Consider the following 116784-nt stretch of genomic DNA (forward strand, 5'->3'; position numbering starts at 1 on the left):
CAACAGGGTGATTCCCTTTTACAGAACAGTGATCAACTGTTAATCTCATTATTGCCAGTAACATCACCTTTATAATCAGACAAAGTAGAGTCCAGAAGAGAAAAGTGACAATAAATACAACTCAACAGGTTATAAACCCCCCCCCCCAAACAAAATGAGAGCGGTGCATCTGAAAGAAATCAGCTTGCGTTAAATATCCGTCTTGCTGGAATAGATTATTCCTTAAAAATGTACAGGCAGTTTGATACAATCAAAAGAAATGAAAATCATGGAAGACATAATTGATCAGAGACGATGATGATGTGCTAAATCAGATTGTCTATTTACAAACACTGACTTGTGTTTCTATATTCAAGTTTTAACGACTGTGGATCATTCAAAACTGATAATTCGATATATTTAGTGGGCCCCAAAAAGTGTCCAAAAGTGTCCAAATACATCTTGGGGCCACTGCAAATGCATTCATTTCAAAATAAGCTACAGAACACCAAATTTGCTGACTGAAGTATATTCCGCTGCTGAATATGAGTGAAAATGGTCTGTTTTAATGGCAGTATTTGTTCACACACACAAAAAGGAAGTTTCTGCTTATTGCCGTCACTTGGTGCAGCTGTGTTCCACATTAAATATCACTGAGTCCTTACATAGAGGCATGACAACTCTCAAAGTTTCATCTCAGTATAAAATACTTCTCTATCTACATCATTACTCCTTAAAAAAAAAAATTAAAATACAATAAAAACATCCAGAAAATAAAATCATCATATTCAATATCTGCTTCATAGTAAATACATACATTGAATGAAATCACATTGAAAGTGTCCACACTGTTATGGATTGTCATTTATGAATGCAGATACAGATCCTGACTTCACAAAAGGACAGAGGGAATTTTATAAACAGAACGATCTAGAGGCATCCTACATGGTGCCCACTCTTCCCGTAAAATCAGCATCGCACCGATTTTAAAATCAGCTGCGATATCCATAACATACTGCATAGAAAAGTGCTTCACTCCAACAGAGTGTCTGGCACCTACAGTCGATTAAGAGGTAGAACTATAAGAAAATATTAATATAGAGTGTATCCCATGATGAGGAAAAAAATGCTTTTGAAATCAAGTTTCTTGTTAAGCACAGAAAAGATTTAAGTAATTTTTTAATTAAAACTATAGTTTCCCTTATTGGGATAAACAGTTATGCCCACCATTGTGGTTTAATAATATATGGTTTAAATACACTTCTAAAAGAATACAATTTTGAATTTTCAAAAAAAATACAAAAGGTAGTAACTCAGCCGCTAATATGAATTTGAACATTTTCAAAATATTTGATCTAATGTGCTCGTTTGAATGAAGTGCAGTTATTTGGCCAAACAAAAACTCAAACCACAAATCGCTTTATGCAACTGGATTCTACATTATTAAGACTGATTATGATATCATTTTGATATGTTTTCTGTTTAATAAAATATTATGGTTATAAAAGAAGTATGCATATTTATCAGAACAAAAAACAATTAGATTCGTACCTTTCTGGACCCACAACTTATAACTAAAGCTAAAATACCTTTTTTTGACAGTAATGCCAAAAAGTAAAGATGATATTTTAAGGAGTAAAAAAAAAAAAAAATTTAAATAAAAAAAAAAACTCTTTGATAAAGAGTTTGCGCTTGTGCAACTATTGGTTGTAGTGTTGAAATGTCATTTATTTATAAAGAAAAATAACATTCATTTTCCAGAAAAGTTTTTTAGTTTTTTAGGGTTGTTCAGCTGAATAATTCAATGCTAAATGATCCTTCTCTGGACCTAAAAGTGACTGTTTATCAGTGTTTTCAGAGTTCATTGGGCCGTTCGGAGTTCATTGGTTCGTTTTTGAGTGTTTACAGGGATGTTTCTGAAGCTGGTGTTTTCCAGAAGAATTTGTTGTGGTCAGGGTCCAAATCGATTCTAATCTGAGGCACCATCTTCTTAAAGGGGTTTAAATCCTGACTAGGAGAAAGGGAGATGGAAAGAGCTGTTAGATGCTAACATACACATATAAACATACTTACTCATGGACATTCATTATTTATGATGGTATCTGATAGGAATGGGAATTTCGAGTAAATTTGTAGTCGAGTACTTGAGTAATCAATCTTCAACCTTTGAAAAATTTTGTACTATGCATAAACATCTAGATTCAAATATGACAAAAAATTTTGCACTCACACACAGAAACATACATACAAGTCTTCTGAAGTGTTACAATCACAATATATATTTTTTGGTTGAACTATTCCTTTGACAATGCAATGCATCCACAGTGCCAACCAATGCACTGACTTATAACAGAAAGATTTAGGTGAGCAGTTTCATTGTTGCCCACAGCAGGCAAAGGCACAAAGGAAAATCAAATTGCAATATTCGAGTAGTTTTTTGACTAGTCGAATATTTAAAGCGGAGTGAGTACTTGATTAATCGATTATTCATGCATATCCCTAGCATCTGATTAATATTGGTTTAAAATGTTGATTTTTATAATGAATGAGCTGTGTTTGAAGCCATTGTAAATAGGGATGCACCGATCTGATACCTATATCGGTATCGGCTCTGATACTGAAGCTTTTAGACGGATCGGGTATCGGTCCGTCGTGCCCGATCCAAATCCGATACTGTGTGTTAATCATGTTTGTTACTGTCAAGCTCCAAAAATGACATAAAAGAACCATAAAAACACCATTAAAGCAGTTCATATGACTCGTGCATTTTATTCAAAGCCACTTGAAGACATGCGATAGCTCTGTGAATCACAAAAGGCTGTGTTTAATAAGTAAATATATAGTATGCGCAGCACCAGCGTATTAGTGAATGGTGCTGCTCTGTTGACACAAACTCACGCACAAGCTGGTGATGCACACGCGGCTATTTTTAGCCTTCACTGTGATCAGCACTGGAGGATTCTACAGTTAAAATGGCTATAAGTTCTACAGTGTAACGTTGGCCTCTAGAGGTGAAATAAAAACAATCATGTGGGGATTTGCTGTATCTTCATCTTTCATCTTATCTGCAACTTTCTGCAAATATTTCGCCGATAACTGATTGTTCCAAATAGCAACTATCGGCATAGATTAATTGGTAAAACCGATATATCGATCTATCCCTAATTATTCATCCATATTTTTATCCTTATTTCAATGCATATTTTGTTATTTTGATTAGATAATCAAGTGTTCTAAATTGAAGCAAGGGCATGCAAAGACAATTGTGAGTATTTGGAAATGTGCCCCATCAGCTCATACATTGTGTCTCTAACTTCATATCTTGTGAATAATAATGAACCTTATTCCTCATTAAACCTCATTTGGTGACATACTGTATATCACCAGATGTTAAATTGTAGAGCATTGTAATGGATCCAAATCTCTTGAGTTTCAATAGTTCCTTGTGTAAAAACTATCGGACGATTAATTGGTTATCTGCCTTTTCCCCCACCTTAGTTATCGTATTGGCAAAATCAGTCGACCTCTAATAATAATAGAAATACATGAGTGCTAAAAGTTAAACACAACACACAGATTTACCTTGACAAAGTCTTGGAAGGGAAAAAGTGCTTTCCATCAGTACGGAGTGAGGAAGGACATGGGCTTACTTCCTATAAGAAAGAAATACAGTATATGCATTGTTAATACATATACACACAATGCAGATCATTAGATATTTAAGAGTCAGTACAACAGAGTTATGATGTGGCTGAAAAGGAAAGGTTGATTAGTGGTTAGTTAAAGAGGAAGTAAAAAATAGAAATGCAAACATCTGTTATCTTTAGCAGATTATTGATCCACACCGGCCAGAAAAGCAAGCCAAATCATAACCACAAGAGAAAGTCAGAGAGAGTGAGAGATGTTTTCTTGTGAAATCATGAAGGATGTCAGAAAGAAAAAGGGAAAAAGAGTAATTAAATTTGTTAGTATGAATACAGAGTGACAGCCGTAACCCTGGTTTGAGGGAAGCCCTGCACGTTTACTCACTGTCTGAGGGCTTCTCCCCCAGCATTGGCTCCTGTTCCATGGTCTCCATGGAAATCTTTATGCTGGGAACATTCTCATTGGCTGGAAAATCCAACTGTAAACGCAGGGGGTGGGACATTCTTACAACTAGAGTTCTACAGTAATGCAAATATCTAAATTAAATCAACATACACTGGTGGTCAAACGTTTGGAATAATGTACAGATTTAGCTGTTTCGGAAGGAAATTGGTATTTTAATTCACCAAAGTGGCATTCAAATGATCACAAATTATGGTCAGGACATTACTGATGTAAAAAAACAGCACCATCACTATTTGAATGAAAGTCATTTTTGATCAAATCTAAACAGGCCCCATTTGGGTGGGTAAAGAAACAGACATTGGACAACAGATAATTGGAAAAGAGTATTACGGATCTTAACCCCAATGAGCTTTTGTGGGATCAGCTAGACTGTAAGGTGCGTGAGAAGTGCTCGACAAGACAGCCACATCTATGGCAAGTGCTACAGGAAGTGTGGGGTGAAATGTCACCTGAGTATCTGGACAAACTGACAGCTAGAATGTCAAGGATTTGCAAAGTTGTCATTGCTGCACATGGAGGATTTTTTGATGAGAACTCTTTGAAGTAGTTTAACAAGTTCTGAACATTTTTTTCAAATTGTAATAGTATTTTTCACGTTATTAATGTCCTGACTATACATTGACATACGTTGAATGCAACTTTGGTGAATAAAAGTACCAATTACTTTCCAGAAGAGCAAAATCTGTACATTATTCTAAACTTTTTGCCTCCAGTGTACATTTACAACAAACACTTACGTCATTCATGTCAATATCTATGCTTCCTTTCTTCTTCTTCTTCTTCTCATCCTCCTTCTTCTTCTTGTCTTTCTCAGGCATGACATCATCCAGGTAACTGAGATCGTGTTGAGAGAACACATAATCCATGGCCTTTCTCACTGCCACCAACGCAAGAATCTGGGAACACAGAAAGACAGATCTCGGAAAGCTGCAATAGGGTGTATAAAGGTAAATCTTCAAATAGGCACTTTTGACAACTTGAAAATGTAAAAAATCACGAAAAACGTTTTAACAAAAGTAAATTAATTTATCATATGATATGGAAGAAAGATCTGATCATTGCCTTGATCAACCCTTTAAGTGGATTTTGGTAAAATGTGTGACGCTGTGGATTTTTGGTATCATGTGGGATAGAAATGCAAAGAAACATTTCAGGAAAAACTCAACTGTTCTCTAAAATGCTTGGCGTGATGGCAATGACAGCAGTAGTGGAGATAAAAAATATAAATGATGCACATAAATATGAAATGAATTTGAAAATATGACTTATTTATGTTTTTAAGAAAAAGTGCAATATAAAATGTTCCTGATTTTAACACTTTATAAATTTATTATAGTTGGGAAGTTCAAAAGTCTGGGTGGGGACAAGTCCAAAAAAAAAAAGAAGAAGAGAAATTCTGGTGAATTTACCTTTCAGCACTTAATAACAAACAAAATTAGCTTAAGACAATAATTCAATAACTTAAATAAAACAAATAACAAAATTAAAAACAAATAATTATAGATACACAATAAAGACGTCTAAAACTTTTATAATAGTCAGTCGATTAAAATATTTAATTGTGATTAATCGCATGATTTTTCATCATTAATCGTAGATTTGGAAAGTGCTGAAATTTCACTCTATATATTCTTCTTTTCCTTTCAAAATGCATTTAGTGTAACAATAATGTTTAATTAACATTTTCCAAACAAAGCATTCCACAGTATAAAGACAGAAATACACTGAAATAGCACCAATTCAAGTAATTTTAAACGTTTCCCAAAGTGTAAATAGGAGGTTGACTATTAAAAGAACTATTCCCCATAAGTTGCATATTCATTGCAATTTGCAATAAATCTCTTAAACGCTCATCCTCCAAAATATTAAATGTGGCTATCCACTTTGCTACAGCAATTGTGAAGCCGCATTTAAGAGGTCCTTTCTCCTTCACTTGATCATTGACACGGAATCGCTGTTGTGTGTTTGTCTGTGGTGTGTGCGTCAGTGTAATGACCCCTGACACAATGCAAAGGTTCCGCCCTCTTCCAACCAGTGTTTAGAACTCACATGTAGCTGAATAAATCTAATGAGAATCTAATGTAAAATTGGCAAATGCATTAAAAGCATAAAAACAAAAACAAACAAAAAAGCATTAAACATTTAAATAAACTACATGTGTTAACAGGTTAATTTTGACAGCTCTAATTATAATATTTCCTTAAAAACTAGGATGGTAGCATTAAAAAAAGCATTTTTCTTTAAAATTATCCCAGGGTACAGAAAAGTTCTGCTAATACAAGAACAGTGTTGGATAAGTTACAAAAATGTAATCCACTAAAAGATTCATAATTACTTACTGTAACTTAATATAAAATTGTTCATTGAAAAAGTAATCACATTACTAATTACTTTACTTTTACGCTACATTCTAAAACACTTTTCAAAGAAACTTTTTTGTTTTTCCGCTCACAAATTCAAAATAATGTCTATATTTCCTGCTTGTTTGTTTTCCTCCTGGTTCATACGCAAACATACGTAAATAAGAACATATGAATTCATATTTGAAATGTATTATTCATAAATAAGAAATACACTACTGGTCAAAAGTTTTGAAACACTTACTCATTCTTTATTTTTCACATTTTAGAATAATAGTAAAGTCATCAAAACTATGAAATAACATAAATGGAACTATGGGAATTATGTTGTGACTAAACAAAATCCAAAATAAATAAAAACTGTGTTATATTTGAGCATCTTCAAAGTAGTCACCCTTTGTCTAGAATTTGCAGACATGTACTCTTGACATTTTCTCAACCAACTTCTTGAGGTATCACCCTGGGATGCTTTTTAAACAGTATTGAAGGAGTTCCCATCTATGTTGGGCACTTATTGGCTGCTTTTCTTTATTATTTGGTCCAAGTCATCAATTTCAAAACCTTTTTTTTATTTTTTATTAAATTTCAGTTTTATAATGAAATAAATTAATATGGTGGCACAATTATATTTTTGTCTACAAAACTAATTTCAAACATTTAAACATACGCCTTCAAATCAAAAGATTTTTAAGATCATGAGAAACATTTCAGTCAACATTTCAGTCAACTTTTGACCGGTAGTGCATATGTAACCCAATTAACGTACTTAAAAGTAATTACCTTAACTCAAAGTCAGTAACTGTAATCTGATTGCAAGAATTTAAAATGCAATGCATTACTGAAAAAAGTAAAGTCACGCTGACTAAAAAGTGATTAGATTACAGTGATTTATTACTTTGTAATAAGATTACCCCAAAAACTGTTGAAGAATCACCCCTAAATATGTTGTGTGTGTTCACTAGGAACATACTCACCATCACAGGAAATACGATGGCTGCTACTGTAGACTTCAGCACCCATAAGAGAGCTAGACAGAGCACCTGTGCACACAACACACACACATGCTGTTTCACTCACTATCATAAAACATATAAAGGGCTAAAGCTGTAGATTTGAGCATAAACGCGTAACCACACACACCTGTATGAAGGTGAAGAGGTGAACTCGTCTGAGCGGTACGTGTCTCAGGTAGATCAGATCTGGCTGGTGTTTTGCTGGCATCAGCAACAGTTGCAAACGATCCATAAACTAAATACACACAAAAAATGCATGCATAGTTTATTCATATGTTAGTAATCAATATAGTATATACACACAGATACCCTATTGTAATGATACATTTTATAACACTAAACCTATAACTAGATTTGTATATTTTCTTGCGGGAGGCTACCAGGACGTTGCTAAGCAGTTGCTAAGGTGTTCTGGGTGTTTTTTAGTGAAGAACTATGCCATTGCTATGGTGATATGTGTGGTTATTAGGGTGTTCTGGGTGGTTGTTTAATGGGCAGTCGCTGCAGAACTCTTTTAATGCGCTTTGTTTGCCGCGACTCTCTGATTGGTGGGTCCTTGCTCTTCAGAATTATGGGTAATGTAGTTCCTCACCACAAATTCTGCTATTAAACCTGATTTAAAAAAAAAAATGAAGTTAAATAATGGTGACTGATGGCTTCAACAGAAGCACATACCATCGATTAACAACCTTGAAGATCGCGGTAGGTCTGTCTTTTAAGGTTTATAATTTATCGTTAATAATCAGCTTTCCTGTGGAAAAAATGAATGGGAGTTTTACTTCTGGAACCAGACTGTTACGCTCTAAAGTAAAAGTGATGCCTTAAAAAACAACACTAATTAAATACAAGACATTCTGTCCTGAAATGCTGTAGGTTAAGAATGCCATTAGATGCATTACTCTGTGAAATTCTAAACTAAACCTGACTTATCTTGATGTTCACTGTGATCCCAAACCTAGATCGAGTCCTGGAATCTGTCGGGTTCCCAGGCTCCAGTGGAGATCCAGTTTTCAGCAGGATTAGAGTCTTTTTTCTGACGAAGGGTAATATGACACTCCTAGAGCCACATGAACTCACCTGTACGCCATTGAGAGAGGCCACGCCCATGTAGAGGAACACGCCATACAGCACAGGCATAGGGATGAACTGTGGAGTTCAAACAAAACATGGAACAATATAAAATAACTAGAGTTTGCCTTTAAACATATGAAGCACTATTATGAGTCACAGAATCAAAGGGTTACAGTAAAAATTACCAAACACACCCTATATCCCAAACTCCTCAAAACAATATATTCCAAAGGAGGAGACTGCACTTAAAGCCAACAGCTCATAATGAGACAGACTTAGTATTACTAACAGAAAGTCTTCCAAGAAACCACTCTGATCAAATGCAAGCAGACAGATATGTACGTATGTATCATTATCTCACATCCTGGTGCACGTATTTTCCCACTCAGAGATCAATATTCTCGCTTTCAAGTGTATATGTGACCAGCAGGGGGCAGTGACTGCACTCAAAAAAAAAAAAAAAATACCATGGTATCATGTATTTGCTTTGTTTTTATTATGTGATACCATGGTAATATCATGCTTTTTCAAGCCTTTTTTAGACCAAGAAATCAAGCTAATTTTTTCTGAACATTTTTGTCTGGACGACAGGAAGAGACTTCACCCAAGGGATAGTTCACCCAAAAATGAAAATTCTCTCATCATTTACTCACCCTCATGACATCCCAGATGTGTATGACTTTCTTTCTTCTGCAGAACACAAATTAATATTTTCAGAAGAATAGTTCAGTCACAATGCAAGTGAATGGTGACCAGAACTCAGAAGGTCCAAAAATTAAATAAAGGCAGCATAACAGTACGACATACGACTCCAGTGGTTAAATCCATATCTTCTGAAGTGATATGATAGGTGTGGGTGAGAAACACATTTTTAAGCCCCTTTTTACTGAAAATCTACACTTTCAAATTCAGCCACCCACTGGTTGGGGCTGGTCAAAGGTGGAGAGTGATAATAAAAAAAAAAAAAGGACCATTAACTGCAAAGAAATATTGATCTGTTTCTCACCCACATCTATCATATCACTTCAGAAGATATGGATTTAACCACTGGAGTCATATGTCTTACTTTTATGCTGCCTTTATGTGCTTTTCTGAGCTTCTGAGTTCTGGTTACCATTCACCTGCATTTTATGGACCTACAGAACTGAAATATTCTTCTAAAAATCTTCATTTGAAGAAAGAAAGTCATACACATCTGGGATGGCATAAGGGTGAGTAAATGATGGGGTGAACTATTCCTTTAAGACTTAATATATATTTCATTCATTCAAGAAAAGTAACTAAAATGGCTTAATATTCAGTGTTGTTCAAATTTCTCTTGAAACAATGGGATGGAATAAACATTGTATGTGGAACATTGAGTTGAGAAAGAGAGAATAGATGCAGTTTAAAAATATAAAGTCCAAACCTTCAGAACGGGGGCCATGAAGACTGACAGACCTGTCAGAATGAACACAAATATTCCAGTGACTCTCTGCTCCCTACAGAGGAAACAAAAAAACAAAAAAAACAAAAAAGAATTATGAGACAAAACATTTTGTTAATTGATTAGGTTTTATTTTGACCCAAAAACAAAACTCTGCCCATAGTCAAATCTCATTGGTCCACAATTCTGCTTCACATACTGTAGCTGTATATTGAACATCAAAAATGTTCTAACTGGCTGTGATTGGATGTCATCGCTTTGCTATGATTTTGCTTTCAGTGAGAAAAGACACATTACTTGACACTGGAAACTTTTCTGAATGTAGAATTAACTTAATAGAATTTAGTTTAAGAATAAGTAATATTTTGTGAATTTAACAGATAATGGCTAACTGTACTAATCACACAATAATATAATTTTGACTTTTTTCTTTCTTTTTCCTCTCTTTCCTGTTAAAAAGACCATCTTAGGGGGCCTGGGTAGCTCAGTGGTAAAATACGCTGGCTACCACCCCTGGAGTTCGCTAGTTCGAATCCCAGGGCGTGCTGAGTGACTCCAGCCAGGTCTCCTAAGCAACTAAATGGAGTGGTGGTGGCGTAGTGGACTAAAGCACTGAACTAGTCAGCAAAAGGTTGTTGGTTCAATTCCCACAGCCACCACCATTGTGTCCTTGAGCAAGGCACTTAACTCCAGGTTGCTCCAGGGGAACTGTCCCTGTAATAAGGGGAACTGTCCCTGTAATAAGGGGGATTGTCCCTGTAATAAGGGGGATTGTCCCTTTAATTTTGGGGATTGTCCCTGTAATAAGGGCACTGTAAGTCACTTTGGATAAAAGCATCTGCCAAATGCATAAATGTAAATTGGCCCGGTTGCTAGGGAGGATAGATTCACATGGGGTAACCTCCTCGTGGTCGCTATAATGTGTTTCGTTTGGTGCATGGTGAGTTGGGCGCGGATGCTGTGGTGGGTGGCGTGAAGCCTCCACACGCTATGTGATAAGATGCGCAGGTTGATGGTCTCAGACGTGGAGGCAGCTGGGATTCATCCTCTGCCACCCGGATTGAGACGAATCACTACACGACCACGAGGACTTAAAAGCGCACTGGGAATTGGGCATTCCAAATTGGGTGAAAAAGGGGAAAAATCCTAAATAAATAAAAAAGAAGACCATCTTAAACCAGTCTTAAGATGGTTTGCTGGTCTAAGCTAGTGTAAGCTGGTCTCACAGCCTGGCCGAGCTGGTGTTCAGCTGATTTAGCTGGTGGGCCAGCTGAAAAATGCCCAAAACCCTTCTAAATCCAGCAAACCAGACCAGCCTGGGAGACCAGCAAAACCACCATTGAATTTGTTTTGGTTTCTTCAGAATCCTGTGTTCTCTCACCTGACTCCTAGGAATTTGGGCTGCTCTCCTGGTGCTGATGTCTCAGTTTCCATCTTGAGTGAATCTAAGTGGGCGATGGAGATGACGGTTGCCGCCACGTACCAGGGCAGCCCCATGAACGAGCACAAAATGATGAGAACCGAGACCCAGAACAGGTCCAGATGGTACCCGGCTCCCTTCTGCGCTCAGGGTGTAAAAATAACACAAGTTCTCTGTATTAAATCACAACCCCCTGCGAGTATGTGTGTATAGCCCTATTCGGACAGGACTAGTTTTCCCTAAGAAGGTCAGAGAAATTCATGTTTCACAGACGTACTTTGTGATTTTAATCCTGTCCTAATCTGACAAGTCTGTGTTTTTCACACACAACGTCTTTAAAAAGTCCAGAGCAAATTACCTACTGTTTTTCGGCTAACTCAAGGGTGCTCTGAGAAATCTAATCCCGTCCGAATGCAAATGTCTGTGATTGCTGATTATTGAATTTTCACAACGCTTCTCCTCATGTATTCTGACCTCCTCAAACTACCATCTAAAATGCCTGCTGAGTGCCTTTCAATTTGGATGTAGTTTTTTTTTCCATCCCATGGAGAGCCAAATTGTGGAAACTGCTCATGTAAGGTAAGATACTCATTGTAATTTCTCTGCTCAATTACGTAATGTTATAATTATATAATTCACAGATAAGTATTGTTTATTTCAGTGGGTTTATTATACAGTAATCAGCCACTTCTATAAACTCATATGAAGTTTATTTTAATTGGCTTTTTAAAATAAGTAATTTATAATGTATAATTATTCAATTAAAATTAAAACAATAAATAAATAATTAGTTATTTAAAATAGATTTTTTAAAAGATGAGTCATTTTAAACTTAAACAGATAAAGAGATACGTAAATTTGATCACCTAAATTAATTCACTGTGTTCAATCTGCTGTAACATCCACATCTAGAAAACAGACACTCCCACCTCTGTAGTAAACAAAGAGATCTTAGTCCCGTCCGAATCAGTACATGAAATCACAGACGTCGGGTGATAACAATTGTAACTCAAACGTTGTTTAGAAAACTAATCCCATCCGAATAGGGTTTATGAGATCTAATTCCAGTCTCTGATATAACGATAATAGAAGTTGGCACACAGCAGGTAGTTCCATGTGCATCGGTTTTAATCCCATGCTGTTAATCCCTAATAAAATTCCAAAACAGTCCCAGGAATTTGTGTAATATATTGACATCATCAACTCGTACCTTCAACTTGTGCTCCTTGCGGTTGACGATGACTGCCGTAATCTGCTGGTCCATGAAGATGAGGATGGTGACCAGTAGAGCAGGTAAGATGGCTGCCAGGTAAACCCACCAGGGGTTTCCTCCGAATGGTGAGATAAACCAACCACGGTTTGGACTCGTCGGCTACACAGTGAATTATGATGGACACAATACCATACAATATATTATATGTATGTATATATGTGTGTATATACTGTATATTATTGGGGGTGATAAACAGGAAATAATTGTTTATATTTGTGACCTGCTCCATCATTTAGAGTCACTTTGTCCCAGAGACACATTTTGAGTTTAAAGGAATATTCCAGGTTCAATACAAATTGAGCTCAATCAACAGCATTTGTGGCATAATGTTGATTACCACAAAAATGTATTTCAACTCATCGCTCCTTTTCTTTAAAAAATCAAAAATGGAGGTTACAGTGAGGCATTAACAATGGAAGTGAACAGGGCCAATGTTTGGAGAGTTTAAAAGCAGACATGTAAAACTTACAATTTTATAAAATCACTTACATTTCTTTCTTCTGTTAAAACTCAGGTCTTATTTTAGCTGTAAAGTTGTTTAAATGGTCATTTTTTTACAGTCTTTCAGGGTTTGTTGACATTGTCGAATATGTAAAATTGGCTATAACTTTGCACAGAAAAGGTTAGTAAGTGATTTTTTCACACTAAAATCATGTTTACACACATATTGTTTACACTAAACTTTTAAAACAGTGAGTATTTAAACAAAAAATTGGGTTGCACTTTATTTTACAGTATGTGTACTTTCAGTATACTTACAGTGTACTTACCCAAGAAAGTACTGAGTAATATTAGGTAACTACATGTACTTAATATGGGTTAAGGTTAGGGTTGGGGTTAGGTTTAGGGTTAGTACCTAGTAATTACTGTCATTACAACCCCAATCCAAAACCAACAACTACACATTATATGATGTTTTACCTTGTACATTTCATTGCTTCTTTGAAAACGTACAGTCATTTCAAATCAGATGATTACAACACACTCCAAAAAAGTTGGGACAGTCGAGTGTTTACCACTGTGAAACATCACCATTTCTTCTAATAACACTTATTTATTTTATTTTATTTTATCTATTTATTTATTTTATCCCCTTTTCTCCCAATTTGGAATGCCCAATTCCCACTACTTAGTAGGTCCTCGTGGTGGCGCAGTTACTCACCTCACTCCGGGTGGCGGAGCACAAGTCTCAGTTGCCTCCGCTTCTGAGACTGTCAATCCGTGCATCTTATCACGTGGCTCGCTGTGCATGACACCACGGAGACTCACAGCATGTGGAGGCTCATGCTACTCTCTGTGATCCACGCACAACTTTCCACGCACCCCAATGAGAGTGAGAACCACTATTCGCGACCATGAGGAGGTTACCCCATGTGACTCCACCCTCCCTAGCAACTGGGCCAATTTGGTTGCTTAGGAGACCTAGCTGGAGTAACTCCGCACACCCTGAATTCGAACTCGCAACTTCAGGGGTGGTAGTCAGCGTCAATACTCGCTGAGCTACCCAGGCCCCCTCTAATAACACTTATTAAGCATTTAGGCACTGAAGACACAAGTTTGTTAAGTTTAAAAAGTGGAATTTTCCCCCATTCATACATTATGCAGGTCTTCAGCAGTGCAATTGTACTGGGTCTTCATTGCCGTATTGTGCGCTTCATAATTCACCACACATTCTCAACTGGAGATGGTCAGGACTGCAGGCAGGCCAATCTAGCACCTGCACTCTCTGCTTATTCGGCCAATTTGTGGTTTGAAGTTGGTCTGAAAATGCCGGGACGTCCCTGGAAAAGACGGTGCTGGATGGCAGTATATGTTGCTCCAAAATTTGTACATATCTGTCTGCATTAATGGTGCCCTCACAGATGTGCGAGTTACCCATGCAATGGGCACTGACACACCCCTGGCCCATACAGACACTGGCTTTTGGACCTGACGCTAATAACAGCATTGGATGGTCTTTTTCCTTTTTGGTCCAGATAAAAAAACTTTTTGAAATGTGACTCTTCGGACCAAAAAACACAGTTCCACTGTTCTACTTGTCATCTAAGATGAGACCGAGCCCAGAGAAGTCGGCAGCGCTTCTGGACAGTGTTGATGTATGGCTTCTGCTTTGTATAGTAAAGTCTTAACTTGCATCTGTGGATGCAGCGGGGGGTGGTGTTGACTAACAAAGGTTTACTTAAGTTATCCCAAGTCCATGTTCATGATATCAATTACAGATGAATGATGTTTATTAAGACAGTGATCAGAGATCACGAGCATTCAGAAGTGGTTTTCGTCTTGTCCTTTATGCACCGAGATTTGACCAGATTCCTTGAATCTTTTAACTATATTGTGCACTGTAGAGGGTGAAATGCCCAATATCCTTATGACACAATTGCCTCACCTGTTTAACATCTCCTGTTTCACATCGCCTTGTTATTTCAACTCGTCAGATTGTTATTAGTCTTAAATTGCCCAGTCTCAACTTCTTTGGAACGTGTTGCAATCATCTGATTTGAAATTACTGTACATTTTCAAAAAACAAACAATGAAATTCACAAGGTAAAACATAATATAATGTGTAGTTGTAGTGCTTTCAATTTAGCAAAAGGTGAATATAATTTACAAATCACTCATTTTTGTTTTTATTAGCATTTCCCAACATTTTTGGAATTGGGGTTGTACAGGTGCATCTTAATAAATTAGAATGTCGTGGAAAAGTTCATTTATTTCAGTAATTCAACTCAAATTGTGAAACTCGTGTATTAAATAAATTCAATGCACACAGACTAAAGTAGTTTAAGTCTTTGGTTCTTTTAATTGTGATGATTTTGGCTCACATTTAACAAAAACCCACCAATTCACTATCTCAAAAAATTAGAATACATCATAAGACCAATAAAAAAAACATTTTTAGTGAATTGTTGGCCTTCTGGAAAGTATGTTCATTTACTGTATATGTACTCAATACTTGGTAGGGGCTCCTTTTGCTTTAATTACTGCCTCAATTCGGCGTGGCATGGAGGTGATCAGTTTGTGGCACTGCTGAGGTGGTATGGAAGCCCAGGTTTCTTTGACAGTGGCCTTCAGCTCATCTGCATTTTTTGGTCTCTTGTTTCTCATTTTCCTCTTGACAATACCCCATAGATTCTCTATGGGGTTCAGGTCTGGTGAGTTTGCTGGCTTGTCAAGCACACCAACACCATGGTCATTTAACCAACTTTTGGTGCTTTTGGCAGTGTGGGCAGGTGCCAAATCCTGCTGGAAAATGAAATCAGCATCTTTAAAAAGCTGGTCAGCAGAAGGAAGCATGAAGTGCTCCAAAATTTCTTGGTAAATGGGTGCAGTGACTTTGGTTTTCAAAAAACACAATGGACCAACACCAGCAGATGACATTGCACCCCAAATCATCACAGACTGTGGAAACTTAACACTGGACTTCAAGCTACTTGGGCTATGAGCTTCTCCACCCTTCCTCCAGACTCTAGGACCTTGGTTTCCAAATGAAATACAAAACTTGCTCTCATCTGAAAAGAGGACTTTGGAACACTGGGCAACAGTCCAGTTCTTCTTCTCCTTAGCCCAGGTAAGACGCCTCTGACATTGTCTGTGGTTCAGGAGTGGCTTAACAAGAGGAATACGACAACTGTAGCCAAATTCCTTGACATGTCTGTGTGTGGTGGCTCTTGATGCCTTGACCCCAGCCTCAGTCCATTCCTTGTGAAGTTCACCCAAATTCTTGAATCGATTTTGCTTGACAATCCTCATAAGGCTGCGGTTCTCTCGGTTCTTTTTCCTTCCACTCAACTTTCTGTTAACATGCTTGGATACAGCACTCTGTGAACAGCCAGCTTCTTTGGCAATGAATGTTTGTGGCTTACCCTCCTTGTGAAGGGTGTCAATGATTGTCTTCTGGACAACTGTCAGATCAGCAGTCTTCCCCATGATTGTGTAGCCTAGTGAACCAAACTGAGAGACCATTTTGAAGGCTCAGGAAACCTTTGCAGGTGTTTTGAGTTGATTAGCTGATTGGCATGTCACCATATTCTAATTTGTTGAGATAGTGAATTGGTGGGTTTTTGTTAAATGTGAGCCAAAATCATCACAATTAAAAGAACCAAAGACTTAAACTACTTCAGTCTGTGTGCATTGAATTTATTTAATACACGAGTTTCACAATTTGAGTTGAATTACTGAAATAAATGAACTTTTCCATGACATTCTAATTTATTGAGATGCACCTGTATATACAGTATATATATATATATATATTTCAACATCATATTTGTTTTTAAAGCAATAATATCAGTGTGAACACATTTACTCTTTTTTTTATGCATGACAAGACATAAGAACGTATGTTTTTGACCCTTTATGGTAACTTTCATTAATGTAATTATATAGATATAATGCTTAAATATAATTATAGTTTATATAAAGCTGCAGAGTAGCTGCACATCACTTTGACATTATAATGACATTTCAAATTACAGGAATCTATAGGAATATAATCTTTTATGGATTACATAATTTATTAAGGTTTGTTAGTATTACTAATGAAAGTTATTATAAAGTATTATAACAAAGAGAACATTATTGACTCAGCTTGGGTTAATAAAGATTTTCTGCAAAAATACAACCACAGAATTCTCAGAATAAAGACTGCGTCTATTTGTGCATGTCTGCACATGTATTATTTGTTTTAAGTGTCGTATTTCAATGAGGGGTTTTGAGGTGTAATATGGTACTATTAAAGGATTACTGTATGGGACTTCACAAAGAGCTAAATCCATTCAACACACAAAAACACACCTTGAATTCACTTGGTACAAGTAGTTTGGGCGTATCCACACCAACCAGGGCATCTACCCCACAGAAGATCAAAATGGCTAGAATAATGGCGAAATCACTGATTAGTTTGCGGACCTGCAAAAATATAAACAAATTGTTCAAATTACATTAACATAAACTTTTTTTATATATCAAGATTTTACGTAAAAATTGTATATGAATATACATTTTTATTAACCTTTTCCAATTAATCTAAATAGTACTGTGCTGTGACAAATGCATTTCATTAAAAAAAAAATTCATAATATTTTTTTATTTACCTTTTGCTTTTTGCAGTTATCTTATATAGTCTTGTGGCGTCACAGATACATATTTAAAAAAGTTTACAATGAAATAAACATTATAATTAGTAAACTAATGTATATGCTGCATTGTTCAATACAATATTCAATAATCAGAAATGAAATAAAACACATTACTGATCATCACTCAGAAACGCACTATAAATCCTAGATTCGACAGTGAAAATTAGAGATTAATGGAGATTACAATTTTTAATGAGTTCAGACTGCTAATATGCAACAACATTTTTGGAAGGATCAGCGATGACTATTTTCCATTCGAGCTGCCAACCAATAGACCAGTTTAATTCAAAAGCAATGACTTTCAGATTGCAGCTTAAAGTGTGTGCGTGAGTGCAGGTTGTCAGGTTATCGTATTCCTGTGGGGATGACATTTCTGAAAATCTCCTCTTGAGGATAGTACAGTCTGATTAACGTCCTCATTAACGTGTGATGATGATGTGTTTGTGTGTGTGTGTGTGTGTATACCCTGGTTGGGAAAAATCTGCTGGTTTTGAACTTCTTCAGACACATGGAGCAGGCGTATGTGCCGAGGAACAGAATAAATGACATCAGCGTGATGTCAGGGACGTAGTCGCAGGCTGGACCAATCAGATGGCCTCCCCATTCCAAACATTCCGAGCGCGTCAACGATATCCAGGTCGTGTTCAAATGCTGCTGAAAAGAGCACAAACAAAGGGCTGCTGAGCAATAATAATTCCCATTCTTATCTATAAAAATCAACATTTCAATCTGTTTAAATGCCATACACATTGTGTTTGTGCAGTAACCAAGCAATATCTGAGAAATATGCATTGTGGGTATTGTAAAATGAACAGTGAGATGAGCAACTAACTTCTGATCAGTGTTGGGGAAGCTCCTTTGAAGAAGCAGGTTGTCAAGTTATTTATAGTTGGTCATAATTTAAAACTATAGTCAATCTACCCTACCGAAAAAGTAGTTAAATTACAAACTGCTAATAAAAGTAGTTATTTGCAATTTCAATTCATTTTGTTTCTAAAAACTGTAACTATCAGATAATATTATTTATTTATACATTTAGTAGTTATCTGGTAACAGATGGGGTGACAGCACTTATTAAACATTTATTAGTGAACATATTTAGTTGCACTAAATACCACAGATAAGACCGAAAACAAAATATAAAAGGAATATTCTGGGTTCAGTACAAGTAAATATAAACTTAAACTAAACTCGTCCCTCCTTTTAATAAAAAAAGCAAAAATCTGGATTACAATGAGGCACTTAGAAAGAAAGTCAATGGGGCTAATCTGTAAACGTTAAAATACTCACCATTTCAAAAGTAATAGCCACAACACATAAACAATATGCGTGTGAACATGATTTTAGTGTGATAAAATCACTTACTAACCTTTTCTGTGTAAAGATATATCCAATTTTACAACATCATTGCCATGACAATGTAACGCCGTAAACCCTAAAATGACCATAAAAACGATAATTTAAACAACTTTACAACTCAAATAATACACAACTTTAAATTGAAGAAATAATGTACGTGCTTTTATAAATTATATAAATTTATAATGGCATTTCTGCATTTTAAATCCTCCAAAAATTGGCCCCATTCACTTCCATTGTAAGTGCCTCACTGTAACCTTGATTTGTGCTTTTTTTATTTTTTTAAAGAAAAGGAGGGATTCGAAAATTTATTTTTATGGTAATCAACATTATGCAACAAATGCAATTGATTTAACTTAATTTGTATTGAACCTGCAACATTCCTTTCAATTATTCTGTAATATTATTATATTATTATTTTGTTTTATTTTTATCTTCTATTATTTGTAAAGCTGCTTTGGAACAATATGTAAAAAGCGCTATACAAATAAACGAAATAGAATTTAATTTAATTAAATGAACCATCCAAATGAACCAATTCACTCAAATGAATCACACTTTCCGATACTTCATTTGAGAGACATAGAGTGGACATTCTAGGAGAATAATGCAGAGTTTTGTGAAACACTGGGAAAAAAAATTTTTTGTTAGTAGTGTCACTACTTTTAGTTAGTTACTCCTCAATACTTTTTCTGAAACATACACACAGACCATTTTACCTGAACACTGTTGTTCATCATGGCCTCCATTTTTTCCATGTACACAGCTGAACTGTTACCTTTTCAAAGAAAAATACAAACTTTGAGTTTTCATTTCTATTAAGCCTGATTCCCTCTTCCAATCTTACATTTATTTTGCTCTCACCGTCCGGTGGACTGCAGTGGCATCCATACTGAGTAACAAGGTCTATGTCATATTGTGCATTGATCGGATGATGGTGAGCCAGTTTGAGCATTTTCTTAAAGGCATCATAGATGAAGATGAAGCTGATGAGTGCAGAAAACCCTTCTTCTGTAAACCGCGTGAAGTATTGCACCAGGAAACTGGCATCGGTCGCGACCAGGATCAGACACAGGAATCCGGACCAGAGGCCAATCCACAACCGGAACTCCAGATAGTCGAAGTTATTATCCCTGAACCAATCAAGAAGGGTCATTAGAAACAAAAAAACAACCATCCGGTGAGGCACTGGGGTCAGATGGTTTTGCCGCAGAATTTTTTAGATCTTATGTCACAGAACTGGCTCCACTTATGTTAGAAGTTTACACAGAGTCATTAAAGAAAGCTGAACTACCACCAACCATGGCGCAAGCCTTGATCAGTCTCATTCTTATAAAAGATAAAGACCCAAATGGTTAGCCATAATTTTAGACAATATTTTTACATCTAACTGGATCAGGGAGAATTCTGGCTAACCGATTAAGCAGAGTAATTACATCTATTATACATACAGATCAAGTGGGGTTTATACGAGGTCATAGTTCTTCTGATAATATTAGACGTTTTATAAATATTATGTGTTCAGTAGCGAATGATCAGACCCTGATCACTGCCATTTCACTTGACACCAAGAAGGTGTTTGATAGGGGGGAATGGGACTATCTTTTTAAGATTTTGGATATTTCCGGTTTGGGAACACTTTTATTGGGTGGATTAAGTTCATTTATAAACAACTATTTGCAGCAGTGCAAACTAATAGATTCATTTCAGATTTTTTTCCTCTTGGTAGGGGAACCCGTCATGGCTGTCCTCTCTCCCCTTTATCAGGGACTTTAAGCAACAGCTGCTGACAGAACGGCTACAGCATTCTTTGTTCTTGTGCGAATGCGCAACTTGGAACACACTTCTTCCTGTTGTACAGGAGAATCGCTACTGTGCCGTAGTCAACAGTTTGTGACAGATTAGGTGACTCTACCCACCCAACCGGGCCAATTGGTTGCTTAGGAAGCCTGACTGGAATCACTCAGCACGCCCTGGATTCGAACTTGTGACTCCAGGTGTGGTAGTCAGCGTCTTTACTTGCTGAGCTACCCAGGTCCCTCCCTAGTCCAACACTGAACAAGTGGTCCTTATCCCAATCTCACCATTGCAAAGTCTTTCTATCAAATTGCCTAGAGAAGTATAAATGCATCCCATTATTTCACACTGCAGAGTGGACAAAGGTTTCCCGTATGTTCAGTTTCGTACTTACCTAAATGTTTCCTCAAGCATATGGCTGAAACCCAAATTATGTATTAGCAAGTCCCCCTTTTGCTGGAAAGAATGGATGGAGAGGGGTGTTGCTACACTTGGTGACCTTTATGAAAATGGAGCTTTGAGATCATTTGAAAATGTAACACAGCAATTTGGGATTTCTAGGTCTCAATTTTTCAGGTATTTACAGCTGCGCTATCTACTTTGTACTATTTTTGGTGGTAGTACATAACCCTCTAAAGCTGCAGACACCCTCTGTATGGTGCTCACGGCCTTTGTAAAGGGTCATGAAGCGTCATTGTGTATTATTCCTCAATGATTCAGTCTTAGTGAAGGGGCCTTAACAGCTCTTAAGAGGTTATGGGAAAGAGATTTGAACTTGGTATTGGAGGATGGGGACTGGGAAAGAATAAAATAAAAAATAAAAAAATTAAAACTATGTCTAAGGATGCAAGGGTACGGCTTATTCAGTTTAAGATTTTGCAAAATTTCTACTGGACTCCTAGATTGTTTAGGCTTGGTTTAAAAGACACACCTACATGTTAGCGATGTCAGTTGGAGGATAGAGACAAAGCCCATGCTCTGTGATTCTGCACTAAGATTAAACAATTCTGGTCAAGAGTCCAGAATTTGTGAGGTTTTAGATACTCAAATTACATTCTGCCCCAGACTATGTATACTGGGTGATGGGGTGGTTATTAAAGTAGGTGACAAATATACAAAAAGCTGGGTCCAAACTAGTGTAATGATTTGCAGACAAATAATTCTTAGAGGATGGAAGTCAATTGGTGCTCCCTCATTTCAAGAATGGTGCATTTGAAAAGATGTCATATAAACAGCTTGGCAGATTAGTATGGTAAGAAATGGGACAGGTATTTGGCCTTTCTGGGGGGGCTCTCAGTGAGGACCATGTGGAGAGAAACAGAATTGTGGTGGTAATTGTAAATTCTATTCTTTGTAGAATTCTTTCTTTTCTCTTTGTTTGTTGATTTTTATATTTTTTATTTTCTCAAATATTTTAGCAAAAAACAACCATCCTATTAGAAGTTACGAGAATAGCACTCACTCAACCAATGAGAGGATAAAAATAAAAGGACTAAGAGTATGTTCGACATGGCAAACTACATACTAGAATTGAAAAAAATATGCAGTATGTAAGTCGAATGCAGTTTGCTTACTGTGCACAGAGTATGCAAAGAAATTATGCAGAATCGCCGGATGATCTACTAAATTAGCTAAAATGTGCTACTAAATTAGCAGCATATTTTAATGTTATGAATGAACTGAATTTTAATCTCCTTCTCAACTTGTTATTTGATTGGAATACTAAAACTAAGTAAAAACGAAGACAATTTTACATTAATATTATTAAAAATGCGAAACATACAGTATGCAGTAAGCTAGTGTTTCATTCTGAACATACCCTGGAAGTAATATATTCTTAAATGGTCACATGATGGACGTACAGAGTAATCATTTAGTTAAATTCAGAAAAAACATTTTGCTTAAGCTCCTTGTGTTACGGACTCAATCCAGATGACTTTGTCGACTAAGAAGGCTCCGATGCTAATCATGTTAGCATGGTACCTCTGACTCATCAAATATATCATACTGGCCATGTCTCTGTAATTATAGCCCTTGACTTAGCGTTAGAGATGGAAACCCTCAACAAAACTCAACTAATACGCTCAGCAGACACACACGTGAAATCCGACTCAATTATTCATAATGGAACATAAACAGAGAAACCTGAAACCTGTAAGAGAGAGAAAGACAGAGAAATGTATTCACACACACGCGCGCGCACACACACATTTAAAGACACACACAAACAGACAGAGTGACTGGACCTTGGCGGAAACGGGAAACAATAAGATGTATCTTGATTCCAGATAACTCGGAACATTTTGTGCCTAAAATGACACACTAACTAAATTCCAAGGAATGTTGTTTGTTCTGTTGCAACTAAAACCTTAGTTTACAGGTCAAGCACCGCATTTCTAGCTGAAGGATAGTACATTAAGAAATGTTCCAGGTTCAATACAAGTTAAGCTCAATCAACAACATTTGTGGCATAATGTTAATTACCACAAAAACTATTTAAATTCATCCCACGTCTATAAAAAAAAAGACAAAAAGAAGCAAAAATCATGGTAACAATAAGGCACTAACAATGGAAGTGAATGGGGCCAGTCCATAAACATTAAAATACACACGGTTTCAAAGGTATAACCAAAAGATGTAAACATTATATGTTTTAACATGATTTTAGTGTGATAAAATCAGGGATTTAACAGCATTTCTCAGATTACAAGATTTTCCGCCGTTATGTCGCCATGACAACAAAGTTGTGATATTGGATATAACTTCACACAGATACGGTTATTAAGCTATTTTATCATACTAAAATCATGTTATCAAATATAATGCCAACGTATTGTGGCTATACTTTAGAAACAATGTGCATTTGGATCTTTTTGGACTGGCCCCATTGACTCCAACTGTAACTGCCTTATTGTAACCGTGATTTATGCTTCTTTTTTTCCCTTTTTTTTTTTTTACAAATGAGGGACTAGTCAAAACTATTTAGAAAATCTCTACAATAAATTAATAAAATACTGTTTAACTGAAAATGTGTCTTTAAAACATCTCTTATGAAGTAACTGTAAAAAGAAATTTTATTATTATTATTATTATTATTTTTATTTATTTAATATTTACTATAGATGTTACTATCTGATTGGTTGAGTTACATTCTAAATTGCCGTAAAATAGCTAATATATGCACACCTGTGACCATCCAACAATTGTATTTTATATTAATGCACCAAGTGCATTAAAACCATCTACAATTAGGCTAATAAACTGTATTACTAGGCAAAATAATTGTTTACTTGATTATTAAGTTGGCTTGACAAAGCCAACAAATATTCTACAAAAATCCCTTTTTGTTTTTTTAAAATCCCTAAATCAAGACCAAGATTTTTGACTGTAACTCATCCTAGAGCTTTCAAGTTACATCCACCAAACTCTGCACAGACTGTTCTGACTCGTGTTGCTATGACTTTTATAACTGATGAGAATTACGCTTTTCACACAGTGGACAATAAAATATCCCAAAATCCTATAGACTTATATTGATGGAATGTTTAATATTTGCCACTGTTGTGTTCATCCAATAAACCACAGTTACAATTGAGTGCCTAATCTACAATTATTTCACCAAGTTGTGCCTAACAAAACCTGTTAACAGTGGTAAAAGCATCTGTACATTATGAATATTGTAAATTATACATTGTGCATATACAGTACGACTGCAATGTAAGCTTGTCACTCATAATTTTTTGAAGTGACAAAAAAGTGATTTGATTTGATTTAATTTGACTCTCTTGGCTTATTGCTTAAGTATGTACTAAAGTATGACACCCACTTGCTGAAGTTAAACAGCAGCCGTTCAAAGACTAGCACAGGCCCAGTACTGCTCAGGATGGTGAGAGGTTGACCCGCTAACAGACAGAACACGACACCCGATAACGCCGTCCCGACAAAACTCTCCAACACGCCCTGCAGAGAGAGAGAGACAGAGAGAATTACAAAAAGACAAGTAGTGACTCTAGTGGGAGAAAAAACGCAATGTACTGCATTTGCACGCTGATATGAATGCTGTGTCAATGAAAAATCAAATTCTTATCAGATTTGAGCCCTTATGTGATGTCAGCTGATTTCTGACAGCACGCTTTTGCCTGACAGTCAAATCTGAAACTGTTTATTCAGACCAGTTTCTGTTTCCAATAAAAACTACTCTTGTTTGTCTTCTCTTTTCTTTTTAATTGTGCTTGATAAGTATTTGACAGGATAAAGTTATTTAAATTATGGTTTTGGCCTGGCAGACAATAAAATGGGTAGAAAAATCCCATAGATTTACATTGAAGTAGGCACCTATCTATGCAAATAAAGCACAACATTGCCCCCCCACTTTTTCAGCCGCTTTGGTTCTGGAAGTATTTTCCCATTCATTTATTCCATTTGGATTATTTAATAAAATCCTTCATTAGAGTTCTAAGCTATGAACCAAACCAAGAAGCGCTGAGGTGAATCACAACATTACAAAATTTGATTTGAAGCAAAAAAGCGTTTGAAAATTGGCCAAAAAGACTTTGTGTACTTAAAGAGCACCTATTATGGTTTTTCAAATATTACCTTTCATGTAGTGTGTTATATAGTTGTTTGTGAATGTGAAAAAGTCTGCAAAGTTTCAAAAATCAAAGTGCACGACAAATGGAGTTATTGACTCCCAAAAGAAAGAACCGATTCTGAACACCTGAAACGAGTCGTTAGTATTTCCAGACTTCCTGTACTAACCTACGTAATTTGGTAACAAAAAACCCGCCTCTGGTCTTCATTGGCTGCTCGCAAACAGCTTTGACCCGCCCTCAAACACTACACTAAGCGGTAGACCAATCACAACAGACTGGGACATCTGACCAATCAGAGCAGAGTAGGCTCTCTGAAAGGAGTTTAGAACGGATCATTGAACGAGTCGTTTTTGACAAAGGTAATGCTGCAATTTAAATTATGAGCAAATTAAAGTGTTTTTTGACATTGGATGCATGTAAATCTATTGTATGAGACCTTTAAAACAAAATTAGGCACGTTTAAAAACCATAATAGGTGCTCTTTAACGTCTTTCATGAGGGAATGAACTACAATCACATGAAGCATTGTGAAAAATGTAATCGAATTAAAAACAATGTAAAAATATAAAACTATTGATTCAAAGTTGTTGATTATAATAGTACAAACAATATATTTCAAGTATATTGCAAAATCTGTAAGTAGTTTCAGAGTGTAAGGAGAGTGACTCAATCGCGTCATTCACAGTGCGTCATGTGAGTGGGCGGTCGCTGCAGAGCTCTTTTGGTGTGCTTTGTTGGCCGTGATTCTCTGATTGGTGGATCTGCCTCAACAGGATTCATGGGCAGTGTAGTTCTTCACCACAAAATCTGCTATTAAGTGTGATTTTTTTCAAAATGCAGTGATGGTTTCAACAGAAGCATATACTATCGATTAACAACCTCGAAGCTCGTGGTAGGTTTGTCTTAAAGGTTTATAATTTATTGCTAAAAATCTATTCGCCTAGGAAGAAAATGAATGTGATTTTCACTTTTGGAAGCACACTGTGGTGCTCTATAAGCAACCACTTAGAACACCCTAGCAACAACCTATTAACCACATAGCAATGCCCTGGTAACCACCCATAACGTGGGTAAGGACCGCTCACATTTTCTTCAGAAAATGTAAAAATGTAATTTGTAGCTCAAGTTGGGTGAGATTTCACACCATGTTTGCCTTGTTGTGCATTCGTATTTGTGTCAGAGTGAATTTTTAGCAAATACATACACTATATTGCCAAAAGTATTCACTCATCTGCCTTTAGATGCATATGAACTTAAGTGACATCCCATTCTTAATCCATAGGGTTTAATATGACGTCGGCTCACCCTTTGCAGCTATAACAGCTTCAACTCTTCTGGGAAGGCTTTCCACAAGGTTTAGGAGTGTGTTTATGGGAATTTTTGACCATTCTTCCAGAAGTGCATTTGTGAGGTCAGACACTGATGTTGGATGAGAAGGCCTGGCTCGCAGTCTTCGCTCTAATTCATCCCAAAGGTGCTCTATCGGGTTGATGTCTGGACTCTGTGCAGGCCAGTCAAGTTCGTCCGCACCAAACTCGCTCATCCATGTCTTTATGGACCTTGCTTTGTGCACTGGTGCGCAGTCATGTTGGAACAGAAAGGGGCCATCCCCAAACTGTTCCTACAAAGTTGGGAGCATGGAATTGTCCAAAATCTCTTGGTATGCTGAAGCATTCAGAGTTCCTTTCACTGGAACTAAGGGGCCAAGCCCAGCTCCTGAAAAACAACCCCACACCATAATCCCCCTCCACCAAACTTCACAGTTGGCACAATGCAGTCAGACAAGTACCGTTCTCCTGGCAACCGCCAAACCCAGACTCGTCCATCAGATTGCCAGATGGAGAAGCGTGATTCGTCACTCCAGAGAACGCGTCTCCACTGCTCTAGAGTCCAGTGGTGGCGTGCTTTACACCACTGCATCCGACGCTTTGCATTGCACTTGGTGATGTATGGCTTGGATGCAGCTGCTCGGCCAAGGAAACCCATTCCATGAAGCTCTCTACGCACTGTTCTTGAGCTAATCTGAAGGCCACATGAACTTTGGAGGTCTGTAGCGATTGACTCTGCAGAAAGTTGGCGACCTCTGCGCACTATGCGCCTCAGCATCCGCTGACCCCGCTCTGTCATTTTACGTGGCCTACCACTTCGTGGCTGAGTTGCTGTCATTCCCAATCGCTTCCACTTTGTTATAATACCACTGACAGTTGACTGTGGAATATTTAGTAGTGAGGAAATTTCACGACTGGACTTGTTGCACAGGTGGCATCCTATCACAGTACCACGCTGGAATTCACTGAGCTCCTGAGAGCGGCCCATTCTTTCACAAATGTTTGTAGAAGCAGTCTGCATGCCTAGGTGCTTCATTTTATACACCTGTGGCCATGGAAGTGATTGGAACACCTGAATTCAATTATTTGGATGGGTGAGCGAATACTTTTGGCAATATAGTGTATGTACACATATTTAGGGCAAGACATAAATAATTAATCTTCAAAGTTTACTCAGAACCTTCTAAACATTGATTTGATAGTAAAATCCTTGCATGCAATGTGCCAACCTGCAATCTAAACCAAACGTTTTTATTTAACATATCTGAGCCAAGCTTTGTAGGTAACGCCAAAGTCGCAGAAGGCATTACCTTGGAAGGATTTTTCCGAAGTGTATTTTTGTGACTGTGTGTGTGTGTAATCTCAGGCTAATTTTAGCTGATCCTCCTTACTAGCTTGTGCCACATACATGCACTGCTAAATATATGCCAAACTTTGCAGTCACTGCACATGTTTGAATGCACCACACACAATCCTGTCACTATATATGCACACACGCTTGTTTGAAGGAAAATTATATTCCTCTCTCTCTCTCTCTCTCTCTCTCTCTCTCTCTCTCTCTCTCTCTCTCTCAATGCAGAACAGATCAAATCCGAACTTGCAACACATACACCTGTTTCCGACACCCTATGAAACACACAACATACATATAACATGACATGTTTAATAATCAAACACATATAAAGTAGCACACACATTCAGAGTGAATGCCATTACTATTACAATAATCATAATGGCTTGGACAGGAGATGGCAAATACATACACACATTTACTTATTTAAATAGGGACCACAGACTGTTTATTTTAAGTTATATTCCTATAGCTCAACTGAAACACATAGTGATAAAATGTATACTTTGGATAAAAGTGTTTTCCAAATGCATACATTTAATGTAAATATAAAGCACAAAATAAGCAGTATAAGCAAAGAAATCTTCTTACATTATCTGAATTTTAAAAAGCAGTAATGCAGAGTTAGTCATAGACTTTAAATCCCTACAGTTGCTAAGCTAAACAGTCTGGCACCACCTTGGTAAAAGACACAAACACACATCCCAACAGTGCCAACACAGTTAGATACAGAATTGGTTTAATTAACAGAGCATGCTAACCTGCATGTTCTCAGTAGCATCTCCCAGAAGTCCTCCGAAGGTGATGGCGTTAGTTACAGTACCCAGGTAAATAAACAAGACTGCAGAGAGAGACTGAATATGCAGAGCATCGTAAAAGTCGCTTGCAAAAAACGGGAGTTTCCTCTTGACGTCAAGAATGAGACCCCCACAAAACCTGAAATAGAAAGATAAAGAGTCAGAAAGAGGCAATGGGTCTGATTCATAAAATACAAGCTAAACTAATTTCCATGTAAATTGTTCATAAATGCGTTCTTACGTAAACTGTTGCATTGAACGCAACAGTTTAAGTAAGAATGGTTTTATGAATGATGTCCATTGCATTTTTATCATCCAAACATTGCTGGGAAAGCTACTTTGAAACTGTAGCTTTCCAAGCTACTCATCACATTAAGTTGTTAAAATACAGCCAAGTGACTCTTCTGAAAAAGTAAAAAATAAAATAAAATAAAAAATGAATTAGCTTCAAAGAACAAACTTCTTTGAAGCTAATTCAAATGAAAATATTTTTTAAATATAACAATACAATTATAGATAATATAATATTGCAGAATTAATAATAGCATCACCTGTTAATTATATAGCCTATATAACCAGAATGACAACATAAAATTTTATATATACATTTTTACTAAATATACACTAATAAAACCAGAAAACATCCTATTCGTCAAAATATCCCAGCAACAATTAAATATTTCGCTTCTTTTAGGCTGCGCAGGACCTCGAGTGAATCAGCGAATCATTTTTGTGAACTATTTCATTTACATGAACCGCCCGAATGAACCGATTCACTTAAAGGAATCGAAGTTCCCAATGCGATATAAACGTGACTAGTTCATTTGAACTGCTTCATTTACATGAACTCTCCGAAAGAACCGATTCACTTAAATTAATCGAGGTTCCCAATGCGACATAAATGTGACTAGTTCATTTTAACAAATTCATTTACATGAACTCTCGAAAGAACCGGTTCACTTAAATTAATCGAAGTTCCCAATGCGATATAAACATGACTAGTTCATTTTAACTGCTTAATTTACATGAACTCTCCGAAAGAACCGATTCACTTAAATGAATCGAAGTTCCCAATGCGATATAAACGTGACTAGTTCATCTTAACTGCTTCATTTACATGAACTCTCCGAAAGAACCGATTCACTTAAATTAATCGAAGTTCCCAATGCGATATAAACGTGACTAGTTAATTTTTATTGCTTCATTTACATGAACTCTTCGAAAGAACCGATTCACTTAAATGAATCGAAGTTCCCAATGCGATATAAACGTGACTAGTTCATTTTAACTGCTTCATTTACATGAACTCTCCGAAAGAACCGATTCACTTAAATTAATCGAAGTTCCCAATGCGATACAAACGTGACTAGTTCGTTTTAACTGCTTCATTTACATGAACTCTCAGAAAGAACCGATTCACTTAAATTAATCGAAGTTCCCAATGCGACATAAATGTGACTAGTTCATTTTAACTGCTTCATTTACATGAACTCTTCGAAAGAACCGATTCACTTAAATTAATCGAAGTTCCCAATGCGATATAAATGTGACTAGTTCGTTTTAACTGCTTTATTTACATGAACTCTCCGAAAGAACCGATTCACTTAAATTAATCGAAGTTCCCAATGCGACATAAATGTGACTAGTTCATTTTAACTGCTTCATTTACATGAACTCTTCGAAAGAACCGATTCACTTAAATTAATCGAAGTTCCCAATGCGACATAAATGTGACTAGTTCGTTTTAACTGCTTCATTTACATGAACTCTCCGAAAGAACCGATTCACTTAAATTAATCGAAGTTCCCAATGCGATATAAACGTGACTAGTTCATTTTAACTGCTTCATTTACATGAACTCTCCAAAAGAACCGATTCACTTAAATGAATCGAAGTTCCCAATGCGATATAAACGTGACTAGTTCGTTTTAACTGCTTCATTTACATGAACTCTCCAAAAGAACCGATTCACTTAAATGAATCGAAGTTCCCAATGCGATATAAATGTGACTAGTTCGTTTTAACTGCTTCATTTACATGAACTCTCCGAAAGAACCGATTCACTTAAATTAATCGAAGTTCCCAATGCGATATAAATGTGACTAGTTCGTTTTAACTGCTTCATTTACATGAACTCTCCAAAAGAACCGATTCACTTAAATGAATCGAAGTTCCCAATGCGATATAAACGTGACTAGTTCGTTTTAACTGCTTCATTTACATGAACTCTCCGAAAGAACCGATTCACTTAAATGAATCGAAGTTCCCAATGCGATATAAACGTGACTAGTTCATTTTAACTGCTTCATTTACATGAACTCTCCAAAAGAACCGATTCACTTAAATGAATCGAAGTTCCCAATGCGATATAAACGTGACTAGTTCGTTTTAACTGCTTCATTTACATGAACTCTCCAAAAGAACCGATTCACTTAAATGAATCGAAGTTCCCAATGCGATATAAACGTGACTAGTTCGTTTTAACTGCTTCATTTACATGAACTCTCCGAAAGAACCGATTCACTTAAATTAATCGAAGTTCCCAATGCGATATAAATGTGACTAGTTCGTTTTAACTGCTTCATTTACATGAACTCTCCGAAAGAACCGATTCACTTAAATGATTTGGATTGCCCAGCACTATATATGAGAGAGAGAAAGCCAATTCCCTTGGCTCTGTTGCTGCATTCATGTTTAAATGACAAATGTAGCATTTTTTTTTGCTAAAACGCTACTTGTTGGAGAATTTAACTGGCTACTGGAAAAGCTACACTATTGTGAAAATAGCTCCTGTCACGCTACTGAAGAATGCAGTTACGTAAGTTAGTAGTGTCACTACTTGGTGCTAGTTACTCCCCAACACTGCTTCCAAATAACTAAGTAAAAACGTTCTACTGATAGCATTTAACGACACCCAATATAAAAGCTAACTATGCTAACTGCTAAGCTAAGTGCTCATAAACTTGTTTGTTGGTGATCCTTGTATCAGTTTACAATTTTTGGCCTCTTATTTATACAGAAAGGACAAGAAATGATAAAGGAACATGGGATCAGATATGGCGCAAAGCCGGATGTTGTCCATAGTCTTGCTGTGTGCGCTAACAGCTATAGGCAACAGATTGGACAGTTTTTCATTTGTTATATCAGTTTCTATTTGTTTTCATGTCTGTATACATGTTTTGTTTATTACTTGCTGGTCATTTTGAGTTCGTCACCGACCACGTGTCCGCCGCCGCCCCCTGCATCCCCGTCATTGGGCGGTCCACCGTTCATCTGAAACCCCTCCCCTCCGCTGGCGAGAATGTTCTTGCTGAAACCACACAAACATGCACAATTACACTGTTGTCTTAACTCTGTTTCATTGTTTGCTTAAATGCCATACATTTCACTGACTTAACACAGAGATTCATTTTAAGATCGGTTGTTGACGCTGTACCGTTTATCAGCAGACGGGACAGATTTAGGAGGTTCGATCCTGATGTCAGGGTCCCATTCTCCAGGAGGCAGAACTATGACTTCATCCAGGAACTCATCTATACCTGCCAGCAGGTCACCACGATCTTTCGCTTTATAAGCAATATCATGAAAAACCTGCAGAACCCCGAAGCCACACAGATTTATTTAATTTATTTTAACCAGTATTACAAAAAGGAGCACAAAAACCTCAATGTCGGCTCCTGCTTTTAGAATATTAAGACAAAAAAACATATCAAGGTTTGTAATCCAGTGGCCAGAAAAGATCTCGAAGATGAGTCAGGAAGTATTTTAAAAAGTTGCAAGGTCACACACAATTCTGCATTTACAAACCGCACAAAACGTCCACGCCTATATATGCATATAAACACACTAATAACTCACACACCTCATCAGACATGAGCGTCGCAATGGCTCGTCCGATCTCGTGATATGATTTGGCCTTTCCTTTGGGTCCCAACAGAATAAAAAGGAACCTGTGAAAACAAAACACACAAGTAAATACTCTTTATACTGTAGCGACGGATTTATAAAAATTGTAACATTTTTAAAAAGGGTGGTCATGGTGTTGGTGTTTCCATTGGTTACCGTGTGGGAACGGGGACTTCGGTGAGGCCTCCTAACATCACCGCCTGCTGAAGACGTATGAATGCCACGAAGGGCACGTCCAGGAAATCCACCTCGCCGACCAACACGTTTGACGCTTCCGCATCCCGCGGTATTTTCTTCATGAATTTATTATTCAACTACAGAGAGAAAGAACGAGAAAAAGAGGTTACAGGGATTTTACCACAGTTAAGGTGTGTTATGAAGCACTACAACGCAGAGAGCCTAAAACCCCTTTAACCATCGTAAAATGACTGCAACACACTGCCTCCAGTGGCTATTTGCTTTAATACAACAATTTGCTAAAACACACCAACGTTCAATAAATAGCCACATTTATCATTTAAAATAATCTGAATAAACCATTATTTCACCAAGTAATATAGTTATTTTTGCTTAACTATAGGCTGTTTATGGTTGCCAACCAATGTAATAACCAATGCAAACCAATGTGTGTTTATTGGCATTTTACCAAAAAAGTGCCGGAATTATCAGGTTTTTTAACTGCACATAATTAAAGACAATTTTTAAGCTATTTACAACTTAATGTCAATTGACAGCATCTGTCACACAATATACAATGTGTTCTGTATGTCTTGAATATTTCACTAAAGATGGATCCTCTGATCCATATTAAATTCTCTTTCGGTCACACACAAAAACAAATTTTCTCTCTTTTTTATCACACACACACACACACACACAAAACACAGAAAAAGCTACTGCCAAACAGAAAGTTCCAATTTAATCAAACTCTTTTCGCAAAACCAGAGTGAGCCCTTGACAACAGAAATGAGTACATATTTCAGTCTAATATAAAACTCTGATAAGATTTAAGAAATGCTGAAAGCAACAACTAGTATAAACAACCCGTCCGACTTTTAAAACACTTCATTAACTATAAATGTTTGGATGACAGACAGCTTTGAACACACAGTGACACTTTCACACAAAAAGACCTTGTGTTTGTGTAATATTTAACTGTGTTCAAGTGATTTTCATCGGAGGTTATCAGTACAATTACTGCAGTAGTGACAATGACGCACAATATGAACACTGTTCATTCGTAACGCCACTCCCGCTAATCCACAAATATTGACACAACTGACTACCACAGCTACTGTATTTGGTCCTTGTGTGAAAATGTTTCAGTTGTGTGCAACTGTGTTTGAAGAAAGCAATTATTTTGTCCTCGGGATGTGAAACCTTTGTGTTCCTTCCAACCCAAACTCCCTTAGGAAAAACTTCTCTGTTTGCTTTGATCTCCTGCTATACTGAACATACTGTACCCTCAAGTACATGGGACAATCTTGCAACATTCTGTTACATTCTCGTAAAATAAATCTCTGCTTCTACATTAGATGTGCGGGAAAATATAGATATTTAACCACACGTGACTGTATTGATTTTGTAATGCCATTTCAAATTCTATTATTTGAACATCCACAGAAATATTTTAGTGGAAAAAGATTCCTTCAAGTCTTTTTATTTTACTTTATGTTCTGCACTACTTTTATGAATCTACAAAGAACCAAAACAGAAAGTTTAGCTCTTGTGCAAAGCACCAATAAATATAAATGAGAAATGAAGTTAAATGAGAAACAAGTAAAAGTTTGCAATATATCACAGTTTTGAATCGCACAATATTATTGTATTGTGACCAAGATGACAATAGAATACCATGTTGCCAGGTCCCTGCTGATTCCCATCTCTTTTCTACATTGCGTGAAAATTTTGTGGTGAACATGAAATGGCATTCGTAACCCATTTTATTTCCGTATTACGTCACACGTGAGGTTTAAACTAGGAAACGGTATGGTACGGTATGCTAAAAGTGGGCGTAACATACAAGAATGGAGCCAGGTGGTTGTATGGGAGGGGCTTAAAAAATAAGGGGACTTACGGACGTCAAAAAAAGACGTTTATTCCTTTGGAAATAGTGTAACAATAACTATTCTAGGGAGCATTTAATCAGACAAAAATCTGTGTAATGCATGACGAGTAATCAACATATTTGGTCAGTTTTCCCAGAAGAGAAAGTCTCGTTTTACAAAGTATGCGATTATTCATACTAAAGTTTTCTAAAGTTTCCGTTTTCGGTGGAGGAACACGCCATTCCAGTGTGGATGAGAAGGGTAAACATAGCGAAATCAATGCATTTTGAAACAAGAACGGATTAGTGTGGATGTGGCCTACGTTTGTTTACGATTAGGAGCACACTAGCATATAGCTAATACTTCAAAGCTAATACACATGGGCTAAAAAGTGACAAAACTCCCCAATTTTGATTTCACATTGACTTGAACTCGCATGCACACACCCATATATTTGCACAAAAACAAACTACGCAATACCTGGTCTTTCTCAGGCTTGTCTGAGAGATCACTGAGGCTATTGGAGGTCAGGTTACGATGGGCCGTTGTTGGGCTGCCTGCAGAGGTCACACAGGGTTAAAGGTCAGAATATGATGAGCTAATCAAATTTTCAAAAGCAAAACCACAGACACAAAGAGGCCCAGGAGTCTCACATAAAATGCATTTTGTATATCTAATTCTCAACAAATCCTGCTACTAACTTGATGGACAACTTACACAGAGTGTATTCGCTTATTTCAGAGGTTGATGAAGAGATTAGTTTGATCTTACTAAATATAACAAGGTCATAGAATCACATTCAAGACCTTCAGTGTGCTTTCTTGAAGTCAACATCTACACTACACTAAATTTATTTCTGTCTATTTTTTCTTTTTTTTGAGCACTAGGAACAATGACAATTGGCTATGACGGCTATGAATAAATAACAGTGTGACTATGATTGGAATGGAATAAGAGTTTTGCTTACTGCATACAGTATATACTGTAAACTGCACACCATTTATAGAAGAAAAAATATTATGTGAAACAGACTACAACAGTGTTCAACTCTAGACCCAGAGGATCAAGTCTAGTATAAACCAGTTTTAATCTTCAACTACAGACTTACAGAGAAGTCCCATGCTGTTGCTTCTCCGCATCTGAATTTGCTCGTCAAGTTCAAAGGTGGTAAAGCAAGGCACAGTGTGATCGAGAGGACTGCGCGCTTCACATATCAAGAGAGAGAAAGAGAAAGGAATACAGGGACGCATGCACATCATTAAAACAAGTGGGAAGGACAAGAGACAGGGAGAAGAAAAAGAAATCATTAGAGCAGAGATTAAAGTGACATTTCATTCATTGAGCTGATTTGAAAAAATGATAGCAGTTTGAAAGGGAAACATAATTCGGAGAGAATTGAATATTTCAGGAAACCAGTGATGGGGAAGCTACTTTTGTTCAAATTTTAGCTTCTGAAGCTACGGGCTAGGAGCTAAGTTGCAGTCAAGCTAGCCTTTTGAAAAAGTATTTAGCTACATTATAAAGTACCAACAAAAAGTAGCCAACCACAATGAAGCAATTTAAGGGGTCTTATTTGTTTTTAAATATAGAATTGTTACATGATATAATTTATTAGCTCTGTAAGCAGAATAAAGTGTCAAGGGAGCGGCCCGCCCTTTATACCCAATCAGAAAACATAGCCAATCAGAAACACTCCCTGCCTGTCAATCAATTTGTGCGCTTAGGTTTACTGACATCAGGTTGGCTAACATGTCTTTAGAGGGTGGGGATTTCGAGATGTTCCAAAATTGTATCAGATCGCAATTCATAACACAACGCAAGTACATGTTGCATTCTCAATGCTGCCACAAGGGGCGCTGTAGCAGACATTTGTTCGAACTGTCCGCTTCTACTGTGAGTTTTCTCTTTCAAGTAAATTACTGTCATGCTGGAGCAACAGTTTGAAGAGAATATAACAGAGCAAGTAAGTTAAAGTCAATATATTTATAGCAAATTTCCTCAATAATAACACATACAATTTAATGGCACAGACACTTAAAGGTAACTCTATTGTCCCCTTGAGTACTGACGTTCATTACCGCCACAGTAACGCAAGTATGCACATTAAGCATGTTCAACCAGTTAAAGGAATAGTTCACCCAAAAATGAAAATTCTCATAGTTTACTCACTCTCATACCATCCAAGGTGTGTATAACTGTCTTTCTTCAGCAGAACACAAATGAAGATTTTTAGAAGAATATATCAGATCTGTAGGTCCATAAAATGCAAGTGAATGAACCATCATATAGCCATCATAAAAATAATCTATACGATTCCAGTGGTTTAATTAATGTCTTCTGAAGCAAAACGCTAGGTGTAAGAAATAGATCAATATTTAAAACTTTTTTTACTAAAAATTTTAGCTTCCGGCGAGCTTGAGGTTTTTACATTGACGAGGGTGGAGTTAACCTCTTCTGCATAGATTTTCATACGTAGATCCTTATAAGCAGCTGTTTCTATGGACCGCTGTACTTTTTCGACACAAAAGGAGTTTATGCAGCTGTCTGAGCAAGGAGCTCGGTCCTCCATTTATTCACTTGCATTCAAACTATTTCAAACAGCTCTCCTTGTTGACAATTCCAAGATGGCGCCGCAGCTGACGTATTCAAACCAGCCGAATGAGACATCTATGTATGATTATCTATGCTCCTCTGTTGTAAATAACACTGCGCTTCCGGTGTTTTTGTATTGATTGCGTCGGTTCTCGCGTGAACTTGCCAACACGCTTAACCTCAACCCTCGTGAATTTGAGTCGAACGGATTACTTTTATGATGGCTACATGTGCTTTTTGGAGCTTCAAAAATTTGGCACCCATTTACTTGCATTTTATGGACCAACAAAGCTGAAATATTCTTCTAAAAATCTTCACTTGTGTTCTGAAGAAGAAAGAAAGTCATGCACATCTGCGATGGCATGAGAGTAAATGATAAAATGATTTAAGCACTCGCATCTGCATACGTGTACTTGCATGAAGTATGTTTCTGGCCTAATTCGATGGCTAGCGGAAGTTAGCTATATGAGTCGCTTACAGCACCTTTTACTAAATATTTTGTTGCAAGAAGACACAGGGACTCAAATCAATTGGTGAATCTTTTTTTGTTTGTTTGTTTTGTTGAAGTGGTTCATTTAAATGAACCGTAACAAAGCGATCCACTAAAACACGCATTTGATATTTGCCATAAATTTGTGTAGCATTTCTCATGCTACACCATTACTAGTTGGAAAAAAGAGCTTGTTACTGGAAAAGCTATGCTATTTTTTAAAAACCTGAGCTACTTAAAAATGTGGTTAAGCTAGTAGCATCTCTACTTTTAGTTAGTTACTCCCCAACACTGAAAGAAACATGATTAGATTGGTATGACTAAAGCATGTTACTTTTATTTAGAGAAAGATGCTTCTTCCTGTTATGGTTGGAGATTTGATTGCTGATCAAATAAAAAAAATCCCCAAAAAATGCAATCACCACTTTTTAAACACGTCTAATAACGTGATTTTATTTAAAACATGAAAATGTTTTCCATTTTGCAGTTTGCAAATGTGCTTTTTATTTTTCCCACATCAAAACATCTGTATGAATGCAACTTTTTGTAAAATGAGAGAGAGATGATCTGATCGATTGAGCAGATAGGTTGCGGTGGTGCAAGTGAGAAGAGAGATTGTGGAAAGTGATATAGTGTAAGAGAGAAGTTTGATATGGCACCAAACCGGCAGCTGTATTACCGTTCTCTTGGCTGCTGAACAATCTGCTCGCACTGGACACACTTTTGCCAATGTCAGCCAGGGAACGCAGGTTGGACTTCTTGGTCTGGTGACGATGTTTCCGTAGCAAAGTGTAGATGACCTTTTCCTTCAAATCTGGCTTTAGCAGCCCACTCTCAATCTGATCATCAGTGATTATTTCTAAAAGAAAGAGAGAGATTTCAGCTTCACCCATAGCTCAGCTCCCATACTGAAAACATTCTGTCTTTTAAATCTCTTAAAAATAAAGGCTGCATTGAGAACTAAAAGGTTTTTACAGACTGATGTCTTAAAACAGGGTTCCCATTCTTTTCAACCAATGAATTTCCATGACTTTTCCATGACTTTCAAGCTCATTTCCATGCCCAAACATTTAGCCTTTCATTCTGAAAATGGCACTGAAATCAAATAATCGCAAATTTGTAAAAAACAAACAAACAAAAAAACACAGAAGACAATTGTTTGATAAAAGTTAAACTAAAAACATTTAATTCTAAATTTAATCCATACAAACAGTTCTGTTAACGTGAGAGTTCTGAAATAAGGAGCGGGCCCAAATGATAAAAACACTTTGTTTTGCCACAAGCAAATCTGGTTGCAATCGAAAAACCTGGAAATATCTTTTGAAAAAGCAAACTTATGTCCTCGCATGATTTGTAGGAATAGTGTGCATTTATTACTTTTAGTGCCCAAAGTACTTCGGCAGTGAGCACATACATTTTGTTTAGAATTATATCTAAAATAGGCTTTTGCATCTTTACTGCAGGGTTAGAGAATTTTTCTGCAGTTGAGGTTTCCTATGTAACACCCATGCTAATATACTCATTAATTGAAGATACAATAGCTTGAGCAGTTCCTGCATGTTGGTGTTTTTTGCTCCTCATGTGGCTGCTCAAAGACGTCTCCCCCATATTAGACAGATCAGAAGACTTTGTAGGATCCCGATCCTTTGCCAGCCATTTTTTATACCTGGCCATGCTGAGCCAGGTATTGTTAAAGGTGCACTTTCCTGGCATGCTAAATTGGCTGTAAAAAATAAATAAATTTGCATGCTAAAGTAGCTTAAGCCCACTACACACTGTAGGATTTTTACAGTCCATTAAGACTGATGCTTGTGAGACTGTACAATATGAACACATTGAGATCACCATGACACACTGTGCAACATTATGTCAGACTGTACAATACACATTGTAGCCGACTGTGGTCCCAATCGTCCTGATCAGTGAACGTGAGCATTGCGGAATAGAAGCGAAACAGCGAGATTTGCCCGGAGGATCGTTATTTTTTTTTTTTTTAAAGTCAGGGCATCAGCATTTTCGTTGCTCCTGTACCACTCCATCACAAGCATAACATATAAAAAGAAAGATGGATTTTGTCAAATAGGCCTATAATAAGACATCCTGATCACAAATACAGAACAAAACAGATGTTGAGAATGAATGCGAGTGGGGGAGGTAGCCTATATTAATAATTAGCTACCAAAAGTAAAGATTTATTTAGAAATAAAAAGACTTGTGGTGCGAAAAATGATAAAGTTCTGCGTTCACATAGGGAAAACAAAATAGGCAGTAGTGTTTCTAGCTTGTATGGCGCACTGGGTGAAACTCCCTTCATCACAATTGTTGCTATTGTGCAGATGCGGAGCAGGTTTCTTTCCAAGGAGCATACTCAGCTGGATTTCTCTTAATACTGTGAATTGGGGTGCGAGAGAGGAGCGTACTATCTCAACTGACAGTCGTAATAGCCGTCACACTATACGACTGCGATGCTATATTTCTGGCACTGCCAGATCTTTGTCGGAGGCTAAATATCATCGCAAATGCTATTAATCAGCCGTCGGTGAGCATGTCACACTAAACAGTGTAAGATTGCCAATTTTTCCCTTTGATGAAAGAAATACTGTAGGATTCCCGAAATTTGTCTTCGCAGATGGCATGATGGCAGAATCATGGCCAGACTACTTGGTAGGTCCTCACCTCAGTCCGGGTGGCAGAGGACAAGTCTCAGTTGCCTCCGCTTCTGAGACAGTAAATCTGCTCATCTAATCAAGTGGCTCGTTTTGCATGACACCGCGGAGACTCCCAGCATGTGGAGGGTCATGCTACTCTCCGCAATCCACGCACAACTTACCACGCGCCCCATTAAGAGTGAGAACCACTAATCGCGACCACGAGGAGGTTGCCCCATGTGACTCTACCCTCCCTAGCAACCGGGCCAATTTGGTTGCATAGGAGACCTGGCTGTATTTCGTTGCTCTTCTCTCGCTCTGCCCCCACCCCCCATCCTGTGCACGCACAAGAACCACCCTCTGTTGCGGTAGTGTTGTGTGGATCAGTCTGTTCCACTTTGTTTTTGTCCCAATTACAGAGCCAGGGCTGTGTACAAATACTAGATTTTTTTCAGCCCACCCACAGAAAGGACAGCTAACAGACTGTGAGGAGATATTTGCAGAATTTGCTAACAAAGCTAACAGACATTGATGAAATGCCACAGGACTCAAATTTTATTTCATGGAGTCTTGAAAAACCAATACACTGATCTGAAGAACCTATATTTTACTATCAAAATCTTTTTTTAATCTCCAAAGAATTATAGGTAAAGCAACTTGAGAAACCAATACAGTGAAAAATGGATCATGATAACAATGTAGTTCTTTGCAAATGTGCTGCAAAGAATTATTGATGAACTTTTATTTTGAACAGTGTGGCATAACATGCTGAGTTGCAGTTTTACCAACGATCTGAGGAAGAGAGTTTGCCTCCATGTCCAGCATGATGGTTCCTTTTTCTATGCAGTTCTTCAGCTGGAAAAGCGAGTGGAGAGAGAGAGTTGCCACATGAGGTTTACTCCAACGCTCTCCACCCTTCTCCACCTTCTCTTCAAACTTTATCCATCTGAGCAACACAAACACACATAAAAGCACACATAAATGTACTGAAAACAACTTAAAGTGATAGTTCACCCAAAAATGAAAATTCTCTCACCATTTACTCACGCCATGAGTATGACTTTCTTTCTTCTGCTGAACACAAACGAAGATTTTTAGAAGAATATCTCAGCTCTGTTTGTCCATTTATTGCAAGTGAATGGTGGCCAGAACTTTGAAGCTCCAAAAAGCACATAAAGGCAGCATAACAGTAAGCCATCTGACTCCAGTGGTTTAATCCATGTCTTCAGAAGTGATAGGAAAGGTATGGGTGAGAAAAATATCAATATTTAGGTCCTTTTTTACTATAAATCTCCACTTTCACTTTCACATTGTTCTTTTGTTTTTGGCAATTTGCATTCTTCATGCACATCGGCACCTACTGGGCAGGGAGGAGAATTTATTGTAAAAAGGACTTAAATATTGACCTTTTTCTCACCCACACCTATCATATCATTTATGAAGACATGGATTAAACCACTGGAGTCTTATGGATTACTTTTATGCTGCCTTTATATGCTTTTTGGAGCTACAAAGTTCTGGCCACCATTAATTTGCATTGTACTGACCAACAGAGCTGAGATATTCTTGTAAAAATCTTCAGCAGAAGAAAGAAAGTCATACACATATGGGATGGCAAGAGGGAGAGTAAATGATAAGAGAATTTTCATTTTTGGGTAAAATATCCCTTTAAGGATACTTAAAGAAATGTAATGGGTTACTGTGATATAGGCTCTATTCTTTACAAAAAGTACATTGATGATATCAAGTTTAATTTTGAGCATGTACCATGATAATACAATGTTCTCTGGGCATGTACAGTACCATGGTAATATCATGTTTATGGACATGAACTATGGTAATACCATGTTTTGGACAAGGTACCATGGTAATACCATGTTTTTGGATATTTACCATAGTAATATCATGGTATTCTTTGAATAACCTTGGAGTACCATGTTAATACCCTGGTTTATGAATACAGTAATCATTCCCTACTGTGCATTTCAAAGAACCATGGTATTGCCATCTGATATCTTCACAGTACCATGTTACCTCCACAGTCCTTTTTTGTAACTTTCTGCCTGCTAAATAAAAGCTTTTTAGTGTAAAATCAAAATCAAAATCATTCAGTATATCTTCTTAAAGCTCTGCTGGCCCTGTTATCGGCTCACCCATGAAACAATACCTAGTCTCCGCACAAACACACACACACATATCCTTTAGAGGTCTGTAATCTTGTGTAGAAAGGCTGTTGAGCTGAGTTTAGCCAAGCGTGGGTATGATATCTGATACAAAAATTATACATACTCACACACACACACACACACACACACACACACACACTGCAACCTGCTGATTTGATGTACATCACCTGAGATGCAGGTGAACCTCAAAGACCCAAGAGAACTCTGGGAACTCTGTCACACACACACGTGCATTTGAATGGGCCCTTTGTTAGCAAATGAATTCGTCAACATGATCCATGTAGTTAAAAATCTCTCTTAACATGCAAATCTTGAATATGCAAATCCAATTAAAGAAAGAGTGATGAAAAATTCAGTTAGGGGATAGAAAATACCATTAGCTCACTATCAAAAATGTAGAAGTCAATGGAAAGTCCTCACCATGATAAAAAAAAACAATATTTGTGTGTATGTGTGTGTGTGTTGGACAATTGATATCTCCACTCCAGGAAAAGAGCTGCAGCTCATCAGTTACTCAATACACACAGGAAATCAAATCTACTTGGAGCAAATGAAAGCTGCTTTGTCTTTTACTAACATGTCTTTCCTCTTTCACTCTTTCTCACTTGTGGTCTGCTAATTCGTCCTGCTTGCTCGAGTTTAACAATCTATCTGAGCCTGATATCACATCCTTAAAGGGACAGTTCACCCAAAAATGAAAATTCTGTCATTACTCAACCTTCACTGTCATTATGATATTTATCACAAAAATGTTTTTCAACTGGTCCCTCATATAAATATATATATATATATATATATATATATATATATATATATATATATATATATATATATATATATATATATAAAAATCGCAGTTACAGTAAGGCACTTACAATGGAAGTGAATAAGGCAAGAACATAATGAAATACACACAGTTTCAAAAGTGTAGTCATTATACATGATTTTAGTGTGATAGAATTGCTTACTCACCTAATCTGTTTAAAGTTATATCCAGTTTTAAGCAATTCATCACATTAAAATCATGCTAACAAGTCTAATGTTTACGTCTTATGGCTATGCGTTTGTAATGGTGTGTATGTTAACGTTTATGGATTGGGCTGGCCCCATTAATTTCCAATATAGCACCTAACTGTAACCACTTTTTTTTTATATAAACAAGGGATGAAATTCAAAATAATTTTTGGGGATAATAAACATTATGCTACAAATGCTATTGATTGAGCTTAACTTGTATTGAACCCGGAATATTCCTTTAATGCAGCTACTGTGTTTTCCATACAACAACACTTCATAGTGACTAGGTGCTGTCTTCAAGAATGAAAAAAATAACCATATAAGCAGTCCATATGACTTGTGCATGATTATCCAAGTCTTCTGAAGCCATATGATAGCTTTGTGTCAAACGCGAAGTTGCTACACAATGGAAATATTCCCCTTCGCTGAAGCTCTCAAATCAATACATCAATTCTGGCTTCAGAAGACTTGGAATATGGCACAAGTCAAACCGACTTCTTTTATTTTTTACTTTTACTTTTATGCTGCTTTTTTGTCCTTTTTGAAGCTTGACAGGAACTGCCATTGGATGCAAAAGAGCTGCGTAAAGATTAAAAAAATAAATTATCCTTTTGTGTGCCACATACGTGTTTGGAACGACACAAAGGTGACTAAATGATGACAGAATTTTTATTTTTGGGTGAACTATGTCTTTAAGAAACAAAAAACTCTCCTTTAGTCTAAATGTATCCTTCAGATAAGTTTAGTTTTTGTGTTTCCATTGTTATTTTCTGCTGTTTTGGCTTGACCTTTCTGGAGTGAAAACTGATCTTATAGCATAAGTGAGCTATGCACACAGTCAGGAATTTGTGAAATCCTAAGAACAGTCAAGTGCCACACTGAAGTCAAGAGCACCTGGTAAATGACATGAGTGTTGAATACTTCTGTTGTTTTAGTGGAGACGAAAGAGAGGTCTCCCTTTTCAAGTGTGTGTGAGTGTGTTTTTGACCTATATAGAGTATGAGTCTGGGGACAAAATAAATAATCTGCTGAAGTAAGCGAAATCTGAAAAAATAACTTGGGGGACGTCCCTAAAAGTTAATACGTCTCATTAAGAAACAGTCAAAAATGTCAAAAGGCCAGTAAAAGCAGGGTTAGAGTGTTGTAATTATAACTAGCTTAATTTGTGAACAATAGAAGTTAAAAAGAGGTCCACAACACACCTTTAAAACTATATAAATTGCATTCAAATACATTTCGGAACACAACCGTGTTAAATTGAAGCGTTTTCATTCACATACTTGCATAGAATATGTTTCTGACATAATTGTTCTTTGCAAATAGTTTTGTTTGCGTGCTTATGTGTTACCTGGCGGTTTCCTTCCACTCCATCTCTTGACCGTCAATGGCAAGAAGTTCATCGAGTTCAGTGAAGAGCTGCGGTGGAGGCGGGCCGCTGTCATCCTCTCCCAACATAAAGCGAATCCGCTCTGCTGCCGGGGAAACTGACGAGAAAACAATCAATCATGAGTGAGAGAAGCCACCTTCTACAGCAATCTATGAACTACTATGCAGTTAAAATAAACAACAGCTTCCAAATCTAAAGGTGTATCTAGTCAAGATCTTTTCTAGATGTAATGTCTGGACTTTTTTATCGCATCGAGAACCAGGTCCTATGTTAGCATATGGGTAACTGACGTGAAATACTTTTGGAAAGCTGACATGTCCTGCGGTGACACTCTATATGCCATCTAAACTATTTTAAACAACATTTTGCTTTTATAATTATTATGCATGCAGATTTTAGGACTGCAGATTAATTAGAGACACTACATGGAATATCTGTACTTGTAAAAATTCATATGTCACACCGCAGGACCATTTAAAAAAAAAGTGATTAAACATGGTGAAAAAACCACCAAGATATGGTGATAAGATGCAGTGCAGAACCTAAGATACACACTTTCCCTTATACGTTCCAATACAGCGTTTCTTCAGCTTCGGGCACTTGCATGTCCCATGGGTTGATTTTTTTTTTTTTTTTTTAAACAACCAGATTTTAACTTTTTTATTTTTCTTATATAAATATCTCATTAAACCTGAATTGGAAACTTTGTACCAGGCCTTCATCAAATATTTTTGGTCCTTTTATGTATTTGTATATAAAATGTGTTTTATATATACATTTTACTGTTTTATCCTTGTCTCAGACTTTCAATATTAAACTATGAGAATACACTATAAAAATACAAAATCTAATGTTTAAAACTACGATAAACTAAACAAAGAGTGAAATAAACATAAACTACTGTATTTCAATATTTATTGTGAAAATGATTTCAAATTTAGCTTCATTTCTACCATACCAAACATTTTGCCCCTAATAAAGTTTTTTCAAAGTCGACAAAAGTGTCAGTGAAGAGCATGCTTGAGATGACATATGAGACATATGAGTGATTTCTTTGAGAAAATAAAGAAAAATCAAGGTAAATATCACTTGTGAGCAGAATATTTTTATTGGGTGCAATTTCCAATTAATCTGTAATTGTGCTCAAGATATGTAAAAAGTGTGAAAATATTATTTATAATATATAATTTATACATTTTAATATTAAGGATACATAAAATGCTAAGAAATTATCCTTAGCCAGACAAAGTTGGCCATTGTTTACATAAAAAAAAACACAAAAAAAAACATGTAAAAAATGTAATTTCCACCACAGAATTCTACTAAAACAAAATACAGAATTTGAGATGTGCTGGAAATGATACTGTGGTGGGAAATACATTTTTATGACTTACAAAAAAAAAAAAAAAGATTTAAAAAAAAAGAGACGACAATGACAACAATTTCCTGTGATGCATGTTCACACACTGTTAGACATTGTTAGCAAACAAACAAATAGTGAGGGTGTAAAAACATTCATTAAAACATTTTTAAGCCCAAAGTTGAAGAAACACCCATAAACATTTTCACTAAAGTCTTAATGTTGATTAAAAAAAAATTCCATGGAATCCAACTCCTCATTTACAATACCAGTAACAGACAACATGACAATTGTACTCTGTTTGCTTAAGGTGAGACTGTAATTGGCATCATTAGCCATTTCCTGCATCAGTTTTATATAACTTTACAAAGAAAGAGCTTTCTTGTAGATTTGAGTGAGTAGGCAACTGCTACTCTGGAAGTGATAGTATATTTCCTGGAAACAGAAATAGGTTTGTTGCAGGATAGCCATTGCGAAAGGCAACTGAGCCAGAACTGATGCTGTGTGATATGTGTAGCATATATTAAAGGTCAGTTGTCATACCGTTGGATGCAAAGCAAAGACAGGAGGAAGAAATGAAAGAGGAAACAGCACAAGGAAACTTTTTTCTTTAAACAAAAGAGTCTGTCAGTGTTTCTTGTACGTCCAATGTTGTAATAAGAAGCACCACGCCTTTTATGAGTGTATGCATATTTTCAGTAACAAAGACTCAATTTTCTACATAGGTAGGGCTTTCTTTCAGGTGAAACTAGACAAAGTGATCTGAGACATGGCTTCTGGAATAATCAAATCTATGCCTGGGTCCAAAAATACCAAGATGTCTTCCTGTAAAGACTGACTGTTGAGGAAGTCATTTCAACATAGAGTGATTAAATGGTCATTGTGGTTAAAAATCTACATCTGTATCAATGTGCTCTGCATCAATGTAGTAACAGAACAGCATCGTAACGTAAAAGTGCATTTGTGTTTCATGTGTTTGAACGCATTTGTGCAGATGTTCACGTTTCTTTTCATTTTGCCTCAGGTCTAGGCAAAGACAGGCAATAATAGCACAGAACCTCACAGTCAAATAAAGATATACTGTATATGGTCTGACATACACACACACATACACACACACACACACACACACACAGACACACACGGATGTCAATTCATTCATTGATTTCAGAAGTGTTTTGCAGTTATTTTAACAAAAACTAATTTGTCCTACATGTAAAGTATGTAATTGTGATAAAATCATGGCATATATTCTCCTGTAATTGCAACAGCAACATGTGGTCTCTTATGAAACGGTGGCAACATTAATATGATCAGTGTTAGAAATTCTCTTATAAATAAAGGGGCAGTATTTGCCCCTGGATTAGATCCAATGGTATTTTATTTAAATATTTTACCTTTATGAGGTCATATTCTTTTCCAACCATTTAAAACATCAACTGTGACACATCCTTCTAAAAAAGGTTTATTATGAGGGCATTTTTTGCCCCCATATTTTTGTCACGTTTAAATGTGTTTTTGTTCATGTTTTGTTTTAATGCCTTTAGTTTTGAAATTAGTTTACTTCCTGTCCCAGTTTCTGTTCACGTGTCCTTGTCATGTGATTTCCTGTTCCCCTCAGTTGTTCCTGTCATCTGGTTTTATGTTATCTTATTATCAGTTCTGTTTTATTATTGGTTCCTGTTTATTAGTCTTGTTATCATGTTCATTAGTTTAGTCTCGTCATTGGTTGTCTATGTCATGTGGTTACCCATGTCCATTTATTTAAGCCCTCATGTTTGCCATTGTCTCTTGTCAAGTATTGTGTTGGTGTAACGTTGTGTCAGTCTTCATGCTGCAAGTCAAGTCTTAGTCCTGTTTTGGTTTTTATATTTTATGTTTGGATTTGTAAATAAACTGCACTTGGGTTCTCACATCATCATCCTTGTCCGTTCCTGTCTTAAGCCTGTCCTGCCTGCTCTGTAATGTTACAGAATACGTGACTGCCAGAATGAACCCAGCAGTCAAACTTCTGCATTTATGTCAAGGGAGTCGTCCCATTGAAGACTATGTAGTCGATTTTTGTGGACTATGCGAGCATGTGGCTTTCAATGATGTTGCTCTCAAGGACTGTTTTCGTGCTGGCTTTTTTTAAATTAACTTTTTTATCCCCTTTTCTCCCAATTTGGAATGCAAAATTTCCACTACTTAGTAGGTCCTCATGGTGGCGTGGTTACTCACCTCAATCCGGGTGGCGGAGGATAAGTCCTAGTTGCCTTCGCTTCCGAGACCGTCATCCACGCATCTTATCACGTGGCTCGCTGTGCATGACACCACGGAGACTCCGCATGTGGAGGCTCATGCTACTCTCCACGATCCACGCACAACTTGCCACGTGCCAAATTGAGAGCGAGAACCACTAATCATGACCACGAGGAGGTTACCCCATGTGACTCTACCCTCCCTAGCCACCGGGCCAATTTGGTTGCTTAGGAGACCTGGCTGGAGTCACTCAGCACACCCTGGATTCAGATTCCAGCGGTGGTAGTCAGCATTACAGAGCAAAAGAAAAAAATCCACTATTGCGTTTTTTGCAATTTTCCAAAAGAGGGAAAAAATAAAGAATGATGGATTATGCCATTCAGAACAGAGAAAGATGCAAAATTTAATGTCACTTCTTCAGCAGCCCTTTTTGAAACCCTATCATAACCGTGCTAACTAGTTTTTTATTTTTTTTAAGTAACACCACGGTAATATAACACAAAGAATAACGTTATAATTATGTTGGCTTGAGAAAGAACATACTGTTATTTTAACAGACATGGTTTAGGTTTTTTCTAAATTACCTAAACCTAGATCAAAATTATCAAGATTAACTTCTACTTTTAATCTATATCCACCAAACTTTGCACAGACCTTGAGGCTGTTCTGTATTTTTCAGCTTTGACTTTTCTAACTGATCAGACTTATGGCATTTACACAGCGGACGATTAAAGTCGAAAAAAAACTTAAACTTACACTGATGGAATGTTCATAAATTCAAACTCTTCCTTGGGCCTGTAAAACTATCAAACTTTTAAAACTATTTTAAACTTCCAGACAAGGCATTGTCAAACCAACACCAAAGTTTCTCTCAACAAACTTTATCAGTCTAGTTTTATTTATTTAATAAATATAAAAAAGTTAGCTAGATGTATAGCTATGCTGCTAATAAAGCAAAAATGTCATAACAGTCTGTAAAAAGGGTTTATTGGTTTTAATCATGGCTCATCCAGTACATTTTTTGAGCTGGAAAACTATATGTTAAATGAAAGTTAATTATTTTACACCAAAATATCACTTGGGCTCTGCTAGAAGCTAAATAAATAAATGTTAATTCTAATTAAAGAAACCAGGGCGTAAGACATTAGCATTAGCTAATTCTGAGGTTGCTAGTTTGTAAACAGTACACATAAGAAAGTAAGATTCCATTCAAGAACATACTGAAGGCTCTTTGATACTAAAAAAAAATTCAACATACACTGTGTCCTTTTTTCCATGCAATTCAGCACGTTTGGTGTACACTAAGCTAAGCTAAACTAGCCAAGGCTAAGCAATTGTTTTCTGCCCCCCAGTAGCCTGAAACGGCCTCTCAGGAGTAAACAAGGCCACAGTGTACTGAACAAAGCGGGACAAGAACATCCCTGTGGCCCATACCTGGCTCTGTCTCTCTAAACCTGGACTAAGAGTTAACGCCTCTTACCATAAGTGGCTAAAATTACCCGTTTTACACAAGGCTAGCATATAAACACAGCATTATTACGATCAGCTGACCACTAATACTAAACTTGTTATGACCATGAGAATACCAGCTAAATCCAGCCACAAATTTAGGCTGTAAACTACAAAGTCAGATATTTGTGCGAGAAATTAATTTCAGCAGGGGAACTGAAACTAATGATTAAAATGTGAAATCTGTGCTATTTCACACCATTTGTTTAATATCCAAAATTCAACAGAGAAACAGAGAAAGACGTAGAGAAGGTTCACGGAGTATAAGCGCGGATAAAGGTGACTGTGCACTTGTTTAGCTTGATGCTTTGCCTTTTTATGTCACTGATTAGCACAGATTAGACACAAAGACAAAAAGAAACACCTTTAACAGAGGCCGTAAGGATTCAGCTTTTTGCTCTGTTTCTCAATTGAATCCTTTTGTAAATTTAATCAAATGATTATGTCAAAATCAACTGGACTTGTTTAAAGGGATAGTTAACCAAAAAATGTAACTTCTGTCATCATTTTCTCACCCTCATGTTGTTCCAAATCTGCATGTTTTAAACCTGTAATTTTTCATAAAGGGGCATGTCACTTACTGAGTGGTTTGAGAATGCTGGATGCGAAGTCGTCTGCATTCTCAGTTTCCAATTTTTCGCTCACAATTTCCGTCACACGTTCTCTCTTGTCTTTGTGATTTGTTCGTCGTCTGTGTCGTCGCCGGCGATGGTAACTCTTAGGCACGTGAACTCCAATGTAGACTGTGTGATGACCTGCACGCACACACACACAATGGAAAAAAAACATTGTAAGATTACAAGGTCTCACAAAGTACCAATAATCCACACAAATACACAAATATACTGTATGTACGCATATAAACGCATATACATACAAGGGTTGCAAGGTAGACTGGTGCTATGGTAGTACCGCGATACTGAAGTTTTTTTTAAACGGTAGTACCGTTAATACAGTAGTACCGTAAGTTATGTTGTATGTGCAGTAGTAAATATTATTTTCGCTAAAACCTTCATTTAAATCAGACCTATGTCTGCAATAACATTAAAAATATAGTCTTTTCGAGTGGTGTCCCCTTCACACAGTGCCCTTTAAGAGAGCAAAATGCTGTTTAGAATCGGCCACTTACATGGTATTGTTTACAAGGTTGGTCTTCCCATGCTTCAAACACACACGTCTGAATCCCAGTGTGTCTTCTAATGGATAATATGGATTTAAGTAAAACTTTGGAGAGTGAGAAGCTTTATACACAACACAATTCACATAGCGATATTTTGAATTATTTTGGGTTTTGCCAGATGAGACCGGGAAAACCCATCTGCTGTGAATGCCTACAGAGATTTCAAGCCAAAAGAGGAACCACCAGCAATCTTATTAAACACCTTCGGACACATATCCACTGCCTCTGCAGAATACACACAGGTTAGCGCCACTTAATTTAACCTAAATGCTTTATCTTAACATTTACAGATTTACCGTTTCTCTGAAAATTCAAACGTTGCACTTGTTTAATTTTTTTTCCAATTACAAATGCATGGTGGCAGTAACTTCGCTAAGCTCGCACTTATGATTAGATCACGTCCCTGAGTCGTGCAATTAAACCGGTGTGTGTGTAATCTGCATTCGCGCTGCTGTTTACCAGGAGACCGGGGCTGAAATGGTTATAATAATGAAACAGCTGCTCAAAACAGTCTTTTCAACGTTACAATATCTCTATTTTTATGTTACCAACATTCAAATAATCACAGAAATAATGGAATAAAAGTTTAAAGACATTGCCGTTTGAACTGGCTGTTTTGATGCATTGAAGAATTTTTTATTTTATTTTTACATCAAACTAAGGATGTATTAGCTAACAAGTAAGTCCATTTGAGCCTTCTCCCTGTTTATCCATCAGTTATTTTCACCACTTCCGAAGCAACAAGTGGAATTCCTAAGAATCACTTTTGCTCTGACAAACTATGTTAAGAAGTAGCACACTATCATGTGGTATCGTGATACTTTAGCTGGTATAGTATCGTAAGATATGATTATGGTATCGTGACAACCCTAATACATACCACAGGTTATAAAGGAAATCTTTAGTTTATCCGAATATGAAATTCTGTTTTTTTTTTTGTCCGCCATAGCGCTCATATGTCATTCAAGCATATGTGCATATTCAAACTTGGTGCGTCAAGATGCATAACAATAATTCTGACATTGTTGAAAACACCATTGGTTCTCACGTCTTCTCACCAAATGTGCCACATTTGAATATATGAGAGCATAAATGAGATTTATCTGTTAAAATGTAACTATACAATTGATCCCATGTTTGATGGCAGCCAAAAAGCTCCTGGAATATACACAGGATTACAGTTTAGTGCATCACAACTTATAACATGGATTTTTATTTGTGGTTATGATGAGTTCTTTGTGAGGATTTGAAAGGATTATAAAACACATTGTGAATCTCTTTCTAAGGTGTGTGCACGTGTATGTGTGGGAAATGTAGGTGAAATGCATTTTAAATCCAATCTCAAAGAGTAAAGAGTAAAGGAAGATATAATAAATTATTTAATAATTATAATTTGAAGGAAAGATCTGACCCCTTGATTATAGATAATGCCAACAACTTCCTGTACTACTGATCAGGAATGGCAAAACATCTCCAGGAAGTGGATGCAGAAACAGAGGGCACAGTTGAACATGAACAAACACAGAGCTATGAAGAAATTCGTCATTCAAGACAATCATCAATCCAGTCATGTGTCCAACATGAAACTTTTTCACAATCCTTCACATTCATTCATGTCAGGCTTGATTTTAAACAAATACATCCATCATATCTTATCTGATAAGTGTGAGTGGGTGGGTTTGATTGAGCCAGTCATGTGAATGTCCAAAGTTCAAGGAAGGATGTAAGAGAAACAAATACAGAAAGTGCAGAAGTGTGAGAAATACTCATTCTACAGTTGACGCTAGTTTCAGTTGTCTAAACCTGTAACAATTTATGCATTCTACAACAGAGAGTGAGATTCACAAAGAATGAACTGTGCATGCTGATAATGTTGTTTATTTCAGGGCAGTCTCATAAAAAGAAAACTTCACCATAGCAACATTGTTGCTATTGATATTGCAGTTGATTGATGATGCATAATGTATGATTGTTGCATATTGATATTGTAGATCCCCTAACCCAACCCCACCCCTAAACCTAACCACTTAATAATATAAAACATGTAACAGGCAGGCCAATGTAGTCACAATAATTTTACTTCCATTATGCTATTAGCCAATATAGACATTTTTGAGCACCTTATCCCACCACTACGTGAGGTGGCAATTGTTTAATGTTTAAATGAGTACAGGATTTGAGTGTTACGGCGGCCAGGGACCATGATCATTACCAAATCATTTAATTTTAAAATGTAACCTTGGGTAAAGTATTGAAATCCTCCAGAATTTATCGAATCTGGCATCAAATTCAGACAAAGGGCGATGTACAGTATTGGTGGTGCAGGCAAAAAGTCACCCCAGTGACGTTTCATTATGAATGTGTTGTTTATTTTTTTTATTTATTTATTTTTTGGGGGGGGGAATTTATTTATTTCTCCCAGTTTGGAATGCTCTAAGTCCTCGTGGTTGCATAGTGATTCACCTCAGTCTGGGTGGTGGAGGACAAATCCCAGTTGCCTCCATGTCTGAGACAGTCAACCCGTGCATCTTATCATGTGGCTTGTTGAGCGCGTTGCCACAGAGACATAGTGTGTATGGGGGCTTCACGCCATCCACCGCAGCAACCACACTCAATTCACCTTGCGCCCCACCGAGAACAAACCACATTATAGCGACCACGAGGAGGTTACCCCATGTGACTCTACCCTCCCTAGCAACTGGGCCAATTTGGTTGCTTAGTATGGCTGGAGTCACTCAGCACGCCCTGGGATTCGAACTAGTGAACTAGTGAACTCCAGGGGTGGTAGCCAGTGTATTTTACCACTGAGCTACCCAGGCCCCCCATGTGTTGTTTATTTTGTTTTAATGCCCTTTTCACTAAAGGAATTATGCAATTCAGGTGACGCAAACATGGCCGCAAAATTGTAATGCTACTATTGCTGCAGCCATGATTCATATTAAAGGTACATAAACATCCCTTTTAAATGTCAATTTACGGTCAGCTTTGCGATGGTGGTAATAGCAACATGTTAATTGCGGAAAGCAAATAGCATTGATGTTTGTGAATCCAATGCATTCTATAATGAGCCTTAGGCCACATTTGCACAAATTTAATTTAGGGCTGTCAATTTAGTAAAAATTTTAATCGAATCACATAATATGCAGATTAGTTAATTGAATACATATGTACATATTTGCTGAGAAAGACCCTCAAATAACAATAATTCAATAAATAATAATTTAATAATTTTAAATAGTTATATTTAATAAAAAATATATATTATAAATATAATCATTCAGATAATTAAAATGCATTAAATTATTTTGGCAGAAGGGTAAAGCATTGATAAAAAGTGGCTTTAATAGGCAAATTATTGTTTACTTCCACTTTATTGAACATAAGCCTATTTTGCAATTGAATTCATCAATCTGTCTGAGACAGATTTATAATAAGGGCTTTTTTAAAGATGTGTTTATGTACACATGCGTCAGACAGACCTTTTGTAGCATCTCAGTTTGGTTGCGTTGCATCATAAACACAGCGGTTTTAGGTCGCTATGTCAAGTTAATGAGAGACTTGAGATCCCCGATTCGAAATTGCCCTCCGTCCAGCTGTGTTTGAACGCAAGAATGCATTTTCATCTTCTGCTGTCACTAGTGTCAAGCAAGCTTGAGTTTGATTTGTCTACATTGTCTATATAGCTGGAGCTATGCTTACAGCCCCCTGCAGAAAATAGGTGGTATTTCTAGCTTGAATTGCTCCAATGATTATTTCATTTTATGGTCCAGGAACATGATTAATTTTAATTTACTGAATGCACTGAATTAACGTGTAAATCGACAGCCCTAATTTTTTTGTTTTTTGTTTGAAAACCCATTACAATATGTTCACACATCTCATCCATACTGGAATGTAGTTTTCCTCCACGGAAAACAAAGCGTTTCAAAAACATTCTCTAATAGCGCACACATTTTGAAAATGACGACGTTAGGATACTGCAAACAATGTATTAAAATGAAAACAGATTAGTATGAAAGTGGCCTCATTTGCATAGAAAGGAAAACAATGTCAATGACTTAATTTCAGTACAAATGGCACAGCAATATACCTGCGCTGCTTAAGCTGGATTGCGTGCGGTGCGTGAATAAAACACAGAATTTAGTGCTGAAATACAGTACGCATGTTAAGTGAATGCCCCCCAAGAGTTTAAGCAGATTCTGTGTGTGTGTGTGTGTGTGTGTGTGTGTGTGTGTGTGTGGATTAAGATAGTAAACATCTTCACGTGTAAAGCTCTGGTTTGTTACATCTGCACCATTCATAATCCTCTCTTGCCCTTAAACAGAAATTACAACCATTGAAAAAATACAAAAACAAAACAGCTGGCTCTCAGATAGAGCAAGATGAACAGATAGAGATAGACAGGATGAAAGAGTGAAAGTGACTGTGAAACTCAATCCACTAAAAAGTCTTAGAGTTCCACAAGAGACACTGTGACACTCCAGATCATATATCACACTATATATTTAAGTGGGAGTGCATGTTTGTGTGTACGTTTCATACCTTCAACCTCCTCGTCACACACGTTTTTGATGTAAGATGCCCCCCTGTCCACCACAGCTTCATCTTCCATTCTGAGAAAAGAAAGAGTAAAAAGTTTAAACCAGAATCAACCAGACTTGCTCAAGAAAAAGTACATGTGTGATCTCACCTCCGTGTACTGCACGATTTGTGGCTGTGTAAGATTTCTCATAACATTGTTTCTTTAAAAACAGCACCTGTCAGCAACTGCTTTCAAATCATGTCATCACGTCTTGTACTGAGAATCAGATATAAACAAAGTGCTCTAATGTGCTTGTATAGAAAGTAGTAGATTCTGATTGGTTCCTTCATTTTTCGCACAAAATCAAAATTTGACAGAGATGACTCTAAATTTGCACTTCTATTTATGGTAGAGATAATAAATCAAATTTCATATATACATAGTAAACAGTATATCAGTGACCTTCTCTCATTATTATTATAAATAATTATTGGTACTGTTGGTAAATCATGTTTACATGCACATTGTTTATGTCCTGTGGCTATACTTTTTAAACAGTGGGTATTTTAATGTTCAAATATGGGCCCCATTCACTTCCATTGTAATTGCCTCACTGTGACCAGAGACTATTTATTTATGAGAGACGGGCCACTTCTATTAAAATGAATAGCTGTGTTTCTACTGTCGGGCCAAATGAAGGCGTGCTAGTGTGTGCCAAGGCCAGTTGCTTCCCCACTGTCACTTTCGGGGCTCAATCGTGCATCCTCAGGGCTTATTCGGGGCCAATGGCCAATGGCCTTTGGCCCACCAATTACCTTTGGGCCAAAGAAGGCCAACTGGGGATTGAGGCGCAGTCAATGTCAAAGGCGGAGTTTAACGAGACACTCGTGCTGCGTTTTATCCAAGTCGGATGTGGGATATTCCTACTTGAATTCTCCGAACTCGGACCATAAAGGAATTCCATTGCCAGATGCTTAGAAAATGATGTTTAAACAACCAAAACTGCAACACCTCCATTAGCATAACAGGTGATTGACTGTTTCCTAGCAACCAAACTGTTAAACAATGCTGCTATGCTAGCATTTGTGCTACAGGTGTACGATCATCAAAAGTGAGTTTAATTTACTGTGTTTTGTACACCAGTCTCTGCAAACGTTTGTTAAACAAGCTTTAATATCTTGTAATGTAGGAACTTTGACTCATTGATCGATATCATATAATAAAAGTGAATGTGTGTCACTAACTTTGTACATCTCTGGGTGCCGACATATTTGTGTGACGTCAAGTACCTGCATCTCAGGTTACAAATCCATTAAGATGCACAATGGACAAAGCGATGCCCAAAGGAAAAACTTTCTATGGTTCGAGATCATGGAAGGTGTGCTGGGACATCGTCCTGCTGCTAGTGGAGAGACCACTCAGGACACCATGGCAGTTAAAGTCGGTGAGTTGTCAACATTAAATGATCTTGCTAGCTAGCTAACATTTCCATACAATATATACTTAATATTCTAGATAACTAGATAACATGCAGGTTTGTTTTGGCTTGTGAAATGGGCATGGTGTGTGATGTTTGCACCAGGGTGGCATATTAAAGGCGGGTTTTAGGGCAACGTTGCGGGGCTTTTGGCCCGATGGTGGGAATGCAGATCGATTTTGGTCTCGCGGCTCGTGGTCCGAGGCTATGGACCCCGGCTGACCAGTTTATGGCCCTGGCTCACACTGGCCCAATAGTGGAAAAGCAGCTAATGGGAGACATTGGAACGCCAAACCAAGGAGCTCTAGCACCCAAACAGTCAACGGATGTAGAAAGGAAGTCCCGCCTTACAGGTCAAAGAGCCAATCACCTTTTAGATACAGACATCACCTGTCAATCAACTCAAGATTGTGCATGCGCATTAGCTATACAAGCTGGGAAAATTGTGCTTTTTAGCATAATATGAGGTAAAGAAGCACAATTTATGATCCCAGAGTTGTCAGATTTCACTGCTGATTTGAAATATATCGTTTAAACGTAAGCTTGGCAAGCAGTTTTTGAGATTTGTGTTCCCTCATTCAAGTAGATAGGAGCTGCACTGTCCATGACTGGAAATAGTCTCCCGGGAGCGTTCCAAAGATGTCCGACAGTGGACTGACTTGCTAAAAAGACTTTGCTGTAACCCAGATTTTAGCTTTTTTTTAATTTTTTTTTTTAAGAAAGGGAGGGATGAGTCAAAGTTAAGTTTTGTGGGAGTCAACATTAGAGGTCGACTGGTAGTCGATTTTGCCGATACCGATATCTAAGATGGTGGGGAAAGGCCGATAACTGATTAATCGGCCGATAGTTTTTAAAATTGATTTGTAGAATGTGATTTATAGTCTTTCCTTACTATGAAGGACACAGACAGAGATGCTACAAGATTCCAAAATGAATAAAATCCCACATTCTAATACATTTACCAGATGAAGGATTTTGTATGTATATATTTCACCAGAAGAGGTTTAATGAAGAATAAGGTTTATTATTATTCACAAGATATGAAGTTGAAGATCCAGTGAAAGGGCTAACGGGGCACATTGCCATATAGCTGCATTTTTCTTTGCATGCCCTTGCTTTAATTTAGAACAACTGATCATCTAATAAAAATAACAAAATATGCACTGAAGTTAGGATAAAATGTATGGATGAATATTGTCAATGATGAAAGATTTAGATACAGCAAATCCCAAAGAGGTGTCAGTGACTGTTTTTATTCCACTTCCAAAAGCTGCTGTTATACTGTAGAATCAAGCCGTTCTAACTGTAAACTCATCAAGCGCCGCCACAGAGGAACACAGAGGAATAATAAAAAAAAAAAATATTTGAAACTATCAGCATAGATGTTTGCCGATAAACGATAGTTCCAAAAAGCAACTATCGGCACCGATTAATCAGTAAAACCGATATATCGGTCTACTTCTAATCAACATTATGTCACAAATGCTGTCGATTGAGCTTAACTTGTATTGAACCCGGAATATTCCTTTAAAGTGTGTGAGTACCTGATTTAATCTGGAACATGTGTGAACAGTATAATATTACAGGCAAAACTATAAAAAAAGATTCCTAATATCAGTCATCATAATTCAGTCACCATTCAAATTCTTTTTTATGGAAAGAAGAAGCAATAAAAGTGTTTGGTGAAAGATGCCAACATTCTTCTGAACATCACCTTCCATGTTTCACAGAGGTTTGGAACAACATGAGGGTGAGTACATGAAGATAGAATTATCACTTTTAGTGAACGATCCCTTTAAGAGTGTACATATGAAAATATTTTCTCATTACACTTTGTTTTTATACATTTAACTTGTCACATTAATTTCTGTAATTTTTACAAAATTATTACAAGCTTTCTAACTAAAACTCAATTTTCTTAATTGGTAATTACATTCAAACTGAACTTAACACTGCAGGTTTTAACTTTCACAACAATTTTATTTAAAAATGTACAGTAAATATCACGAAACCTGTCAGGAAGACGTCTGAGTTAAATCTTCACCCCAAAATCAAAAGAAAGAAATAATAAATAATTTTGCTTGACCCTCAGAGACCCAAGCACTGAGACAGATCTATTTCCTTTTTCTCTGTGAAAGTGTTTTTAGGAAGACACTGTTTATAAAAATCTTGATTTTTAAGGTTACTTATAATTTTTAGTGGGTTGAAATTTTTATAGTGTATCTAATATTTATTTAACTCTGCCTAACAAGAATAGCATTCTTTATAAGTGTCTATTCTACTCTATTCTATTCTATTCTATTCTATTCCTTCTCTGACACTTTCATACCACACTCTCTATATTTTCTCCCTTCATTTCTTACACTCTGTTACACAATCATTTCATGTATGCATGCGTTATCCATTCTCACTTACACGGAAGTGCGGAATATGTAGTATACTCTAGATCTCATTTCCACTGTTCTTTAGATATATGAGGCAAAGGCCAGGTGGATGTGTGACCTGGATCCATGCATGTTATCTTCAACGATCCGGTTGTGATTAATACAAGTTAAACTCGGGCCAGATAAGCCATAATCTCTCCGTTTATAAAAACTCCTCAAAAATCCCAAGAAAGCTGGAGTGGCACATGCACATATATAAAATATTGGAATAGCTTTTGAAAATTGGATTTTTGGATGTGCACCAACTCTCTGTGTCAGATTTCAAACTAAATAAAGTCAATTTATCCCTAGTGGAATACAAACAGGAAACAGAGATGGAAATGTATTTAACAGATGTTTAATAAGTGATGATATGATATGAAATGTGTTGAGAGATAAAAGGGTGAATCTCACAAAACCTGTCAAGAACATGTCTGGATAACATTTGCACCTCAAAATTTAAATGTAAAAAATGTTTGCATTGTCATATTATTTTCATGACAATTAAGCACAATTCTCCCCAATTCTCATTACATAATTACGAGAAAAAAACACACATATAATATTTAAATTTGAAAAAATTAATACTTCATTTTAGAATTTGTTGTTCTGTTGATTTAAATAAAAACATTGTATTATCATAATTTTTTGCTGTAATACATTAAAGAATTATTGCATCAATGAGAATCATTACAAAATGTCTGTACACATTACAGTCATGACAATTGGTTTAGACGCGGAGGCAACTGAGATTCGTCCTCCGACACCCGGATTGAGGCGAGTTACTACGTCACCATGAGGACTTAGAGCGCATTGGGAATTGGGCATTCCAAACTGGGGAAAAAAGGGGAGAACATAAAAAAAAATTAAAATAAAAATGAGATCAAACGACTATTGACAACGAACATTTTTGTCGACAATTTTTTATTGTCAATAAGGTCGACTAATCGTTTCTGCCCTAGTTTTGAGTTTTACGTATAAAGCGTAATCTACTGTATAATGAGCCTAATTTACATACTGTACAAATTAGACGTGTGTGCGCAGATAGGAATGACAATTACTTAATTTAAATATTCAAGACGCAGCAATATTTCAGCGCTGATTGCGAGTGCTTAAACTAGATTGTGGGTGGTGAGTGAATAAGGCGCAGGTTTTTTGCGCTGAAATACCATGAGCAAAAGTGGCATAACTGATTGGTGAATTCGATCAAATATTTTTTACGTGAAGCATTTTCTCCGCCTAGTAGCATGCTATGAGCAAATGGTAATGAGGTTGAGTCTAGAATAGTGAACCCTTGGGTGAAAATTAACACTTGTAGCAAACTGTCTGACAGCCAAGTAGTACAGAAAACACAAATCCAACTGAAGGCATAGCAACAATATTAATTGTGGGATTTCACCAGAGCCTTTAATAAGACCTACTGATCTTTAAATCCTTCTCATATGCTCTAATTCCATCAAATGTTATGGCTTCTGTGGGAACGGCAATTTGTTTAGATTTAATCCAGTCTAAACTACTCAACATTTAGCCTTTTGTCCTTTTTGTTTGTTTTTTTACAATTAACTTTGGGATCCAAGTAAATACGTCAATTCAAATGTAATAGGATTGTTCGTAAAATACCCGACTATGATTTAGGGAAATTCTGTGACATTCATATTTGGCCTATTTGATATTTAGCATAAATAATAGCATCTAATTTTACCCAAATTTAGCATCCTACTACAGTATACGGTATGTATACTATGCACCAGTATGCACAAACTATGTAGTACAAAACAGAAAATAGGCCTACTGTGCACAATACCGTATCTCACACGCTATACGCTCAACTTGATCCATTTGTGTAATGAAGGAAAATTTTAAATGAGCATTGAATTAAGTTGTACACAAAATTTTATTTAAAACTGTATCATAACTGGATGCCGCTCTCTGAAATTTGCAGTTTGTCACATGATGATTTGTCACTTGACAACTAGCATACCACTGTTTGCAACATTTATAGCTGTATTATATATTCACATTTTTTTTTTAACTAGTATACACTGCACAGTTTTGGAGTAAGTATTGAACTAGTATTTAATTCCAAACAGAAATTAAATAGGCTAAACATAGCCCAGGTCAAAGTGCATTTAGCATTTAGCTTTTGGGCCAATACTGAGGTGTGACTAGCAGCTAGCTAGCAGTATGCATGAACTCACACTTGTTAGGAAGAAACCTACACCCTTCCCAGCAGCCATAGATTGGCCGTATTAGTTCTTAGCATTTAGTTTAGCTTAGCTGGTATGTTAAGCCAGCGTTTAGTGCAACGAGCCAGTTATTCGTTCCAACTGACAGGACAAACAGCGGAGCTGGAACAGAAACGGTATTAACAGAAACCAACTTCAAATTTGAAAACAGCACCTGAGTCTTTAAAAACATGAACTTTCTCTTTCTGCAGCCAGACCTGATCAATATGATCAATACTAATAGCAATATCATCTTTAATTAGTCAAACAAGGATAGACTTGTACATTGTTTATGGTGTACTGGAGTCAACATGAAATTAAAACTGACCTTATTTACTTTTTAATACACGCTTCTTGACAAGCGACTACGGGGTGCTTAAGCATTTTGAGCGCTCACGTACGGTGGTTCAAGCGTTTTGCCACTTAAATACGTGACATCTATATTGCGTCCAAAATACGGTAAGTCCTGGCAAACCTATCCGAGTCTTTCATCAAAATATAATAACTTGCTCCGCCTCTGAAACACCTCTCCGGCTGACTCAACAAAACCTCTTATTTTTTCAACCTTCCCTCCTGGGTACGGAACGTTTACTTTTCACAATCCAATAAATTTCCGGTCAACAAAGTCTTGTTTTGCTTGGAAATACGGCAGATTTTAGAAGTAAAATGAATTGCAAATGCTGTTTCATGTACACTTATTTTTTATTTTTTGGCAATGCAGAATACAAAATTTGGGAATACTAAATATTTAAGATGTAGATAAGTTATGAAGTAGTTAATAGGAATTTTATTCTAAAGAATGTTTCGTAAGTTCAGACCCTGGTTCCCAGTATGAGATGCTGGTGTACGATGTCCCCATCAGGCTTCTTAAAGGAGACATGTCACAAGGATTAAAATTTTCCTTAATCTTTTGATATATAAGTGGTCATTGTACTTTAAAAAACATGCTGTAAGTTTCAGAACTCAAAACTTCCTCCTCACTGCAAAAAGAGAATTTGTTGAAACCAAGACGCCAAAACGACTCGTTCTCTACTTCCTCTACACTGTGATGTCACACTGTGATAGATATTTGCATCTGACCGCCTCCACCACAACACATCAAAACCTACTTTACCTCGTCACTTCTGTAGCCCCATCCAGTAGCGGTGAGAAGTGAGATGGCAGGTCAGTCAAGAGCAGAGAGAAAATCATAACAGTGGGCATTTACTGTCAAGTCTTTAAGGAAAAGCAGCACCAAAAACAGAGCATTTTTGACAGAGGGTCAGAATGAATGTAAAAATGTATCATGTTTTACAGGTACATGACTGTTGTTGTGTGGAAAGAACTTTATTAATGTTATAAGTGAACCTCAAGGAACTTATTAAAATATTTAAAAAAGGCATGTCATGACCCCTTTAAGAATTTATCTTATCTCGTTTATAGCTAGATATCTTTTTAGAAACTTGAATTATAGTGACTGACTTTTATACAGAGCAGAAGATGTTTGTACATTCCTAGAAGACTGTAAATATACCTTTCAAAAACTTTTTCAAAATAGCAGCATGCCAAGGCCAAGAGTGGGGGAAAGCTTAGAAAAAAACGCATGGGTGATGTGATGGGTGTTTGGGTCTCATCCAGGGTTGGCCACAATGGTTGTGATAGTTTAGGATGGGACAGATGCCTCACTCTCAGGCCACGTTTTCATTTGAAAACACATCATTTTCTCTACGTTTTGGCCTTCCGTCCACACTGAGATGGCATTTTTGTCAGCGAAAACTGAGGTTTTTGAAAACGCTCTTCCAAGTGGATAAATTTGAATACGCCGTGTTTGCGTTGTAGTTTGGACTGGGAAAACTGAGATTTCTGAAAACGTACTTGTTGTCATGTGACAGTCATGTGATCCATTCAAACAAAACAATCAAGATGGCGGCCCATGTTATAGTGGTGCTGTTGTGCCTTATTTTCACTTTGACAGTGTTGTTAAAGATAAATGTTACTTTGTACAACATTCACATTGCATTCCTTTAAAGGCGACGCAAAGTTTACTCTGAATTGGTGTCCGGAGACGGAACACAAGGACAATTGCATTTCAGACCATACATGCAACAGCGATTTTCTGCATACACAGTCAGGGGACTTCAGTGTGGATGAGCAACTTTTGGAAAACGCTTGAAAACGGCAGTGTGGACAGAGAGCGTTTCAAAAACGAAAATGCATTTTTCAAATGTATCCGGGTTAATGTAGACGTAGCCTCAGACTGTACCTGCTCTAAAACACACTGCATTCTCTTCTGGCTCCTCAATCTCCTTGTCTGTCTCCAAACAATTTTCTCCTTTCATCTCCATCTCTTTCCCTCATTCCACATGTCATCTCTCTTCTACAGTTGTCAGTCCTATAGCTGTTCTTTTTCTTTCATTTGCACAAAGCATCTTTTGTTTTTTCCACAGCACATTTCCTCTCTACTGTCTTTCTCTACCTCAATTTCTGTTCCTCTTTTCAGTCTACATCCCTTCCTTCCTCTGTCTCTCTCTCTCGTGTGGTTTTTATGTTGACTGTTGGGATCAGGATGCAGGGATCACCAAGAATAAATCTCCTTTCTTTAACACCTTACACAACACAGCAGTCTAGTTATAGACAAATAATTACACCAAGCTCGGCCCAAAAGATAAACCTTTTCAACAGTATTCTACAGTAAGAAACTTTCTCTCATATAAGCTGATGCATATTCTGCATTCTCCAACTGCTTCCGACAGAAATAACGAATTACAAGACTCTTCCACCAATTCTGTGGTCATCTAACACATATGCCAAAGCACAAACTTTACTATTAACAGAGTTTGCTTCGGTATGACCAGGATGGAATTCTACACACTTAAGCACTTGATAAGTCAGTTAGATCGGTTTATTCTTACGCCGATTATGACCTTACATTGATAAAGGAATGTCTTTTAATACGTTTACATGACCACACACGTTGTCGGCTTATTAAGCTTAATCGGAGTAAGAACTTGCACGTAAATGCGCTCAGTAAACACAGCAGAGATAAAAACCTCCAAACTAGGGCTAAGTATTGAAACAGATTTCCTAATTTGATTAAATTCCAATTTACAAGCTCTCGGTATGATTCAGATTTCAATACGATTTGATTACATTTTGACTCATTTGGTATATTCCTATATGGAGAGAGAGATCTGGCAAACCCCTGTGGGAAATCTGCCGCAAATTTACCACTACATTGTTTTGCGGCAAAGACTTCAATGTTGCCACTGGTTTGCCACAGAAGTGTTTGCCAGTAGTGGCAAATTGTCCATTGATGCCAAAGTTTGCTGCAGGTTCACCACTACCGGTGAAGAGCTGCAAACTTCTGGCAAACATTTGCGGCAAATCACAGGCTCATTTGCATGTGAAAATAATGAGTGGAAAATTTGCGGCAAGTTTGACAGAACTCTAGATTTTTCATAAGGGCTAGAGTTTCGATACAACCATATTCAAACACACCTGAACCAGCTAATCAAGATATTCAGGATTACTTAAAAATTACAGTTGGAGCAGGGTTGGAGCTGAACTCTCCAAAAAGATAGCTCCAGAAACTTCCTATGTTCAGTCTTAAGTTAAGATCTGATCAGTTAAGTTAGGATTTTTTACAAATCATTCTCTAAAACACCCCCTAGGAGCAGGGTTGGCTACCCCTGCTGTAAATTACCAGCCTGATCTCACTCTGAAATCGGAAAGAGTAGGTTTACTTATCTTTAGCAAAAATCGGTATATGCTGACCGAAATGTAAAACACTACCCCTAGTGGCCAAATAGGTAAGTGTTGTAAGGCGGATAGGCACATGTGATTTCCATTTATGTCCAGTAGAGGTCGCCAAAAGCTAATTGTGAAGCGAGTTCTTTTCAGTTTTACAGGATGTAATTCAGTGAAGAGGAATGCATATTTTTTGGACTCTACCCACAAAACTAAACCTAACCATTAGTGGAGTACATATGAAATGTTAGGGGGAAAAGTGCAACCTCCGTTTCACGCTCATCACTGAATAAGTGAAAGCGATTACTTCCTGGTTTCAACGTGGATACGAGCACAGGTCTCATGCTGCTGACGCAATGTGCTGCCGGTCGAGCCACACGGGAAGGAAAACATGCTGAAACTGATGCAAGAAGGTCTGATTGGAAATGCCGAATTTCAGTGAGTCGGCATAATGTCATGATCCTAGGGTACCGGAACTTTCGGAAACAGCATGCCAACTTACTGTGTGACCATGTTGAAATTATACGGGGAACATTGTCACATGGTATGATTTGTTCTTAATTTATTTACAAAAGGGCTCAAAATATGGATCTTGGGATTTTACGAATCGATATCGGGATTGTTCAAATGAAGACTGCGAATAATAATAAAAAAAAACAATATTTTTACCCAGCCCTATTCCAAACTCCAAGCTCTTCTTTGGTAGAGACAACACAATTCACTGTACGCTAGATTCAAAGTCCACACGACACACCATTCAAAATCAATTTTACTTCTGTAATGTGACGTACTTCCAAGTGAAACAGGATATTCAACAAGAAAGAAAAAGTATGATGGGATTTGATTTTGTCCAGCGGAATCGATTGGATTGAGAAAAGTGCTCGTTCCATACCAGAACGGAGCCAGACCTGAATGTAAATTTGCTAAAACAATACCTACATAAATAGCTTCGCTTTCCAAAAAGGGAAGTCGTTTTGCATGCAAATCAAATTACTACTTTCTTTCTTTTTTTTTTTTTTTTTTTTAATTCAACTTTTTCTTCCTTTAGAATAATGTGCACTTTAGATAATTCATTTTTGACCTCAGGAGTGTTCACACAGCAAGTCTACGTCAATACCTCTAGAACTTCAAGTTCACACAGATCAAATCAGTGTTAAGTTTCTGAAACAAAAATCTTTCTTTAGTAACCCAGCAGACTCATGGCCACTTCTAACCCTCATATACAGCCCAGCGAGATGACCTTACACTCTCAAGGAGAAACAAAGTGATATAAAGAGACAAGAAGAGCGTATTTGAGGGCAGAGCCTACATTTAATCCACAAACACAAAGGACATTCCTTTATGACTGCATTTTCCATTAATCTTGTGACACAAAGCACCAGGAAGTTTTCTCTGTAATCTGTGTGCTTTGAGGCAGTCAATGGACAGGAGAAATGCCAGTCACACAGCTCAACAGGTGACATATATCTCTTATGCAATCCTGTCATATGCACAGGTAGATAAGTCTGTGTGAGTCCAGGTTAGGAATTAGGAAAACTGACAACAATTCTGGCTGTTTTCTCTTCTTCGTTGTGAGGCTGATTTGTTTCACTGTTTTAGATTCTAAAAGTCAGATTCAAATGAAACCATGGCAATACGATTTTTTGCACATGCACCATGGTTACACCATGGAATTCCTTAAAATACATTGGGAACCACTTTATATTGGGTGTCTTTATCTACTATGTACTTAAGCATTTGATACAATGTACTAATTATGTACATCTGTGTTGTTGCATTGTAATTTGAATGACATCTGTAGTTACACTGTTAACCTTACCCTAACCCATACCCTAAACCCTAACCCTACCCCAACTCTTACCCTAACCTAGCCCTACTCCTAAACCTTCCAGAACTCAACTTCAGTAGCAGCAAATGTTTATCTTGTGAAATGTTTGCAGAACAAAATTGCATTGTATGTATTTTAATGTTAGTACATAGTAGAGAAAGACACCTTATATAAAGTGGGACTGTACATTGGAGTACCATGTAAATACCATGGAATATGAATATGATGATCGTCCAGGACCATGGAAATACCATGCTTTTTTGGAAATGTACCATGGTTTCTCTGACATACATCAAAGTACAAAATAGCATTTTTTAGAGGAGGTAATACCACTGTATTCTATTCAGTACCTTTGAGAACAACATATGGTATCAATTCAGGACCATGGCATTCATCAAAGTACCAAGATATTACTATGTTTTTGGACTTTTACCATGTAATTCGATGTTTTTTTTTTACATGTACCATGGTAACACCATGGTATTCTTGAAGTGCCTTGAAGTACCATGTAAATACCACGGTATATAAATCTATGATTCATTACTATGGTATATCAAAATACCATCACTGTACCAGTACTTTTTGTAAGGATAACTTTATCAGCAGTGTACTTAATAAATCACAATATCTTCTGCACTGCAATAAGACACACAAGACCATGTGATCTATCCACTCACATTCCTACCTCTTAAGACCCGCAAAAAGTGGATGCCTGAAGTCAGCTGGCTCTTTTCTATGACAGCACAAGTTGCCCTGAACTAAAAAGAGATCGAATCTCCCTTTTGCAGCTCGTGTTATATCCAGCCATTTGTTTCTGGAACACCGGGTGATGCATGCATTGCTCCTGGACACTAAAGACTTAATTGGCTTAGACAGGAGCTTCTTGGAAAAAGATTACTTTGACTGCTCAAGCTGCGGCTTCAGGGAACCTGTAAAGAGGACGATTTAAAGCAACGCGGCTTGGCAGGAACATGAGAATAAACTCATCGCACGTGTTGCCTATGGAGCCCCTACTGGCCCCTGTAGAACGCCCGGGATATTTAGTTCAGTTATAGTGCACTCGTACAAATAAATGTTCTTAGGTTCATCAAAGAAACATCTTAATAAAGGACCATTTTAAGTATATAAGTGCTTTGAGTGTAGTGTCAGAAAAGTCCTATTTAAGTAGTGATAAACCGTGATATCGACCAGGCCCATTAATCAGCCAATATTTTGCAATTTTGCAATTATCTTCATCGGCCAATAACCATGTTTGCTTGGCCGATAAACAAAAGTGTTGATGTTCCCTTGTGTCAGTTCAAAAATATATCTATAGATATGTCAATGGATAGTCAACACTTTCAGTTTTCAAGTTTTTTCTTTGCAAGTTTATGCAAATTTGAGAAAATATTGCATAAAATGAGGGCTTGTTTCACTTTAGAAATTTTGTTGACATCTGATTTGCTATTGTTAAAATGCATTTTAGGAAGAGTGGTAAGGATTTACACCTGTGGGAAATTATCTCTAACAGCTGTTTTGTGTTGCAGTGAGAGCTAGGGAGGGATGTAAGGGCAGTCCAGACTGCCGGAGGTGAGAGAGAGAGCTGAGCTTGAAGATGTGTGTGTGTGTTTGGCTGAAAAGCAAACCGGGTGTGTATAAAGGAAAGTGTGCTCAATAAAAGAATTACATGGACTGTTCACCTGGCCCCCACTTCCTCCTTCATATGAGAGAAAGGGAACTTTCACACTCATTTTATAAGATGATACCCAAAACCAATGTATTACCATGGTACATACTGAAAAAACATAGTATTTTGAATGGTACATGTTCAAAAAACATGTGGTATTACTATGGCACATATCCAAAAAACATGGTATTACTATGGCACATATCCAAAAAACATGGTATTACTATGGTACATGTCCAAAAAACATGGTATTACTATGGTACTTGTCCAAAAAACACGGTATTACTATGGCACATATCCAAATAAAACATGGTATTACTATGGTACATGTCCAAAAAACATGGTATTACTATGGTACATGTCCAAAAAACACGGTATTACTATGGTACATGTCCAAACAACACGGTATTACTATGGTACATGTCCAAAAAACACGGTATTACTATGGCACATATCCAAAAAAACATGGTATTACTATGGTACATGTCCAAAAAACATGGTATTACTATGGTACATGTCCAAAGAACACGGTATTACTATGGCACATATCCAAAAAAACATGGTATTACTATGGTACATGTCCAAAAAACATGGTATTACTATGGTACATGTCCAAAAAACATGGTATTACTATGGTACATGTCCAAAAAACATGGTATTACTATGGTACATGTCCAAAAAACACGGTATTACTATGGCACATATCCAAAAAAACATGGTATTACTATGGTACATGTCCAAAAAACATGGTATTACTATGGTACATATCCAAAAAAACATGGTATTACTATGACACATGTCCAAAAAACACAGTACTACTATGGTTCATATCCAAAAAACATGGTATTACTATGACACATGTCCAAAAAACATGGTATTACTATGGTACATGTCCAAAGAACATGGTATTACTATGGTTTATGTCCAAAAACACGGTGTTCCTATGGTACATGTCCAAAAAACACGGTATTACCATGGTACATGTCCAAAAAACACGGTATTACTATGGCACATATCCAAAAAAACATGGTATTACTATGGTACATGTCCAAAAAACACGGTATTACTATGGTACATGTCCAGAAATCACGGTATTACTATGGCACATGTCCAAAAAACATGGTATTACTATGGTACATGTCCAAAAAACGTGGTATTACTATGGTACATATCCAAAAAAACATGGTATTACTATGGTACATGTCCAAAAAACATGGTATTAGTATGGTACATGTCCAAAGAACACGGTATTACTATGGCACATATCCAAAAAAACACGGTATTACTATGGTACATGTCCAAAAAACATGGTATTACTATGGTACATATCCAAAAAAACATGGTATTACTATGGTACATGTCCAAAAAACATGGTATTACTATGGTACATGTCCAAAGAACACGGTATTACTATGGCACATATCCAAAAAAACACGGTATTACTATGGTACATGTCCAAAAAACATGGTATTACTATGGTACATATCCAAAAAAACATGGTATTACTATGGTACATATCCAAAAAAACATGGTATTACTATGGTTCATATCCAAAAAACATGGTATTACTATGGCACATGTCCAAAAAACATGGTATTACTATGGTACATGTCCAAAAAACATGGTATTACTATGGTACATGTCCAAAGAACATGGTATTACTATGGTTTGTGTCCAAAAACACGGTGTTCCTATGGTACATGTCCAAAAAACACGGTATTACCATGGTACATGTCCAAAAAACATGGTATTACTATGGTACATGTCATTACCATGGTGATACCATGGTATACTAATTATTATTTTCATACAGCACTGTATTTGTATAGTACTCCAAGGTACTTCAAAGAATACCATGGTATTACTTATAATCACTAGCAATGTCTGACTATTTAAGATTGTATTGACTTTTCCAGGCCTGTAAATCAGAATTAAAATTCCCTGATATTTACAAGTTTTACATAACCATGGGAACCATGTACAGGATATGGTTATTTGGAGAGCCAAAAAATGTTTTACGGTTGTTCTATGGCATCAAATTGGGAAATTATCTTTGGTTTTTATTTGGAATATAATTGCACTTGGCACACTGGTAGAGGATCCCAAATGTTTGAACTCTCTAACACTTAGGGTGCTGAATTAGTGTTATGAGCTGCCAAACATATGCAAATATTGTCTTTAATAGATAATAACCTCTGTCACTGAAATGTGAAGCCCTAACCACACAGACACACAACGCAGATCTGTTTCTCTGTCCTGAAGGATAGAATTACACCTTTACTTTTTGGTGAAGAAACAGGACAGTTCCAGGGTGGGAGGGCTTTTTCTACTCAACTCACTCTTGTGAGCAGAAGTAGTCTCGATTGAACTCCAAAATATGAAGCAAATAAAGGTACTCACTTGTTTTTGTCGCTCATTCTCACTGTCCTCTTCTACAAGAGGTCGTCTGTCTCCTTGTGTCTCAGTTTAAGTGCGTACAGGCTTCGGAAACACTTTCAAAACGCGCGCAAGTGTGAATTTATTCCAAGTTCAGCCTCTGTGGATGCGTCAAAATAACGATACATTCACTCACGGCGAGACTTTGACTTCACTTTTTCTGTTTATCTGGAGCCAGAGCCATCAAACTGACTCTAAACACTACGACACATTCAGTCACCCCAGCAGTCAAAACGCAACAGGCTCTTAAACTCTCGCCGTCCCGTTGGAAAAGCCTCCACGTTGCGCGTCCAAACCTGCGCGCGTCGCGTCTCGTTCCATATTTAAAGATCTCGCCCTCCTCCAGTGTGACGCCAGCAGTGGGAGGCAGACACGAGAGAGGTCACAGTGTTAGATGCAACAGAGGATACCTGCATCCTGTCACAGCAGTTTCCAATATACATAAATGGTGGTTTACAATTTGGACCAATTCAGGAGTTTATTCTGCATACTCTGTAAAATAACTTTAGTAAGCAAATAAAACAAATAATAAATAAAATAAATAAAATAAAGCAATATAATAGATTAAATACACTTGTTTTGAGTCTTGAACAATTCAGGGTTGTTTTCTGTTTTCTGTCAAATGACTTAAATTAATACGTTTATGTTAATATTATATTATAATATAAACTGTATGTTATTACAGTGTAAAGTTTAGGGTTTGGGAAAAAATCTAATGATCTTTTCATGGTTTAAGGTTTGAGTTCATCATTTCTTTTGTAAAGTGAATTATAAATATTATAATAAATATCAAATAAAAGTGCAATAACAACAACAACATATAATACGTATAATAAAACATAATATATGATATAGTGTAATAGTTTTAAATAAAGTGAGGTTTAAGGTTTGTTAAAATCTACCATTGTGATATCATGGTAAAATTGCTATTTTCATATTCCACTGTGTTTACACAGTTCTCCAAGGTAATTTAAAGAATACCATGATATTACCATGGTGCAAAAAAAATAATACTTTTTTTTTTTTTTTAAATAGTTAAAAATTCTAAGTGAAATTAGTGCATAACTGGAACAAATTTATATTCCCTAGAAAAGTCTAGTGAATCTTAAAATCTTTATTAAGATTTTATATTTAATAAAATAGTAATAATAATAATAATAATAATAATAATATATATATATATACTGGAGGGGGGGGAAAAAGAAAAAAAAAGTTTTTATAAAGTAATTTAGAAATCTTACGCTGATCATGAAAAGAGTCTTCTACTGAAAAGGTTTGGGTTTTTCTTAAAAAATAAATAAATAAATACAAGTTGCAAGTAAATTTAACAGACCATATTTTTAATAAAGGCTATGCACAATTCTTGGTGGCTTTTATTAGAAATTCTCAAGTAAAGTTTACCTTGCAATACTCTGTTTCAAGTAAATTTTACTCATTCTATCTTTGTACATTTTACTCAAGTAATGTAGCACTGAATAAAGCCATGCTTTTAAAAGTGTACCAGCAATTTAATTTACCACTTGACAGAGAGAAGCCTTCCACAGGGAAATTTAATGCATGCTATGTAGACTATTAGACAACATCACCTTGCTTTAATAGCGATGAATATACGAGCTGTGCACGCAGAGAAAACTTGGTGCACAAAACACGATGATGGTAACAATCAACAGATTTATATATATATATATATATATATCATAAACGGGTCATTTTTAGTAGAAAATGAACTCCAGACTTCACAAAACAAGTTACCAAATGTAACAACTATATATATATATATATATATATATATATATATATATATATATATATATATTTTTTTTTTTAATAAATAAAAATGGTGTAAATCAACTTGCAAATAGTGAAACCATGCAAGCTCATTAATTATTCAAGCCCAGTGCATGTTGGGAAAACCAGCTTTGAGAAGTAACATAAAATGTACTCATTTAATTTACCTGTTGAATTTACTCAAATTAGAGTTAGAATTCTACTTTAGGATGTATTCATGAAGATGCATTGAAAAGATAACAAACAATCATAAATAATATTTAAAAGCTACAGCATTCATTTTTCAGTGCAAGTTTACATTTATATTGACACATTATAAGGGTCAGGGTTCCCACACAAGGTTGACCAATAAATAGTTGACTAATAATAGTAATGATTACTAGTTAAGTACTTTTAGAAACCTTTACTAAAGCTTGCTGGGGCAGAATTACTCCTGTATTTTAGGTACAACTCCTTGGAATTAATATATTTTAACAATTATAATTCTTTGTTTAGAAATATCTTGAAAAAGGCACACAAAAACCCCTCCTTTTACTTCAATGTGGTTCAAGTGAGGATTCAAACACAAAAAAACTAGAAAATTAATGTGGACTATAGAAATTTCCCTGAATTTTCACAATCATTCCATTTCCATAACAGTGAGAACCCTGAAAGGTAAACATGTATCTGATACTTGCAAAGGTTGGTATTGTATACTTATTCAACATTTAGTCAAATGTTCCAACAAACACAAGTTTACATTTACATTTATGCATTTGGCAGATGCTTTTATCCAAAGCGACTTACAGTGCACTTATTACAGGGACAATCCCCCTGGAGCAACCTGGAGTTAAGTGCCTTGCTCAAGGACACAATGGTGGTGGCTGTGGGGATCAAACCAGCAACCTTCTGATTACCAGATATGTGCTGTAGCCCACTTAGCCACCACCACTCCTATTTACTGTTTCTAACTTATATGGGCATTCTGGATATAACAACACACCTGAGCATCTTCGGCAGCGACCAATTAAAAGCTGAGCAGGGTGGTTGAAAAAAACATCTTAAAAACATTTATTACATTCCCTTTAAAAGAGATTTATTACCATTCTTCATGACTGAATTCAGAAGGAATAAAAGTAAAAACACACAACAAAAAGCACCATTTCTCTTCACAATTATAGAATGCTCAGAAATTCTTTAACCTGAGAAGACCAAAAAAAACCCAAAATCAATATTGATGAACTTTTTAACAGAATCAGTTCTCATATCCCACTTTAATGTATGTATCATTTTACTGAATTTATTTTGTATTACTATCTAAATTCAGTCAAGTTTATACAGCATGTGCAAAGTGTGTATTGTGCAGAGGATGCATTGTGTGATGCACTGCGACATGACAAAATTAGATCACTTGTCTTATTATAAGTGTTTGTGTGTGTCATACCTTCTCGATCATATCAGCATACTTGTTGTTGTTGTCTTTGAAATCATCATTAACATCCAGAGTAAGAACCGGCACTTCATTTAGATACTCAAACTCCATCCTGCAAACACATAGACAGACACGCAATTAGAGCATATACTGTATGTTTTCGGTGTAGGGTTGTCACTATATCGACACTCCTTTCTTTAAAAGAAAATTAATTTTCATATAAATGTCAACAAAATAAATGAAAAACAATGACATAGCTTTTAAGTAAATATTGTTTCAAGTTTTTCAAATGTCAACTCTCTCTTTTCTTAATATTGTTGATTAATATTAACGGCTTAATAGACAATGGCAGGTATATTAGTGTTACACTGCAAAGTCTGATACACAGATACAATATTTGAACAAATTTATTTTTTACATATATATGTATATATACATACTGTATATATACACATACATACACAGTGTATAAATATATACTGTGTGTGTGTATATACAGTTTATATATATAAATATAGTTTGTGTATATTACATTATACATTCCATTAACATTCTTTTCAACAGACAAATTATTACTTTTTCTCTTTTTTGTGTTATTAATTTCCCCCCCGACAACCAATACATTTTCAGCAAATAAAATAACAATAATAAAAACAAACAAATAAATAAATAAATGCATATAAACATAACTTAGCCCATAGTATACACATATATACACATACATATATCTCACAATTTGATTCCAAATAAGTATGTACACAAGCTCTCAAAAATAGAAATAAAAATAAAGGACGTGGTAAATAAATTCCATTTAACTGTACACTTTCCTGTCTTCCTACTTATTCTTTAATTGTATTTATTAAATTAACTGGTGGCCATCTTTTTTCAAAAATCACTTTTTTATTATTATTAATTTCATCTGATACCATCTCCGAGGAATTAACTTTGAGTACTTCAGCCAACCTTTTAAAACAGGGGAATTTTTGTCTCCTAAGCAACCAAATTGGCCCGGTCGCTAGGGAGGGTAGAGTCACACCTCCTCGTGGTCGCTATAATGTGGTTCGTTCTCGGTGGAGCGCGTGGTGAGTTGAGCGCAGATGCCGCGGTGGATGGCGTGAAGCCTCCAAACGCGCTATGTCTCTGTGGCAACGCGCTCAACAAGCCACGTGCGGGTTGATGGTCTCAGACGCGGAGGCAACTGGGATTCGTCCTCCGCCACCCGGACTGAGGCGAATCACTACGCGACCACGAGGACTTAAAAAGCGCACTGGGAATTGGGCATTCCAAATTGGGTGAAAAAAAACTGGAATATTGAACATATTTTTTTTTGTCACCCTTTTTACAATCACATGAGACATTACTGACTGTGTTTACATTAATAATTTAACAAGACCGAGAAGTGCATTTGACAGTTCATATGTGCAGACAATTCACTGTGAGACGCGAGTACTTGTCACAAAACACACATGAAAATACACATGCATGCATTCCAAAGCAGCTGCCTATTAGTCACACACCACGGATATTTAGACACTAAACAGTACAACAAATACTGATAGACTGGTACTGTTACATTTTCTTTATCGAAGTATCAACTTGGTATCGAAGTTTGACATCACTATGTAGGGGATAATGTGAAGTCAGCCGGTCAATTATCGAAAAATGATTCCAGACAGGATGAACTCCATGGAAGGCGGAGTCGTGAGAGGCTCGAGGGACGAGGCCGAGGAGGGCTCAGAACTAAGAGCCATGGAAGGCTCGGGACTAAGAGCCATGGATGACTGAGAACTGACTCCCGTGGTCGAGAGCACAGGTAGAGACTGGGGATCGACCTCTGCGGTCGTGAGCACTGGCAGCGACAGGTGAATGACCTCCGTGGTCGTGAGCACGGGCGGAGACCGGGGAACGACCTCCGTGGTCGTGAGCACAGGCGGAGACCGGGGAACGACCTCCGTGGTCGTGAGCACGGGCAGAGACTGGGGAGAAGGTGTCCTTTTCCTTCTCCTCCTTTTCCGGACAGCTGGGAGCATTGTTACGGGAACGGTCGAGGCTACAGGCATTGGCTCTGGGACGGTCGAGGCTACAGGCATGGGCACTGGCTCGTTAACCGTGGCAGGCATGGGCACTGGCTCGTTAACCGTGGCAGGCATGGGCTTTGGTTGTGGCCTGGGGTTCCCGCCATAAATACCAGTGTACGGGGAAATGTCACCTCCGTGGTCGCTACCGCAGATTGCATCGGGGAATCGACCACCGGAGCTTGGAGACAGTGAGCCTCCCCCCGCCCCCAAAAATGTATTTATGGGGAATGTATGGAGAGGAGTTACCTTGGAGCAAGGAGCCGTGGGAGGCTTGGAGCAACTGGCCTCTTCCTCCCTTCCCACAGTGAAGGGTGAGCCATAGAGTTGCAGAGCCACCTCCATGTAGTCGGCCAGCGTCCAGTGAGGATCCGCCCGAGGCATCAGCTCCTTTAGTGCACTATGCAGACCAGCTCTAAAGTAAATCACTAGAGAGCGGTCTTCATAGTGCACTAAATTCACCAGGTGGAGAAACTCACGGACATGATCCTCAACTCAATGGTCCCCTTGCATGAGGAGGAGGATGCTAACCGAAGGCGGTAGATCTATTTAGTTTGGTCAGTTCTTCTGTCACGTGTTGTAAGGATGAGGCGAGAGAGCAGGATCCATGTGCAGCAGTCCTTTAATTAACAATGACAAGAAGGCGAGGATACAAAGAAGACTATGACTTGGGTAACAAAACACGACAGTCGTTTAGTTAACATAAACTACGTAACAACGAACAAGAACTGACAATGATGGAACTAAACTTGAGGGTATTTATACACAAGAGGGCTGATGACAGAATCGGGAACAGGTGACAATGATGGGGAACAGATGGCAGTGATGAGGGCAGTGCATTCTGGAAAACGTAGTCCGGGGGAAACAAAGGACGAAAACTACTTCAAAATAAGAGTCCTTAGAGACACGGTGACTGTGACAGATACCTCATTGTCCTGTGCTGTAACCAGCATTCATGTTTACAGTGAAGTTTCTCCAGATATTCCAGTGGAATTCCTTGTTCCTCTTCCCTTCCTCTCAAATGCAGTCGCTCCAAACACCGCTGAAATACAAATAACAAAATTGTCCCTTGTTCCACGTGAACTAGCTGGTTTAATTTACACTTTCATTGTTTTATCTTTTTTGAGTACTTAGTGTTTGTGTCAGTGTTGGGAAACCTAGAGATTGTTCACCCCAAAATAAAAATTCTGTCATAATTTACTAACCCTCCTAATCCCTATGATTTTCTTTCATGCATGAAAACAAAAGGAAAAGCCAGAATGTTAGTCACCATTCACTTTCAGTGCGTCTTTTGCTGGGTTTGGAACAACATGAGAGTGAGTAAATGTTGACAGAACTTTCATTTTTGGGCGAATTACCCCTTGAACTACATTTACAATTGCAATTTCTATAGCATGACAGCAGTTCAGCTGTTTTAAAAACAGATTTTCCAGTAACGAGCAAATGTTTCCCAACCAATAGTGGTGTAGCGTGTCAAATGTCAACATCGGCATTTTTATTCTCACATTGTATTGCACGCACAATTTTAAGGCTGGATTGAGTTGAGGCATTAACAAACAAGCTCTCCTAAACTCTCTCTCTCTCTTATATAAAGTGTTGGAATGTGTGATTCATTTTAGTGAATTAGTTTATTCGGACAGTTCACTTACTGTAAATGAACTGATTCAAACAAACGATTCACCAATTGAATCACCCTGCGCAGCCTTTTATCTTTTCCTTTCTTTTAAAGCGAAATAATTCTGCTGTTTATTACCATGTTTTAACCTCAGTTTTATAAATTAGGATGTATTCTAGATCAGTTTATCTGTTCACACTAATTGAGACTGTTAATTCATAAAAAATAAAAAAAACTAATTTTTTTCTCCAAAAAATAGTTCTCTGATGAAATTTGAAATTGTATTATCGTATACTTATATATCTAAAATGTTATTGCTCGCGCATCGATACAATTTAGTTAGCTACTTATTGTTAGTAGCTTAACAGCTAGTTGTGTAGCCAACTACTTTTTTGAAGTTAAACAACTTTAAATTATAGCACACTATTGTGTGCTAGAGGAAGATTTAAAGGAGGTTTACCGATTAATTGGTGCCGATAGCTGCTTTTTGGAACTATCAGTTATCGGCAAAAATCTATGCTGATGGTTGTCGATGTTTTTAATTCCTCATGAATAAACCTCATCTAGTGATATATTATTACCAAGATGGCGCCACGGATGGCCGCCTTGGTGTGTAGCTCTTCAGTTCTTTTGTTGTTTTTGTTTATTTGTCCTGTGTTTAGTTTCCCAGTCAGTTTTACCAGGGACGAACTGCTCAACATTCGGCAGCATATACCAGACAACCTTTTCCCGGTTTTTGAATATTCGGATGTTTTGCTGGACATTTTAGTCGGAGGCACTTTTGCACTGTGCAAAACAGATTTGTATTTGAACTGTACATAACAGATAACAGATTTGTATTAGATTTGCACTACCTATGTGTATGTATGTATATGTGTGTCTGTACGTATGTGTATAATTATTATTATTATTATTTTTTTTTTTCTTTATTTTTTTTTTATTACTATCTATGTCTTGCTGCTGTTTTTGTATTGTTGCACACTGGAAGCTCCTGTCACCAAGACAAATTCCTTGTATGTGTAAGCATACTTGGCAATAAAGCTGATTCTGATATATATATATATATATATATATATATATATTTTGTGCTCAAAAGTTTGCATACCTTTGGAGAATTGGTAATATATGTACCATTTTTAAAGAAAACATGAGTGAACAGTAAAACACATTTCTATTATTTCTTATGGGATTCATATTCAACTGTAGGTTATAACAGAATGGCACAATCATAAAACAAAACATGGCAACAAAGAAAAAAATGAAATGACTCCTGTTCAAAAGTCTGCATACCCTTAGTTCTTAATACTGTGTATTGCCCCCTTTAGCATCAATGACAGCGTGCAGTCTTTTGCAATAGTTGTCTATGAGGCCCCAAATTCTTGCAGGTGGTATAGCTGCCCATTCGTCTTGGCAAAATGCCTCCAGGTCATGCAAAGTCTTCGGTCGTCTTGCATGAACCGCACATTTGAGATCTCCCCAGAGTGGCTCGATGATATTAAGGTCAGGAGACTGTGATGGCCACTCCAGAACCTTCACCTTTTTCTGCTGTAACCACTGGAGGGTCAACTTGGCCTTGTGCTTATGGTCATTGTCGTGCTGGAAAGTCCAAGAGCGTCCCATGCACAGCTTTCGTGCAGAAGAATGCAAATTGTCTGCCAGTATTTTCTGATAACATGCTGCATTCATCTTGCCATCAATTTTCACAAGATTCCCCGTGCCTTTACAGCTCACACACCCCCAAAACATCAGTGAGCCACCACCATGCTTCACAGTGGGGATGGTATTCTTTTCACTATAAGCCTTATTGACCCCTCTCCAAACATAGCGCTTATGGTTCTGACCATAATGCTCTATTTTAGTCTCGTCACTCCAAATTACAGTGTGCCAGAAGCTGTGAGGCGTGTCAAGGTGTTGTCGGGCATATTGTAACCGGGCTTTTTTGTGGCATTGGCGCAGTAAAGGCTTCTTTCTGGCAACTCGACCATGCAGCTCACTTTTGTTCAAGTATCGTCGTATTGTGCTCCTTGAAACAACCACACCGTCTTTTTCCAGAGCAGCCTGTATTTCTCCTGAGGTTACCTGTGGGTTTTTCTTTGTATCCCGAACAATTCTTCTGGCAGTTGTGGCTGAAATCTTTCTTGGTCTACCTGACCTTGGCTTGGTATCAAGAGATCCCCAAATTCTGCACTTCTTAATAAGTGATTGAACAGTACTGACTGGCATTTTCAAGGTTTGGATATCTTTTTATATCCTTTTCCATCTTTATAAAGTTCCATTACCTTGTTACGCAGGTCTTTTGACAGTTCTTTTCTGCTCCCCATGGCTCAGTATCTAGCCTGCTCAGTGCATCCACGTGAGAGCTAACAAACTCATTGACTATTTATACACAGGCACTAATTGCAATTTAAAAAGCCACAGGTGTGGGAAATTAACCTTTAATTGCCATTTAAACCTGTGTGTGTCACCTTGTGTGTCTGTAACAAGGCCAAACATTCAAGGGTATGTAAACTTTTGATCAGGGTCATTTGGGTGATTTCTGTTATCATTATGATATAAAAAGGAGCCAAACAACTATGTGATAATAAATGGCTTCATATGAACACTATCCTTAAATAAAAGTATACTCACTACTCACATATAGTGCGTTGTAAATTAGTCGAATCTCTGTCAATACAATATAAGAGTCCCTGTGTATTTCAGGCTTGTTTATGGTTAAAAGTCCCACATTATGCACCAAATCTTAATTGGTGCATAGCCTCAATGTCTATGCCCTTCAAGGTAAGTATACAGACTAAGATTTTTTTTAAATTTATTCTATAAATCGATTTTAAAAACTATCGGCCGATTAATTGGTTATTGGCCTTTTCCAACACCTTAGATATCCACTATCGGTAGACCTCTAGTGTGTGCCAGTACCTCTGGTTTTGCCCGCAGGTAAATGATGCCATCCAGTTTAATGTGCTTCCCAAACTGTTTATGAAGCCAGCTGTGCCAGTCCTGATAGACTGCCCACTCAGTGTCATTCATACAGTCACTCTCATAGAGGTTAGAGGCAAAGATATACCTGCAACACACACACACACAAGCTCATTTATCTCTCTATGACCTTGATCCAATCACTGAAACACATTCAGTCAGAAATGCATGTGACAACATTACATTTGTAGTATAAACACAAATAAATCCTAATGTGTCCTGGACATCTGTGAGGGACCGCCTACACACCTGTCAATTAATCACTGTGCCAAAACAAGGTCTTTTGAGTTTGCCAGTTTTGTGTGGATTTAAAAGAAAACAATCATCTGACTAAAACAAAACTGGTAAGCTTCTTTGGGACACAGATCATATGAGGCACACACATTCAGAATTCATTTAATTGGGGGGGGTGCCTGGAGTCGCAAGTTTGAATCCAGGGCGTGCTGAGTGACTCCAGCCAGGTCTCCTAAGCAACCAAATTGGCCCGGTTGCTAGGGAGGGTAGAGTCACATGGGGTAACCTCCTCGTGGTCGCTATAATGTGGTTCTCGCTCTCAGAGGGGCGCGTGGTGAGTTGTGCGTGGTTGCCGCGGAGAATAGCGTGAGCCTCCACACTCACTAGGTCTCCACGGTAATGTGCTCAACAAACCACGTGATAAGATGCGCGGATTGACGGTCTCAGACGCGGAGGAAACTGAGATTCGTCCTCCGCCACCCAGATTGTGGCGAGTCACTACGCCACCATGAGGACTTAGAGCGCATTGGGAATTGGGCATTCCAAATTGGGGAGACATTTTTTTTTTCATTCATTTAATACGTACTCGATTGAAAAGACAATGAGCATTCAGTCAAACGAAACGTTTCTCCTTTTGTGTTCCATGGAAGAAAGTAAGTCATATGGGTTTGGAACAACATGAAGGTGAGTACATGATGACCGGATTTTCATTTTTGGGTGAACTATTCCTTTAATATCAGGAGTAAACAGGACTTTAGCCTCTCATTCACACACACCTGTCGCTGTACAAGGATCGTTCAAAGAACTGCACGGGATTCTCCGCCTCTCGGAGTTTCTCATTGGTGGGTTTGATCTGGGAGCGTATACGACTCATGCAGGCGTAATTCTGGAAGGTGTACGCCCAGCGCTCGGGCTTCTTGTACATCATCTGCAGAATGTTTTCTCCGCTCTTCTGAGAGGTGGTTAGTTCCTGAAACACACACACATATAGATGTTATACTGTGTACTTTTAGAAAGTCTGGTTAATTTTTTTTTTACACACTCATTATTTTTCACAGGAGATTTGTCAAAAACATGAAAGTCATGAAAATTTCCACCGGAGTATTGTGTTTAATAGTGTTTGAGTTCTGTGGTGGAAATGACGCTGATGGAAATGACATTTTTAATGTTTTTGAAATAGAATGTCTGACTCCTTTGTCTTGCTATTTTCATAGCTAACATTTAATACACACAATTAAATAGTATTTTTTGTCTTTAAATTTAAATTTAAAAAAGTTCGATTGGAAATGACACCCAATAAAAATACTCTGCTTACAAGTGATATTTACCTTGAATATTTTTTTTGTTTCCTTCAAACATCTCTTGTCTCATATCTCATCAAGCTTGCTTTTCACTGACACTTTTGTCCACTTGGTTAACAAGTACACTAACTTTTGAAAAAAATTAAATAATAATCATAATAATCATTATAAATAAATCAGTATATGAGGGGTAAAATTTGGTATGGTGGAAAATAACGCCACAACCGTGGGACAGCCGTAATTATCACAAACCAAACATTTAAATGGTACATATTTATTTCACTGTTTGTTTAGATTTTCATAGTTTTAAACATGTAAAAAATAGCATTTTTAAAATGTATTTTCACAGTTTAATATTGAAAGTCTGGGTCTGGAAGAAGTCTAAAACAGTGAAATCTGTACATACTGTGCAAGGCGTTTGAAAAGTACCGAAAATAATTGATGAAGGCATGGTAAAATGTCAGTTTTAATGTGACATTTATATAACAAAAAGAAAAAAGTTGAAATCTGTTTGTTTTAACAAAGATCAACCCCTAGGACATAAAAGTGACCAAAGTTGAAGAAACACCCTTATACACATACGGGTCCGTTTCTAACTATAAGCTGTATAACCGGTTGCTTAGGATCCCTGTCCCACCAGGGGGCCCGCATAGTAATGTCATTTTTTTTTAGTTTTAGTTTTAAATATACTAAAAGCTGTGAGTAAGACTCAGGCAGCTGCTATGGCTCAATTAGACAGTTATAGGGGGCCCCCTTGTGGCTCAAGAGGGAAAGGAGAATGTAACTGCAAGGAGAGAGTTGAGGCTAGATGTGACAGGCGTGCAAACCCAAAGGGTTTTTCACCACCATGAAGCGCACCTACAAGTCGGGAGCGGAAAAAAGGAAGAGGAGGAGAAACGCAGCAATACCACTGGTGAAAAAGTACAAACCAAGTACGATTACGCTTACGGTCCCCATGTGCTCAGAAACAGACTCTGTAAACATATACCTTCTAAAATATATTTTGGTGCAAAAGTCACCACTACAATGGCAGGATGTTGCTATGCAGTTACTAGGGTGTTCTGGGTGGTTGCTAGATGGTTACTTAAAAGGCCCTAGTCAAAAAAGCTCAGCCCTAAGTCTCTATGACATTCTGGTCTCTAGATATGGCTTGACTCCCACCTACATTGTACTTTCAAGGATCATTCATGTCTGTTGCATACTGTAGCACAAACAGTACAGGATGAGTTAGTATGTGCCAAAGATATTTAGGGTTAAGGATAATGTATGAGCAAAAGTAATAGTGAGCTTTAGGGAAGACCACTAATGATCCTTTAAAGTGTGAATAATCTATGCCACACAAAGTGTCCTGGGGTCTGAAATGATGTAAGTTTGCTTGATCTCCGTGCAGTGCCCTGAGGACTGTGGCATCCGAACATGAACTTGCTAATATACAGTAGGTCTAATTGACATATTAATAGTGGGTCAAGTGCCATTCATATCACTGTGAGTCAACATAAAAGCAGCCATAAATATAAACGACTGGCCTCCAGACACAATTAGTATATGAGAGAGATCTACTACAGGAAATGCACATTCCAATAAAGGACCTAACAGCAGCATATTTTCATATTTTATCTTTAGTAGATTAGTGTGTGAATAGAGTTGTGGTCTGGTTGAGTGTTCAGCTGTTGAGCACTAAACCATCTGCTGAGTCTCGGGGGACGACAGTGTTTGTCAGCCGTTTCTATCACAGCGGTGGATTATAAGCCTGTTTTTTTTTTCATACTTATATAATGTCATAAACATGTAACGCATGGTGGCCCCAAAAAGTATTTAGATACTGAAGCCACACTAAAAAAAATAATAATAATTTAATTGCTTTACAAAATATAAAAACAAGTGGCATCTCCAACAAATGCCACTTGGTGTGATATCTTATCTAATGCAATGGGTTACATACATTTTGGGGCCACTGTATACAAAAAAAAAAAAAAAAAAAAGGTCTGTGTTTGTAAGTTATCTTTGTATATTACATTACAATAATGTTATATAGTATTTGGTTACAGGTAGTTATGTTAAATGACTTTACCTCACAATCATCAAGGTGAGTTTGTACATTGCACCATCTAGCGATGGGTTCTGGTACTATCTCCCATTCTCGGTCATGCTCCTCCAAAAGGCGCACAAACGTGGTTTTACCCGCCGCTACAGCAGGAAAAGATGAGATATAAAAATCATATTCAAGCATTTTAATAAAAATCACAAAGTAAAATGACAGAAAACAATATTACAACAAGATAATGCCCACTCTTATATGTTTTGCGCATATAAGCAGAGATAATTTAGCAGAGACGGGCCACTTCTATTAAAATCACTGGGAGAAATTGGAACGCTCAACCACGGAGCCAATCACCTTTTAGATACAGACATCGCCTGTCAATCAACTCACTAAAGCGCATGCGTATTAGCTATACAAGCCAGGAAAATTGCGTGTTTTAGCGTAATATGAGGTAAAGAAGCACAGTTTAAGATACCAAAATTATCCAATTTTATTGCTGATTTGAAATGTGTTCTTTGCTCCTAATCTTAACCAACCGTTTTGTAAATTTCGGTCTTTCCCCATTCAAGTAGATATGAGCTGCACTGGCATGACTGGAAATAGACTCCCGAGAGCGTTCCAAAGATTGCCGACAGTGGACTGACTTGCTAGAGATACTTTGATATAGCTTACAACCTAACACCTGCTATATGCAACACAATTAGATTAAATAAATACATTTAATATTTTTTTTTACGAGAGACAAAGACGAAAATGCTTCAAACAAGCATTTGCCAAATATTTAGGCGCTTTCGCAGGCTTTTATGACAAGAAATGTTCGCCAGCTTCACGACAGTCGTGAAGAAACTGTATTTTATTATTATTATTATTTAAATATATAAGTATTTTTCTTGATGAAGTCATCCCTTTAAATCTTATAAAGACATCACAATCCATAAAAGCCTGTTTAAACCTTCAATGAAGATGTTTTTACGCATATAATTTCACAAGACAACTCCCGCTGTAAGCAACAATGTTTAGATTTAAAAAATAAAAACAGGGTTATTAATTTTTTTATACAAGAGACAAACACGCAATATGCATAAAACAAGTATTTGCCTAAAATGTAGCAGACTTTTATGACAGGAAATGTTCGCCAACTTCACCACAGTCGTTAAGAAATTATACATATTTTAAATATAGAAGTTTTTTTTATGTATATATGTCATACATTTAAATCTTATAAAGAGATCAGCATCAATAAAAGCCAATTTAAAGCGTATATTAAAAAAAAGTTTAGACCTTAAATGAATATGTTTTCACGCATATAATTTCACAAGCCAACTTCCGCTATAAGCAACACAACTATTAGATTTTAAAAACAAAAATAGTATTTTTATTTATTTATTTATTTATTTATACGAGACAAACACGAAATATGCATAAAATAAGTATTTGCCAAACATTCTGGCGCTATCGCAAGCTTTTATAACAAAAAATATTCACCTTTATATCTTGTTAAAAGAGATCTCAATCCATAAAAGTTTTTTAAACAATATAAAAATCGGAGCTGTCGCATTTAATGGACAAGTCCTGCAATAAAAGATGCTTTGAGAAGTGACAAAAGAGAATGAATGACTTGCCAATATTCCCTTCAACGGAGATCCGTTTAATTATTTTCTCCAAACTGTCATTCAGAGGTCTCGGACAGGCTCTTTTAGCTGTCTGAGACATTTTACCTCCATGCAACAACGTAGGTAGCAAAATAAGTCATTTACCCAGGAAACAGGTTGGAGATTATATACTGGCACTTAAACTGCAGGTGCCACCCAACCGGAAACAGCTGTTGTCAAACTTGTGCCATACACATTCATAACAAACTGTAAATATTATTACACACGGTTATTACAGTTAACTGAAACTTAAAATAAATAATTAAAAAAACTAAAAAAACGAAACTGAAACTTAAAATAAATAATAAAAAAAAAAAAAACTAAAAAAACGAAACTGAAACTTAAAACGAAACTTTCCAAAAAACTAAAATGATCATGCATTGCTTCAAAACTAACTAAAACGAAATTGAAATGTTCATAAAATTGTTTATTATTATTATTATTATTATTTATTTTATTTTTATATTCAGTTTTCGTTAATACTTGGACTTGCATGTCACAAAACTGTTTTTGTTTATTTTAACGTCTCAACGCATTGCATCGTAAACATGCCATGAGTTTCAAATGAGAGACATCATGGCCGGAAGACGACGTACCAGCGTGGTTTGGACGTTTTTTGAATATTGTGCATTGACAGACAAATCAAAATGTCTAGCTGTTTCTCAGAATAACACCTGTGGCACATATCTGAAAGCTAAAAACCCAACTAACTTAAAAGTGCATCTGCAAAGCATGCACAAAGTGGTGTACAAAGACACAGAAGCACGGGGGGGGGGGCTCAGCAAAGCTCTGGAGGTGGACTATATGGAAATCATGTCACTCATCATGTCACCTGGTAGGCAAACAACATATGTTGACGAAGGCTTTGAATGGTGCCAAAGATGGTCAACAAACTTACAAGAATATCAAAAGCGTGAGGATGCACTGGTAAATATGTTCATTGACAGTGGAATAAGCACCAGTGTGAATCTCTTGCGTTACGTAATTTTGCGAAAGCTTTAGACCCTAAATTCAAGATGCCCGGATGTGCTAGGATAAATGGATTACTGAACCTGAAAATGGATGCAGCAAAGCTAAAACTACGAGAAATACTTAAGGAAGTTAGGAAGGTGACAATTTGTGTGGACGGGTGGAGCAAGAAGGGCCTGTCTGCGTCCTTTTTGGGCATTTCATGTTTTTATCACCCATCAGCTGGCCAGCCACGTCATGCCTTATTAAGTGAGGTTAAGTTAGTTTTGTGATAATCCAGACACATTCAGTGATAAACGGCGATAACTCTTAAACAGCTTAGAAAATATTTTCCAAAATAGTATTACTGTAAAACATGGAAAGCTAATAAAATTCTTCAAGCTTGTACTTTCACTACAATTCGTTTTACTCCTAGTGGTTGAACAGGGAACTGCACGCCCAAAATGACCTTTCTTTTTGTAATAGTTTTTTTGTTGAAGGAGATAGAGACACAAAAATAAGAAAATATTTTGGGAAAAATATTCCCAAAATATTTTGAGCGGTGCTCAAAGCAAATCCTAAGAAGTGCGCGATTGGGCGGGTGAAGGTATGGTATCTGGGGTTCCACTTGGGCCACGGGCAGGTGAGTCCCCAAATTGACAAGACTGCGGCGATTGCGACCTGCCTGAGGCCCAAGACCAAAAAGAGGGTGAGACAGTTCCTGGGGCTGGCTGGCTATTATAGGAGGTTTGTGCCTAACTATTTGGACGTCATCTGACTGATCTCACTAAAAGGGAGCTCCAGACACGGTCCAGTGCCAACGGGCGTTTATGCAGGTTAAAGCCACACTTTGTGGGGGCCTCTTTTACATGCACCTTATTTCTCTCTCCCTTTTGTATTGCAGACGGACACTTCAGACAGAGGGCTGGGGGCCGTGCTCTCGCAGGTGATGGAGGGGGAGGAGCACCCGCTGCTGTACATCAGCCGCAAGCGCTCCTTGAGGGAAACAAAGTACAGCACCGTGGAAAAGGAGCATCTGGCCATCAAGTGGGCGGTCCTCACTCTCCGTTACTACCTGTTGGGGCGGGCCTTCACTCTCAGTTCAGACCACGCCCCACTCCAATGGCTCCACCATATGAAGGATACCAACGCATGGATCACCCGGTAGTATCTGGCTCTCCAGCCCTTTAAATTCAAGGTGAGTTGAGCGTGGATGCTGCGGTGGATGGCGTGAAGCCTCCACACGGGCTATGTCTCCGTGGCAACGCGTTCAACAAGCCACGTGATAAGATGTGCGGGTTGGTGGTCTCAGACGCGGAGGCAGCTGGGATTCGTCCTCCGCCACCCGGATTGAGGCAAATCACTACGTGACCACAAGGACTTAAAAGCACATAGGGAATTGGGCATTCCAAATTGGGAAAAATCAACAAAAAAAAAAGGTGGTCCACAGACCAGGGGCGCAGATGGCTGTCGCCGACTTCCTTTACAGAAATGGGGGGGGGAGTGGTAGACAGGCCGGATGGCTCCCCGGCCCGAGTCGGGCGGTGGGGATATGTGGCAGCGGGGGCATGGTCGAGCGTCCGTCCGGAAAGAAAGCGGTAAGGCGCTTACACCTGAGTTAGATCATGTCTAACACCTGTCTCTAATTCCAGTGAGCATGGGGAGAGCGGCATATAAGTGGCCATGCCACCAGCAGAGAGCAGAGAGAGTCAGGGTACAAGAGTCCTGCTGTGAAGCTGAAGTACAGATGTGAAGCTGATGAGTAATTGTGAAGTTGATTTATTGTGAAGTTGTAAGCTCAGAAAGTTGCCAATTAAAAGCCTTACCTGTGTGCGGAGAAAACCGGTTCCATGTGTCCTCCTTCCCTCCTGCTGTGAAGTCCTTTACAGGCAGTTATCATTAGGGGTGAGGAACAGGGCCACCACATGACTGGAACAAAGAGTGTTCCTCAAAATCCACAAGAAAAATCTGTCTGATTGAAGATATTTACATATACAGACTACTACATACACACATATTGATCTAATGACAGTCTGAGTTAGCATCACCTGGTTCAGTGTTTAGTAATTTTCTTTTTTCTATTGATTACAAATACTATGAATGTGTGGCATGCCCTGAATTGTTCATTTTTTTCAACTTCAAAGGGTTAAAGGTTTGTCACCATCCATAAATGGTCAAAATGCATTGCTGTTCAAAACATAAAGGGATACATATCTATTTGTCCTTGGTTGTTGTTTTTACCATGTTGTATGTCAACCTAGCTATACACTATGTAGAATATGAAGACTGTGTAATCTGGACTGAATAGGAAATAGTTTCATTTAAAAACATAACACAAAGTTGTCCCCTGCCAAGTCATTTACTCATCTGTGTTAACTGAAATAGAAATAAAAATATATTGATATACTAAAATAAAAATGAAAACTAAAATGTATTGGAAAACTAAAACTAACAAACACATTTGGTAAAATAACTGAAACTAAACTAAATAATAATTTGAAATTTATAACAAAATAAAAATTAAAACTAAATTTAAAATCCAAAACTATTATAACCATGACACAAACACACATGTAACTACAGCAAAATAAAGCAAATACGAGGTGTTATGAGAAGGGTTTTATTTGCTTCATGTACAGCTAAAATAACAATTACAACATCAGTTAGAGATATTGTTTTATTGATGTAAAATATCAGGAAATAATAATGGTTGACTCATTTGCACATATTTACATCTTATCTAGGAATAACCTAATTATTACACAATTCAGGGAAAATATATTATTGTTCCAGTGATAAAAAGTTCTATAAATATTGTCCAATATAAATCAGTGGTTGGCACTTTATACTAGTCTAAAGCACAGTCCAAACCATTATTAATAAAAGCATTACATTTGTGAAACAATGTGATTAAGGACAACAAATGCAAATAAACTTAAGAGGATTTCAAATAGACCTGGAAAAAAAAAAAAAAAAAATTTGTTCTACAGCTTAAGACAGAAAAACGGTTGAAATGGAGGTAGAGAAAAATTTCCACAGTCATTAATTTCTGAACCAAATGCCAAACATTTCTCAAAATCTTATATATAAACAACTAATAAGACAAAAGCTAAATTCGCAAACATACATTTCAGACTGCTGAATGAATTACATTATAAATACAGTTCGAATGGATATCATGCAACTTAACTTTATAATAATAAAATGGGTTTTAATATTAGAGCACAGATTAACCCTATTCAGTAAGAAAAACAAAACATAAAACAACTTAAAATGATTAACTCAACTAGTTGGAGTGGCTTCAGCAAAACTGTTTTCATTCATTTCATAATGTCTCTTTGACCCACAGCATAAGATATAAAATAAGCACAAGCAACTTAATAAAATCAAGGCCAGTATTTCCAGAAGCTATCTGGGTTCAACAAAGTAGCGATTCCAGCATGCATTTCATCAACAACACTCCCAAAAAAATTTTGGCCTATTTTTAAGATTTAAGAACACAAAATTCCATTAAATTGAATTGAGTAATCTTTAACAAAATAAAACAAAACAAAGAAAAAAACTAAATATTTTAAGCTTTATTAATGTTATTTTAAAAATACAAAATTAAATTTGCTATTTGCAAACTTCTTAAAAATAGGCTAAAATATTTTTTGAGTGAATATTTCAGCTTCAGTATTCCAAACCTGACAAATATCATAACCCTTAAAGGAATATTCCGGGTTCAATACAAGTTATGCTGAATCGACAGCATTTGTGGCTGCCACAGAAATACATTTCGACTCGTCCCTCCTTTTCTTAAAAAGGCAAAAATCTGGATTCCAGTAATGCACTTACAATGGAAGTGAATGGGGCCAATCGGTAAACGTTAAAATACTCACTGTTTCAAAAGTAAAGCCACAAGATGTAAACAATATGTGTGTTTACATGATTTTAGTGTGATAAAATTGCTTACTAACGTTTTCTGTGTAAAGTTATATCCAATTTTACAACTTTGCTGCGATGCCGACCCAAAACAACCATAAAAATGATGATTTAAACAACTTTACAGCTCAAATAATACACGAGTTTTAACAGAAGAATTAATGTTAAGTGCTTTTATAAAATTATAAGCTTCAAATTTCTGCCTTTAAATCCTCCAAAAATTGGCCCCATTCACTTCAATTGTAAGTGCTTCACTGTAATCTCAGTAAAAACAGTAATCAATACCAAAGATCAGAAATATATAAATGGAGAAACAAGCTCAGTAAAAGTACATGATATAAACTATAAACAACGTCAGTAAGAACAAACAACCTAATCATTGCATAGGAAAATAGACTTAGACTATTAAACTGCATCCTTTTGCTGTCAGTAATACGGCATTGAAGAATCAAAAAACCCTTTAAAACATTCCCCTATTCACTGCTTTACGCGATACAGGCACCATGCTAACACATGGAATCGTTGTAGTACATATTAAGCAGGATGCTCTTGGGTTAAATCTCACTCTTTCAATGACCACTTACTAAACTAACAATGTGAATAAGTAGTAGTAACTATTTCAACCAGGCATCAGGTTTTCAAAAACTGCAATCAAGGAGTAAAAAACCAATCTAAATATACTATAAGCCATGTTACCTTAACAAGCTTGATCCCTTTATGTGTTAGTATTGTGCTGATCCTGTATTTCTACTAAGGTTCGCTAAGCATGTGCTTTGGTGCTACAGTAAAAATCATCTGTACAAAACAAAAGACAGATGGGTTGTTACAAGACGGAGTTAGATCACTGTATTTTCTTCATTACTTGCCTCTCCTTCTCTACTTTTCTATGTTTATCTGTCTTTAGTTGTTAGTTTCTCAATCAGATCCTGAAGGGGTGCCAACTCCTTGCGGTCGATCAAGTTAAACTCCTAAAAATAAGGACAACAAAACATATTTGTTATTATCAATGCCAGAACATCAGAAGTATTTTCACTATGCAATGAATATCAAATTCTTGTTTGTCCTGCCGACAAATTATTTGTGTGGTTTCTTCTTTCTTTCTTTTTTGCATTTTGCAAACTAAGCAATCCCTTTCCATAAACCATTTAAGTAAAATAGTAATTTAGGTGCTATCGCAGAAATCGTATCACAAGAGAAAGCATTTTGATGTGTGAACTCTATCCTGATCAATTCATTAAATCTATTACAAATGTAAAGCTGAAATGTGTCATTTCTGCACCACAAGTGTCACCAAACTGAACTGCAAAAATAAACGTTCTGTTCAAACAGACAGAGCACCTGTACAAAGAAGATGAAGTGTTTGAACGACGTGTTGAGGTGGGCTTCCTCCTGCAGCTGCATAACTGCATCAAAGTGTTGATGATAAATATGAGCATAAACTCTGAACAAACGCTTCAGAATGGTCTTAGCCACTGACATGAAGTTCTTTCGGAAAGGAACACCTGGACATACGAGACATAAAAACAGTGAAAAAAGTTAAATATCACAAGACCTACAACAACAGATGGCATTTCTTATTTGTGGTTATAACTTACACAGTATAAAACGTCCAATTTAAAGGGATAGTTCACCAAAAAATAAAATTCTGTCATTATTTTTGCTTTGTTAGATCATGTGAGCTAGTAAATGATTAATGTAAATGACAGAATTTTACATTTTGGGGTGAACAATCAGTTTAACTTTTAACTCTTTTTAACTTTTTTAATATACATTTTTAAATAATGATTTTTATTTTAACTAAATTTTAAAAACTTTTTTTACTTGTATATTTGTTTTGTTTTTTACTTTTTTAACTCTTTTTTTTTATTTTTTTTTAATTACCAGTATTAATTTTTTTTTTTATAATTTTGTTTACTTTTTTTTTTTTTTACAAAGTTTTAAAAATGTTGTAACTTGGGGCCTGGGTAGCTCAGCGAGTATTGACGCTGACTATCACCCCTGGAGTCGCGAGTTCGAATTCAGGGTGTGCTGAGTGACTCCAGCCAGGTCTTCTAAGCAACCAAATTGGCCCAGTTGCAAGGGAGGGTAGAGTCACATGGGCTAACCTCCTCGTGGTCACGATTAGTGGTTCTCACTCTCAATGGGGTGCATGGTAAGTTGTGCGTGGATCGCGGAGAGTAGCATGAGCCTCCACATGCTGTGAGTCTCCATGGTGTCATGCACAATGAGTCATGTGATAAGATGTGTGGATTGACGGTCTCAGAAGCGGAGGCAACTGAGACTTGTCCTCCACCACCCGGACTGAGGTGAGTAACCGCGCCACCACGAGGACCTACTAAGTAGTGGGAATTGGGCATTCCAAATTGGGATATATATGTTGTAACTTTCTTTAATTTATTTCTTTTAAACTTTTTTTTATCTCTCTTTATTTTTTTATTATATATATTTTTTACTTAACTTAAAGCCTCTCTTTAGTACTTTGCAACATATTTGTTAAAGGGGTAGTTCACCACAAACTGAAAATTGTCATCATTTACTCACCCACATGTTTTTCCAAACACTTTATTTTTTTACATGTCCATTTTTTTTTTTTACTTTAACTCTTTTTTTTATTATGTTTTAAATTATAATCTTTACATTTTAAATGATGTTTTAAAAAGTTTGTAACTTTAATTTATTTTAAACTTTTTTTTTAACTCTTTAATTTTTTTATTTACTTAAAACCTCTCTTTAATGCTTTGCAACATATTTACTAACATTCACCAACTCTACCAAAAATGTAAAATTGTCATTATTTACTCACACATGTTGTTCCAATTACTATGTATATTTTTCTTTCTTCTAAGGAACACAAGAGAAATTCTGAATTTTTCATATAATGAAAATAATTGGGGTGACCAGTGTTGCTGTCAAGTTCCAAAAAGGACAAGTACCATAAAAGTAGCCTATATATTCAAACATAGCGTGATGCGATTGGTTACAGGACGCATGAGAACCAATGACATTTGATGTTGAACCTTCTTGTGGCACCTGATTTGTGTGCAAGCGTGAATGAGATTTGAGAGCTACAATTAAATTGGTTTGTTAATTGCCCAAAGATTTTGTATGGATTCAGAACACTTGGAATATGGTACACGAGTCATTTGGACTACTTTTATGATGCTTTTTATGTCCTTTTTGGAGCTTGTCGGCACCTGGTTGCAGTGTCATTTCACTTTATGAAAAAGAGCAGCATGAACATTCTGCCATATTTTGTGTTCCACAGAACACAGAACTTTTATTTATGGGCAAACTATACCTTGAACATTTAGGCCACGTCCACATGAACTCGTTTACGTTTGAAAACTCATCAGTTTTGCTACGTTTATGCCTCTCATCCACACTAGAACAACATTTTCCTCCATGTAAACGAAGACTTACGAAAACGCTCTCCATAACCGCATACTTTGGAAAACGAATGAGTTTACAAACTTGACAATAAAGGGACTGTGATGTCACAGGGTACCTATTTTAGAAGGAAACAGGGTCTCGTCGTCCAATTGGTCTTGAACCCATGTCATCAGATAATCAATGTACTTGGGAGCAGAGCACTTTATTGGCTTTTTAATGTTGGTCCCATCTGCCCAATGATACTCGTATCTAAACAGAATGATATGAGTGAGATACAGACAAAGAGACAAATGTTTATTCACGGTAAAAAAAACAAAAAAACACTCACTTCGGTCCGGCTGACATGACGGGACAGCTATCCTCCGAGCAGAAATCTGTGATGGTGCCGTACAGCATGTTTATTTGATTAAAGAAATCCACCGCTGCAGAGACAACCCCAAATAAAATTATATTTTATTATCTGTTACAGGTTCAATACAAGCAAAGCTCCATCATCACTAAATGTGCTGTTGATAAAGAAAATAATTTTGACTTATCCCTCAATTTGCAAAAAAGCAAAAACACAATGGAAGTCTATGGGGCAGTATGGTCTAGAATCAAAAGTATAGCCACAAGACTTAAACTTTATACATGCTAGAATGAGACAAGTATTATAAAATCGCTTACTAATCTTGTCTATCGCCAAAGTTATTGCCAATCTTTCAACTCATGTCATGACCATGTAAAAACAATGCATACAAGGATACAATTTTATATTGTTAACACAATTTGTTTTGGTTTTTACAAACTGAGGTAAAATTGTCAGTCATAACTGAAAGAATATCACAGATTCTGTTGATTGAAAATCCATCAATCCACGTGTGGAATTGACAATGAACATGTTGCATGAGTACCGTAGTTTTATAATGTACCATAGTGAGGTACTGTATATGTGTGCATGTTGGGGGACGTGTGTTTTTGAAGTAACTGCAGTGGAATGAGGGTCCGCTGGGACTGAATGGGTGATCGTTAAAGACAATATGGGTCTGGATTGGTGACATCAATAGGTCAAAAGGTCAAAGTTATTAGGAAGACAATGAGAAACAAGCACACAAAAAACAAGACAAGAGAACCATCTACAATAACAAAAGCTGTGGTCTGGAAATACAGACAACGAATGATTTAGGAAATGTTTATGCCATGTCAAAACTGAATAGAATTGTTCTTATGATGTCACTCTCAGTTCTTACTGTTGACGGCCACCCATTCATTCAGATCTTCTCCGTCTGGAAGCATGACAGCCATACGCAGGTTCCCGCTGCCCAGTGTGGCTTCAGCGTGTTTGAGCAGCTCATACTGGTGAGATCCTTCCGGAATATTCTTCTTCGGTTTAAATGTCTTAGACGAACGATTCCCACTGGAGGAGATGGAACAGAGTGAACCAAACCAGGCAATTTATGATCGTCTAAGGGTATTAACTACTAGTAATAAACATACAGAACTGTGCAAAAGTTTTAGGCACTTGTGAAAAATGTTGCATAGTGAGGATGTCTTCAAAAATAATGAAATAAATAGTTTTCATTTATCACTTAATGTCATACAAAGTCCAGTAAACATAAAAAAGCTAAATCAATATTCGGTGTGACCACCTTTGCCTTTAAAACAGCACCAATTCTCAACTGGACACAGTTTTCTTGGTTGTGGGCAGATGTTCCAAGATTCTTGGAGAATTCGCCACAGTTCTTCTATATATTTCGGCTGTCTCAATTGCTTCTGTCTCTTTATGTAATCTCAGACTGACATGATGTTCAGTGGGGGGCTTTGTGGGGGCCATGACATCTGTTGCAGGGATCCCTGTTCTTCTATTCTATTGTATTTGCAAAAGTAATATTTGGGAGTCTAAAAATGTATATTTCCTATTGACAGACTAAAGCTGAAGATATAAATAACCATCTTAAGACAAATGCTTTTGTGAAGCATCGTATGTGCCTAAAACTTTTGCACAGTACTGTATATGGTAACACTTTACAATAAGGTTCCATTCGTTAGCATTAGTTAATGCATTAGGTATCATGAACAAACAATGAGGAATATATTTTTTTCAGCATTTATTAATCTTTGTTAATGTTAGTTAAAAAAATACAATTGTTCATTGTTTGTTCATGTTAGTTCATAGTGCAATAACTAATGTTAACAAATACAACTTTTGATTTTAAAAATGTATTATTTAGTACTGTATAATTTGCCATTATGAGATTATTGGCATCAGCCAATAACGATATCTGCTAGGGCTGGATATTGATACAGCTTTCCCAATTTGAGTTGATTCAGATACACAAGCTATTCATTTTTAAAAATGAACAGCAGGGTCCAAACTATGCAGTTCAAATCCTATTTATTTAATAGATGTAATAAACAAAGCAAACAAAATTGAAGTAAACTTTAACATAAAAGTAAAAGATCGATCTTGGAATTTTAAGAGTTGATTTTGGAATCATTCAAATGAAGATCGTGATTAATCGGAACATCGATATTTTTACCCAGCCCTACCGCTTGACGATTAACAGAAGCAGCCTTGTCAATGGATAAAACACAATTTCTGTTTTTAAATATTTTTATTGAAGTTCTAACATAGTGTATAGTCTTGTTTAAAGTACAATGTACATCTCAATTGCCATAAAATGTTTCAGCCTATATCGGCATTTCATCAGCCATTGGCCACGGCACTCTCGGTTAATCATTGAGCCCGTTTACATGCATATCAATTCACAGATTACTCCCAATATTCAGTCATAAATGGCTTAAGGATAAACTGATTGGCACGGGTAGATTTTTGCCCATTACCCCGATTTTGCATTGCATGTAAACACCTTTACCGGCGTTCTTACCAGCTTGCCAATACACTGTAAATGTACGCACGTGTTGAGCGCATGCCTCTTCACGGTTTGACGTCACAAGCAGAGAACAACACGATTATTTCAAATCTCATGTAAACGCAGATTTCTTTGTCAGATTTTTTAAATAGGCTGATTTTTGGGATTTATCAGCGTGTTAGTGTGCATGTAAACAGGCCCAGTGTCGATCGCTTTATTCTTATGTCGTTTATGTCCTTATATGGAAAGCCGTTTAATGCATTACATGACCACACACGTTGTCCGTTAATAAGCATAATCAATGTAAGAACATGCTCAATAATAGTATCGGCCATTGAAAAACTCATATTGGTTGGCCACTTTTAAATACTAAACTAATGTGGCCAAAAGGTGATTAAAAACAGAAATGGTGACCAGTTACAAGACCTAAAATATACACTTTCCCTTCATTTTTAACCTAAAATCAAACCAAACACTTTCTAATGAGTATTATAACTCGGATGCGTGTCATAACGTTAAATATTGTTTATATGTTTCTCGTATGAATCACAAAACAAGTCATTAGACAGAAATGTGGATTATCCAGTTCTGATCGAAGGAATACATTCCAATCAGTATTTTATCAAATTCAAATCTAAAAAAAAAAAAAAAACCCTGACAACAATACAATGGCAATGACATCACAGGTCTGTTTCTGATGACTTCTGGCTGATTATTTTAACTTCTCCTAAATCACATGCTTCTGGTGAGCCATCGTGAGCGATATTTTCCGAATGAAATCATAACATATGCACAGCTGTTCTGTGGAAACAGGTTTCCAATGATCAACTCCCTATCTCAAGTTCGATACAACTTTTTCAGTGCATTAAATTTCAGATATACTGTATTAGAATAAACATAACCGATTTAAGATCCTGCTTGGACATCAGATAACAAAACAAGATTGAGAAACATTCTGCATTTCAGAGTTTCCTAACTCTCTTCCTCTTTACTAAAGATGTAAACATTCTTTCAAGTAATTACAAGGAAAGCAAAAACAACCACCCTTCCCTTCAAGACTGATAGGATCAAAATGGTGCAAGACTGTTGAAATTAAATGTAATCAAATATGCAAATTCTGTCATCATTTTCTCACCTTCATGTCTTTCCAACCCCATATGACTTTATCAAACACAAAATGTGAATTTTTTTTCTCCCCCTTTTCTCCCCAATATGGAATGCCCAATTCCCAATGCACTCTAAGTCCTTGTGGTGGCGTAGTGACTCGCCTCAATCCGGGTGACGGAGGACGAATCTCAGTTGCCTCCGTGTCTGAGACCGTCAATCCGCGCATCTTATCACGTGGCTTGTTGAGCACGTTACTGCGGAGACGAAGCGCGTGTGGAGGCTCACGCTATTCTCCGCGGCATCCACGCACAACTCACCACGTGCCTCACCGAGATTGAGAGCCACATTATAACGACCACGAGGAGGTTAACCCAACGTGACTCTACCTACCCTAGCAACCGGGCCAATTGGTTGCTTAGGAAGCCTGACTGAAGTCACTCAGCATGTCCTGGATTCAAACTCGCAACTCCAGGTATGGTAGTCAGCGTCTTTACTTGCTGAGCTACCCAGGCCCCCCAAAATGTTAATATTTAAAGAATGTCCTGGCTGCTCTTTTACATATAAAGAAAGTGTAATGTAATGAATAGTAACTTATAAATTCTGTTCAACACACAAAGCTATCACACGGCTTCAGAAGACTTGGAATATAGTGCAAAAGTCATATGGACCACTGTATTGAAACTTTAATAGTGAAATCTATAGCTTGACCGCACCAGTTGCCCTTCACTTTCTTAATATGGGAAAGTGTGGCTTGGATTTTCTTCAAAAATGTACTTTTTGTGTTCCACTTAAGAAAAAAACCAACACAGGTTTGGAATGACAAAGGCATGGTTCACCCAAAAATGAAAATTCTCTCTTCATTTACTCATCCTCATGCCATCCCAGATGTGTATGACTTTCTTTCTTCTGCTGAACACAAACGAAGATTTGAAGAAGAATATCTCAGCACTGTAAGTCCATATGATGCAATCAATATTTTAGCCCTTTTTTAATATAAAGCTCCACTTTCACATTCTTCATGATTATCGCCACCTACTGGTCAAGGGTGAAGATTTATAGTGAAAAAGGATTTAAATATTGATCTGTATCTCACCCACACATATCATATCGCTTCTGAAGACACGAATTGAACCATGGATTACTTTTACACTGCCTTTATGTGATTTTTGGATCTTTAAAGTTCTGGCCACCATTCACTTCCATTGTATGGACCTACAGAGCTGAAATATTCTTCTAAAAATCATGTGTTTTGCAAAAAAAGAAGAAAAAAAAAGAGAAAGTCACACATCGGGGTTGGCATGATGGTGAGTAAATGATAAGAAAATGTACTTTTTTTTTTGGAAACCTATCCCTTTAAATGATACCGAGTGACAAGACACACAACACACTCAAAACACGGTGAATGATGAACAAACACGCATTACATAATATCTGTCCTCCTTCAAACCAGCACATAAGAGAGCCAAGAAACCGGTGCGAATGAGCCCAAATCCAGTTAATCTTGGCCCTGAGGCATTTGCATTGAAAATATTATATTTTAACGTAACTGTCAAGTTAAAAATAGGGATTTAATGATGTGCGCGCGCACAATTTAAGTCAATCCAGGTCCGAGAAACTCAAGCAGCTCTTTAGCAAAAAAGCGAGCTGCGGCTGTAAATCGATGTATATCAATAAATGATGGTTTAAATCATATAATCAAACTTACAATAAGAAGCTCATGTTCTCCTGTCCGCCCGGTTCAGAATACAGCTGCTGGTTCCGGGACGAGGTTCGGGTTCGTGAAGGAGTAACGCCACCTGACAACAAACTTCCCTCAACCGCCGTGGATTCTTTAATCTCGTGTGTAGATCTATAACTCATGTGAAATTCGAGCATGCGCACTGAGTGTATGACGTAACATTGGCATTTGTTTTAAAGGTCTGTCCTTAATGCAACCGCAACATCTCGCGATGGTTCTTATCGGTGACGTCAACCTTGGCGATTGCGCTTTTCATTATTTTTTTTGTTTATAATATATAGGCCCTATGTAATCAGAAAACATAATTTACAAAAATGTAAATAAAAAACAAGAAACGTGTTTAAAAAATAAATAAAAAGACATGAAAAAATTGAACAATTTAGTATAATAGAGTTAATGTACAATGTAAGATTAATTGTCATGATTTTAATGTAATAATAATTTACAAAAAAAGTTACAATTTAGAATATAATACAGTCAATGTACTGCCATATTTCACTCTGTATAGACTGTGTTAGTAAAAACGAATTTACATTTATATATAAAGGTAAATTATGAATATATACAAATATATTATGAGTATTATAAGATTCATTTTAAGATATTTGTATTACTTTGCACTAAAATTTAAAAAATACAGTACCAATACAGTACCAAAAGTTAATACAGTACCAAAATAATATTAAAAGTGTCAATTAATATGGGAATACATTTAAATATTTATTAGAATACATCTATATTTAATCATTTTATATATTAACATAAATGCATAACAACTGACATACTATAATATATTAATTATATAAGAATTAATGTATTTAAGAGGTATATTTTATACATAATTCATGAACAATTAAAAACTGCCCCAAGTACTATATAGTGCCAATTCTCTATTTCTCTTTATATTATTATTAAGTGTGTCTCATTGTTGTATTCTCTTTGCACAATTCTTTGTGTATGTAAGTATACTTGGCAATTAAAGTTCATTCCGATTCTGATTCTAAAAAAATATATACTTTTTATTAAAAATAAAATTAAATATATATATATATATATATATATATATATATATATATATATATATATATATATATATATATATATATATTTATTAATTTACTGCTTGTGCAATTTCATTTAATTAAATTAATTTTATTGCAATAAAGCATCAGTCACATTTCTAGCTCATTTGGAAGTGAAATACTGCAGCTTTTGTGGGCTTTTGTGAAAATCCTCATTTGTTAATTGGGTTAGGGTCAGTAAGTAATTAATTACTAACTACTAATTACATCTTCTACAGTGCAATTAGATTACTGTACTAATTACTCTGTCTGAAAAGTAATTGCATTACTTATTACTAATTACTTTCTAAAACCCTTATCAACCTCGACCAGATGAAAAATACAAGGATGGACATGAAACTGTTCTTTTAATTCTTTCAAATAAATCATATAAAATCAAATAAATTATTCATGAACTGGCCAAAGAATTGAAGGGGGCAGCGTTAAATTAGAAAATATAGATTTTAACATTAGACATTAAATTTCTATTTTAAATTCACTATTGTTTTATATAGAATTGTTCTAGAGTCTATACAGTATTTAAGATAATTACATAAGAAGTAACTGTAATTAAATTACTGAAAAATTAAGAGTAATCCCTTACTTACCTTTTTTTTCCACTAATAAAGTAACTTAATTACAATAATTAATTACTTAGTAATGCATTACATCCAACACTGGTTAGGGTTAGCATTATAAAAAACTATCAAACGTAAAAGTAATGTATAGAATAACATAAAAAACAATTATTTCATGTTATTAAATAAATAAACAAATAAATTAATGCGCAAATGCTGCAGCAGTTGATGCCCCTGAAACACTTTGTGTGTAGTGACGCATCATTGGCCCCGCCTACAATGCAACGCACGCAACGGATCCTCTAAGACAACAGGACCTAAAGCTCTACTGAATTAAACTGACATTACAGACAAGATTATTTAATTCCGAGGACGCCGGTTCAACTCTAGTTTTCCAAGTAAACGGAGTTCGACAGCAAGTCTTAGAGGTTTGATTTGGATAATTTTTCACATGTTGGTGCCTTTAATAACACCACCATGATAAGAGCAGCGGCGTCAAATAAATAATCTCGCTCCAGCCCGTGTGTTTTTCATCATAGTTTTTACCCTGTAAAACTAGCCACGTCGAAATTTCTGTGTTACTTAAGATTGCTGATTGTTTGATAACTTTATTACGCAATTTGCTTGTTTGTAGGAATAAAGCAGTACTTCTCATCCATTGTCCAGGTCGGGAAAAAGCGACGCCCTCAGGCCGCCGGTGGTACTGCGGGTGCCGGTGAGTTGTGAGACAGTGAAAGTCTGAATAATTTAACGGCGGAAAATGAGCTCCAAGGAGGCGGCAGCTCCACCGAAACAGGGCACAGATGACGATGGCATGTCCTGGTGGTACCGGTGGATCTGTAAATTGGCTGGTGTCCTGGGAGGTATATGTAAGTATCTGCATTTGTGCCATGTGATTGTGGCACCTATGTGGCAGACTAATGCAGATTAACTACTGTACTGTATCACCCATGTGTCTCCTAATAGGCAGGTGTATCTGGGTGTGATAGAATTTGAAACATTTCTAAGAATGGATACTGTCTTACACCCAACACAATCACGCATCCTGAATGTTATGTGCTGGATTTGTTGGGATTGTACATCCTTTATTGTGATACATCAAAATATGTCAAAGCACACTAATGTACAATAATGTTCTCATCACCTCCTTAGAGACAAAGCTGTACAACTTGAGTATAGGCACAATGTATTTGTTATTGTAGCAATAATAACTTTAGATTAGACTTATTGATTAATATTGATCACAATAACTTGATATAGTCCAGATTGGCTGGTTGGTATCCATTGAAAAGGGATAAACTGTAGAGGTAACCCATGATATTCTGTCTCACTTTAGTAATCAATACGGACCACATTGATCAGCCAGTGTGCCTAATCAATCACATGTTGCACAGTGATGCATTATCATTTAGGATCAGTGTAAAATGGATAATGAACACTTAGATGAATATCATAATACTGCGATTTTAACTTCTCAGAATTTTTAGTTTTTGTCTGTTCTATTGTGAAGAATTGAATATTATTGGATGACTGGAGGAAACTCACTCTATAAGGTCTGTTAGAGAGTCTCTTTTTGGATACCTAACTGTCATGGTAACACAGGTGTCATAGCAACTGCAACTTTCTCTTCTCTCCCTTTTTGCTCATGTTTTCTTCTTTCACATCACTTTGTCTGTCATGTCTTTTATGTATCTTTTATCTAGCACCCAGTGTCTGTTCCTCTGTGTTTATTTAACATCACCCTCTCTGTTCGGTTATTAACAAAACTTACAATTGGTCTGATCAATAGGATGGAAAAAAGGATGTAAAGTTTACTGACAGCCTTGATGATGTATAATGCATATTTTCCATTCTTAAAGGGATAGTTCACCCAAAAATATCATTTCCTCACCCTCGTGCCATCCCAGATGTGTGTGACTGACTGTCTTCTGCAGAACACAGATTAAGATATTTAGAAGAATATTTCAGCTCTGTAGGTCCATACAATGCAAGTGAATGGGTGCTAAAATTTTGACACTCCAAAAAACACATTAAGGCATCCTAAAAGTAATCCATACGACTCCAGTGCTTTAATCCATATCTTCTGAAGTGATATGATAGGTGTGGGTGAGAAACAGGTCAATACTTAAGTCCTTTTTTGCTTGTAATGCTTCTCCCTGCCCAATAGGGGGCGATATGCATGAAGAATGTGAATTTGTGTTTCTCACCCACACCTATCGTATCTCTTCTGAAGACATGGATTTAACCACTGGAGTTTTATGAATTACTTTTATGCTGCTTTTATGTCCTTTTAGGATCTTCAAAGTTTTGGTCACCATTCACTTGCATTGAATGGACCTGCAGAGCTGAAATATTCTTCTAAAAATCTTAATTTGAGTTGAGCATATGAAAGAAAGTCATACACATCTGGGATGACATGAGGGTGAGTAAATGATGAGAGAATTTTCATTTTTTGGGTGAACTATACCTTTTTTGGGATTTTTTTCCCTTTTTCTCCCAATTTGGAATGCCCAATTCCCAATGCGCTCTAAGTCCTCATGGTCGCATAGTGATTCGCCTCAGTCCGGGTGGCGGAGGACGAATCCCAGTTGCCTCCCCGTCTGAGACAGTCAACCCGCGCATCTTATCACGTGGCTTGTTGAGCGCGTTGCCACGGAGACATAGCGCGTGCCATCCACCGTGGCAACCACGCTCAAATCACCATGCTCCCCACCGAGAACAAACCACATTATAGCGACCACGAGGAGGTTACCCCATGTGACTCTACCCTCCCTAGCAAATGGGCCAATTTGGTTGCTTACGAGACCTGGCTGGAGTCACTCAGCACGTCCTGGGATTCGAACTAGCGAACTCCAGGGGTGGTAGCCAGCGTATTTTACCACTGAGCTACCCAGGCCCCCCAGGTGAACTATACCTTTCAGTATTTTTGATTAACACTAAATTGGTTAACACTACTATGAGGTTCCATTTGTTAACATTAGTTGTGCATGAAGTATTATGAACCAACAACAAGCAATATCGTTTAAAGCATTTATAAATCTTAGTTAATGGCCTTGGTTTAGGGCTGTCGAGTTAACACTTTAATTTAGTGTGATTAATCATATGAAAAAAAACGCTATAAAAAAAATGTATGCAATTAATCACGCCCTTGGCTTGTATGTAAAGTCTGGAATAAGGAACGTTCCTACTATCAGAGCAATTCAAGCTTGATATACCACCTGATGCAGTAGGGGGCAGTCAGCTCAGCTGTTCAGGCAACACGTGCGAGTACATGCAATCAAAAAAATATTTTTGCCTATTTGTAAGATTTACACATTTTAAATTCTTAAAATTCCTTCCAATTGATTTGTGCAATGCTTAACAAAATTGAATTAATAAAACGTAAAATATTTAAGTTTTTATGTTATTAAAAATTACTCATTTAAATCTAATGGAATTTTTGTTTGCTCTCACGTATTTATTTATTTGTTTGTTTTTAATTTTGGACCCTGCCTGACTCCTGCATTTTATTTATTTGTTTGTTTGTTTGTTTTTAATTTTGGACCCTGCCTGATTCTCATGTTTTATTTATTTGTTTGTTTGTTTGTTTTTAATTTTGGACCCTGCCTGACTCTCACGTTTTATTTATTTGTTTGTTTGTTTGTTTTTAATTTTGGACCCTGCCTGATTCTCACGTTTTATTTATTTGTTTGTTTGTTTGTTTTTAATTTTGGACCCTGCCTGATTCTCACGTTTTATTTATTTGTTTGTTTGTTTGTTTTTAATTTTGGACCCTGCCTGACTCTCACGTTTTATTTATTTGTTTGTTTGTTTGTTTTTAATTTTGGACCCTGCCTGATTCTCACGTTTTATTTATTTGTTTGTTTGTTTGTTTTTAATTTTGGACCCTGCCTGACTCTCACGTTTTATTTATTTGTTTGTTTGTTTGTTTTTAATTTTGGACCCTGCCTGACTCTCATGTTTTATTTATTTGTTTATTTGTTTTTAATTTTGGACCCTGCCTGACTCCTGCATTTTATTTGTTTGTTTGTTTGTTTGTTTTTAATTTTGGACCCTGCCTGACTCTCACGTTTTATTTATTTGTTTATTTGTTTTTAATTTTGGACCCTGCCTGACTCTCACATTTTATTTATTTGTTTGTTTTTAATTTTGGACCCTGCCTGACTCTTACGTTTTATTTATTTGTTTATTTGTTTTTAATTTTGGACCCTGCCTGACTCCTGCATTTTATTTATTTGTTTGTTTGTTTGTTTTTAATTTTGGACCCTGCCTGACTCCTGCATTTTGTTTATTTGTTTTTAATTTTGGACCCTGCCTGACTCTCACGTTTTATTTATTTATTTGTTTTTAATTTTGGACCCTGCCTGACTCCTGCATTTTATTTATTTGTTTGTTTGTTTGTTTTTAATTTTGGACCCTGCCTGACTCTCACGTTTTATTTATTTATTTATTTGTTTTTAATTTTGGACCCTGCCTGACTCCTGCATTTTATTTATTTGTTTGTTTGTTTGTTTTTAATTTTGGACCCTGCCTGACTCCTGCATTTTGTTTATTTGTTTTTAATTTTGGACCCTGCCTGACTCTTATGTTTTATTTATTCGTTTATTTGTTTTTAATTTTGGACCCTGCCTGACTCCTGCATTTTATTTATTTATTTGTTTTTAATTTTGGACCCTGCCTGACTCTTATGTTTTATTTATTTGTTTATTTGTTTTTAATTTTGGACTCTGCCTGACTCCTGCATTTTATTTATTTATTTGTTTTTAATTTTGGACCCTGCCTGACTCCTGCATTTTATTTATTTATTTGTTTTTAATTTTGGACCCTGCCTGACTCTCACATTTTATTTATTTGTTTGTTTGTTTGTTTTTAATTTTGGACCCTGCCTGACTCTCACGTTTTATTTATTTATTTATTTGTTTTTAATTTTGGACCCTGCCTGACTCCTGCATTTTGTTTATTTGTTTTTAATTTTGGACCCTGCCTGACTCTTATGTTTTATTTATTCGTTTATTTGTTTTTAATTTTGGACCCTGCCTGACTCCTGCATTTTATTTATTTATTTGTTTTTAATTTTGGACCCTGCCTGACTCCTGCATTTTATTTATTTATTTGTTTTTAATTTTGGACCCTGCCTGACTCTTATGTTTTATTTATTCGTTTATTTGTTTTTAATTTTGGACCCTGCCTGACTCCTGCATTTTATTTATTTATTTGTTTTTAATTTTGGACCCTGCCTGACTCCTGCATTTTATTTATTTATTTGTTTTTAATTTTGGACCCTGCCTGACTCTTATGTTTTATTTATTTGTTTATTTGTTTTTAATTTTGGACTCTGCCTGACTCCTGCATTTTATTTATTTATTTGTTTTTAATTTTGGACCCTGCCTGACTCTCACATTTTATTTATTTATTTATTTATTTGTTTTTAATTTTGGACCCTGCATTATGAAATTGAAATATGTGTATAGTGTATAAACCAGTCTTTAAAAATAGAGCAGAGGGAAGTAGGCCAATAATAGGGTTATGTTCAATGCGATGGGAATAAAACAAACAATATTTGCACTTTTAAGTCGTCTAAATGCTTTTCTGTTGCCACAATATACAGTATGTAGGCTATAGCCTTTGTAATGTATTTGAATTGTTTAAACTGTAATATTAATTCCTATATATTAGATTAATAATGATTTTAATCATTATATTCTAAATTATCTTTTTTGGGGGGCCTTTCACAGTGAATGTTGCTATGCGATTAATTGCAATTAATTCGATTTATAAATCAGCACATCATGTAATTAATTAAATAAAAAAAATGTAACAATTGACAGTCCTAGTTAGTAAAAAAAACAGCAACATTTGTTCATTTGTGCATGTTAGTTCATAATGCATTAACAAATGTTAACGTAGCCTATACAACTTTTAATTAAACAAATGTATTAATATAGGTTGAAATGAACATTAACCAAGATTTTTCATTGTTATGGATAGTGGAACCTTATTGCAAAGTAGCTACTGTATCGTGTGTTTGTATTATCGCAGCCACACTGCTCTATAAAGATCAGTCCTCTAATAATTACGTTCTTATAAGGTTGGAGGTGGAAAATGCAAATAAATACGGAGGTTATTTTCAAAAACTGTAACAAGCTTTCTCTATTTCTAGCATGTGCAACGATGGGAGTTTGGAACTGCGTGACGGTGAATCCATTAAACATCGCGGCTGGAGTTTGGATGGTGTAAGAAGAAATATTATAGTTGCCTTCTGAGTTTGTGTGGATTTTGTGTCCTTGAAACCATGTACATATTTAAAAATATAAACTCTGTCTCCTTTCTGTAGGTTGACAGCGTGTGTATTGTTCCTGTGTGAGGTGCCGTTCTGTTGTCAGTTTGTGGAGTTTGCTAATGTGATCGCGGCGCGTGCGGACCGACTGAAGCCGTGGCAGAAAGCCCTGTTTTACTGCGGGTGAGCGCAACTCTCATATCATGATTAAACTTCTTTCCCAAAATGTAAACTGATAAATATTAATAATAAAAATGTATTTCTCCCTCAGGATGGCGCTGTTTCCTATCTTTTTGAGGTTTTCGATCACAACTTTATTTGGGAATGCCATTGCGTTTGCTACAGGAGTGCTGTACGGACTCGCATCTCTTGGAAAGAAGTGAGGAATTAATTTTTCACAAATATTTACACAGAGAGCAAAAGAGGTTTTTTTTCACCATTGGTGTTGTGGCTTAGCTGTGAGTTGGTGCACATGCTCCAACATCATTGAGCTGTAGTGCTCATGCGGGCAATGAGAGTTTGAGTCTGGTTTGGACATGTAATTTATTAATTAGTTTTATTACCTAATAATAGTTGTTATACTTGTCATTAATTGAAATTCTTGATGAATACCTGAACTTCCGGTAGGCCTGTTTTCATATAATGTCACGTCTGCCAATGTCAGGTGAATTGAGAAAATTTCTAAAAATTAGCCATAAATGTTTCTTAACCAGATATAACCAGCATTTAAAAAAAGATGCATTTTGCATAAAGTTTAATAATACTAAAAAAAAAAAAAATGGTCCTTTTATTATTTCCTTGCATATTATGAGCTGTATTGTTCTCATAATTAGATTTAATCCAAGCATTATGTTTAAGTTCCTAAATAAAATAACTTATTTTTATTTTTTGAATAATAATGTTATTTATTAAAAAAAAAAAAAATTATAAGAATATTTATTTATATAGTTTTTATTTACTTGCCAAAGTCTACTCTCTCTAATTTACTCTTATTTGCTGGCTAATTTGTTTGTTAATTTTGGACTCTGCCTGACTCTCGCATTTTATTTATTTATTTGTTTGTTTATATTGGACCCTGCCTTACTCCCGGGGTCCAGTATATACATATATATATATACACACACTACCAGTCAAAAGTTTTGAAACACTTATTCTTTATTATAATTTTTTATTTTTTTTTCACATTTTAGAATAATTGTAAAGTCATCAAAACTATGGAATAACATAAATGGAACTATGGGAATTATGTTGTGACTAAATAAAATCCAAAATAAATCAAAATGGTGTTGTATTTTAGCATCTTCAAAGTAGTCACCCTATGCCTAGAATTTGCAGACCTGTACTCTTGACATTTTCTCAACCAACTTCTTGAGGTATCACCCTGGGATGCTTTTTAAACAGTAGTGAAGGAGTTCCCATCTATGTTGGGCACTTATTGGCTGCTTTTCTTTATTAATTGGTCCAAGTCATCCATTTCAAAAACTTTTTTTTTTTAAATGAAATTTTAGTTTTATAATGAAATAAATTAATATGGTGGCACAATTATATTTTTGTCTACAAAACTAGTTTCAAACATTTAAGCACACGCCTTCAGATCAAAAGATTTTTAAGATCATGAGAAACATTTCAGTCAAGTGTTTCAGAACTTTTGACCGGTAGTGTATATATACCATATATATATACATTGATCAGCCACAACATTAAAACCACCTGCCTAATATTGTGTAGGTCCCCCTCGTGCCACCAAAACAGTGCCAACCCGCATCTCAGAATAACATTCAGAGATTATATTCTTCTCACCACAATTATGCAGAGTGGTTATCTGAGTTACCGTAGACTTTGTCAGTTCAAACCAGTCTGGCCATTCTCTGTTGACCTCTCTCATCAACAAGGTGTTTCCGTCCACAGAACTGCTGCTCACTGGATGTTTTTTGTTTTTGGCACCATTCGGAGTAAATTCTAGGGACTGTTGTGTGTGAAAATCCCAGAAATACTCAAACCAGCCCAGCTGGCACTAACAATCATCCATGCAATTATCTAATCAGCCAGTTGTGTGGCAGCAGCGCAGTTCATAAAATCATGCAGATATGGGTCAGGAGCTTCAGATAATGTTCACATCAACCATCAGAATGGGAAAAAAATGTGATGTGATGTGATGTGATTTGGAGCGTGCCATGATTGTTGTCTGAGCTCTGCAGGCAGTTCCTTTGACCTCATGGCTTAGTTTTCGCTCTGATATGAATTTTCAGCTGTGAGACCTTATATAGACAGGTGTGTGCCTATCCAAATCATGTATAATCAATGAAATTTTCCACAGGTGGACTCTAATCAAAGTGTAGAAACATCTCAAAGATGATTCAGAGAAATGGGATCATCTTTGCACCTGAGCTAAATTTCAAGTGTCATAGAAAAGGGTCTGAATACTTATGTCAATGTGATATTTCAGTTTTTGCTTTTTAATAAGTTTGCAAAGTTATTAAAAATCAGTTTTTTGCTTTGTCGTTATGGGGTATGGATTGATATGAAAAATAAAATAATTGAAAGCATTTTAGCATAAGACTGCAACAAAATTAAAGAAGTCTGAATATTTTCTGAATGCACTGTGTGTGTGTGTGTGTGTGTGTGTGTGTGTGTGTGTACGATATATATATATATATATATATATATATATATATATATATATACATATATACATATATATATAAAAAGTGCATATATATATTAAACCATATGAAAAATATTTTTATATTTTAATTACAAACTTTTATTTTTTATTTTGTTTTAATTAGTTTAATTTTTTAATTTTAGGGGGGTTTTGTCTATTTTTATGGAAGTTGATCGTAAACCGGAAAGTCTGACTCCCGCATTGTTTTCTCTCTCTCTCTCTCTTTCAGAGGTGATGCAGTGAGCTACGCTCGATTACAGCACCACAAACAGAGCGATGAAGAGAAACTTACAGGAACAACTGATGGATCAGTGCCGTGAATCTCCCATCTTCACCTCCCCTCCTCCTTTACTCCTCTACTTCCATTCCACCCTCTCTCTCTTTGTCTCTCTGCGTGACAAGGTGCATTACCTGACTAAAGTGTCTCCTCACTGTTTGTTGGGTAAAGATCTTAGTGTAGATGTCTTAATTTGAAACAAATGCAAACAAGGCTGTGAGGTATACAAGTATAGACTGATCATTGTGTACTTTGATGTTGAACATTCAGCTGATTAAACCTTAAAAATAAAAAAATTTTCCCGAAGAAATCTGGAGAACATCGTAGAAATTTTACAATGCATTTGTGTAACTAGTACAAATTAGATATGACTGAAGACGTTAAGACAGCACAACCTACTTGTCTATTGTTCACAGCCTTGTTTTCATTTGCGTTAAATATGCCGTCTATCCTGTCTAACGTCCATACATATGCTAACCTTTGACCTCTGAGAGAGCCAGTTCTCTAGTTAATTTATGTGAAAATTATTTTAAACAATGGGTTATAATTTAAAAGTTTTATGTTCTCATTTTTACATTTATTAAATCTTATTTTTGCCTCACTTTATAAAAACTTTAATTGGTCGACCTTAGGTATCTTTGTACACCTGTGTGATGAAGCTTAACAATGTTTTTCTTTGTTTACGTTTCATTTACGAATCCCAGAGATGGAGAGGTTTTAATACATTAGCTTAAACTATTGTCTCCAGCCTCGTTGCTTCTATCAAACGACCGCAGCACCAGCGCAAGTATTTGGAAGTTTGGCCATTGGGATTTTTCCCAGAACTATTTTGTTACATAGATGAGGCATTTGTGAAATGTAAATTGTTTCAGATGATGAACAAAGATAAAAAAATGTAAGTATGCAAAATGTGTTTCAATGATTACAGGTGTGTTAAAGTCACTGCAGGGATAAAAACAAAGTGTTTGTGTGCCTCTGTTAACTTAATCTTAACTCAGAAACAGTTTTCTGCAGCATGTTTTGTGTACTGAAGAAATGGTGGAATGTAATTTTGCTACGCTGCTCCAAAAGCTCGCTGTCACTTTCATTTAATATGTGGCTTTAATAAGTGGTTACTGGTTGTTTCATTATAAGCTTGTTTGTGTAATTGTTATTCTGAAAGAAGTTGAAAGAGTTGATTTTAAAGTGTTTCCTCTAGTTTACTTTCCATCTTCAGGACCGTGTGTGCGTTTCTGCAGTCTTAAAGGGATAGTTCACCCCAAAATGAAAATTCTGTCATTATTTGCTCACCCCCATGCCATCCCAGATGTACAGTATATGACTTTTTTCTTCTGCAGAACATAAATGAAGATTTGTAGAACAATATTTCAACTCTGTAGGTCCATACAATGCAAGTGAATTGTGACCAAAACTTTGAAGCACCAAAAAGCACAAAGGCAGCATAAAAGTAATCCATACGACTCCATTGGTTTAATCAATGTCTCCTGAAACATTGCAATCGGTTTTGGGTGAGAACAGACCAAAATGTAGCTCATTTTTTACTGTACATCTTTCTACTGCAGTTAAATTGATTTCAAGCTCAATTACACTTCCTAGTGCTTGACACATGCACTAGATGGTGCTAGGAAGTGTAATCAAGCTTGAAATCATGATCGCCAAGGAGACGGCTGATGTCAAGATGAAAAAGGAGTTCTATTTTGGTCTTTTCTCACCCAAAATTGATTGGATTGCTTCAGAAGACATGGATTAAACCACTGGAGCCGTATGGATTAATTTTATGCTGCCTTTATGTGCTTTTTGGAGCTTCAAAGCTCTGTCTACCGTTTACTTGCACTGAATGGACCAACACAGCTGAAATATTTTTCTAAAATCTTCATTTGTGTTCTGCAGAAGAAAGCAAGTCGTACACATCTGGGACGGCATGAGAGTGAGTAAATGATGATAGAATTTTTATTTTGGGTGAACTATCCCTTTAAGCTTTTTTCTAAAGCCATCTCTCTCCGTGGCACCGAAGAAGGACTTTTTTCCGGAACATCAAATGACTCTGGAATTAGTGTGATGATGCTTTGATAATGTGTTTGTTGGGTTTTGCTTGTTTACCAAACTGCTGCATCTACCTGAGCCAGTCTCAACACTGACCGCTAGTATAAAAACAAAGTTACTAAAAATCAAGACAAAAGAACATTTATCGCTGAGGTCAGAGGTCATTCTGTGCTGTCCGTACCTTTGTGTTAACACTTTCACTGGCTTAATTTTTGTCATGATGGACGGTCACAAGCTGTCAATGTTTTCACTACACCTTTCACAAAATCTGCAAGCAAAGATTTGCATGTAAGATATTTACCAAGTAAAGGGTTTTCCAATAACACCATTGAGACTTTTCAACTACAAACTAGTTAGAGATCAAAATCCACCAGCACACAAACCAGCTCAGATCTCACTATACATCTTGTATGGTTCTAATCTTTCCCTCTAAAATGAAAAGTTGTTGCTAACTTTGGTGTCAAATCCCTTAAGTAGCTTTCAGTGGTCTTATCTGTAGAAGTGTTTATTACAAGATGTTAGTCTCTGCAGTCTTCAAATCAAACTTATCCTAAAATAGTCATCTGGTTCTGAGCCATCTGTTGAAGTTGGTTCCAGATAGAGTCACAATAAACATTGAGGCTATTTAATAAATAACCACACACACAGAAAACTACTGACTTAAAGGGACAGTTCACCCAGAAATGAAAATTCTCTCATCAATTACTCACCATCATGCCATGCCAGATGTGTATTATTTTTCTTCTTCTGCAGAATACAAATTAATATTTATAGAAGAATAAAAAGTTCTGTAGGTCCATACAATGCAAATGAATTGTGACCAGAACAAAAACCAGAAGGTCTAAAAAGCACATAAAGGCAGCATAACAGTAATCCATACGACTCCAGTGGTTAAAGCAATATCTTCTGAAGCGATATGATAGGTCTGGGTAAGAAACAGACATATATTTAAGTCCTTTTTTTACTATAAATCTCCACTTTCACATTCTTCTTTTGTTTTTGGCGATTAGCATTTTTTGTTCATATTGCCTCATATTGTTTCTCACCCACTCATATCACTTCTGAAGACATTGATTAAACCACTGGAGTCTTATGGATTACTTTTATGCTGCCTTTATATGCTTTTTGGACCTTCAAAGTTCTGGTCACCATTCACTTGCATTGTATGGACCTACAGAGCTGAAATATTCTTCTAAAAATCTTTAGTTGTGTTCTGCAGAAGAAGGAAAGTCGTATACATCTTTGATGGCATGAGGGTGAGTAAACGATGAGACTTTTCATTTTTGGGTGAACTATTCCTTTAAATGGAGGATATTTTGAAACACCAAAATTGTAAGGCACAGCCTAAACATGAATTTGTCTTTAATTTAGCTGTGAAATCGTCCTTTATGTGTTACATATTTGTGTTGGATCAATGACGTGATTTTCCCATGCACTAAATAAAGACATCTGTCTTTGAACACCTCTCTCATTGGCTGAGTTTTTAAATGAACATCTAAGATTCAACGCATGTGTATAATTTATGAGTAACAATGCGAGTGAGCTTTCTGAATATGCCCCTCATCTGCCATTGGTCGAACTAACAAATAGCCCTGCCCCCAAATCACACCATTGATCGAGTCAGTGTTGTTGGGTAAGGTCTGGTAAGGGGTGTTTATGGTTTTCGAGAAAATCCACCTATGATTAGCTTTTTTTGTCTCTGCATATTATGCTGGGATAGAGGTATTTTAATGCTGAAAAAGTTACACACTTCAGCTTTCACTATTACTTTGCTTTTAAGAATACAAATCTGCAGTATCTTCTATTGTAATGAATAAGACCATTGACTACAGGATTTTGAGCATGTTTAGTCTAAATCAATGATGCAGTACAATGCTGTTATCAGAGCGGTATTTGATTAGATTTTCTTAATAAAAGTCTTTAATGTGTTTTTTAATAGGAGTCCAGGAATTACAGTGTGGAAAACCTCAAATAAAAGTAATAGATCTGATATGTCAACTCCTTTTTAAACAATTAATGTTTAAATTAATTGGTATAAAAAGGGCTCCATTGCTGCGCCACACTTATAAACACTTTATGTGTCTGAACTTACAACCACTAAACTGTAGCACTGAAAAAAAATAATGTTCTAGAACACTGACAGATATGGAAACTTAATAAACATCTCACCTGCTAACATTTCTGACAGACTGTTATGACCCCAGATGGATTAAAGGGGTATAAGGTTGTAACATAAAATTATTTGAAATGTTCTTATGTGCTGTGGCAATGCTTGCAACGCCAAGATCATGGGTTTGATTCCCAGGGAACACAAACTGAAACAACATATTCCTTGTATGTACTTTAATTCGCTTCTGATAAAAAAAAAAGCATCTGCCAAATGCATAAATGTAAACAGGTATAACAAACAAAAGAGTCATGCATTTTACAGTTTTGCATGTTTCTTTTTCTCCTTACAATGGAAGTGAATGGTGACTGAGGCTGTAATACTGTCCAACATCTCCTTGAGAGCTGTATTCTGTCTCTTCTTTAGACTTCTTTTAACAAGTACAGCCTCTGAGTAAATTCACCATAATGTAACAGGGAAAAAAACATTACTCAAAAACAGTTTTCTGCAAAGATCTCAGTTCAGTTCCAGTGTGTTTTGTGTTGACTGAGCAGCTTAAAAGGCTGATTTGAGATCAGCGGGTCTTTGGGTTTGCTTGGACTCCGTCAGTTTACCCACAGTTCTGCTGGCTTTTTGCTCCGCCTCCCATTGTTTCCTCACCAGAGTATACAACCTCATGGTAGCCTGGGCATCTTGAATAGATAGACAGATGGACAGCAAACATGCAAGCCAGTGTGAGAGGAGATCCAGAGAAAACACTTGATTATACCGTTGCTCATTTCATATGCAAAAGAGTTGTTTCTTAAAGGCACAGCAGCAAAATATTATTTTTTTTTAATGGCA

At 36.6% G+C, this 116784-nt stretch overlaps 5 protein-coding genes across 14 annotated transcripts; 1 reads left to right on the plus strand and 4 right to left on the minus strand.

Moving 5' to 3' along the window:
* Positions 1-300: 300 nt before the first annotated feature.
* On the minus strand, positions 301-72191 carry LOC127430974 (electrogenic sodium bicarbonate cotransporter 1-like). 7 transcript variants are annotated; one of them, XM_051681112.1, is made up of 28 exons: positions 71846-72191; positions 56121-56191; positions 50980-51153; positions 45250-45385; positions 41484-41644; positions 38730-38909; positions 36077-36172; positions 35449-35525; positions 33077-33234; positions 32877-32964; positions 32451-32605; positions 32205-32324; positions 28979-29153; positions 24773-24906; positions 20014-20282; positions 19869-19927; positions 18256-18444; positions 17447-17560; positions 12590-12751; positions 11341-11519; positions 9942-10014; positions 8540-8608; positions 7590-7697; positions 7424-7489; positions 4827-4985; positions 4009-4102; positions 3562-3632; positions 301-1986 (listed from the first exon to the last, which is right to left on the minus strand). In XM_051681112.1, exons 1-27 carry the CDS (start codon positions 71860-71862, stop codon positions 3598-3600), a joined length of 3318 nt encoding a protein of 1105 aa, XP_051537072.1. In that variant the 5' UTR covers positions 71863-72191; the 3' UTR covers positions 301-1986; positions 3562-3597. The 7 variants fall into 7 exon arrangements, with proteins under 7 accessions (XP_051537072.1, XP_051537071.1, XP_051537074.1 ...); XM_051681111.1 differs by having other exon boundaries at positions 301-1990; XM_051681114.1 differs by lacking the exon at positions 36077-36172 and having other exon boundaries at positions 301-1990.
* A 1732-nt stretch (positions 72192-73923) lies between these two features.
* Positions 73924-87082, minus strand: LOC127431143 (deoxycytidine kinase-like). The gene is made up of 7 exons (XM_051681422.1): positions 86945-87082; positions 85353-85468; positions 82757-82950; positions 81687-81834; positions 78082-78197; positions 75093-75192; positions 73924-74850 (listed from the first exon to the last, which is right to left on the minus strand). The coding sequence occupies exons 1-7, from the start codon at positions 87033-87035 to the stop codon at positions 74824-74826; spliced, it is 792 nt and encodes a 263-aa protein (XP_051537382.1). The 5' UTR covers positions 87036-87082; the 3' UTR covers positions 73924-74823.
* On the minus strand, positions 75202-78074 carry LOC127431144 (selenoprotein V-like). The gene is made up of 2 exons (XM_051681423.1): positions 77030-78074; positions 75202-76990 (listed from the first exon to the last, which is right to left on the minus strand). The coding sequence occupies exons 1-2, from the start codon at positions 77537-77539 to the stop codon at positions 76733-76735; spliced, it is 768 nt and encodes a 255-aa protein (XP_051537383.1). The 5' UTR covers positions 77540-78074; the 3' UTR covers positions 75202-76732.
* Positions 87083-90526: 3444 nt separating the features above from the next.
* LOC127431009 (MOB kinase activator 1B-like) lies at positions 90527-101058 on the minus strand. The gene is made up of 6 exons (XM_051681185.1): positions 100901-101058; positions 96466-96632; positions 95565-95658; positions 95352-95485; positions 93185-93348; positions 90527-92814 (listed from the first exon to the last, which is right to left on the minus strand). Exons 1-6 carry the CDS (start codon positions 101053-101055, stop codon positions 92737-92739), a joined length of 792 nt encoding a protein of 263 aa, XP_051537145.1. The 5' UTR covers positions 101056-101058; the 3' UTR covers positions 90527-92736.
* A 1792-nt stretch (positions 101059-102850) lies between these two features.
* Positions 102851-113122, plus strand: LOC127431200 (calcium channel flower homolog). 4 transcript variants are annotated; one of them, XM_051681517.1, is made up of 6 exons: positions 102851-102987; positions 103239-103441; positions 108733-108805; positions 108907-109032; positions 109121-109228; positions 111744-113122. In XM_051681517.1, exons 2-6 carry the CDS (start codon positions 103333-103335, stop codon positions 111832-111834), a joined length of 507 nt encoding a protein of 168 aa, XP_051537477.1. In that variant the 5' UTR covers positions 102851-102987; positions 103239-103332; the 3' UTR covers positions 111835-113122. The 4 variants fall into 4 exon arrangements, with proteins under 4 accessions (XP_051537477.1, XP_051537475.1, XP_051537474.1 ...); XM_051681515.1 differs by having other exon boundaries at positions 102852-103000; positions 103207-103441; XM_051681514.1 differs by having other exon boundaries at positions 102852-103000.
* The last annotated feature ends 3662 nt before the right edge of the window (positions 113123-116784 follow it).

This window comes from Myxocyprinus asiaticus, chromosome 40 (genome assembly GCF_019703515.2).
Source record: "Myxocyprinus asiaticus isolate MX2 ecotype Aquarium Trade chromosome 40, UBuf_Myxa_2, whole genome shotgun sequence".
In the NCBI taxonomy this organism is placed as follows: domain Eukaryota; kingdom Metazoa; phylum Chordata; class Actinopteri; order Cypriniformes; family Catostomidae; genus Myxocyprinus; species Myxocyprinus asiaticus.

Coding starts and splice junctions, on each gene's coding strand:
- LOC127431144 (XM_051681423.1), bottom strand. CDS start 77,539: ATGCCTCGGGCGGATCCTCACTGGACGCTGGCCGACTACATGGAGGTG. Junction 76,991..77,029: donor CCGTGCTCACGACCACGGAG/GTCGTTCCCCGG, acceptor ACGACCACGGAG/GTCGTTCCCCGGTCTCCGCC.
- LOC127430974 (XM_051681108.1), bottom strand. Junction 29,154..32,204: donor GAACTCAAAATGACCAGCAA/GTAATAAACAAA, acceptor TTTCTATTTCAG/GTTTTGTGGGGGTCTCATTC. Junction 8,609..9,941: donor TCATGGCCCCCGTTCTGAAG/GTTTGGACTTTA, acceptor TGAACTCCACAG/TTCATCCCTATGCCTGTGCT.
- LOC127431009 (XM_051681185.1), bottom strand. CDS start 101,055: ATGAGTTATAGATCTACACACGAGATTAAAGAATCCACGGCGGTTGAG. Junction 95,486..95,564: donor GTCATGTCAGCCGGACCGAA/GTGAGTGTTTTT, acceptor CATTCTGTTTAG/ATACGAGTATCATTGGGCAG. Junction 92,815..93,184: donor ACTTCATCTTCTTTGTACAG/GTGCTCTGTCTG, acceptor CCTTATTTTTAG/GAGTTTAACTTGATCGACCG.
- LOC127431200 (XM_051681517.1), top strand. CDS start 103,333: ATGAGCTCCAAGGAGGCGGCAGCTCCACCGAAACAGGGCACAGATGAC. Junction 108,806..108,906: donor GCGGCTGGAGTTTGGATGGT/GTAAGAAGAAAT, acceptor TCCTTTCTGTAG/GTTGACAGCGTGTGTATTGT. Junction 109,033..109,120: donor AAAGCCCTGTTTTACTGCGG/GTGAGCGCAACT, acceptor TTTCTCCCTCAG/GATGGCGCTGTTTCCTATCT.
- LOC127431143 (XM_051681422.1), bottom strand. CDS start 87,035: ATGTCTCAGACAGCTAAAAGAGCCTGTCCGAGACCTCTGAATGACAGT. Junction 82,951..85,352: donor CTCACCTTGATGATTGTGAG/GTAAAGTCATTT, acceptor TGTGTGTTTCAG/GAACTAACCACCTCTCAGAA. Junction 78,198..81,686: donor ACCTGCGGGCAAAACCAGAG/GTACTGGCACAC, acceptor TTTGTATTTCAG/CGGTGTTTGGAGCGACTGCA.